Here is a 144,179-nt window from a genome sequence, read left to right as displayed (position 1 = left end):
TCTCTCGCTGAACAGATATATTTGGCTTTCAGGCACAGAAGATTAAGTCACTGGAGTGCGCTAGAACTTAGAAGTAGATAGTTTCCCTTTTGGCCTGCGTGCCACGTTTTCGTATTTACGCTTTGAGGATATTAGTTAGTTAGCCTGTGCACTTGGGTTCTCTAGCCCAGGTGTGGCATAGCACCCCGAACGCTTGTATTTATATCTTGGGATTTAATAAGATTCTACCTTTATTATAAGTTTTAAATGTCTTGAAAATCTGGGGTGTTACAGTTGGTATCAGAGCTTAAGTTTGACCCTAGGATAAGACTCTTAAGACCGGACTTTAGGACACTAGGCTTGAACTCTAGTTACTTAAGAACATAGGGTCCATGAATCTTCGGACGCGCAGTGAGATTGTGAAACCTACACATAACCTCCCCTCACTTCATCCCTCTCTAACTTAAAGGAATCTCCCCCTACGCTTACCACACCAGGTAAGGGTGCGAATAGATAAGTTTACTTCCACAACTGGGTAACGTACACTTACCCGATAAATCGCCTCGTCCTAACTCCCGTCAAAAGACTTGACAAGGACCCTGACCAAAGAAAAGGAAGATTTGGATGACTACTAAGAAGAGGCGTTACAGTCAGGACTGCTAAAAGGGACGGACTGCAATACGCACCAACCCAGGGTAACCACGATAACCCCCGAGTCAAACAAATGACATGCACCTTCCGACAAGTTGCCTTATCTCGGCAAACCCGGGTTGCGGCTACAACAAACAGGAAGGAGAACTAGGACACCTATTAAAGTAGTGAAGGAACGACACCATTAGTCGAATCCTTGGGTGCAAGGTAAGTATATCGCGACACCTTGCGACCCCACCACCCCAATTTAAAATATCATCCGCCCTGAAACCCCAGCATCTTGATACCCCTATTTGTTGAAAACTCCCACCCCGAATCCTTAATTACCTTAAGAGCAAATTCGCAACCGTCATGACCTTGCTCACCCTTTGTTGCACTTAACCCAAACCCTCGGAAACCCTAAATTGTTATTGCCCTTACTCTAAGTTCATATCCCCACTTCGTTTGGAAACCCTGTTAAAAACCGTAGAGCAGCATAAGGCCTTTACCCTGCCCAGGGGCGTGAAGAACCGACATTCATTGATTCAATATTAAAATAAGTTGTTAGATAGGAATCGGCGAAGTAGGTGGAGGTTACGAATACGTATCACCCCACCCTTGCACGAAAACCGTGAAGGCTTCACGAGAAATCATAGCCTGTACGTACGCCACCGAAGAACGCCATGCGTTGACAAGAGCGGGCAAACAAATACGTTCAATGTGTCAGGGGCCCTCGCTACAGAAAACATCGTCAAATAGGTGCAACAGGCCGAACCTCAAGGAGGACATAAAGCCTTGCTATGAATTTCATCCACCAAGGAAGGGATGAAACCCAATAGAACAAGAAAGACTAACCCGAAACCCCCCTTACCCTTAAGAACCCTCGGCAAGGATTAGGAGTCAAGACCTAGGGGTTTGACCCACTAAACCGACTGGGTCCAGACTTCGGGACATCCGAGGGGAACGTGCACGGAAACCATCACGAGAATTCCCCTGGAAGCCATAGGGACGAAGGGGACTTCGACACGGGAAGAGAAGATCAAACGAAAATCTTAGAATCAAACAAAGCCAAGGAAAAGGGATCACCAGTTCGACTGCACGCCACAACCAAGCCCCAAACAGGCATAATCACTCGAAGCCAAGAGTCCTTAGCCCCTTTCCCTCCCCTTGCCAATCAAGTACCATTTCGTTAAAGAATCCGTCCTATCACTCCAAACCTCGCTCTTGATCCCTCATTACAGACAAACCCGTACAAGGTGGCAACCTTCCTTCCTGTATTACGACCTTGAGACATCGACCCTATCCGCCCCTCGACTTTGAAACCTAGCCCTTGCACTTCTTACACCCCTTTAAACCCAGACCAAGAAAACATAGATATATATATGTATGTATATCTACCTCTAGAACTCGTGCTTAAGGATCAATGAACATTGTACGATGGGTCATCCTATGTATCCAAGTCCCTTTTATTGTGCACAAGGGCATGGGACTTGTCAGGACATGAATCTGTGCATTTTTGGGGTCTTTCCCGAAGGAATTGACTATTCCTAGTCACTTTCCCGCGGGTCCCCAACGGGTCCTTGACGGGACCTTGGCGGGTCCTTGGCAGGAGCTTGGCAGGCGGACGACCGCCCACCTCGCGCCTACTGGTACAGTGTGCTGATTTCTTAACCCCTCATTTTATTGATTTGTGGCGCACTTGTGTGCCTCGATTGAGGAATGTGAGTCTTGGATAAGGAACCATGGACCACCCAAACATAGTGTCCAACGTAAAAGACCTTGACGCACGAGACACCATCGGGAAATCACAATCAATTACATTGCACGAGTAATTGAAATCGGATCCTACGATACAACCGACTAGGGATGTTTGGCGTAAAGGATTGCGCAAACCAAGGAGGCGAGTTGGGAACTCGTACTAAGAACCCACGAAAACCTTAAAAGTCAAAATGCTAAGGAGGGACCGGGACTCCTCCAAACCATGGACATCGTTTGAGCAAATCAGAGGACTCCTTACAAGTTGTATGGAATCAAGAACTACGTAGCCCATGGTGCTAAGCAAAAGGGTGAAGAACACATTCGCGCCAAGACTTCAAGGGTCATTAAGGACCCACAAGGAAATGAGGTGACTCGTAAAGTCACCGAGTCATCCCACAACGAGATTTGGTAACCGACTGCGCTTTAAAAGAAAAAGGGCACGCAAGGACACCTTCATCATTAAAAATAACACAAACAGGGCACAACAATGCCGAACCTCGGGTAAGACATGAAGTCTTACTAAGAATTTCATCCACTAAAGAGGAGATGAAATTCAATAAGAAGAGAAATTCAACCCAAAGTCCATCGACTCCCAAGAGACTTTGGGAAGAATTTGGGAAGTGCGCCCTAAGAGATTGGCTTGGTTGACCCAACTCGGTCAAGACCTTGGGCGCATTAAAGAAGTAAGTGTTGAATCACCACGGGAAATTCCCTCAAGAAAGAAGAGAAGGATGAAACCTTAGCCTGGGAAGCAAGGTCTAACAAGGATCTTAAAGTCAAGCAAGCACCAACACCAAGGAAGGAGGATCATCAGCTCGTCGGCGCATCGTGATCAAAGCATCTAACCAGATTATTCACTTGGGATCGAGAAACCTTAACCCATCCTAGCCGAATTCCTTTCCCTCCCTCGGAAAATCAGCCCCTTCCTTATTTTAAAACCCTTTCTACCCTTCAGACCCCATTCTCAATCCCATGTTTTAACGATTCCATACAAGTGGCAACCTCACAACCTAAGTTGCAACCTCGAAAACTCGATCCTAATTCCTGAATTCACCGTGTCCTCAAGTTTGAAACCCACTCTCTTAGCCCTGTAAACCTAATCGTTCCCAAAAACCCAACACACATAGGCGTGCAAGTATACAATTTCCCCGTGGAATACCTTCTCTATAGGACCACGGTTCTTCTCTTGACTCGTTAACCCTGCAATGATTTCCAAGCTTCGGGGACGAAGCTTCTCGTAAGGGGGGGGAGAGTGTAACACCCCGTGTTACGGCCTTCAATCCCGGATTAATTATTTAATTAATCCCGTTAATAATAATAATTAAATATGATTTAATTATGTTAGGTTTACCTTTAATTAATTAGTAAGGTCCACCATGAACCGTGGACCCTTGCCCGAATAAGAATCTTAAGCCTGTTAGGAATAAAGGAAGTAGGCCTTTTACTATTCAGATTATGATTAGGATCCTCTTTAATTAATATGGTCCACTATGGACCATAGACCCTTATCCCTAAAACAAGCCCTAGCCCTATAAGGAATAGAATTAGTAAACCCATACCATTCAGGCCCTAACTAGGAGTCTTAAATATATAAATAGGGAACTTAAGAGGCACCTAGAATCCCCACCACAATAATCTCTCACCACCCAAAGAGTTCCAAGAATCCCCTTAGGAGAAATCAAGAAATCAAGAAAGCTTAAAGAAAGATCCTTCATAGCCAAGGAATTAATTAAGGCTAAGAGGTAACCCATGTCTCAACAAAACCTATTTTCATAGTTATGATTCCCCTTAGGGTTTCCCCCATATTATTGTGTGTTGGCGAGATATGATGATGATTATTGATGTTTGACGTGATGATCCCATGAGGGATCTTGATAATCTTGATATTGGGAGATTCTTGATGATTATATGGAGTTCTTGATGATTATGTGTTGTTCTTGATAATTGTGTAATGCTCTTGATGCTTATGTGTTATTCTTACCGAATCTTGCAATTAGAAGACGAACCGTATTCTTGTTGATATAAAAGTGATTAGAACCCTAGGTTGTATCGTATGATCTTACTCTTGGATTATCGGGTGGGGAAATCGCATGTTTGGGTGTTGATTATATTTAGAAAAGCATGATAGGGTATGTGCCGTTCGTTTCTTGTATTTGATTCGTTAATTGTCTACGTGTTGTCGTTAATTGCGTTGTAAAGTGTCTAAGCATGGTTTCGGGTTCCACAACGGTTCCCGGGGCGTAAAGTGTGTGAAAAAGAGTCAGTGGGGGGTAGAAGGGGGGGGGGGTAGGGGACCCGCCACCTACCCACGGCCGTGAAACACCGCCCGACAGCGGGTAGCCGACAGGCGGGCAGCTGCCCGCCGGCGACCCGCTGCCCGGAACAGTAATTCCGGCGGGTGACCCCCCACCCACCGGCTACCCGCTGGAAATTTCCCCAACTCGGGATCCCGGCTTCCCCGTTTGATGTTCCCCCGATCCCCGTGGTGTCCCAACGGACTCCGTTCATCGTGCCTATGTCTAGTTTGATATTTCGGGTGCCGTTCGTAGGTTTACGAGTCAATTATATTGCATGCTAGTTGAATTGGTATCCCGTTGACCTAGGTGGTAGAAGTATGAACCCCTTAGGACTATTCCTAGTATGTGATGGGTCACGCATAGGTTTTGTTATACGTTTTCTCCCCCTTCCCAATGTGTAATGTTGGTTGCATGTGCTTGCTTTGTGTAATGTGTGTGTGTTACCCCAATTCGGTTGCGATCGGATTGGTTATCCTGAGCTGCGGTTCAGAAGCTGGCTGTGGTCAGATTGATACTCTTGGGCTGCGGTCCACCATTTGGTTGCGATCAAACGTTTCTATACGAGCTGCGGTTCGTCCTTTTTCCTGGCTGCGGTCAGATGACATTCTCTTGGGCTGCGGTCCACTGTTTGGTTGCGATCAAACACTATGATGAGCTGCGGTTCATCGGTCGGTTGCGATCGACCCCTCCGTGTTGCGATACGGGGCAGGGTGCTGCGGGGCCGTGTCAGAGCTATATGCGCTGACCCTCATGTATGGGCATGCGATTGGTCCTGTGGCGCCAACAAAGTGTGTTATGTGCTGTGACATGGACGAGTTGTGATTACGAGTGTCTTGGGAAATGTGACTATGGGACTTATATTGGGGATTGTTCATGTTGGGTTATGATCATTGTTTATGCTTTGCTTTATCTGCCTTATATGTTGTGAACTGCATATGCTCGTTATAACTGTTGCTTGTGCCTGGCCTTATCTGTCGAGTCATTCCCGGTTTTAAAGCTAGAGTTCATAGGATATATCTTCATGCTCAAAATGGTTTTCGTATATCTATATATATCTCTATATGTATTGTATTTCAACGCGTTGGAGTGGGTTACCAGCATCTCTCGCTGAACAGATATATTTGGCTTTCAGGCACAGAAGATTAAGTCACTCGAGTGCGCTAGAACTTAGAAGTAAATAGTTTCCCTTTTGGCCTGCGTGCCACGTTTACGTATTTACGCTTTGAGGATATTAATTAGTTAGCCTGTGCACTTGGGTTCTCTTGCCCAGGTGTGGCATAGCACCCCGAACGCTTGTATTTATATCTTGGGATTTAATAAGATTCTACCTTTATTATAAGTTTTAAATGTCTTGAAAATCTGGGGTGTTACACCACCCCGCCCCAAGACGCCATAGCATCGGTCCCCACAAAGAAAAAGGAGTCGCTCAGGGAAGGATCCTTACCATGAGCAGAGCCGGAATTGGGGACAGCAACATAGTGACCGGGACCTTCCTCGTGCATACCATCCCTGCCGTCGTACTATTTGATTCGGGAGCCACCAATTCATTCATAGCAACCGAATTCGACGCACAACTCGGCTTAACCAAGAACACATGAGTACAACTGCAAGTCAAGGTAGCATCAGGCGAAGTAACGAAGTGTGATCGCATGTACAAAAACATAATGATCACCATCGGAGGAGTAGAGTTCCCCAGCAATCTAATACAGTTCAAACTGGACGGAATACAAGTGATCTTGGGTATGGACTGGTTAGGAAAATTCAGGGCACAGATCCTATGCGGCGAACAAAAAGTGGTCTTAAGGGGACCAAACGGCAAACGGGGTATCCTACCGCGGATCTCCCAGGGATTCAGAAGTCAAACTAGTAAACATGATGAAAATGAGGAAATACCCGACAAAAGGACACGAAGCCTTCCTATGCTCAGTCGAGGATCTCAGCACCAAGACAGTCGAGCCTCGGACAATCCCGGTGGTAAACGAGTTCGCAGATGTTTTCCCAAATGAAATCCCCGGGGCACCTCCACCCAGGGAAGTGGAATTTACCATAGACTTTGTGCCTGGCGCTGCCCCAATCTCAAAACCACCCTATAGGTTGGCACAAAAAGAAATGATGGAACTGAAAACACAGCTACAGGATTTACTAGAAAAAGGGTACATACGCCCCAGCACCTCGCCATGGGGGGCACCGGTACTGTTCGTTAAAAAGAAGGATGGAAGCATGCGCCTATGCATTAACTACAGGGAACTGAATCAAGTCACTATAAAAAACAAGTATCCTCTCCCCCGAATAAATGACTTGTTCGACCAACTCAAAGGAGCGGGGTTGTTCTTAAAAATTGATTTGAGATTCGGATACCACCAGATAAAAGTGGCCGACCCAGATATCCCAAAGACTGCCTTTCGGACCCGCTACGGCCACTACGAGTTCACAGTGATGCCCTTTGTAACACCCCTGATTTTCAAGACATTTAAAACTTAATAATAAAGGTAACATCTCATTAAATCCCAAAACGTAACATAAGTGTACGGGGTGCTATGCCACACCTGGGCTAGAGAACCCAGGTGCACAGGCTGTCTAACTACTATCCTCTGAAATATAAATGCATAATATGGCACGCAGGCCGAAAGGGAAACTATACTACTTCTACGTTCCAGTTCTAGCGCGCTCCAGTGCTCTAATCCTCTGTGCCTGAAAGCCAAATATATCTGTTCAGCAAGAGATGCTGGTAACCCACTCCAACGCGTTGAAATACAATACATATAGAGATATATATAGATATACGGAAACCATTTTGAGCATGAAGATATATCCTACGAACTCTAGCTTTAAAACCGGGAATGACTCGACAGATAAGGCCAGACACAAGCAACAGTTATAACAGTCATAAGCAGTTCATAACAGATAAGGCAAATAAGGCAAGGTATGAGCAGTAATCATGACCCATCATAAACAATTCCCCAATATAAATCCCATAGTCACATTCCCCAAGACACTCATAATCACCACTCATCCATATCACAACACATAACACACTTTGTTGGCGCCACAGGACCAATCGCATGCCCATACATGAGGGTCAGCGCACATAGCTCTGACACGGCCCCGCAGCACCCTGCCCCGTATCGCAACACGGAGGGGTCGATCGCAACCGACCGATGAACCGCAGCTCATCATAATGTTTGATCGCAACCAAACAGTGGACCGCAGCCCAAGAGAGTGTGTTATCTGACTGTAGCCAGGAATTCCCATCTGACTACAGCCAGCCTCTGAACCGCAGCTCAGGAAAGATGTCATCTGATTGCAGCCAGGAATTCCCATCTGACTACAACCAGCTTCTGGACCGCAGCCCAGGATACCGCCATCCGACTACAGCCAGGAATTCCCATCTGACCATAGCCGGCTTCTGAACCGCAGCTCAGGATAACCAATCCGATCACAACCGAATTGGGGTAACACGCACACATAACACATAGCAAGCACATGCAACCCACATTACACCTTGAGAAGGGGGATAAAACGTATAACAAAACCTATGCGTGATCCATCACTTACTAAGAATAGTCCTAAGGGGTTCATACTTCTTCCACCAAGGTCAACGGGATACCAATTCAACTAGCATGCAATATAATAGACTCATAAACCTACGAACGGTACCCGAAATATCAAACTAGACATAGGCACGACAAACGGGGTCCGTTGGGACACCACGCGGATTGGGGAAACATCAAACGGGGAAGCCGGGGTCCCGAGGGGGGGAAAATTCCAGCGGGTAGCCGATGGGTAGGGGGTCCACCCGCCGGCTGCCCGCCGGACAATACTGTTCCGGGCAGCGGGTCGCCGGCGGGCAGCTGCCCGCCCGCCTGCTGCCCGCTGCCGGAACAGTGTTCTCGGCCGTGGGTAGGTGGCGGGTTCCCTACCCCCACCTACCCCCCACTGACACTTTCATCAAATTTTCGTCCCGGGAACCGTTGTGGAACCCGAAACCATGCTTAGGCACTTTTCAACGTAATTAACGACAACACATAGACAATTAACGGATCAAATACGATAAACGAACGGCACATAACCTATCATGCTTTTCTAATCATCTTCAACACCCAAACATGCGATTTCCCCACCTGATAACCCAAGAATAATAACATACGATACAACCTAGGGTTCTAATTATTTTTATATCAACAAGAATGCGATTCATCTTCTAATTGCAAGATTCGGTAAGAATAACACATAAACATCGAGGATGCCAATTAATCACCAAGAACATCATAATCATCAAGAACAACACATAATCATCAAAATCCCAATTAATCATCAAGAACATCATAATTATCAAGAAACTCCCAATATCAAGATTATCAAGATTCCCCATGGAATCATCAAATCAACATCAATAATAATTACCATAATTTCGCCATTCACAATAATATGGGGGAAACCCTAAGGGGAAATCATAGCTATGAAAATAGGTTTTGTTGAGACATGGGTTACCTCTTAGCCTTAATTAATTCCTTGGCTATGAAGGATCTTTCTTTAAGCTTTCTTGCTTTCTTGATTTCTTCTAAGGGAATTCTTGGAGCTCTCCTGGGGTGATGGGGCGTCTAGGCGTGTGGGGGGTTCCGGGTGTCTCCTAAGTTCCCTATTTATATATTTAAGACTCCTAATTAGGGCCTGAATGGTATGGGTTTACTAATTCTATTCCTTATAGGACTCAGGGACTTGCTTTAGGGATAAGGGCCTATATTAATTAAAGCGGATCTTAATCACAATCTGAATAGTAAAAGGTTTACTATCTTTATTCCTAATAGGCTTAAGCCTCTAATTTAGGCAAGGGTCCACGGTTCACGGTGGACCCTAATAATTAATTAAAGGGGAACTAAACATAATTAATCATATTTAATTATTATTAGCGGGATTAATTAAATAATTAATCCAGGATTAAAGGCCGTAACACGGGGTGTTACACTCTCCCCTCCTTACAAGGGGCTTCGTCCCCGAAGCCCGGTGTCATAGTCCACCCTTTCACCCCTAGACATCCTGTAGTTTGGCCACCTGGGTAGGAGTGTGGCCCTACGTTTGTCTTAGTTTGGGGTAGGCTGTACTTTTGGTGGCGTGGTGATGGAGAAGTTATGGGTGTACCTCGGTTTCCTGCGCTGGAACTGGGCGCCCCACGAGTGCCCAAGGCGGCCTCGATCGCTGCCACCCTCTGATCGAGCGCGCGTGTGGTGTGAATCAAGGATGAGAACCCTTCTTCCATAATCTGGTTTTGCCGGTTGAGCTATGCGAGAATGCGCTCATTGACCGAGCTCTCGTTTTGATCCCTCGGGTCTCTTCCGGATCGTGGTTGTACTGTCGGGTCGGGCCCGTCATCCTCCTCCTGTTCCTCATTTTCTTCCGTGCCTCCGCAATCTTGCATGGCCCGCTTGAGCTTTTTGTTGGAGATGTCCAACCGATCAACCAATTCTCTACGTTCCACCTCGGGTTTTTGGCAAATTTCTTCGAGGGTGAGATAGTGTCCTCCCTCGGTGTAGTAGATGTCGTTGCGGCGGAGGTTTTGGGCATTGAAAACCATGCCATTGGCGGTCTTGATTTCGGTGTGGCTTAGGTCTACCCCCTTCTTCTCCATGATCCAACTTAGGATCATCCTGTAAGGTAGGCTAAGCCGGTTGCTTGTTTTGCAGAACTCTATGTGCTTTAGCATGAGTGCCGGCAGGTTGAACTTGATTTTATGTTTTAGGAGATACGCAAAGGTGCACTCCAAGCTCCCTACGTCCTTGCTCTTGTTATTAGTGGGCAAGAGGCTATCGGTTATAATCATAACCAATATCTTTTGCTCCGCCGATAGCCACTTTCGGTTGGGTCGAGTAGCCGAGGTGAATCCGTCCTCTTTCCCGAGTAAGTACCCGAGATAGTCCTTGTATCCCGTAGTTTGGGTGTCAATCCACCCTTTCCGGTCATAGTCGGACGCACCCGTGGTGGTCAATCTCAAGAGCTTGGCCAAACGGCCTTCGGAAAGCACAATTTCCTTGCCGCGGACTTTGGTGGTCACTTCTACTTTGTCGCCCCGTTTGGTGGCCACAAGGTGTTGATAGAATTCCTTCACCAATTCGGGGTACGTATCCCCTTTGATGGTGAGGTATGTATCTAGAAGGCCTTGGTATTTAAGCATATCAACCAATTCCGGAGAAAATTGGTCGGGTTCAAGTGCTTTACCTCCGATTACGGTGTAATCGGCGTTGTTCCATTCTGGGGTGCGGATTCCGAGGGGTTTCTTTGGCATCGTAATACTCGTTTGACGGGCGTGTCTGCCGGCGATCTTTTCGGTGAGGCGGTACGATTTCCGGCGGGTTTTCCGGCGAGGCGGCGCGGTTCTCCGGCGAGGCGGCGGCGGGACTTCGGCGTATTCTTCTCTCGCGAGGCCGACGCCGGTGATGTGGGGACCGATTCTGGTGCGGTGGGGGTGCGGTGGCGCTGTGGGGTCGGCTGGGCAGCGGGTTGTAGCCGGGCGGCGCTCGGGTGGACGGCGGGTGATCTCTGGCGGCTTGGTCTGGACGGCGGCGAGGCGGGGCGGCGTCGCCGGGGAGTGGCCGGGCGGTGGCGGCGTCCGTTCGGTGGTGATGGGAGGTGGCTGCTATGGTGGGGTAGTGGGGTGTGCGAGAAGGAGGAGAAGAGGGTGTGGGGAGGAAGAAGGAGAAGAAAAAGAAGAAGAAGAGGAAGAAGGGTTTTTGATTTGGGGATTTTGTGGCTTTTAGGGATTTGGAGGGGTTTTAACAAGGGAGTATCCCCTTGTAGTTTCAAGAAACATTCACGGGTTAGTGGTTAAGGCTTTAACTTGTAGATGAGAGGTCTAAGGTTCCATTCCTAATGGTAACATTAGGCATTCCTTGATGAGGTGATTTTTGTCCTTTTCCCTATTTCGTCTTTTAGTGAGGAAGGGTTGGGTGGATGGCATAACTTGTGTTTTACTTTCGTAGCGGAATTGAAACTTGAACGAAAATGAATCTTTTATTCATAATACTTTCTAAGTAGCTAAGTTAAGTGGACATAATGCTTCCGAAGTAATTAAACTAAGTAAGTGGTCGTTATGACACAGGGAACGGCTATAAGGGGGTGATGGCTTAACCTAGACAGAATTCGCTTTCGGGATTTTCTTCGGCGGGGTCCGTATAGTCCTCGTCTTCAGGGTTTGGGTTTTCCCTTCCTAGGTCTTCTTCGTTTCCGAGGTTGGCTTGCGTTTGGCTTATGACGAATACTTTTCCGGAAGCGCCGTAGCCCCCTTGGCGACCGGTACCCCCGTGTTGTGTGGTGGTGGGGCGCGGTCTTTGGGGTCGAGTGCACTGGAAGGCCTTGTGCCCCTCCTCTCCGCAGTTGAAGCATCGCCAGGGGTTGCCTGCGCAATCCTTGCCCCTATGGCTTTTGTTGCATCTCGGACAAGGGAAGCTCCTTGGATTAGCTTCGTTGTTTCCCAGGGTTGGTCTTTGGTTGGTCGGGTTGTTCGTCCTTGTGCCGGTGTCATTTCTCGTTCTTTTCACTGGCGGTGCCCCGCTTCCGGTGTTTCTTCTTCGTATTTGTTCATGAACCCCGCGTTGGAGTAGTTGGATCCGATAGAGATTCGCGGCACTGGAGTAAGCCTCGTTGAGGGTCCGAGGTCTGCTTACCACTAGCGCCTTTCGAGCTTCGAAGTTGAGGCCCGACACGAATCTCTCTATCTTGGTTACCTCGGTGGGGACTAGCTCTGGCGCGAAGCGTGCCAGCTCGAGGAATCGTTTATGGTATTCTACAACGGTGGCCGTTCCTTGTTTTAGATGAAGGAACTCTTCGTACATGGATGCCTTCACGTGGGTTGGATAGAATCTCTCTCGTAGTCGTGTCTTGAGGTCCTCCCAATTGAACCCCGGTTCTTGTTGATAGGTGGGTCCCTCGTGGATCCACCAGAGGTCGGCCTCGTGCCCGAAGTAGAACGAGGCTATCTCTACGCCGCGTTCCTCTGGGCATTCCACCACTCAAAAAATCTTATCAAGCGTCCGGATCCATTCTTCTAAGACTGCGGGATCCTCTTCTCCCGAAAACGTGGGTGGTCGGTGATTTGAGACTTGTCGGGCGACGTCCGAGTTTGCGTTTGATGGAGGCGGTGGGGGCCTGTTGTTGCGAAGGGCCGCGTCACTTAGTGCCTGTGCGACCTGTGTTAGTTGCTGTAGAGTTTGGGTTAAGGGGTCATTAGTGGTGGGTTCCGGAGTCCTTGATTGCCTTCTGTTCGGTGCCATGCTATCGTCTTTCTGGTCAGTGTTTATAAGAATGTTAAGTTAGAGTTCGATGCACTTCTGGTGAAGTGATAAGTGGGGAAGGGTTTTAGAATGGGGAAGGGCAACGTGTGGGGAAGTTATGTGTAGGTCTCACAATCTCACCGCGCGTCCTAAGATTCCTGAGCCCTATGCTCCTAGGTACTTAGAGTTCAAGCCTAACGTCTTAAAGTCCGGTCTTAAGAGTGTTTTTCCTAGGGTCAAACTTAGGCTCTGATACCAACTGTAACACCCCTGATTTTCAAGACATTTAAAACTTAATAATAAAGGTAACATCTCATTAAATCCCAAAACGTAACATAAGTGTACGGGGTGCTATGCCACACCTGGGCTAGAGAACCCAGGTGCACAGGCTGTCTAACTACTATCCTCTGAAATATAAATGCATAATATGACACGCAGGCCGAAAGGGAAACTATACTACTTCTACGTTCCAGTTCTAGCGCGCTCCAGTGCTCTAATCCTCTGTGCCTGAAAGCCAAATATATCTGTTCAGCGAGAGATGCTGGTAACCCACTCCAACGCGTTGAAATACAATACATATATAGATATATATAGATATACGGAAACCATTTTGAGCATGAAGATATATCCTACGAACTCTAGCTTTAAAACCGGGAATGACTCGACAGATAAGGCCAGACACAAGCAATAGTTATAACAGTCATAAGCAGGTCATAACAGATAAGGCAAATAAGGCAAGGTATGAGCAGTAATCATGACCCATCATAAACAATTCCCCAATATAAATCCCATAGTTACATTCCCCAAGACACTCATAATCACCACTCATCCATATCACAACACATAACACACTTTGTTGGCGCCACAGGACCAATCGCATGCCCATACATGAGGGTCAGCGCATATAGCTCTGACACGGCCCCGCAGCACCCTGCCCCGTATCGCAACACGGAGGGGTCGATCGCAACCGACCGATGAACCGCAGCTCATCATAATGTTTGATCGCAACCAAACAGTGGACCGCAGCCCAAGAGAGTGTGTTATCTGACTGTAGCCAGGAATTCCCATCTGACTACAGCCAGCCTCTGAACCGCAGCTCAGGAAAGATGTCATCTGATTGCAGCCAGGAATTCCCATCTGACTACAACCAGCTTCTGGACCGCAGCCCAGGATACCGCCATCCGACTACAGCCAGGAATTCCCATCTGACCATAGCCGGCTTCTGAACCGCAGCTCAGGATAAACAATCCGATCGCAACCGAATTGGGGTAACACGCACACATAACACATAGCAAGCACATGCAACCCACATTACACCTTGAGAAGGGGGATAAAACGTATAACAAAACCTATGCGTGATCCATCACTTACTAAGAATAGTCCTAAGGGGTTCATACTTCTTCCACCTAGGTCAACGGGATACCAATTCAACTAGCATGCAATATAATAGACTCATAAACCTACGAACGGTACCCGAAATATCAAACTAGACATAGGCACGACAAACGGGGTCCGTTGGGACACCACGGGGATCGGGGAAACATCAAACGGGGAAGCCGGGGTCCCGAGGGGGGGAAAATTCCAGCGGGTAGCCGGTGGGTGGGGGGTCCACCCGCCGGCTGCCCGCCGGACAATACTGTTCCGGGCAGCGGGTCGCCGGCGGGCAGCTGCCCACCCGCCTGCTGCCCGCTGCCGGAACAGTGTTCTCGGCCGTGGGTAGGTGGCGGGTCCCCTACCCCCCACCTACCCCCCACTGACTCTTTCATCAAATTTTCGTCCCGGGAACCGTTGTGGAACCCGAAACCATGCTTAGGCACTTTTCAACGTAATTAACGACAACACATAGACAATTAACGGATCAAATACGATAAACGAACGACACATAACCTATCATGCTTTTCTAATCATAATCAACACCCAAACATGCGATTTCCCCACCCGATAACCCAAGAATAATAACATACGATACAACCTAGGGTTCTAATTATTTTTATATCAACAAGAATGCGATTCATCTTCTAATTTCAAGATTCGGTAAGAATAACACATAAACATCGAGGATGCCAATTAATCACCAAGAACATCATAATCATCAAGAACAACACATAATCATCAAAATCCCAATTAATCATCAAGACCATCATAATTATCAAGAAACTCCCAATATCAAGATTATCAAGATTCCCCATGGAATCATCAAATCAACATCAATAATAATTACCATAATTTCGCCATTCACAATAATATGGGGGAAACCCTAAGGGGAAATCATAGCTATGAAAATAGGTTTTGTTGAGACATGGGTTACCTCTTAGCCTTAATTAATTCCTTGGCTATGAAGGATCTTTCTTTAAGCTTTCTTGCTTTCTTGATTTCTTCTAAGGGAATTCTTGGAGCTCTCCTGGGGTGATGGGGCGTCTAGGCGTGTGGGGGGTTCCGGGTGTCTCCTAAGTTCCCTATTTATATATTTAAGACTCCTAATTAGGGCCTGAATGGTATGGGTTTACTAATTCTATTCCTTATAGGACTCAGGGACTTGCTTTAGGGATAAGGGCCTATATTAATTAAAGCGGATCTTAATCACAATCTGAATAGTAAAAGGTTTACTATCTTTATTCCTAATAGGCTTAAGCCTCTAATTTAGGCAAGGGTCCACGGTTCACGGTGGACCCTAATAATTAATTAAAGGGGAACTAAACATAATTAATCATATTTAATTATTATTAGCGGGATTAATTAAATAATTAATCCAGGATTAAAGGCCGTAACACGGGGTGTTACACCCTTCGAGCTAACCAATGCACCAGCAGTATTCATGGACCTCATGAACCGAGTGTTTCAGCCCCACCTAGATGACTTCGTAATCGTGTTTATTGACGACATCCTGGTCTACTCACAAAGACAAAGAGGAACACGAGAAACATCTCCGCACAACCCTGCAAACTCTAAGGGAAAACCAGCTATACACCAAACTTTCCAAATGCGAACTCTGGAAGGACAGCGTGGCATTCCTAGGACACGTGATAACCAAGGAAGGAATCAGGGTGGATCCAACCAAGATCCACGCAGTCAAGGAATGGCCCACACCAAAGGCAATTTCAGAAGTCAGGAGCTTCCTTGGTCTAGCCGACTACTATTGGAGATTCGTACCCAATTTCACCAAGATAGCCCAACCCCTAACCAGATTCATGAGGAAAGAGACCCCCTTTCAATAGGACGACAATTGCATTTCGGCCTTTTAAGAACTAAAAGAAAGGCTGACCATAGCCCCCGTACTAGCGCTACCCTCAGGGGTGGAGGGATTCAAAGTTTTTAGCGACGCCTCCAAAAAGGGACTGGGATGCGTACTAATGCAAAATGGCAAGGTAATAGCGTACACATCCAGGCAACTCAAAACCGACGAAGAAAACTACCCCACACACGACCTAGAGCTAGCCGCCATTGTATTCGCTCTAAAAATCTGGAGGCACTATTGGGGTACAATGCAAGATCTACACGGACCATAAAAGCCTGAAATACATCTTCACTCAAAAGGATCTGAACATGCGGCAGCGACGATGGTTGGTACTCATAAAAGATTATGACTTGGATATTCAGTACCACGAGGGAAAAGCTAACGTAGTGGCAGACGCACTAAGCTGAAAAGCTAACCACTCCCTCAATACTACATGGGTCCTGTCAGAAGAACTATGTAAGGATCACCAAAGGTTGAATTTGGAAATAGTCGAGCAAGGACGAACAAATTCGGAAATCCACCTATTCAATCTTAGTGTCATACCCGCGTTACTCGAAGAGATCAAAGCTGGGCAGCAGCAGGACCCTGAGCTAGATAAAATACGACTCGACTTGGCCCAGGGGAAGGACGGGCCGTTCTAGCTATTTGATGATGGCAGCCTCCGCTATTAGGGAAGATGGTGCGTACCCACAACACACCACCACCTAAAACAAAAATTCCTAGAAGAAGGGCACAGTTCACCATACTCCGTGCATCCCGGAGGCGATAAACTATACCAAGATGTGAAGAAGTTGTTTTGGTGGCCCAACATGAAAAAGGAAGTCGCAGACTTCGTGAGCAAATGCCTGAACTGCCAAAGAGTAAAAGCCGAACGGTGCAGGCCCAAGGGACTCGTCAACCCCTCGAAATACCCCAAGAGAAGTGGGATTCCATATCTATGGACTTTGTAGGAGGTTTACGCACCACACCAACAGGAAATGACAAAATCTGGGTAATAGTAGACCGACTAACCAAGAGAGCACGATTCATTGCCATGAAAGAAACCTGGACAATGACACAACTAGCTAAGGCCTACCAATGCCGGGTGGTGAAATATCACGGAGTCCCCCGAAACATTGTTTCTGATAGGGATCCCAGGTTCCTCTCACAATTCTGGAAATCCCTACAGACGGCCATGGGGACAAGACTAAGCTTGAGCACCGCCTTCCACCCCACTACCGACGGCCAGACCGAGAGGACAATTCAAACTCTCGAGGACATGCTAAGAACCTACATGATAGACTTCTAGGGGACATGGAAAGAACACCTAGACCTTATCGAGTTCTCTTACAACAACAGCTACCACGCAAGCATCCACATGGCTCCCTACGAGGCACTGTATGGTCAAAAGTGCAGGACACCCATATGTTGGGAGGACATGGTCAATCCAGTAACCCTGGGACGACAATACCTACAGGACACCATAACAAAATTCAAACGCATACAAGAAAGAATGAAGGCCACCCAGGACCGCCAGAAGTCCTACGCCGACCTAGGAAGAAAGCAGGCCGAATTCTCCACAGGAGAGATGGTTTGGCTAAAGATCTCACCCACTCGGGGGGTGATGAGGTTCGAAAAGAAGGGGAAACTCAGTCCCCTATTCATTGGTCCTTACGAAATCTTAGAGAAAGTCGGGAACCTGGCCTACGGCCTCGCCTTCCCCGCCGAACTAGAACGGGTGCACAACGTGTTCCACGTATCACAACTGAAGAAATACGTACACGATGCAAGTCACGTGTTACAACCCAAGGCAGTAAGCCTGGACGACACACTGACTTACGAAGAGAAACCCGTAAGGATCCTGGACACTAAGACAAGGGCCACTCGCCAAAGGACCATAGAAATGGTAAAGATCCTCTAGTCCAACCACGGGACCGAAGAGGCAACCTGGGAACTTAAAGACGTCATGAGGGAACGCTACCCCGAGCTCTTCACACAAGGTAACCAAGACGAACCCGTAAGATAAAGAAGGACGGTCGACCTCAACATGTCTAAGCTTCGGGGACGAAGCTTTCCGTTAGGGGGGGGGGGGGGGGAAGGTGTAACACCCCGTGTTATGGCCTCTAAACCAAACTAATTATTTAATTACTTACCCTTAAAAGAGAATTGAATTCCGTTAATTAATTAAGAAGGGTCCACCATGGATAATGGACCCTTATCCCTAAACCAAACCCTTAGTCCTATAAGGAATAGAATAAGTAAATCCCTACCATTCAGACCCCAGTTAGGATTCTTATATATATATATATATATATATATATATATATATATATATATATATATATATATATATATATATATATATATATATATATATATATATATATATATATAAGGACATAGGAGGCACCTAGAGTTCACACCACAATAGAATCCACTACACAAGAATTCCCAAGAATTCCCCTATCACCAAACATAGGAGAAATCACGAAGATGAGATCTTAGAGAAAGAACCGTAGTAGCCAAGGATCCTAATTAAGGCTAAGAGGTAACCTGTAACACCCCGAAATTTTAAAACTTTTTAATCTTATAATACGAAAGTAATTCTATTAAATAAATAACAACTGAAGCATTCTAATCATAGAGTCGGGGGTGTTATGCCACATCTGTGCTGGAGAGCTCAGATGCACAGGCTATTCTAACTACTATCCTCAAATATTGTCATTACATTATCAAGACACGTAGGCCGAAAGGAAAGACTAACTATCTAATCCAAGTTCTTCTAGCGCGCTCCGGGAGCTAATCATTTGTGCCTGAAAGCCAAACATATCTATTCAACGAATGATGCTGGTAACCCACTCTAACGCGTTAAAATACAATATAGGTAAATATATATATATATATATATATATATATATATATATATATATATATATATATATATATATATATATATATATATAGGAAAACCATTTTGAAGCAGGAAGATATATACTTAGGAGACTCTAGCTTTAAAACCAGGATCGATATCCTTGTCACACAAGCACACTTTGTTGGCGCCACGGGACCAATCGCATGCCCCAAACATGAGGGTTAGCGCGTATAGCGCTAACACGGCCCCGCAGCACCCTACCTCATACCGCAGCATGAAGGAATTGACCGCAGCCAATTGTATAGACCTTCGATAGTTTCAACGGCGAATCACAACCCTGCACACCGCTGACACGTTCAGTCGGTGGACTGTGATCCTCTTTTGGGGACTGCGACCCTACACACCGCTTGATGAGATCAGTCGGTGGGTTGTAGCTGATCATAGCCCTACACACCGCATGAGGGACTCATTCGGTGGACTATGATCTTTGGGGTCTATGACCCTACACACCGTTGGCACATACACTCGGTGGATCGCAGCCGACCATAGCCCTACACACCGCCTGACAACTCATTCGGTGGACTATGGCCTTCCTCGGGCTAGTGGCCCTACACACCGCCTGACGCGTCCAGTCGGTGGACCATAGCACATGAGGCCAATGAGGTGGACCGCGGCCCTAGAAGTAAGTCACTGACCGCAGCCAGCATATTGAACCGCAGCTCATGAGTAACTAGTTTGACCGTAGCCAAGAGTCATGCACATATATCACGTAGCAAGCACATGCAGCCCACATTAACACATAGGGAGGGGGGAGGGGGGGGGGGAACTTATAAATAAAACTTATGCATGATTATCCACATACTAAGAATAGTCCTAAGGGGTTCATACATCTTCCTCCTAGGCCAACAGGTTACCGATTCAACTAACACGCAATACACGAGACTCTTTTATCCTACTAACGGTACCCGAACATCAAACTAGAGTTATGCATGACAAACGGAGTCTGTTTGGACACCATGGGGGTTGGGGAACATCAAACGGGGAAGCCAAAGTCCCAAAGTGGGAAGAATCCAGCGGGTGGAAGGCCACCCGCCAGCTGCCCGCTGCCGGTGGCGTTACCTTGGGCAGCGGGTAGGTGGCGGGTCCCCCTACCCCCACCTACCCTCCACTAACTCCTTTTCCAAAATATAAGTCCCGGGATCCTCCGTGGAACCCGAAACCATGCCTAGACACTTTTAAACGCAAATGACGACACCACGTAGACAATTAACGGATCAAAAGCAAGAATCACATAGAACACGACTTATTATGACTTCTAAACATAATTAACACCCGAACATGTGAATTCCCACCCAAATATACCATGAATATCCCAATACGAAATTCACGATTCAACCTAGGGCTCTAATCATATTTAAATCATCAAGATCATAGCTCATCTTTAATATCAAGAAACATCAAGATTTATCAAGAATATCACCCAATCATCAAGATCCTCTTATCATCATCAAAATCATCAGGATCACACATAAAATCATCTCATCAATTAACAAGATCATATCATAATTATCATAGAAGATTTCATCAAGACATAAGCATATAGAAGGAGCCAAAGAAGAAGATTATAGCAAAGAAAATAGGTTTTGTTAAGACATGGGTTACCTCTTAGCCTTAATTAAATTCCTTGGCTATGAATGGTCTTTCTTTAAGATCTCTTCTTTCATGATTTCTCCAATTGGAATTCTTGGGAATTCTTGTGTGGTGAAAGTTATTATGGTGTGGGTTCTAGGTGCCTCCTATGCCCCCTATTTATATATTCAAGAGTCCCAATTAGGGTCTAAATGGTATGGGCTTGCTAATTCTATTCCTTATAGGACTAAGGGGTTGGTTTTAGGGATAAAGGTCCATGGACTATGGTGGACCCTTCTTAGTTAATTAATGGATTTTAATTCTCTTTTTAGGGTAAGTAATTAAATAATTGGTTTGGGTTAGGGGTCGTAACACGGGGTGTTACACAACCCATGTCTCAACAAAACCTATTTTCCTTGCTATAATCTCCTTCATTAGCTCCTTCGATATATGATTCTATGTTTGCATCGTGATAAGGCTTTTCTTGAGATTGCTATGATGATTATGAGATAATCTTTATGTGTATGAGATAATCTTGATGTTTATGGGATGATCTTGATATTTATGTGTTGATCTTGATGCTTATGTGATAATTTTGATGTTCTTGATTTTAAGATAAATTATGATCTTGTATTTTAATTATGACTAGAGCCCTAGGGGTAAAATGTGGATTTCATATTGTGATATTCTTGGTATATGAATATATAAAGGGCTGCGGTCCATAATCTGGTTGCGATCAAATATACATACTATTCGGGCTGCGGTCCACCGTTTGGTTGCGATCAAACGTTATAAATGAGCTGCGGTTCATTGATTGGTTGCAATCAATCCCCTTGTGCTGTGGTACAAGGCAGGGTGCTTCGGGGCCGTGTTAGACCTATATGCGCCGACCCTCATGTATGGGCATGCGGTTGGTCCTGCGGCACCACCAAATGTGTTTACGTGTTGAGATAATGATTATATAATGATATGAATGATGTGAAATAGTCTTGTGACCTTAGGATGTATGATAATATCTTTATATGCGTGATTATATCTGACGAATGTGCCTACCCTTACCTGTTGAGTCTATTCTCGATTTCAAATTAGAGTTTCATAAGTATATATGTATTCCGGCTTCGAAATGGTTTTCCTTATAATATATATATATATATATATATATATATATATATATATATATATATATATATATATATATATATATATATACCTATATTGTATTTTAACGCGTTAGATTGGGTTACTAGCATTATTCGCTGAACAGATATATTTGGCTTTCAGACACAGATGAGTAGCTCCGGAGCGCGCTAGAGGACCTGAGGCTTAGCTAGTTAGTTCCTTATCGGCTTGCGTGCCATGATGATGTACTTAACATTGATTTGAGGAATTATGATGTTTAGATAGATTAGCCTGTGCGTCTGAGTTCTCCAGCTCAGACGTGGCATAGCACCCCAACAATTATGTTTAGTTATGCTCTGTTTTGGGATTTAGTGATAGTATTACCTTTATTTCATAAGCATTCAAAGTTTTAAATTTTAGGGGTGTTACAATAAATCCTCTAGCTTGTATTTAAAGGGTGGAGTGTTCCCTCTAAGAGGTGTGAGACAGAGAGCTACCAGACACCAGAGGTAGTTTTCTAAACTTTTGAACATGACATATGAGCCTTTACGATAAAGGATTTTTTTCGCTTTTGCTGTCGTCACTGTCGACCTAGGAAGAAGTGCCGCCGTCTGGAGACCGCGTCGGTAGGTTTTGAGCCCATTCTAACGAGCGTGTGAGGAGCACGCATCGCCGCCGTCCGCTGCCCTTCTCTCACGCGTCGGCGTGTGCTGTCTTATTGGCCATTAGAAAATTATTTGGGTTGTCTGAGTCCCTTCTCCTCAGTTTTGGACTTAGTTTGGACAATTTCCTTATGCTCTATGGTAAGTTTGTCTCGTACACATTCAGACTCCATTTTTTGTGTACTTTGTGATCTGTGTAATCAGTTTTTGGTGGGTATGGCTGAGAATAAATCTTGTTGTAACTGATATCGTTCCCATGACTTCCAAAATAACAGACTGTAAGCTTAATGATTCTAATTACTTGGAGTGGACCCAGGTCATTAAGCGTTATCTCACTAGTTTGGGTAAAGAAGAACACCTGACTAAAACTTTGTCTGAACAAGATAATTCTTGGGTGCGGGAGGATGCACGTCTGTTTCTGCGAATCCAGAATTCTATTAGTAATAGTATTGTTGGGTTGATTAGTCATTGTGCCTCCGTTAAGGATTTGATGGATTATTTGGAGTACTTGTACTATGGGAAAGGGAATATCACTTGTATTTATGATGTTTACAAGTCTTTTTACTGTGCAGAGAAATTTTTTTTGTTTCTCGCTGCCTATTTTATAGAATTTAAGAAAACATATGAGACACTTAATAATCTTATGCCATTCATTGCGGACATTAAGGAGCAACAAAAGCAATGTGAACAATTCGCTGTTATGAGTTTTTTGGCAGGTCTCCCTTCTAAGTTTGACATAGCTAGGTTAACTATTCTTAGTAACTCTGAAATTCCTACTTTGGCTGATGTCCTCCCACAACTGATTTGATCGGAGCAATCGCAACCAAGTATGCATGAAGTAACCATCTCATCAAGTAGTGCTCTCGTTGGTTGTCATCCACACAATGGGAATGCTAGAAACTCTCAGGGGCACACTTCTAGCAGTATTGTGTGTCATTATTGCCATAAGCCTGGGTACATGAAGATGGAATATAGGAAGTGGTTGAGGAATCGAGGAAATTCATCTGCCAATGTTGCATCTACACTTGAGGCATTTTCCAAGTCGATCATGGTCTCTACTGATGAGTTTGCCAAGTTCTCCCAGTACCAAGAATCTCTAAAACATTCATCCTCTTCGGTCACTTCTATTGTTGACTCAGGTAACACAACCACATATCTTCTTTCATCCTCATCCAAATGGGTCATAGACTCGGGTGCCACACATCATATGATTGGTAATTCTAGTCTATTTTCCACGCTTTCTTCCCATCCACATAGTTCCACCGTCACCTTAGCGGATGGATCCACCTCTCATGTACTTGGGTCTGGTATCATTACGCCAATCTCCACGCCCTCATTGACATATGTATTGCACTTGCCTAGTTTCTCGTTCAATTTGATTTCGGTCAGCCAACTTAACCGAGCTTTAAGCTGTTCTATTACGTTTTTCCCTGATCATTGTCTGTTTCAAGATCTGAAAGTTGGTTTTAGTGGTGATGCTTAATGAGTATCGTCCTCAAGGAATGACTTTAAGGGAATTTAATTAATGAGGGGTTAAACACGGTTCATACAATGTTTGAAAGCTAACAAATAGATATTTGAATATTGCATGTTCAAACAACCTATAATGAAAACAAGTGAATTAAAAGATAATAGATGAAAGAATGATTTGAATCAAACAACCTTTCATAGAATACCTTGTGTGGTCTAAAGTTTAAGTTATGCAATTCCAAATTTCAACCTTGGGAAAATGGTGTAAGTGCCAACGTCACTATCATGATCAATTGGACTATCAACTAATCCTAAGTCCCAATCTCATGGCAACTTGGCTAGATGAGGCAATTCAACAAATACTTTGTGTGCTCATTTCCTTCAAACTCTCTTTTCTCAAAGTAAAGTAAACAATATGAAAGATATAGCTATGATGTAACCCTATTCTCATAGGTGAATCACCAATTCAAAATATCTCTCGCATAATTTGGCCATAACTATGAAATAGTCAATTCAATTTCATCCAATTCATAACCATGTTCAGCATGAAGGCAATTCAAAACCTAATTTATGCAATTCAATTCACATTGGCATCCATACAATGAAGTTCAATTCAAATCTCTAGATATGTTTAACTACTCATAATTGAAATGTAAAACTAGAAGCAATTGAAGTAATAAACATAGAATTCAAAACTTCAAGAAATATAAATGCAAAAATATGAAATAGAGAACCTAACTTGATGATTTAATTGAAAGAAATAATCTGGAAATTGATGTGGAATGTGCAATTACAATGGATAATCTTCCTCTAAATCTTCTAGTAGATGATGGATTACAATGTAGAAGGGTTCTAAGATGGGTTTATGGAGAGAAATCTAGAGGAAGAATTCAGAAATTGAAAAGATAAATACAAAATAACCACTCCAAGGTATTTATAGTCTAAAGTTCGCGCCAAACCGTAGCCCACTACACGAGGAGTCACGATGTGAGTCCCACCGTGAGTTTGGCACTCACACCGTGAGTCCCAGCGTGAGGCTCAAGGATTAGTTTCTGATCAACACACTCACACTGGGACTCACACCGTGAGTCACCTGATCAAAAACCTGGTCTTTGACTCACGCTGACACTCATGGTGTGAGTGCTAGCGTGAGTTCTTCCAGCTAGCCTTCGCGCTACCATTTTACTCCTTCGTTTCCCAGTATGCCCTCAGGTTTTTTCCTTGCGCTATAGTGCCTTGTTTTCTTCCAAGATTAACACCTTTTTATGCTTGCTTGCACCATTACTTGATCTTTTCTTCCTTCAATAAAAAATACACCAAATTAAGCAATGTTCCACCTTCCTTTACTTAACATTTGAGCAAAAAACAAGCATAAATGAGCACAATTATAAGCTATTTCATGGCATATTAGGATCTTATGACGAAGAGGGTTATTGGTATGAGGCATAGGTCTAGGGGCCCCTACATTCTTGACACCATGGGGCTGGAGTCCGTTGCTTATGCCGGTGCTGTGACACCCCGTAAATCCAAATTCTATTTATGGATTAATTAGATAATTAATCCTAGCTTAATTGATAATTTATTCCTAAAATCCTGAAAATTCAATAGTCGGGGACTAGAAATTGACTAATCAATCCAAGTCAAGGAATTGTACTCTAGGCTTAAAGAATTGTTCCCTTGTATCCTTACACTTCTCATTTTAGTAATGGTAAAGAAGACTTTTCACCTTATGTTTGTGTCACAAGCTGACCTAGAGTCGTTCTTCATTTCATTTCCTTTACACCCTAAACACAAAACTCCACCTTTTCTCTAGAAAAATTGTTAGCTTCTTCTTCAAGCCAAGTTTGGGCAATCCTAGATTCTTCAAGTTGGTCTCCAAGATTCAAACTTTCTTGACCTTGAGCATAGGGGACGGTAAGATCTTTGGTTCCTTAGTGTTTTTAATACCTTTTTAGGTGTATTTTCTAAAAGATAGAATGTTTGTGGTCTTTCGGTGTGTTCTTGAAGTTGAAGTTGAAGGAGAGCTTTAGGAGAAGCTTTAAGGGTGTGAAAAGTGAAGGTTTAAGCTACAAGAGGTAACCCATGATTTACAAAATCTATTTTCTTACCTATATGATGATTTCTTGACTTCTACTTGTGATTTTTGCTATGAAATGTGAGATTTGATGCATTGTCTTGTGAGAATGCATATCTAGAGCTTGTTATTAGGGTTTTTGTATGCCATTTCTTGGCTATTTCCTTGATTCAAGTCATATTGTTGTATTTTGTGAGATTTTGGGTGTTTTGGACTTGAATTTGGACTTGGTGTTGAAAATCCCCGAAGGGATTATTTTTGGGACAATAGTGTACCCGCGGGTGGAACGACGGGTAGTGCACCACCCGTCGCCCCACCTGCGGGGTACGAGTGGTTGTGGCTTTGGTTCCCGCGGGCGGAACCACGGGTGGGGTTCACCCGTGGCCCCACCCGTGGGGAACACATATGGGTGTTGTTGGGGATTTGTTCCCCGTGATTTTTTTGACTCGATAATTGAGGTTTTGACTTCCCGATATTGTTTTGTTGGGCTATTTGAGTGTCTTCTTGATGTTTCATAGGTCTAGAACTGTATGTGGTGATTCCATGTGGGATTTGGTGTCTTGAATCGTGCTAAGTGTTCAACTTTGTGATTCATTGAACCATGATGAGTCTTGTATGTTCTTCGGAACTATGTTTGGTTGACCCGTTTGATAAGCATGCTAGTTTGATGTTGAAATGCTAGTGTGTGCAGTTTGTTCTTCCATTGTGAGAATGACAACTTGTGTTGATCATTGTTTGGTGTCGGATTGTAGTCCTTCCTTGATTGAGTATGGTTTCATATCTTTGTTGTGATCCATTGATTAATTCCTATGATGAATGTGTGTGTTGGCTGTACCTGGATTGCACGATTAATGGTATGGGACATTAATCACCAAGGTACAGATGTGGTCCTTGTGGTGGCCATGAAATGATAATGGAGTTATAAATTGGGCTTCAGGCTCATGTGATTTGGGCTTCAGGCTCATGTGATTGGTGGTTGTGTGATTGAAATGAATGGTACCCTCGTGTAATTTGAAATTGGTGGAATTGTTGGAGATTGTCGGAGTGGGGACGACGGTCCTCGGAGGCATAAGGTTGGACTTTGGAGTACAGGGGTCCTGGAGGTAAAGGTTGGAACTAGTTATAAGGTTGGGGGTAGTCATAAGGTCGGAACTGGGCATAAGGATGAAATTTGGAACTTGTGACATGAAGTGTCACTGTGGCATGTAGTGCCATTGTGTGAATGTCTATTCTCTTCCGATGAGCATGTTGAGTGGTATTCTACTTTGTGATCAGTAGAATACGCCTCAAGTTGTAATTGTTGTTGTCGTTGTCTTTGCCGTGATGTTTTCTACTTTGTGATCAGTAGATTATATCTTGAGCGGTGTTGAGTTGTTCTGTTGTTGTCCTTGTCTTGATGTTGTTTTGGGATGTTGATTCCCTTGTTCTTTTGAGAGTGAAATAGAGTCTTTGCAGTTGACTTCTCTCTTTACGGTTTGAACTGATATATACTGTATTCCGTTTCGAAAATGATTTTGTATTATACTATCTATATTTACTATTGAACGCGTATTGATGGGTTACCAGCAATATTCGCTGACCGGACGTCGTCCCCTTTCTTTATGTGCTTTACAGGTCCTAAGTAGACATGGCGAGAGCGTTAGCCGTTGATAGTTTAGATCCCTTGAACAATGTAGTTAGTGTTTTGGCCTGTGTGCCACAGTTGTTGAACAAATAGATTGATGGTTTTAGATTTGCCTGTGCATTCACGTTGAGGTGAATGTGGCATAACACTCCTTGGTTTTCCCTGTTTTGATATTAGACTTCCGCTGTTGCTTTTGTTTATGATATCTGTTAGTTACGTATTTATGTTTTAAAATGGCATGAAAATCGGGGGTGTTACAGGTGCTGTCACTCCGGTTGAAGCTCATCGTTGTTTGGGGCATCCTTCCCTTCCCTTATTGAAGAAATTGTTTCCACATATTCAGAGTCTGTCTTCTTTACATTTTGATTCCTGTGAGTTTTGTAAGCACCATCGTGTGCATTTAAGTCTTAGAGTTAAGAAACGAGCGTTTGTTATTTTTGAGTTAACACATTGTGATGTTTGGGGTCCGTGTTTTATAACATCTAAATTTGGTTATAAGTATTTTGTTACATTTTCCTTAAAAAAAAAGAGTATTTTGTTACATTTTTTAGGGAGATTATTATTTAACCCTAGCTAACTGATACCAGATGAGAACAGAATGTATTGTATTGATTAAACTAATCCAAAGATACAGAATACTGGAATTGATAGGGGTAATTCCAGCGTAGTAGGATGTATGTACCGTATGTATGTATGTGTATGAACAATATAGAGGGTAGAAAAGGAGTAGCTCTAATGGATCTCTTTTATTATCATTGATATATTTGTAGAGAGAAGGGAGAGCATTTAGAGAGAGAGAGAGAGTGTGTGTTTGTGTCTAGGGAGGAAGAGGGGAAAGACTCCTTAAATGAAGGGTCAGGTTCCCTTATATAGGTGCAACCAAGTCGGGTTTGACCTTGACCCAGACCATTTGACCTGACCCAAATAGGAGCACGGAGCGTAAGGGGAGCCTGAACCCGGGGTATATTCCCCATCAGGAATATATATAGTGACGGAATCATAGGGAGACTAGGATAGGGAGTCACAATCTGAGTCATAAGCTAACTCAAATACATAGAATCCTAATAGTTATGAACTATTTGACGTGTTTCGTGGGTTTTGTGCTGAAATTGAAACTTAATTTGGGATTTATGTAAAACATTTACGCAGTAACAATGCTAAAGAATATTTCTCGTACCCCTTTGCCTCTTATAGCATGAGAAAAGTATGCTACATCAGTCCTCTTGTGTCGACACATCTTCCTAAAATGGGGTGGCTGAGAGCAAAAATCGACATCTGCTCGAAAATACGGGAGCCTTGATGTTTCAAAGAGGGGTTCCCAAGAAATTTTGAGTTGATTTTGTTTCCACAACCTATTTCCTAATCAATCGCATGCGCTCTGTGGTTTTGGATGGGAAAATACCTTACCATATTCTGTATCCATCAAAACCTTTGTTCCATGTTAACCCACGTGTATTTGGTTGGGTATGTTTTGTTCAGGATGTCTATCCCACTGTCACCAAGTTAGTTCCAAAATCTTTAAAGTGTGTATTTCTTGGATATTCTCGTTTGCAAAAGGGTTACATGCCTTACTCTCTTGAGCTTGGTAGCTACCTTGTTTCCATTGATGTTACTTTCATGAGGACGTTCATTTCTTTCCTTCATCTCCAAATGCTATTCGTCAAGGGAAGGGGGATGACATCTTGATGTATACAGGTCACGTCCTCTATTCCTACTCATCCTGTCTTACAGGTATATTCTTGTCGACCTCGTGCTGACGCACATGTTCCAGATCCACCTTCTACTTATCTTCCTGGCTCAATACCAACTCAATGCCCTAAAACTACCTCTGTGTCATTTGATCCAGTCTTGGATGATGACCATCTGATTGCTCTCCGAAAATGTAAACGTAGTTGTCCTTGTCATATATCTTCCTTTGTGACATATGATCGGATGTCATTTGCCTCGTGTTCTTTCATTGCTTCCCTTGGTTCTATTTCTATTCCAAAACTGTTAAAGAAGCCTTGTCCCATCCTGTGTGGTGAGATTCCATGATTGACGATATGAATGCTTTGGATCGTAACGTTATTTGGGAGTTGGTGGCTATGCCTGCAAATAAAGGCTTATTGGTTGTAAATGGGTGTTTACCGTCAAGGTTAATTACAATGGCTCTGTTGCTCGATTGAAAACCCCTCTTGTGGCTAAGGGATATACCCAAACTTATGAAGTTGATTATTCTGACACTTTTTCTATTATGGATAAGCGATTTCTGTCGGGTTACTCATTTCAATGGATGTCATTCATGATTGGCCTCTACATTAGCTTGATATCAAGAATGCTTTTTTTGCATAGTGGTCTTTGTAACACCCCTAAATTTCAAGATATTTAAAACGTATCAAATAAAGGCTAATCTTTTATTAATTCCCAAACAGAGCATAAACTAGACATAGTAGTTGGGGTGCTATGCCACATCTGAGCTGGAGAACTCAGATGCACAAGCTAAACTAACTAATAAAGCATAAATCATAACTAATACCCAAATACAAATCAAGGCACGCAGGCCATCTCATCCAGGCTAGAACTATCTAAACTAAGTCCACGAATCCACTAGCGCGCTCCGAAGCTACTCACCGTCCCTGAAAAACATTCGATATAACAACCGTCAGTGACTAATGTTGGTTACCCACTCCAACGCGTTAAGTACAATATAGGTAGATATAAGAAACGCGTTTTGAAACTGGAATACATATATACTTACGAGACTCTAGTTTAAATCCAAGATAAAGACTCAAGGCATATTAACAGACTCAATATCATAGAATAATCATAAGAACTAATAGACACCCTAACCATGCAATGCAAGACATAACAGGCAGATAAGAATGCAAATAACTAAGGCATTCAATACAATCAATTAGCAAGTAGTCAACAAAGCACACAATCATCCTCCAACCTTATACCATATTCCAACCGTATAACTCCCCTCCGTCATTATATCAGTTCCAACCTATACCTCCAGGCTACCTGTAACACCCCGTGTTATGGCCTTCAATCCCAGATTAATTATTTAATTAATCCCGTTAATAATAATTAAATATGATTTAATTATGTTAGGTTTACCTTTAATTAATTAGTAAGGTCCACCATGAACCGTGGACCCTTGCCCGAATAAGAATCTTAAGCCTGTTAGGAATAAAGGAAGTAGGCCTTTTACTATTCAAATTATGATTAGGATCCTCTTTAATTAATATGGTCCACTATGGACCATGGACCCTTATCCCTAAAATAAGCCCTAGCCCTATAAGGAATAGAATTAGTAAACCCATACCATTCAGGCCCTAACTAGGAGTCTTAAATATATAAATAGGGAACTTAGGAGGCACCTAGAATCCCCACCACAATAATCTCTCACCACCCAAAGAGTTCCTAGAATCCCCTTAGGAGAAATCAAGAAATCAAGAAAGCTTAAAGAAAGATCCTTCATAGCCAAGGAATTAATTAAGGCTAAGAGATAACCCATGTCTCAAAAAAACCTATTTTCATAGCTATGATTCCCCCTTAGGGTTTCCCCCATATTATTGTGAATGGCGAGATCTGTTGATTATTATTGATGCTTGACGTGATGATCCCATGAGGGATCTTGATAATCTTGATATTGGGAGATTCTTGATAATTATGGTGTTCTTGATGATTATATGGAATTCTTGATAATTATGTGTTGTTCTTGATAATTGTGTGATGTTCTTGATGCTTATGTGTTATCCTTACCGAATCTTGCAATTAGAAGGCGAATCGTATTCTTATTGACATAAAAGTGATTAGAACCCTAGGTTGTATCGTATGTTATGATTCTTGGATTGTGGGGTGGGGAAATCGCATGTTTGGGTGTTGATTATGTTTAGAAAAGCATAATAGGTTATGTGCCGTTCGTTTCTCGTATTTGATCCGTCAATTGTCTACGTGTTGTCATTAATTACGTTGTAAAGTGTCTAAGCATGGTTTCGGGTTCCACAACGATTCCCGGGGCGTATTGTGTGATAAGAGTCAGTGGGGGGTAGGGGACCCGCCACCTACCCATGGCCGAGAACACTTTCCCGGCAGCGGGCAGCTGCCCGCCGACGACCCGCTGCCCGGAACAGTAAAGTCCGGCGGGCAGCCGGCGGGTGGCCCCCCACCCACCGGCTACCCGCTGGAAATTATCCCAATTTGGGACCCCGGCTTCCCCGTTTGATGTTCCCCCGTTCCCAGTGGTGTCCCAACGGACTCCGTTTATCGTGCCTATGTCTAGTTTGATGTTTCGGGTACCGTTCGTAGGTTTATGAGTCTATTATATTGCATGCTAGTTGAATTGGTATCCCGTTGACCTAGGTGGAAGGAGTATGAACCCCTTAGGACTATTCTTAGCATGTGATGGGTCACGCATAGGTTTTGTTATACGGTTTCTCCCCCTTCCCAATGTGTAATGTGGGTTGCATGTGCTTGCTACGTGTTATGTGTGTGTGTTACCCCAATTCGGTTGCGATCGGATTGGTTATCCTGAGCTGCGGTTCAGAAGCTGGCTGCGGTCAGATCGATACTCTTGGGCTGCGGTCCACCGTTTGGTTGCGATCAAACGTTTCTATACGAGCTGCGGTTCGTCCTCTTTCCTGGTTGCGGTCAGATGACATTCTCTTGGGCTGCGGTCCACTGTTTGGTTGCGATCAAACACTATGATGAGCTGCGGTTCATCGGTCGGTTGCGATCGACCCCTCCGTGTTGCGATACGGGGCAGGGTGCTGCGGGGCCGTGTCAGAGCTCTATGCGCTGACCCTCATGTATGGGCATGCGATTGGTCCTGTGGCGCCAACAAAGTGTGTTATGTGTTGTGACATGGACGAGTTGTGATTACGAGTGCCTTGGGGGTTGTGACTATGGGATTTATATTGGGGATTGTTCATGTTGGGTTATGATCATTGTTTATGCTTTGCCTTATCTGCCTTATCTGTTTTGAACTGCACATGCTCGTTATAACTGTTGCTTGTGTCTGGCCTTATCTGTCGAGTCATTCCCGGTTTTAAAGCTAGAGTTCGTAGGATATATCTTCATGCTCAAAATGGTTTTCGTATGTCTATATATATCTCTATATGTATTGTATTTCAACGCGTTGGAGTGGGTTACCAGCATCTCTCGCTGAACAGATATATTTGGCTTTCAGGCACAGAAGATTAAGTCACTGGAGTGCGCTAGAACTTAGAAGTAGATAGTTTCCCTGTAACACCCCAGATTTTCAAGACATTTTAAACTTATAATAAAGGTAGAATCTTATTAAATCCCAAGATATAAATACAAGCGTTCGGGGTGCTATGCCACATCTGGGCTAGAGAACCCAATTGCATAGGCTAACTAACTAATATCCTCAAAGCGTAAATACGTAAACGGGGCACGCAGGCCAAAAAGGGAAACTATCTACTTCTAAGTTCTAGTGCACTCCAGTGACTTAATCTTCTGCGCCTGAAAGCCAAATATATCTGTTCAGCGAGAGATGCTGGTAACCCACTCCAACGCGTTGAAATACAATACATATAGAGATATATATAGATATACGAAAACCATTTTGAGCATGAAGATATATCCTACGAACTCTAGCTTTAAAACCGGGAATGACTCGACAGATAAGGCCAGACACAAGCAACAGTTATAACGAGCATATGCAGTTCACAACAGGTAAGGCAGATAAGGCAAAGCATAAACAATGATCATAACCCAACATGAACAATCCCCAATATAAATCCCATAGTCACATCCCCCAAGACACTCGTAATCACAACTCGTCCATGTCACAACACATAACACACTTTGTTGGCGCCACAGGACCAATCGCATGCCCATACATGAGGGTCAGCGCATATAGCTCTGACACGGCCCCGCAGCACCCTGCCCCGTATCGCAACACGGAGGGGTCGATCACAACCGACCGATGAGCCGCAGCTCATCATAGTGTTTGATCGCAACCAAACAGTGGACCGCAGCCCAAGAGAATGTCATCTGACCGCAGCCAGGAAAAAGGACGAACCGTAGCTCGTATAGAAACGTTTGATCGCAACCAAACGGTGGACCGCAGCCCAAGAGTATCAATCTGGCCGCAGCCAGCTTCTGAACCGCAGCTCAGGATAACCAATCCGATCGCAACCGAATTGGGGTAACACACACACATAACACATAGCAAGCACATGCAACCCACATTACACATTAGGAAGGGGGAGAAAACGTATAACAAAACCTATGCGTGATCCATCACATACTAAGAATAGTCCTAAGGGGTTCATACTTCTACCACCTAGGTCAACGGGATACCAATTCAACTAGCATGCAATGTAATAGACTCGTAAACCTACGAACGGCACCCGAAATATCAAACTAGACATAGGCACGATAAACGGAGTCCGTTGGGACACCACGGGGATCGGGGGAACATCAAATGGGGAAGCCGGGATCCCGAATTGGGGAAATTTCCAGCGGGTAGCCGGTGGGTGGGGGGCCACCCGCCGGCTACCCGCCGGAATTACTGTTCCGGGCAGCGGGTCGCCGGCGGGCAGCTGGCCGCTGCCGGGCAGTGTTTCACGGCCGTGGGTAGGTGGCGGGTCCCCTACCCCCCACTGACTCTTTTCACACACTTTACGCCCCGGGAACCATTGTGGAACCCGAAACCATGCTTAGACACTTTTCAACGCAATTAACGACAACACGTAGACAATTAACGAATCAAATACAAGAAACGAACGGCACATAACCTATCATGCTTTTCTAAATATAATCAACACCCAAACATGCGATTTCCCCACCCAATAATCTAAGAGTAAGATCATACGATACAACCTAGGGTTCTAATCACTTTTATATCAACAAGAATACGGTTCGTCTTCTAATTGCAAGATTCGGTAAGAATAATACATAAGCATCAAGAACATCACACAATTATCAAGAACAACACATAATCATCAAGAACTCCATATAATCATCAAGAATCTCCCAATATAAAGATTATCAAGATCCCTCATGGGATCGTCACGTCAAACATCAATAATTATCATCATATCTCGCCAATACACAATAATATGGGGGAAACCCTAAGGGGGAATCATAGCTATGAAAATAGGTTTTGTTGAGACATGGGTTACCTCTTAGCCTTAATTAATTCCTTGGCTATGAAGGATCTTTCTTTAAGCTTTCTTGATTTCTTGATTTCTCCTAAGGGGATTCTTGGAACTCTTTGGGTGGTGAGAGATTATTGTGGTGGGGATTCTAGGTTCCTCCTAAGTTCCCTATTTATATATTTAAGACTCCTAGTTAGGGCCTGAATGGTATGGGTTTACTAATTCTATTCCTTATAGGGCTAGGGCTTGTTTTAGGGATAAGGGTTCATGGTCCATAGTGGACCATATTAATTAAAGAGGATCCTAATCATAATCTGAATAGTAAAAGGCCTACTTCCTTTATTCCTAACAGGCTTAAGATTCTTATTCGGGCAAGGGCCCACGGTTCATGGTGGACCTTACTAATTAATTAAAGGTAAACCTAACATAATTAAATCATATTTAATTATTATTAACGGGATTAATTAAATAATTAATCCGGGATTGAAGGCCGTAACACGGGGTGTTACATTCCCTTTTGGCCTGCGTGCCACGTTTACGTATTTACGCTTTTGAGGATATTAGTTAGTTAGCCTGTGCACTTGGGTTCTCTAGCCCAGGTGTGGCATAGCACCCCGAACGCTTGTATTTATATCTTGGGATTTAATAAGATTCTACCTTTATTATAAGTTTTAAATGTCTTGAAAATCTGGGGTGTTACACTACCCTTATATTGTAACACCCCAGATTTTCAAGATATTTAAAACTCACAAAGTAAAGGTGAAATCTCATTAAATCGCAAAACATAATACAAGAGTGCGGGGTGCTATGCCACACCTGAGCTAGAGAACCCGGGTGCACAGGCTAACTAACTAATATCCTCAATAATGTAAATGCATAAACATGGCACGCAGGCCGAAAGGGAAACTATCTATTTCTACGTCCCCAAGTTCTAGCGCGCTCCAGTGACTTATTCTTCTGTGCCTGAAAGCCAAATATATCTGTTCAGCGAGAGATGCTGGTAACCCACTCCAACGTGTTGAAATACAATACATATATATATATATATATATATATATATATATATATATATATATATATATATATGAAAAGTCATTTTGAACATGAGGATATCTCCTACGAACTCTAGCTTTTAAAATTGGGAATGACTCGACAGATAAGGCTAGACACAAGCTACAGTTATAACAAGCGTATACAACAGGCAAGACAGATAAAGCTGAACATAATTAGTAATCATAACCCAACATAAACAATCCCCAGCATTAATCCCATCGTCACATTCCCCAATATACTTATAAACACAACTCATCCATTTCTCATCACATAGCACACTTTGTTGGCGCCACAGGACCAATCGCATGCCCATACATGAGGGTCAGCGCATATAGCTCTGACACGGCCCCGCAGCACCCTACCCCGTCTCACATTACGGAGGAGTCGATCGCAACCGACTAATGAACCGCAGTTCTATATAATATTTATATACCTGACCGGTCTTTACCAGCCTGGTTAACAGTTGGGATGGTTCTCAACCCATTCAACTGCCCGTATAGTGGACCTTTGTCCTATATAATATTTATATACCTGACCGGTCTTTACCAGTCTGGTTAACAGCCGGTATGGTTCTCAGCCCATCCGACTGCCCGTATAGTGGAACTTAGTCCTATATAATATTTATATACCTGACCGGTCTCTACCAGCCTGGTTAACAGCCGGTATGGTTCTCAGCCCACCCGACTGCCCGTATAGCCCGATTGATCTCAACCAAATCGGGGTAACATGCACAGATAACACATAGCAAGCACATGCAACCCACATTAACACATTGGGAAGGGGGAGAAAACGTATAACAAAACCTATGCGTGATCCTTCACATACTAAGAATAGTCCTAAGGGGTTCATACTCCTTTCACCTAGGTCAGCGGGATACCAATTCAACTAGCATGCAATATATAAGACTCATACAACCTACGAACGGTACCCGAAACATCAAACTAGACATAGGCATGATAGACGGAGTCCGTTGGGACACCACGGGGGTCGGGGAAACATCAAACGGGGAAATCGGGGTCCCAAGTGTGGGAATTTCCAGCGGGTAGCCGGTGGGTGGGAGGCCACCCGCCGGCTGCCCGCCGGTAAACACTGTTCCGGGCAGCGGGTCGCCGACGGGTAGCCGCCCGCCCGCTGCCGGAACTGCTCCTTTTTTACCGCGGGTAGGTGGCGGGTCCCCTACCCCCACCTACCCCCCACTGACTCATTAACACCAAAAATGCCCCGGGAACCCTCGTGGAACCCGAGACCATGCTTAGACACTTTCAAACGCAATTGATAACACACGTAGACAATTTAACGGATCAAAATCAAGAATCAAACGGCACATAACCTATCATGCTTTTCTAGACCTAATAAACACCCAATCATGTGAAATCCCACCCAATATACCAAGAATAATACCATACGAATTCCACGATATAACCTAGGGTTCTAATTATTTTTAATCCAACAAGAATACGATTCGTCTTCTAATTACAAGATTCGGTAAGAATATCACATAAGCATCAAGAACGCCAACAAGAACATCAACCTAGGGTTCTAATTACTTTTATATCAACAAGAATACGGTTCGCCTTCTAATCACAAGATTCGGTACAAATAACACATAAGCATCAAGAACGCCATGCAATTATCAATAACACCATATAATCATCAAGACCTCCACCTAATCGCTAAGAACACCATAGTTATCAAGAATCTTCCGATGTCAAGATCACCCATGGAATTATCCCATCAATCATCAACAATAACATCACAAATCATCAATACACAATAATATGGGGAAAACCTACGGGGGAAATCATAACTATGAAAATAGGTTTTGTTGAGACATGGGTTACCTCTTAGCCTTAAATAATTCCTCGGCTATGAAGGGTCTTTCTTTAAGCTTTCTTGCTTTCTTGATTTCTTCTAGGGGGATTCTTGGAGCTCTTTGGGGTGGTGGGCGTTATTCTTGTGGTGGGGGGTTTCTAGGTGCCCCTTAAGTCCCCTATTTATATATTTAGGAGTCCTAGTTAGGAACTAATATTATGGGCTTGCTAATTCTATTTCTTTTGGGACTAAGGATTGGGTTTAGGGATAAGGGCCCGTGGACTATGGTGGGCCTTCCTAATTAATTATTGTGATTTAATTCTTTCTTTTGGGTAATTGATTAAATGATTTAATTGATCTTAGGGGTCGTAACACGGGGTGTTACACTCTCCCCCCCTTATCGGGAAGCTTCGTCCCCGAAGCTTGGTCCTTGCCGAGTGACTTTCTCTTAGTTACCTGGTGTGAAAAGTTCGGGGTAGCGTTCCCTCATTGTGTCCTTGAGCTCCCACGTTGCTTCCTCGGTCCCATGGTTGGTCCAGAGGACTTTCACCATTTCTATGGCTTGGCGACGGGTGTTTCTTGTCTTGGTGTCCAGGATCCTCACGGGTCTTTCTTCGTATACTAGTGACTCGTCGAGGTTCACGACCTCGGGTTGAAGCACATGGCTCGGGTCGTGTACGTATTTCTTTAGCTGGGATATGTGGAATACGTTGTGTACTCGTTCTAGTTCGACAGGTAGGGCGAGGCGGTAGGCTAGGTTCCCAACTTTTTCTATGATTTCATAGGGGCCGATAAATCGAGGGCTGAGCTTTCCTTTCCTTCCGAATCTCATCACCCCTCGTGTGGGCGAGATTCTCAACCAGACCTTGTCCCCGGTGTTGAACTCGGCTTGTTTCCTCTTTAGGTCGGCATAGGACTTCTGGCGGTCCTGGGCAGCCTTCATCCTCTCCCGGATGTGCTTGACCTTGGTGATTGTATCTTGTAGGTGTTGGGGCCCTAGTGTTATTGGGTCGACCATGTCTTCCCAACATAAGGGGGTTCTGCATTTTTGTCCGTATAGAGCTTCGTAGGGTGCCATACGAGTGCTCGCGTGGTAGCTGTTGTTGTATGAGAATTCAATACGGTCTAGGTGTTCCTCCCTTGTCCCTTGAAAGTCCAACACGTAGGCTCTTAGCATGTCTTCGAGAGTCTGAATGGTCCTCTCGGTTTGGCCGTCCGTGGTGGGGTGGAAAGCAGTGCTTAGTTTTAGTTGTGTCCCCAAGGCTAATTGCAGTGATTTCCAGAATTGTGAGAGGAACCTGGAGTCTCTATCGGATACGATGTTTCGGGGAACTCCGTGATACTTCACTACTCGGCTCAAGTAGGCTTGGGCTAGTTGTGTCATTGTCCACGTTTCCTTCATGGCGATGAATCGCGCTGTTTTGGTTAGTCGGTCCACTATGACCCAAATCTTATCCTTGCTGGTCTTCGTTGGGGGTAGTCCTCCGACGAAATCCATGGATATGGAATCCCACTTTCCTTGTGGTATCTCAAGGGGTTGTACGAGTCCCTTGGGCTTGCATCGTTCGGCCTTCACCCTTTGGCAATTCAGACACCTGGCCACGAAATCCGCGATTTCCTTTTTCATGTTGGGCCACCAAAACGACCTTTTTACATCTTGGTATAGCTTGTCACCCCCCTGGGTGAACTGAGTATGGGGAGTTGTGTCCTTCCTCCAAGATTTGTTGCTTCAAGTGGGGGTGCGTTGAGGGCACGCACCACCTACCTTGGTAACGGAGACTGCCGTCTTCGTGTATTTTGAAGGGTCCTTCCTTCCCCTGGGTTAGGTCGAGGCGGATTTTATCTAGTTCCGGATCCTGCTATTGCCCTATTTTGATCTCCTCGAAGAGTGTAGGTACGACTCGTGTGTTGAACAAGTGGATGTCGGGGTGGTTTTGACCTTGTTTTATTATTTCCAAATTCAGTCTTTGGAAGTCCCTGTACAGTTGGTCCGGTAGGATCCAAGTGGTGTTGAGGGAGTGGTTAGTCTTCCTGCTTAGTGCATCCGCCACCACATTAGGTTTTCCCTCATGGTATTGGATGTCCAGGTCGTAATCCTTTATGAGTTCTAACCACCTCCGTTGTCTCATGTTTAGGTCTTTCTGGGTGAAGATGTACTTTAGGCTCTTATGGTCCGTGTAAATCTTGCATTGCACCCCGTATAAGTAATTCCTCCAAATTTTTAGTGCGAACACGATGGCGGCTAGCTCGAGGTCGTGGGTGGGGTAGTTTTCTTCGTGGGTTTTGAGCTGCTTGGATGCGTAGGCTATTACTCGGCCTTTTTGCATTAGCACGCACCCCAACCCCTTCTTGGATGCGTCACTGAAGACCTCGAATCCTTCCTCCCCAGAGGGGATGGCGAGTACGGGTGCCGTGGTTAACTTATCCTTCAATTCTTGAAAGGCCGAGACGTAGTCGTTGTCCCATTGGAAGGGAGTTTCCTTTTTCATGAGTTTGTTGAGGAGTTGGGCTATCCTGGTGCGGTCGGGTACAAATCTCCTGTAGTAGCCCGCCAAGCCTAGGAAGCTTCGGACTTCGGTGAGTGAGCTCGGTGTGGTCCATTCTTTAACGGCACGGATTTTGGCGGGGTCCACCTTATTCCCTTCCTTGGTTATCACGTGACCCAGGAAGGCCACGCTGTCTTTCCAAAATTCGCATTTAGAGAACTTGGCATATAGTTGGTGCTCCCTTAGAGTTTGCAGGGTTATGCGGAGGTGTCTTTCATGTTCTTCCTTGTTTCGGGAGTAGACTAGGATGTCGTCAATGAATACAATGACGAAGTCATCTAAGTGGGGTCGAAATACTCGGTTCATGAGGTCCATGAATATGGCAGGCGCGTTGGTGAGTCCGAAGGGCATTACGGTGAATTCATAGTGACCGTAACGTGTCCGGAAGGCTGTTTTCTGAATGTCCGGCTTGGCCACCTGTATTTGGTGATACCCGGATCTTAGATCAATCTTTGAAAATACCCCTGCCCCTTTAAGTTAGTCAAAAAAGTCGTCGATTCGGGGAAGGGGGTACTTATTCTTTATCGTGACTTGGTTAAGTTCCCTGTAGTCGATGCATAGGCGCATGCTCCCATCCTTCTTTTTAACAAATAACACTGCCGCTCCCCATGGGGAGGTGCTAGGACGGATGTAGCCCTTGTCTAGCAATTCTTGCAGTTGCGTCTTCAGTTCCTTTATTTCTTTTGGTGCTAACCGGTAGGGAGGTTTAGAAATTGGGGCAGCGCCCGGTACGAGATCTATGGTGAACTCGACTTCTCTGGCTGGGGGTGCCCCGGGGATTTCGTCCGGGAAGACGTCGGTGAATTCGTTTACCACTGGAATGGTTTGTGGTTCGGGGGTTTTGGTGCTGAGGTCCTCGACCGAACATAGGAAGGCCTCGCTTCCCTTGTTTAGGTATTTCTTCATTTTTATCATGTTCGCCACTTTGATCCCGGCTTCACGGTGGGTCCCATGATAAGATACCCTCTTACCGTTTGGTCCCCGTAGGACCACTTTTTGTTCTCCGCATAGGATTTGTGCTTGGTATTTCCCTAGCCAATCCATGCCCAAAATCACCTGTACTCCATCCAGTTTGAATCGAATTAAGTTGCTGGGAAATTCCACCCCTTGTATGGTGATCATTATGTTCTCGTACATGCGGTTGCATCCTAGGATTTCGCCGGAGGCCACTTTGACCTGGAGTCCGACCTTGGTGCTGGTGTTGAGGCTGAGCTGAGTGGCAAACTCGGTTGCTATAAACGAGTTGGTAGCCCCCGAGTCAAATAACACTGTGGCGGGGGTGGCGTGTACTAGGAAGGTTCCGAAGACTATGTTGCTATCCCCAATTTTGGCTTTTCTTAGAGTAAGGATTCTTCCTTGAGTGGTTGGCGCTGTGACTTGGCGAGGTGAGGCGGCCCTGGGGTTTTTAAGGCCACGGGTGGGGTTCATGTGATTTCCTTCTGATTTCCTTTTGTTTCCCAGGCGTGTTTCCCGGGGTTGGTTTGGCACTTGTTGTAGTTGGGACGCCTTGGCATAGGCTTCCCCGAGGGTTCCTGGCTCTTGTGTGGCCAGGGCTTTTTGATATTCGGGGTCAAGGCCTGTTATGAACCTTTCGATCCTGATCCTTTCGGTGGGTACTAGCTCGGGGATTAGGCGAGCCAGTCGGTGGAATTGTTGGTAGTATTCCGTGATCGAGGTTGCACCTTGTCTTAGGTGGAGGAATTCTTCGTATATGGTGGCTCTTAGGTGGTTGGGATAGAATTGTTCTCGTAGCCGCGTTTTTAGGGTTTCCCAGTTGAATCCCGGGTCTTGTTCGCAGGTGGGTCCTTCGTGAGCCCACCAGGTGTCGGCCTCGTGTTTGAAGTAGAAGGAGGCCATTCTTACTTGGTGGCCCTCGGGGCATTTAGTTGCCCTGAATATCTTGTCGAAAGTCCCGATCCACTCCTCGAGGGTCGTGGGGTCTTCGTTTCCTGAGAGGGTGGGTGGTTGGTGTGTCGTGACTTGGTGGTGGATCTCCAAGTTCTCGTTTGGTAAAGGCTGGGGAACGGTAGTACTTAGCGCCTGGGCAATTTGGGCCAGGCGTTGCAGATTCTGAGTCAGGAATTCCTCAGTGGGGAGTTTCGGTGTTCCTACCTGTCTTCTTCTCGGTGCCATCCTGGAGTTCATACGTCGATGTTATTTTGCGTCCTTACCTTGATGCAATAAGCGAAGGGGGGAGTTTCTTTAAGTTAGAGAGGGATAAAGTGAGGAGAGGTTATGTGTAGGTTTCACAATCTCACCGCGCGTCCTAAGATTCCTAAATCCTATGTTCCTAAGTACCTAGTGTTTAAGCTTAATGTCCTAAGGTCTGATCTTAAGAGTCTTATCCTAGGGTCAATTTTAGGCTCTGATACCAACTGTAACACCCCAGATTTTCAAGATATTTAAAACTCACAAAGTAAAGGTGAAATCTCATTAAATCCCAAAACATAATACAAGAGTGCGGGGTGCTATGCCACACCTGAGCTAGAGAACCCGGGTGCACAGGCTAACTAACTAATATCCTCAATAATGTAAATGCATAAACATGGCACGCAGGCCGAAAGGGAAACTATCTATTTCTACGTCCCCAAGTTCTAGCGCGCTCCAGTGACTTATTCTTCTGTGCCTGAAAGCCAAATATATCTGTTCAGCGAGAGATGCTGGTAACCCACTCCAACGCATTGAAATATGTTAGGAATAAAGTGTAATGATTTTGATATGCCAAATTTGTATTTGTAGATCCCCCAATTTTATTTCTAGGTCTAGTAGAGTCTTAGACCGTGATCGGGAAATTATTTAATTATGAAAAGAGAAAAACAGAGGAAAATGGATGAAAATAGAAGAAGAAGATATAAAGCCGAAAATCAAGAATTTGTCTGGAGAAAATGACAAATTGAAGAAGAAGATGAATGATACAATATTCACGTCGCTACTACTCAAAGAAGATATCCCAGAAGAATTTTCGTGAAGAAAATTAATATTGGAAGAATGCATGAAATTGACTTGGAGATCAAGCATCTATGGAAAGAAAGAAGTACATCAAATGTGATTGGAGATTTAATCAAAAGCTGTACAGACGAAGTGGATGATACTTGATATATTATCCGAAATGGCTCAAGTTTGAAACTTACCATTAATAATTTTACAAGGTAAAATTTGAGAAGTCAAATTAAATTAATCTGATGGAGTTGGGCGCTAGTTTAAGCTTTGGACGCCAATTACAAGTGGAAATTGGGAAGCAATTTCACTTGGGTGGCAATTGAGATGCAATTGCACTTGGGAGCCAATTCAAAGGAATTGGGAGCCGATTTCTGCTTCGAAATTGGGAGCCAGTTTCAAAGAAATCAATTGAAATTGGGAGCAAGTTTCACATGGAAATCAATTCAATATGGGAGCCAATGTAGAATCAATTCACAGCCAATGTAGAATTGAAATTGGGAGCCAAAGAAGACATGGAGATCAAATTGAATTCAAATACCAGGAGAAGTCTGGGAGCCAATTTCAAAGTCAAAGTCAACAATTCAAATTGGGAAGCAATTGAAAGCACCAGGAGCAGTTGGGAGCCAATTGCAAGTGAAAGCACCAGGAGCAGTTGGGAGCCAATTGCAAGTCAAAGTCAATTGGGAGCCAATTACAATGGAGAAATTCAAATTGGGTGCCAATTACAAGCCAATTGAAATTGGGTGTCAATTACAAAGGAGAAATTCAAATTGGGTAATTGAAATTGGGTGTCAATTACAAAGGAGAAATTCAAATTGGGTGGAAGTTCAAAGCCAGTTTGAAGTCTGAGAACACCCAGACGTGAGAATGAAGAAGATGAAGATGAACTTACAGTGAAAATATTCTCACAAGGAAAAAATACTAGTTTTAACTAGTATGGGATTAAATTGATGAATATTTTTAAATCCCAAAGATACAAGGACCACTTCAGAGCTAATCAGAGAAGCCATTCTACACCAAAACTGAGACCCAGATATTTCCACTCAACGTTAAAACAGAGGAATATTAGATGGAGTTTGGGAGCTCATGTAACACCCCGTGTTACGGCCCCTAAAACCATTTAATCAATTAATCAATAGCCCAAGAGGAAGAATAAATCATAATGATTAATTAGGGAAAAAGGCCCACCATAGTCCATGGGCCCTCATATATATACCCAACCCCTAAACCCAATCCTTAGTTCCGAAAGAAATAGAATTAGCAAGCCTATAGTATTAATTCCTAATTAGGACTCCTAAATATATAAATAAGGGACTTAGGAGACACCTAGAACTTCCCACACGCCTAAACGCCCCACCTCCCCAAGAGAGCTCCAAGAATTCCCTTAGAAGAAAGCAAGAAAGCTTAAAGAAAGACCCTTCATAGCCAAGGAACTAATTAAGGCTAAGAGGTAACCCATGTCTCAACAAAACCTATTTTTCATAGCTATGATTTCCCCTTAGGGTTTCCCCCCCGTATGATTGTGAAGGGCGAATTACTATGATTATTATTGATGTTGATTTAATGATTCCATGGGGAATCTTGGTAATCTTGATATTGGGAGTTTCTTGATAATTGTGATGTTCTTGATGATTAATTGGGATTCTTGATGATTATGTGTTGTTCTTGATGATTATGATGTTATTGATGATTAATTGGTATCCTTGATGATTATGTGTTGTTCCTACCGAATCTTGCAATTAGAAGACGAATCGTATTCTTGTTGATATAAAAGTGATTAGAACCCTAGGTTGTACCGTATGCTTTGATTCTTGGATTATCGGGTGGGAAATCGCATGTTTGGGTGTTGATTACGTTTAGAAAAGCATGATAGGCCATGTGCCGTTCGTTTCCCGTATTTGATTCGTTAATTGTCTACTTGTTGTTGTTAATTGCGTTGTAAAGTGTCTAAGCATGGTTTCGGGTTCCACAACGGTTCCCAGGGCGAAAAGTGATGAAAAGAGTCAGTGGGGGGTAGGTGGGGGTAGGGGACCCGCCACCTACCCGCGGCATTCTCGGGCAGCTCCGGCAGCGGGCAGCCGGCGGGCGGGCAGCTGCCCGCCGGGCATCCGCTGCCCGGAACAGTGGCAGCCGGCGGGTAGACCCCCACCCACCGGCTACCCGCTGGAAATTACACTACCTCGGGCTCCCGGCTTCCCCGTTTGATGTTTCCCCGATCCCCGTGGTGTCCCAACGGACCCTGTTTGTCGTGCCTACGTCTAGTTTGATGTTTCGGGTACCATTCGTAGGTTTATGAGTCTGTTATATCGCATGCTAGATGAATTGGTATCCCGTTGACCTAGGTGAAGGAAGTATGAACCCCTTAGGACTATTCTTAGTATGTGATGGATCACGCATAGGTTTGTTATACGCTTCATCCCCCTTTCCCGATGTGTAACGTGGGTTGCATGTGTTATGTGTGTGTGCTACCCCAATTCGGTTGCGATCGGATTGGTTATCCTGAGCCGCGGTTCAGAAGCTGGCTGCGGTCAGATTGGTATTCCTGGCTGCGGTCAGATGACATTCTCTTGGGCTGCGGTCCACCGTTTGGTTGCGATCAAACGTTTCTATACGAGCTGCGGTTCGTCCTTTATCCTGGCTGCGGTCAGATGACACTCTCTTGGGCTGCGGTCCACTGTTTGGTTGCGATCAAATATTATGATGAGCTGCGTTTCATCGGTCGGTTGTGATCGACCTCCCCGTGTTGCGATACGGGCATGGTGCTGCGGGGCCGTGTCGGAGCTATATGCGCTGATCCTCATGTATGGGCATGCGATTGGTCCTGTGGCGCCAACAAAGTGTGTTATGTGTTGTGATATGGATGAGTTGTGATTATGAGTGTCTTGGGGGATGTGACTAAGGGATTTACATTGGGGATTGTTCATGTTGGGTTATGATTATTGTTTATGCTTTGCCTTACCTGCCTTATCTGTTGTGAACTGCATATGCTCGTTATAACTGTTACTTGTGTCTGGCCTTACCTGTCGAGTCATTCCCGGTTTTAAAAGCTAGAGTTCGTAGGATATATCTTCATGCTCATAATGGTTTTCGTATATCTATATATACCTCTATACGTATTGTATTTCAACGCGTTGGAGTGGGTTACCAGCATCTCTTGCTGAACAGATATATTTGGCTTTCAGGCACAGAAGAATAAGTCACTGGAGCGCGCTAGAACTCGGAACGTAGAAGTAGATAGTTCCCTTTTCGGCCTGCATGCCATATTATGCATTTACATTATTGAGGACATTAGCTAGTTAGCCTGTGCACCTGGGTTCTCTAGCTCAGGTGTGGCATAGCACCCCGTACACTTGTATTATGTTTTGGGATTTAATGAGATAATACCTTTATTTATAAGTTTTAAATGCCTTGAAAATCTGGGGTGTTACATACCCAAACTACGGGATACAAGGACTATCTTGGGTACTTACTCGGGAAAGAGGACGGATTCACCTCGGCCACTCGACCAAACCGAAAGTGGCTATCGGCGGAGCAAAAGATATTGGTTATGATTGTAACCGATAGTCTCTTGCCCACCAATAACAAGAGCAAGGATGTGGGGAGCTTGGAGTGCACCTTTGCGTATCTCCTAAAACATAAAATCAAGTTCAACCTGCCGGCACTCATGCTAAAGCACATAGAGTTCTGCAAGACAAACAACCGGCTTAGCCTACCCTACGGGATGATCCTAAGTTGGATCATGGAGAAAAAGGGGGTAGACCTAAGCCACACCGAGGTCAAAACCGCCAACGGCATGGTTTTCAATGCCCAAAACCTCCGCCGCAACGACATCTACTACACCGAGGGAGGATACTATCTCACCCTCGAAGAAATTTGTCAAAAACCCGAGGAGGAACGTATGGAATTGGTTGATCGATTGGACATCTCCAACAAAAAGCTCAAGCGAGCCATGCAAGATTGCGGAGGTACGGAGGGAAATGAGGGACAAGAGGAGGAAGACGGGCCTAACCCGTCAGTGGCACCCACAGCCAGGAGGGAACCCGAGGGGACAAAACGAGGGTTCGGTCAACGAACGCATACTCGCTCAGCTCGACCGGCAGAATCAAATCATGGAAGACGGGTTCTCATCCTTGATTCGCACCACACGCGCACTCGATCAAAGGGTAGCAGCGATCGAGGCCGCCTTGGGCACTCGCGGTGCATCCAGTTCCAGCGCAGGAAACCGAGGTACAACCGAAAAATTCTCTATCACAACACCATCAAAAGTTCAGCCTACCCCAAGCCAAGACAAACGTAAGGCCGCAACCCTAATTAGGAGGCCGAGCTACGAGGTGTCTAGGGGTGAAAGGATGGACTATAACACCGGGCTTCGGGGACGAAGCCCCTTGTAAGGGGGGGAGAGTGTAACACCCCGTGTTACGGCCCCTAAAACCATTTAATCAATTAATCAATAGCCCAAGAGGAAGAATAAATCATAATGATTAATTAGGGAAAAAGGCCCACCATAGTCCATGGGCCCTCATATATATACCCAACCCCTAAACCCAATCCTTAGTTCCGAAAGAAATAGAATTAGCAAGCCTATAGTATTAATTCCTAATTAGGACTCCTAAATATATAAATAAGGGACTTAGGAGACACCTAGAACTTCCCACACGCCTAAACGCCCCACCTCCCCAAGAGAGCTCCAAGAATTCCCTTAGAAGAAAGCAAGAAAGCTTAAAGAAAGACCCTTCATAGCCAAGGAACTAATTAAGGCTAAGAGGTAACCCATGTCTCAACAAAACCTATTTTCATAGCTATGATTTCCCCTTAGGGTTTCCCCCCCGTATGATTGTGAAGGGCGAATTACTATGATTATTATTGATGTTGATTTAATGATTCCATGGGGAATCTTGGTAATCTTGATATTGGGAGTTTCTTGATAATTGTGATGTTCTTGATGATTAATTGGGATTCTTGATGATTATGTGTTGTTCTTGATGATTATGATGTTCTTGATGATTAATTGGTATCCTTGATGATTTTGTGTTGTTCCTACCGAATCTTGCAATTAGAAGACAAATCGTATTCTTGTTGATATAAAAGTGATTAGAACCCTAGGTTGTACCGTATGCTTTGATTCTTGGATTATCGGGTGGGAAATCGCATGTTTGGGTGTTGATTACGTTTAGAAAAGCATGATAGGCCATGTGCCGTTCGTTTCCCGTATTTGATTCGTTAATTGTCTACTTGTTGTTGTTAATTGCGTTGTAAAGTGTCTAAGCATGGTTTCGGGTTCCACAACGGTTCCCGGGGCGAAAAGTGATGAAAAGAGTCAGTGGGGGGTAGGTGGGGGTAGGGGACCCACCACCTACCCGCGGCATTCTCGGGCAGCTCCGGCAGCGGGCAACTGCCCGCCGGGCATCCGCTGCCCGGAACAGTGGCAGCCGGCGGGTGGACCCCCACCCACCGGCTACCCGCTGGAAATTACACTACCTCGGGCTCCCGGCTTCCCCGTTTGATGTTTCCCCGATCCCCGTGGTGTCCCAACGGACCCCGTTTGTCGTGCCTACGTCTAGTTTGATGTTTCGGGTACCATTCGTAGGTTTATGAGTCTGTTATATCGCATGCTAGATGAATTGGTATCCCGTTGACCTAGGTGAAGGAAGTATGAACCCCTTAGGACTATTCTTAGTATGTGATGGATCACGCATAGGTTTGTTATACGCTTCACCCCCCTTCCCGATGTGTAACGTGGGTTGCATGTGCTTGCTATGTGTTATGTGTGTGTGCTACCCCAATTCGGTTGCGATCGGATTGGTTATCCTGAGCTGCGGTTCAGAAGCTGGCTGCGGTCAGATTGGTATTCCTGGCTGCGGTCAGATGACATTCTCTTGGGCTGCGGTCCACCGTTTGGTTGCGATCAAACGTTTCTATACGAGCTGCGGTTCATCCTTTATCCTGGCTGCGGTCAGATGACACTGTCTTGGGCTGTGGTCCACTGTTTGGTTGCGATCAAACATTATGATGAGCTGCGGTTCATCGGTCGGTTGCGATCGACCTCCCCGTGTTGCGATACGGGCATGGTGCTGCGGGGCCGTGTCGGAGCTATATGCGCTGACCCTCATGTATGGTGGTGAGCTGTCGTAGGCTCCCAAATTAAAACCTTACCAACGTAGTAGCGGGAGTAAGGATCGATCCCACGAGGAGTAACTAGTTTAACTTTTGTGCTCAAGGAAATAATGGGGGGTTTGGAATATACCGAGAATAAATATTAAATAAAAGAGAAATTAAATAAACGAGAAATTTAATCGAACGAATAAACAGTGAAAATAATATATCGAAAACACTTATAATAAGAAACCTTGGTTAGTAAAGATCCACCACCGGAATTCAACACTGATCATTGATTAATAAAGTAATTAATATGCAATTGAATATTTGTCGTGAAATTATTTCATTTCTGTTTTCCCTTAGTTGTAGGTAAATAAAGCACAAGCGGTTTAATTACCCCTAACTACTAAATAACCTAAGACAAGCGCTATAGATTTAACTTAATAGCAGCAATAGGAACTAGGAAAACCAACAAACTAAATAACACAAACACAAGCGGTTGCATTTAATTTAGGAAAATATTCTTCCTGAAATCAATTATCACTAAGCCGTCAATAATTAACCTCAGTTGCTACTGAATATTAGAATAATTTGTAGCACAACATTATCTAATATAGCAAATAATTATATCAAATAACTTAGAAGAATATTTAATACCCAAATGCATAAAAATTATATAATAAAATAAATAAATAATCTTACAGCATAATCAATTCCGGGGCTTCAATTCACTAAACCAAGCTAAAGAAATTAGCCACGAATGGACATTGACAACAACTTTAAAGAATAATCGATAGGGAAAGAATGAATGTTTTACAAAAGGAAACTTCTACTATTTATAGTATTCTTAAAATAGGCTAAATTAACCTCAACCACCCAATTTTCCTAATTTTGAGCCTCTCATTGTCGAAATTCGCGAAGCATTTTGACTTGTTTGAAGGATTCTTCCGTTTTGTCCGCTGCCTTAGTCGAACGAATTGAAACCTTCAATTCGTTTTGCATGCATCCGTTGGACCAAAGCAATATTTAACAATATAATATATAATATATATACTAGCTAGTACCCTACGTAATATATAATTAATGTATTCTATATTATATATATATATATATATATATATATTAGCTCTAAAAAGAACTAATTATTAAATAATATTAAATAATGAATGTAAAATTATTATAAAAATGTACTTTAAATATGAGTGTAAAATATGCCTATCAAATTTCCCCACACTAAAACGTTTGCTTGTCCCCAAGCAAAAATATTATTTGCGAAGTAAATTGAATCGAAATTTCCAAAACTCATAACATATCATGAACAACAATCTGAAGCACCCTGCAATTAATAAGTTAGCATTCCTATTTGAAAATGAAGAAAACTAAATAAGTAAGCCCTCACAGGAATATCACTCATCACTCAAGTGTTTGATGGGTATAGATTTCACTCAAGTTCATTCCTATAAAATTGCTCTACCATAGGCTTGCATATCTTCTCAATCACCACTACAAGAGTCATGCATGACACAAATCATAAGGACTTCCCACAGGTTGTAATGGGGCTAGGGTTAAGGTAGGGAATATTTAGGAAAGTAGCTTAAACAAAAGCTTTCAAACTAGAGGAGCAAATAAATACAAATAATCCAAGATACTTGCTCAACACCAAGTATAGAATGCTTCCTCAGTATTACCAGAATTTCCCCTTACTTCATTTATTTAGAAGTAACTTCAGACTCAAAACAAACTGCTGATTCTTTCTCATTTTTTCTCATAAATTTCAGCAACATTTTTTTTCAAAATACATTAATCATTTCTCCCATTTCTTCATTTTTTCCAGCCTCCATATTTTTTGGAATCATGAATTGTCTTCGTTTTCTTTTTCATAGAAGACCAGCGACAAATCAGTAATGAAGATACAACTCACCTCATTTTCAGTCATATTAACACAAGAAAGTGACCTCCCCCACACTTCTTCCTCACAACCTCACGTAGGTTACAAGAATAATTCAAAATTTGCTCCACTAGTTATTCAGCTGGGTGAAGGTATTATTTTTAGATATAAAAGGCTTGTAATGTGGTTCAAAATAAAGAAAAGAATGGCCATAAAGCTCAAAGTGGGTTAACGAAGGGAAATAATCATGGGACAAACCGGTTATTTGGATAGTGAGGCTCAAAATCAAATAATGGCCTTAATCACACTTGAATCATGCATGGTCTAATTAGCTTTAAAAGAGAATCAAGGCAAGTTCTAGAGAAACAAAATTATGGAAGAAATCGCACAATAGAAAGAAAATAAGACCGAAGTGTCAGTCAATGGCTCAAAACACTCACAGGTTTATTGCTTACTTAATATAGTCATTACATATCAAACGGGAAATGCTAACAAACTAATCACAATTTGCCAAATTATTTATTCAATCATGTTATGAATTCCAAGAAAGGAAAAATAAAATAATTTTTGGATTTTTTTTTTTTTTGAAAATAATACTTATTTTGCATAAAATACTAGTAAAATATTTGTGAAAATTTTGACATAAGCAAACAAATAATAATAAATCTAAATCCCCTCCCCCACACTTATTATCAACATTGTCCCCAATGTTGAATAAAAAAAAGCACAGAAAAAGGATATTAAATGTAACAAAAAGAAAAGAGAAAAAAAAAATAATAATAATAAAACAAACTCCCCTTCTAGTTGTTCATATTATTCAAAATAGCTGGGATCTTCAAGAAGTATGTCGGCAATATATTCAACTTGAGCCCCTTCATGGTAAGGTTTAAGCCGATGGCCATTAACCTTGAATATCTTTGAAGTCTGTAAACTTTGAATCTCTATCGCCCCATGAGGAAAAATATTTGTGATAATAAATGGACCAACCCAACGAGAACGTAACTTACCTGGGAATAGCCGAAGACGTGACTGGAAGAGGAGGACTTTTTGTCCAATTGAAAATTCCTTTCCCAAAAGCATCTTGTCATGGAATGCTTTTGTCTTTTCTTTGTAGATTCTTGAATTCTCGTAGGCCTCATTGCGAATCTCCTCCAACTCAGAAAGTTGCAACTTGCGGTGTAGGCCACTTTCATCAATGTTCATATTAAAGCTCTTGACAGCCCAATAGGCTCTGTGCTCCAACTCAACGGGAAGGTGACAAGCTTTCCCAAACACAATGCGATAAGGGGACATACCAATAGGTGTTTTGTATGCGGTTCTATACGCCCACAATGCATCATCTAAACGCAAACTCCAATCCTTTCTGTTTGGGTTGACTGTTTTCTCAAGGATTGACTTCACCTCTCGGTTGGACACCTCTGCCTGCCCATTAGTCTGTGGGTGGTAGGCAGTTGACACCTTATGGGTGACATGGTACTTCTTAAGCAATGCTTCGATGGTGCGATTACAAAAGTGAGTACCCTGATCACTTATTATAGCTCTTGGAATGCCAAACCTGGAAAAGATGTTAGATTTGATAAAATCTGCAACAGCTTTAGAGTCATCAGTCCTAGTAGCTCTAGCTTCTACCCACTTCGAAACATAATCAACAGCAAGTAAAATATAGACAAAACCAAAAGAGGCAGGAAATGGGCCCATAAAATCAATACCCCAAACATCAAAGACCTCACAAAATAGGATCGGAGTTTGTGGCATTTCATTTCTCCGGGATAAATTACCTGACTTTTGGCAAGCATCACAACACTTGCAAAATGAGTATGAATCTTTAAATAAAGTTGGCCAATAAAACCCAGAGTCCAACACTTTCCTTGCTGTTCTCTTAGCACCAAAGTGGCCGCCACAAGCATAAGAATGACAAAAGGCAAGGATTGAGGCAATTTCGCTATCAGGTACACACCGCCTTACCACTTGGTCAGCACAATGTTTCCAGAGGTACGGTTCATCCCATACATAGTACTTGGCGTTACTCCTGATTTTATCTTTTTGGGCTTTAGACGAATTATGAGGAAACTTGTTGGCAACCAAAAAGTTGACTACGTTAGCATACCAAGGTAAAACCACAGTCGCAGCCAATAAGTGCTCATCAGGGAATGCTTCTTGCAGCGGAGGTTCAGGTTCAATGTGTACCAACCGACTCAAATGATCGGCCACAAGATTCTCTGACCCCTTTTTATCTTTGATCTCCACATCAAACTCACTTAAGAGGAGAATCCATCTTATCAATCTTGGTTTGGCTTCCTGCTTTTTCATCAAGTAGCGAAGAGCTGCATGGTCAGAATAAACGATAACTTTGGTGCCCCGCAAATAGGACCTAAATTTTTCTAAAGCAAAAACAATGGCTAAAAGTTCTTTTTCTGTAGTAGAATAGTTTTTCTGAGCATCATTTAAAGTCCTAGAAGCAGAATAAATAACATGGGATGATTTCCCGATCTTTTGGCCCATCACAGCCCCTACTGCGTGATCACTTGCATCACACATAATCTCAAATGGGTAGTTCCAGTTAGGTGGCTGAATGATCGGCGCAGACGTCAACAACTCCTTCAATTCGTCAAATGCTCCCTTACACTTTTTGTCAAACTCAAAGGGTGTCTCTTTCTGCAACAATTTGCATAAAGGTAGTGCTATTTTCGAGAAGTCCTTGATAAACCTTCGGTAAAAACCTGCATGTCCAAGAAAAGAGCGGACTTCCCGCACAGTAGTAGGATAAGGCAGAGACTCTATAATATCAACTTTGGCTTTATCAACCTCAATCCCACTAGATGAAATAACATGCCCCAAAACATTACCTTGATTAACCATAAAATGACATTTTTCAGAATTTAACACAAGATTACTCTCTATGCATCTTTTCAAAATAAGTGAAAGGTTATGTAAGCAGGAGTCAAAAGAGTCGCCATAAACTGTAAAATCATCCATGAAAACTTCAATCATATTCCCAACATAATCAGAAAATATGCTAACCATACACCTCTGAAAGGTACCCGGGGCATTACAGAGGCCAAACGGCATGCGCCGATATGCAAAAGTGCCAAAGGGACATGTAAAAGTCGTCTTTTCCTGGTCTTCCGGAGCGATTGGAATCTGGAAATAACCTGAATAACCATCAAGAAAACAAAAATAAGAGCGACCGGCCAACCTCTCTAGCATTTGGTCAATAAACGGTAAAGGGAAGTGATCTTTTCTTGTAACAGCATTCAACTTCCTATAGTCTATACAAACTCGCCACCCATTTTGAATACGAGTGGGGACAAGTTCATTATTTTGATTTCTGACAACTGTAATCCCTGTTTTCTTAGGAACCACTTGAGTTGGGCTAACCCATTTGCTATCTGAAATAGGATAGATTATCCTAGCTCCAAGGAGTTTGAGGACCTCTTCCTTGACTACTTCCATCATGGGCGGGTTTAGCCTTCTTTGTGGTTGACGAGATGGTTTTGCTCCTTCCTCTAGAAGAATTCGGTGCATGCAAGTGGATGGACTTATCCCTTTGATATCTGCAATTGTCCACCCAATGGCAGTTTTGTGTTCTTTTAGCACTTGGACAAGTTTTTCCTCTTCTATTGCAGAGAGTTTAGTTGAAATTATGACTGGCAATGTTTTATTTTCTCCTAAGAAAGCATATTTAAGATGATTGGGAAGAGGCTTCAACTCAGGGATAGGTGCCTGCACGACAGATGGTAACAATTTTTTGATAGAGACAGGCAAAGCCATATAAGAAACATTATTTTGTTGGTGCAATTTGGGACAATGATTCAATGATGCAATAACTTCATGTAAATTGGCACTCAGAGAAAACTCATTATTTCCTTTTTCAAGGTGTTCACAAATAACAACTTCTAATTTATCTTCACCATGAAATTCAAAAACTTCTTCAACCAATGAATCAATAATATCAACAGAATAAGCAGAGTTATCACCCCCAGGGTATTTCATAGCATCATAAATATTGAATGTAACAACATTACCATCAAATTCCATAGTAAGTGTACCACTGTGAATATCAATTTTTGTTTTTGCAGTTTTTAAAAATGGTCTTCCTAACAGAATAGGTGCAGAATGATCATTATTTTCCATATCTAGCACATAGAAATCAGTAGGGAAGATTAAATTATTAACTTGCAACAATACATCTTCAATTACACCCTTGGGGTATGCATTAGACCTATCAGCCAACTGGATAACTACACTAGTTTCATTCAAAGGTCCAAGTTTTAAAGAAGCATACACAGAATATGGCATAACATTAATAGATGCTCCTAAGTCTAGCATGGCTTTCTCAAGTTTAGTATCGCCTATCATACAAGGAATAGTAAACATACCTGGATCCTTGCATTTTTCAGGAAGCTTGCTTTGAATCACAGCAGAAACATTCTTACCCATTAGCACTTTCTCACCTTTTTTTGACTTTTGTGTCCTTTTTGTTGTACACAATTCCTTTAAAAATTTAGCATATCTAGGAACTTGTTTTATTGCATCAAGTAATGGAATATTCACTTCACAATTTTTGAAAGTTTCATATAACTCTTCATCTTTCGTTCCTTTTATAGATTCTGACAAAGCTTGGGGGAATGGGGGAACGGGTTCATAATTCAGAAGATTGGAAGACTTACCTTGAGAATTTTCATTGTTGCTAGTTCCCTCTTTTTCTTGGTTCACTGATGGGGTAGCAATCGCAGGGCCTTCAATTTCCTTACCACTCCTCAACACAATTGCACTTGCATTTTCTCTTGGATTAACCACTGTTTGAGAGGGTAGTTTGCCAGAACTCTGTGCTTCCAACCGACTAACTGTAGTTGCTAGTTGGCCCATTTGTCTTTCCAAGTTTTGAATACTAGCATTTGTTTCTTGAATACTAGCTCTTGTCCCTTGTTGGAATAGTTGTGTTTCTTGTTGAAACTGCAAAGTGTTAGTAGCAAGAGATTTAACAATATCTTCTAGATTCATACCTGAGCTAGAGCTTTTGACCGGCTGTTGTCTTGCATGAAATGGTTGTCTATACTGTTGAAAATTAGAATGATTCTGAACAAACTGGTTCCCTTGTGAGTTCCCATAGCTAAGGTTTGGGTGATCCCTCCATCCAGGATTATATGTATTGGAAAATGGATCATACTTACCTTGAGGTTGTCCAGGAAAACCTCCAGCCATGTTGACTTGTTCAATAGGTTCTTCTTGAAGAGTTGGGCAGGCATCAGTTTGGTGCCCAACTACCGAGCAAATTCCACATGCTCCTACGGTTTGCATATTGCCTACTGCTAATTGACGAACAAGAGTAGCTAAACCAGAAATTTGTTGTTCAAGAGCATAAATATTTACCTCATTCACTTGCTTAGACGGTTGGGCAACTCTATTGCCGAACTGTTGAGAATTTGCAGCCATGTTTGCAATTAAATTTCTTGCAGCGTCTGGTGTTTTGTCAACTAAAGCACCACCGCTTGCAGCATCAATCATGCCTCTATCCATCGGAAAAAGTCCTTCATAAAAGTATTGAATGAGTAATTGATCACTGATTTGATGGTGTGGGCAGCTTGCACAAAGCTTCTTGAAACGCTCCCAATATTCATACAAAGACTCTCCATTGTTTTGCCTTATACCACAGATTTCCTTTCTAATATTGGCCGCCCTTGAAGCTGGGAAATATTTTTCAAGGAATAGTGTCTTTAAGTTATTCCATGTGGTGATGCTCCCAGAAGGTAGATAGTATAACCAATCCTTCGCTGAATCTTTCAACGAAAAGGGAAAGGCTCTCAACTTGATTTGTTCCTCAGTAACCCCAGTGGGTTTCATACTCAAACACACCACATGGAATTCCTTTAAATGCTTGTGAGGATCTTCACCTGCAAGTCCACGAAAAGAAGGCAAAAGATGAATTAATCCAGACTTTAGTTCGAATTGCACATTGGCATCTAGAGCAGGGAAGGTGATGCATAATGGTTGTTGATCTAGATTTGAAGCTCCAAGCTCTTTTAAAGTCCGATTTTGAGCCATGGGTTCCCCTTCTAAATCAGGATTGGTAGAATCGGTAGCCAGATCACTAAACTCCAATTTGCTCAAAGCTTGTTTCCTCCACTTGCGTATAGTTCTTTCAATTTCCGGATAGTACGGCAAGATTTTTTTATTAGCAGATCGAGTTATAGGCATAAAAAAAGAAAAGTAAATATATTGCAGCATTTATGCAAAAGTAACGAGAGAGAATATTTTTTTAAAATTCTTTTTTTTTTTTTGGGCAAATGAAAACAAATAAACAAATACAGAAATAAATAATTAAATAAACACAAAATAAGCTAGAAAATCTCCCCGGCAACGGCGCCAAAATTTGGTGAGCTGTCGTAGGCTCCCAAATTAAAACCTTACCAACGTAGTAGCGGGAGTAAGGATCGATCCCACGAGGAGTAACTAGTTTAACTTTTGTGCTCAAGGAAATAATGGGGGGTTTGGAATATACCGAGAATAAATATTAAATAAAAGAGAAATTAAATAAACGAGAAATTTAATCGAACGAATAAACAGTGAAAATAATATATCGAAAACACTTATAATAAGAAACCTTGGTTAGTAAAGATCCACCACCGGAATTCAACACTGATCATTGATTAATAAAGTAATTAATATGCAATTGAATATTTGTCGTGAAATTATTTCATTTCTGTTTTCCCTTAGTTGTAGGTAAATAAAGCACAAGCGGTTTAATTACCCCTAACTACTAAATAACCTAAGACAAGCGCTATAGATTTAACTTAATAGCAGCAATAGGAACTAGGAAAACCAACAAACTAAATAACACAAACACAAGCGGTTGCATTTAATTTAGGAAAATATTCTTCCTGAAATCAATTATCACTAAGCCGTCAATAATTAACCTCAGTTGCTACTGAATATTAGAATAATTTGTAGCACAACATTATCTAATATAGCAAATAATTATATCAAATAACTTAGAAGAATATATAATACCCAAATGCATAAAAATTATATAATAAAATAAATAAATAATCTTACAGCATAATCAATTCCGGGGCTTCAATTCACTAAACCAAGCTAAAGAAATTAGCCACGAATGGACATTGACAACAACTTTAAAGAATAATCGAGAGGGAAAGAATGAATGTTTTACAAAAGGAAACTTCTACTATTTATAGTATTCTTAAAATAGGCTAAATGAACCTCAACCAGCCAATTTTCCTAATTTTGAGCCTCTCACTGTCGAAATTCGCGAAGCATTTTGACTTGTTTGAAGGATTCTTCCGTTTTGTCCGCTGCCTTAGTCGAACGAATTGAAACCTTCAATTCGTTTTGCATGCATCCGTTGGACCAAAGCAATATTTAACAATATAATATATAATATATATACTAGCTAGTACCCTACGTAATATATAATTAATGTATTCTATATTATATATATATATATATATATATATATATATATATATTAGCTCTAAAAAGAACTAATTATTAAATAATATTAAATAATGAATGTAAAATTATTATAAAAATGTACCTAAAATATGAGTGTAAAATATGCCTATCATATGGGCATGTGATTGGTCCTGTGGCGCCAACAAAGTGTGTTATGTGTTGTGATATAGATGAGTTGTGATTATGAGTGTCTTGGGGGATGTGACTAAGGGATTTACATTGGGGATTGTTCATGTTGGGTTATGATTATTGTTTATGCTTTGCCTTACCTGCCTTATCTGTTGTGAACTGCATATGCTCGTTATAACTGTTACTTGTGTCTGGCCTTACCTGTCGAGTCATTCCCGGTTTTAAAAGCTAGAGTTCGTAGGATATATCTTCATGCTCATAATGGTTTTCGTATATCTATATATACCTCTATACGTATTGTATTTCAACGCGTTGGAGTGGGTTACCAGCATCTCTCGCTGAACAGATATATTTGGCTTTCAGGCACAGAAGAATAAGTCACTGGAGCGCGCTAGAACTCGGAACGTAGAAGTAGATAGTTCCCATTTCGGCCTGCGTGCCATATTATGCATTTACATTATTGAGGACATTAGCTAGTTAGCCTGTGCACCTGGGTTCTCTAGCTCAGGTGTGGCATAGCACCCCGTACACTTGTATTATGTTTTGGGATTTAATGAGATAATACCTTTATTTATAAGTTTTAAATGTCTTGAAAATCTGGGGTGTTACAGCTCATTTACATGGAGATGAAACTCCATCAACGGCTAGCTTATCTCTTTCTGACATTTTTGCAGACGATAAGATAAGATCTCTGACAAAAGATACAAAATTTCAAAAATGAGAGCGTCTCTTTCCAACGGACAGATTCTCATTACCAGCTATAAAATGATGAAGATATGAAGACTTGAAGACAACGAACTCACGAACAAGAGAGCAGAAAATTCGAATCCATCAAAGGGATCGAATAGAGCAATTAAGCTTGAAAGAGCATAGAGCAAAAAATCTCATTTGGTACAGAGCATACCAAAAATCTTCAAGTGAGAAGTGAGAAAAGAAAAAGAACTCAGAGAGCTTCAAAAGAGAAATATTTAGAGATTTCTTAAACAGAGCAAAAATATCAAGTGCTTTACTTTATATATTCAAAGAGAGAAAACACTCAGAGCTGTCAAGAGAAATCATTCCAGAGTGTTTATCTTCATCAAAGAGACCTGCGCATCATTGAAGATCATCTACAGAGTCTCAGAAGTTGGAAGCAAGACAACACTTGTTTTGGAGCAAAACAAGAGAAGGGAGGAAAGTAGCACGGAGCTGTGAAATCCTGGATTGTCACACGGAGCTGTGAGATCCGAAGCAGCAGTGTCGGAGACACTGGGCGTGATTGGTGTGGGCTTGGTGATCAAAGCACCAGATCACGGGATACATTTCTACCGGAGTGTGGAAGACGGGGGGAAAGTAACGCGGAGTCGTGAAATCCTGGGATAGTAGCGCGGCGACGTGAAACCCGAAGCAGCAGTGTGGTGTCACTGGGCGTGATTAGTGCCGGCTTTGTGATCAAAGCACTAGATCACGGAAATTCATTGTATCTTGGAACCAAGGAGTGGTAGATATAGTGGATTGGCTCTTGGAGAAAAGAGCAAGTGGAGTAGGAGGATTACACCACCTCGCGAACCACTATAATTGTCTTGTGTTCTTTACTGCTTTCTTTACATACTGCTCTTTATATATTTGCTCTCACGAAGATATACTGCTCACACAATCTCACACACACTTTATGTTTATTTATTTCCGCTGTGCACCATACTCTAACAATCTAGTTAAGAGTTTTGGTTTATCTCTGTCTTAGCATTTGTTGTGTTGTGCGAAAAAGTTTGAAAGTCTATTCACCCCCCCCCCCCCTCTAGACTTTCACCCTACCTCTTTTGGGACCAACAATTGGTATCAGAGCGGGTGCCTATCCGAGTCAGAATTTGTCTCTAACTGATAAGAACAATTGGTATCAGAGCAGGCTGTCTATTTAGGCCAAATTGCTATCTAAGCACGTGCCTAACTGGGTCAACCATTTCTGACTGCTAGACAGATCCATTCTCCAAAGTGTGTGAATTGGATTCATCTTTCATATCTCTCGTGATGATGATGAAGAAAGATTTAGCTCAAAATCTATTATTCTCTCTTGATAAATTTGATGATTGGAAAGTTCGTATGCAGGTACACTTATCGGCCTTACACGATGAAATGTGGGAAGTTATTTCCACTGGCCCTATCGAAATATTAAAAGTCAATACGGCATTTGTTATATCCCCGGATGCTCCACAGTACGTACAAAAGCCAAAACCGGAATGGACATCAGATGATAGAACGCAGAATAATCTTGACAATATTGCCAAGGATATTCTATTCAAAGCCGTTGATGATACAATATCTCCGAAGATCCGAAAGTGTGCCACTGCCAAAGAAATATGGGAAACTCTCATCAAGATTGGCGAAGGAGATGAACAAGAAAAGGATAATAAGCTCACAATCGCCATGAAGAAGTTTGAAGATTTCAAAATGCTCTCAAATGAAAGTGTTGCAGACATGGAAGCTTGAATGATCAAAGTTCTTGGAGAGATTAGTGATCTTGGCAAAAATATTAGCCAAAAAGAAATTAATCTTAAAATTCTACGAGGCTTACCATCTGCATGAGATATGAAGGTTACGGCTATGCGCGATCACCGAGATCTAAGAATGTTGTCAACAGACAAATTATTTAGTGATCTAAAAGCATATGAGTTCGAAATGAAGGCCAAAGATGATGATGTTCATGAAGCTCGAAATGCTGCTCTAATGGCCAAACAACCGTCAACCTCCAGGTCAGTAGAAAATAATGTTGATTTTATGACTGACGAACAATTTGCTCTTTTTGTCAAAAAGTTTAGAAGGTTTATGCGAAAAGGAGACAACAAAAATTCTGCTCGTGGAAAATTCATGTCTCGCATAACACAAGAAGAAAAAGTCGAAGAAAATAAGGATTTATGCTACAATTGCCGCAAACCCGGACATTTTAAAATAAATTGTCCGTATCCGATCGTTAGCAAGTATCAAGGCAAAAATGTTGAATCTACACCGAACAAATCCGAAAGCAAAAGGTTCAAGCACGACAAAAGAAAAGCTCTCGTTGGCAACGAACCAAACGAAAATGATGATTCGGAGGATTCATCATCAAGCGATGAAAGTTCATATTCGGATGATGATACGGCGCTAATATGCAAGTCAATTGAGTTGAGTACAAGTGAAGATTGTCTTATGGCTCTTGACGCAGAGGAAGAAGAGGTAACATCTAATTCTTTCAATTCTGTTAATTCTTCTTTTTCTCGTGAATCTATTGACAATCTAATGCGAGAATGTCAAGAGATTATGCTCACTCATCCTCAACTCAAGGAGCGCAATAATATTCTAATTCTTGAAAAAGAAGAAATGAATAAAAAATTGCAAGATGCTTTACTTGAAGTGAGTAAATTGAAGAATGAAAATATTCATCTTCAAGAAGAGTGTAAAGCAAGAGAGGTTAGAGAACATAATCTTAGAGCTACTATTGCTACGTTCACTAATTCGTCTAAAATTATATATAAAATGGTGAGCATGCAAAAGCCATCAGGAGATAGAACCGGAATTGGTTATGACTCCACATGTTCTCAAACCCCTCAAAATCTGAGTAATTCTACTACTACTTTAAATAATAAAGTTCAAGTGGTAAAATTTGTTAAAAGTCAGAATAGCACGATGAGACAAGGACTTGGCTATCAATCAAACGCAAAGTTGAATGTTGAAAGGCCGAAACAAGTTTATACTACGGCAAAGCAACAAAAATTCTACAAGCAAAGATATGCCAAAGAGTCAAGTGCAAAAAGATTTCATAGAAAAGAGGGAAGCTTTTCTAGAAATAAAGTTGGGAGATTTTATCCCACTCAAAAAGATTGGTTGTGTAATAGATGTAATGCTTTTTATAGACCAAAGCAACCATTCTCTTCCCAGGTGCCAAAATATAAAAATAATTTTCAAAACCCGGTGCCAAAAATATTTTCTAATGTGAGTTATGATTATCGTGTCTCTAATGGTTACAAATCGCCTCATCTTAATTCAATAAGATCAAGGTGGGTTTGGTTACCAAAAATCACTAACAGTAAAGGACCCAAGCAAGTATGGGTACCTAAAATTAATTAATCTTTTTTGCAGGATGTTTGGTACATCGATAGTGGTTGCTCACGCCACATGACTAGAAATAAATCATATCTAGTTAATTTCAAAGAAATCGATGGACCAAAAGTTATATTCGAAGGAAATCAAAATTATGGAATTACAAAAGGAGTTGGCACGATCAAGAAAAATGGTTTGAAGATTGAAGATGTTTCTTTCGTTGAAGGATTAAAATTTAATTTGTTGAGCACTAGTCAATTTTGTGATAAAGGCTATCTTGTAGAATTTTCTAAAGATAATTGCCTAATAAAAAATGAGCTCACAAATGAGATTGTTTTATCTAGAAAACGGCGAAAGAACATGTATATTGTGGATTGGAGCACTAGCAAAGATTCAGTGTGCTTAATGGCCAGAAATTCGAATGAAGCTAATCGGGAATGGCACAGAAAGCTCAACCACTTAAACTTCAAGACCATCAATCAGCTTGCAAAGAAGAATCTAGTAGAAGGCTTGCCAGATATTATCTTCAAGAAGGACCAAGTGTGTGATGCATGCCAACGCGGAAAGCAAATCAAATCATCATTCAAATCAAAGACACATGAGTCAACGTCAAGACCGCTAAGCTTACTACATATGGACATATTTGGACCGGTTGATCCAATAAGTGTAAGTGGTAAGAAATATACTATCGTTGTTGTTGATGATTTTTCCAGGTACACTTGGACCGTGTTTCTGAAGAAGAAAAATGAAGTTGAGCAAGTTCTACCGAAGCTGTTGAAACAACTACAAAATGAGAAAGAATTGCAAATATCAAAAATACGAACGGATCGCGGAACCGAGTTCGTGAATGGAGTTATACAAGCTTTTTGCAATTCACATGGAATTTCTCATCAATTATCTGCCGCAAGAACACCGCAACAAAATGGTGTTGCCGAAAGAAGAAACCGGACGCTCAAAGAAGCCGCACGAGTGATGATTAGTGCTGCCGGTCTCCCGAAACGATATTGGGCGGAAGCTATCAACACTGCTTGTTACACGCAAAATCGAAGCATGTTCCATAAGCAGTACAAGAAGACGCCATATGAGTTATATAAAGGGAGAAAACCAAATATTGGTTATTTTCATATTTTTGGATGCAAATGTTTTATTCATATTAATGATAAATTGCATCTAAAAGCTTTTGATGAGCGTGCAGATGAAGGAATTTTTCTAGGATATTCAGCTACCAGCAAGGCGTTCAGAATTTTGAATAAAAGATCAATGGTGGTTGAAGAATCCATACACGTGGTATTTGATGAAAAATCACAGATCAAGAGTGATGCACTGGACGAAGAAATTGCACAAAATGGTAACAAGTGTCATATTGATTTTTGTGATACTAATGATACGTGTGAAGATGATGTTTTGCAGGGAATGGATGAGTTGGAAATTAATTCTCTAGAAAATCCCATCCCTCACCCAGAAGAAGTTGGAAATTCTTTAAATAATAATTTTGGGAGTGATGCCTCACGTGGGAATGAGGATGCAGTACGGGTTCTAATGTGTGATCAAGTTACTGGTGAAGTTGGTGGTCAATTACAAAATGAATTAAATGTGGAAATTCGAACCAACTCTCCCAGTACACAACAAATGGATCCACCCAGTACCATGCACCCATTTCAACCAGAATTGATGAAACTTTTGCACCGGTGGCTCGACTTGAAGCAATCAGAATTTTCCTAGCCTACGCCGCACACAAAGATTTCACCGTTTATCAAATGGACGTGAAAAGCGCATTCTTGAATGGTCTACTCGAAGAAGAAGTTTATGTCGAACAACCCCCAGGTTTTGAGGTAAAAGGCGAAGGTGATAAAGTCTACAAACTTAAAAAGGCATTGTATGGGTTGAAACAAGCACCTAGAGCTTGGTATGATACTTTGTCTATGTTCTTGATAAGCTGTGGATTCACCAAAGGCCTTGTTGACAAAACTCTATTTAGAATTCAAGATGGTGATCATATTTTATTACTGCAAATATATGTTGATGATATTATTTTTGGAAGCACTAACAATTCTTTGTGTGAGAAATTTTCGAAGCTTATGCAGAATAAATTCGAAATGAGCATGATGGGTGAATTGAATTACTTCTTGGGCTTACAAGTCAAACAACTAAAAGAAGGAGTATTCATCAATCAAGCAAAGTACACCCGCGACTTCATAAAGAAGTTTGGCCTTGATGGAAAATCATCGATCAAAATTCCAATGAGCACATCAATAAGGCTAGACAAAGATGAAGATGGAAAGGATGTTGATCAAACAAAATATAGAGGAATGATTGGTTCACTTCTATATCTTACTGCAAGCAGGTCGGACATTTCTTATGCTGTGGGCGTGTGTGCAAGATTCCAAGCAAATCCAAAAGAAAGCCACCTCACCGCAACAAAGAAGATCATACGATATTTGAAAGGCACAATCAATGTTGGATTGTGGTATCCAAAAGGTACAGATTTTACTCTAATGGGTTTTTCAGATGCGGATTTTGCAGGTTGCAAAATAGACAGAAAAAGCACTTCCGGGACATGCCAGTTCTTGGGGGGAAGGCTTGTTTCTTGGTTCAGCAAAAAGCAAAATTCCATCGCAACTAGTACCGCCGAGGCCGAATATATTGCTGCAGGAAGTTGTTGTGCGCAAATTTTGTGGATGAAGCAACAATTGAAGGATTACGGAGTTAATTGTGATGACGTTAGTATTTATTATGATAATACTAGTGCAATCGCTATCACTCACAATCCGGTGCTTCACTCAAGAACCAAACATATCGACATTCGACATCATTTTATAAGGGATCACGTTGAAAAGAAAAATCTGAAGATTGAATATATCCCTACGGAAAACCAAGTTGCTGATATTCTCACGAAGCCTTTATGCGAAACGAGATTCTCTAACTTAAAGCACGAGTTGGGAATGATCGAAATGAGCTAAGTATCACTGGACTTAATCTCTCTATTTAAATTGATACTTGTGCTCAAAATTAATTGTTTTACGTGGATAAATTGTTTTATGTGTTTCTATGCATGTTTTTATTCGAAATATTTATGTGATAAAATTGCAATATGTGTTAGAAATTTATTTGTGTATTTGCATGTATTATTTAACGTGAGATCATATGCCATGCAAATTAATTTGATAAAATGTGTAATTCGTGATTTATTTGATAATTTGTATAAAATTGCATGTTTTAATGTGTTAATAAGTTTTTGAATATGTGTTCATGTTTCTGTAAATTAACTAACTTGTTTGCATGAACAATTTGCTCTAAAAATGATTTACCATGTTTATTTAATTATATATGTGCAAAATGTGATTTAATATGTTATTTGTATGTGTGTTTCGTATATATGCAGTATATGTGATATAAATTGCTATAAAATGTTTTAGAAATCTAGAAATTAGTATTTTTTAGAGTTACATATAATTGGTATGTGTGATTAATTATTTGTGGAGTAATTTTTGCTACTAACGAGATGTTTGAGTGTGTTTATGGTTGTGGTACACGAATTTGAGAAGGAAATCAGGAGATAAAGGAGGAAATTTCGAGTTTAATTGGGCATCAAACCTCCACCCATAAACTCCTACACTTTCTAAACCTCCACCCAACTTAAACCTCCCCCCATAATCCTCTTCTAAATCAAATCTTTCCAAACAAATTTACCCTCTCTCTCTCAAATCGACACCCCCATCTCGCCTGTCAGAAATCTACACTCTTAATCGATCCTCGCAAACAAATCTCAAGGAGATCAGAACCCAAATCCTTCCTAAGTGTCTCTTCAAATCTCCACCCTCTACACCTTACGTGCATTGGGTATTTCTAAAGAGGTGTGAGCATTAAATGCTCTTGTCTGCTCATGATGACATTTTCTCTTTCCTCGTAACACTCTCTATCAGATGACTCATCTACCCTAAACTCACCCAATCGACACACCTCAACCAAAGGGTACAATTGAGAAGTCCCATCTCTCTCTCTTAAATTCGAAAAACCCCTTCGAGTCATCCTCCTCATATAAACCCCTCTCCTATATCTCAAAAACTCTTTCAAGACCTTCAGAATATCAGAAAACTCTCTCTCAAATTATCTCTCCTTGATCAATCGATCTGATCATCATGGCTCAATCTGGAAGAAAGCAAATTGATCCTATTTTTGCCCTCTCGCAACAAGTGACGAATGGGATGGTTCTCAATCCTGAGTTTTTCAGACTAGGTTCTACCAACAAGGACACGGCCGAGAAAATTCTTCAAGCTTTAAAAGACTGTGGACTGTTTGATTTCTTCACCTACAACTACTTTGGAACCTTTGAAGAAGATGTAGCCGAATTTTATCTACATGCAGTCGTTGAAAAGGACTCGATAAAATCTAGAGTTGGAGGATCAGAAGTTTCGATCACTGAAGATGACATACACAAGTGCTTCAACTTTCCTGAATCTCAGATAATGCCAGAATCTCACAGCTATGTTGTTCAAAATTTTTGGAATGAGATTCGTGGTCCTACGACTCCAATTTTCTCTGATGTATCCGCTCATAAGAATGTATTGATGTTTGAATACGAGATGTTGGTGGACATGATTTACAAGATTCTTGAACACAAGCTGGGAAGTACTGAAGATTTGACCGCGTCAACAGTGTGCCTGATGGACGGAATCATGAAAGGAATAAAATTCAAATGGGCAAAATTTATCTACAGGAAGATGGTTATTTTTGTTCATGCTGCCAAACCAATGAAGAAACCTGCTGTAGTGGACCGATTCTATCAAAATGTTGGATATGGTCTCATCATTGGAGAACTGCTAAGGAAGAAGACAATTCCTACGAGAAAACACAAAAATATTGGAATTTACAGAGCTCTCTTCAGAAAATTCAGTCCTAATTTTGGAAAAAGGTCAAGCCAGAGAAGAGGACAAGAAGGTGGGAGTTCTACAAGTTCAAAAACACCTCAGAGTTCCAGACCGAGAAACAGCAAAGCAATCTCAACCTCAAGTAATCAAATGGGATCAAGCAATCGATCAGGAAGAGATCAGGAAGCCATCAGTACGGCTGTGGCAGTTGTTCCGATCAAATATGCCGAACCAAACTTGTTGGCCGAAGGAGTTGATGATACTACAAGAATGGAATTTGCAGGAGTTGATGTGCAAATTTCGAATGATCTACAAAGAAGGCTCTCGAGTCAATCTGCAGCCGAAGGAAGTGCAGGACCTATAGTTTTTGACTTAGCGCTCATTCAAGATGATCCGGAGCTGTTGAAAGAATTGATAATGGTGCAAACTTGGAGAGAATGGAAACTTGAAAGATATCATTCTTTCATGTAAAAAATCACCCCAGATTTGATATGGAGTGAAGATTTTTCCTTGGAATGGTGTGGAACGAACGTGATGCTAGATGCACTCAACATGGATTTAAATCAAGTGTATCACATGAAGCTACACGAGAAGGCAACCAGACAAAAAGGAAAAGCACCAATAAAAGGAGGCAGTACGGCTCAAGACCGTTTAGCCGAACAAGAGAGACAGAATGAAATTTCACTTCAGTTAGCTCTACAAAGGTCAGTATATGACACACATCATTATCCAGGTAACACATCTCTTGTGGATAAAGAAGTTTTTGATGAAAGAACTGATGGGACGGCACTCATTGATGTACCAATCATAAGCACTGAAAATCATATGGACATACCTGTGAAAGTCCATGATGCTTCATTGTCCCTCTCCGGTGTAGTAGATGTCATTGCGGCAGGTTTGATCTCCGTGTTGCTCAAGTCCACTCCCTTTCTCTCCATGATCCAACTTAGGATCATCCCATAAGGTAGACTAAGCCGGTTGCTAGTCTTGCAAAACTCCATGTGTTTCAACATAAGGGCCGGTAGGTTGAACTTGATTTTGTGTTTTAGGAAGTAGGCAAAGGAGCACTCTAGGCTTCCCACATCTTTGCTTTTGTTGTTCGTGGGCAACAAGCTATCAGTTACAATCATAACTAGTATCTTTTGTTCAGCGGTTATCCATTTCCTGTTTGGCCGGGTGACCGAGGTGAAGCCATCTTCCTTTCCGAGTAGGTACCCGAGGTAATCCTTGTACCCCGTGCCTTGGGTACCGATCCATGCCTTTTGGTCATAATCTGACACACCTGTGGTGGTCAGTTTCAGGAGTTTGGCCAAGCGTCCTTCGGAGAACACTATTTCTTTGCCCCGGACTTTGGTGGTGATTTCCAACTTATCACCCCGTTTTACGGCTACCAAGTGGTGATAGAATTCTTTCACCAACTTGGGGTACGTATCTCCTTTGATTGTGAGATAGTTATCGAAAAGCCCCTGGAAATTAAGCATATCGACCAATTCTGGAGAGAATTGGTCGGGTTCGAGGGCTTTACCTCCGATCACCGTATAGTCGACGTCGTTCCATTCCGGGGTCCGGATCCCGATGGGCTTCTTCGGCATTGTGAGATTCCTCAAGGTGGTGTTTTTCCCGGTGATGTTTTTCTGGCGGGGCTCCGGCGAACTTCCGGCAAAGTTCCAGCGGGGATTTTCGGCGATGTGGCAGTGATGCGGCTCGGTTTTTGGACGGCGAGGGCGTGGCTGGTCCTGGGCGGAACAGAAGGTTGCGTGGGTAGCGGGAGAGAGCCGGGCGGCGTCCGGGTGTCGCGTGGCTGTGGGCGGGCGACGGGCGGCGTCCGGGTCGTCGACGGTAGGTGAGTGGGGGCGGCGTTGGTCGTTCGAGGTGGCGGTCGTCGGCGGGGAGCAGGGTGGCTGTGCGGCAGTCAATTTGTGGAGGTGAGGGGCGTCGGCGGTTTTTGTGGAGGGGAAGGGAGAGAGAGAGAGAGGGTGATTGAGGAAGAATAAGGGTTTTTGATTTGGGGGTTTTGTGGGTTTTAGGGACTTTAGGGGGTTTAAGAAGGGAGTGTTCCCTTGAGGTTTTAAGAAACACTTATAGCTTAGTAGTTAGAAACTTAGTCTTATAAGTGGGTGGTCTAGGGTTTAATCCCTATTGGTAGCTTAATTTTTTTTGTGGTGCACCCCTTTGGATTCCTTTGTCTTTTCTCTCTTTTGTCTCCTACTGGTAGGAGAGTTGACCGGCTTTCTTTGTTGGGCTTTTTGTCTCATGGGTTTTTGGGATCGCCAAGTCCTTTATGCTAATGTATTTTAATTTTGTTTCTTTATTTATAATAATTCTGAAGTAGCTAAACATGTAATTTTACTACGAGTGTGATTAAAGGGGGTTTCACTAATTAACCTAAACAGAATTCGTCCCCTTGGTCTTCTCTTGATTGGTTTGTGGGGTCTTCATCTCCTGGGGCTACGTGTTCTTCGTCGTAGTTGCCCTCGTCCTCAAGTTCGGCCTGAGAGCGGCTCATGATGAATACTTTTCCAGGAGCATTGTAATTCCCTTGATTGTTTGCGCTCCCGTGTTGGCCTATGACTGTAGGGCGTGAGTTTGGGGGTTGAGTGCATTGGAAGGACTTGTGTTCTTCTCCCCCGCAGTAGAAGAATCGCCAGGGGTTTCCCATGTAGTCCTTGCCTCTATGGTCCTTGTTGCATCTTCGGCAAAGGAAAGGTCTTGTATTAATTTCGTTGTTTCTCAGGGGTGGCCCTTGGCCAGCTAGGTTGCTTGGCCTTGTGTTAGTGTCGTTTCTTGTTCTTTTCATGGGTGGTGCCCCACCTCCTGTGTTTCTCTTATGAATCTGTTCCTGGACTCCTCGCTGTAGTAGCTGGATCCGATAGAGGTTGGCGGCACTGGAGTAAGCCTCGTTGAGGGTCCGGGGTCCGCTTACGATTAGTGCCTTTCGGGCTTCGAAGTTGAGGCCTGACACGAACTTTTCTATTTTTGTTGTTTCTGTAGGGACTAGTTCTGGTGCGAAACGTGTGACACCCCGAAATCCAAATTAAGCTAAGGGATTAATTGAGTAATTAATCCTATTTCAATTGGTGATTTAATTCCTAAAAATCCTGAAAATTCAATAGTCGGGGACTAGTAATTGACTAGTCAACCCCAAAGTCAAAGTTGTACCTTAAGCTTTATAGGGAGTTCCCTTGTTCCCTTACATTTCCTTATGTTAGTAAGGGTATTCTTGACCTTTCACTTGGTGTTAGTATTGTAACCTAACCTAGTAGACCACCTTCATTCTTTCCTTACACTTTCTAAAAATCTAGCTCCACCTTCTCTCTAAAAAGGTAGATAGCTTTTGTAACACCCCGTGTTACAGCCCCTAAAACCAATTAATCATTTAATCAATTACCCAAAAGAAAGGACTAAATTCCAATAATTAATTAAGAAAAGGCCCACCATAGTCCATGGGTCCTGATCCTTAAACCCACTCCCCTAGTTCTAGAAGGAATAGAACTAACCCTAATTAGGGACTCTTAGGTATATAAATAGGGGGCATAGGAGGCACCTAGAACCCACACCACAATAATCCCTCACCACACAAGAAGTTCCAAGGATCCCCCTAGGAGAAATCAAGAAAGAAGGAATTTTAAAGAAAGACCCTTCATAGCCAAGGAAATTAATCAAGGCTAAGAGGTAACCCATGTCTCAACAAAAACTATTTTCCTAACTATAATTATCTTCTTTGGCCTCCTCTCTATACATGTGTCTTGACGAATCGTTTATGATATTGTTAATGAGTTCTTGATGATTTTAAGACGATTTTATGTGTGATCTTGATGATCTTGATGATGATAAGAGGTTCTTGATGATTATGTGATGTTCTTGATGAATCTTGATGTTTTGATGATTAAAAGATGAACTATGGTTTTATTGATTTGAATATGATTAGAGCCCTAGGTTAAAATTTTGAATTTCATATGGTGTCATTCTTGATATAATTGGGTGGGATTTCACATGTTCGGGTGTTGATTATGTTTAGAAGCCATGATAGGATATGTGCTATATGATTCTTGCTTTTGATCCGTTAATTGTCTACATGGTGTCATCAATTGCGTTTAAATGTGTCTAAGCATGGTTTCGGGTTCCACAACGGATCCCGGGACGTTTATTTTGGTAAAAAGTCAGTGGGGGGTAGGGGGACCCGCCACCTACCCGCTGCCCGAAAAGGGCGTCGCCGGCAGCGGGCAGCGGGCAGCCGGCGGGCAGGCGACTGCCCGCCGGTCACCCGCTGCCCGGAGACTGGTCGCCGGCGGGCAGCTGGCGGGTGGCCTTCTACCCACCGGCTACTCGCTGGAAATTGTCCAACTCGGGACTCCTGCTTCCCCGTTTGATGTTCCCCCGACCCTCGTGGTGTCCCAACGGACTCCGTTTATCGTGCCTAAGTCTAGTTTGATGTTTCGGGTACCGTTCGTAGGATAAATGAGTCTTATATATCGCATGCTAGTTGAATTGGTATCCCGTTGGCCTAGGTGAAAGAAGTATGAACCCCTTAGGACTATTCCTAGTTTGTGGATGACCACGCATAGGTTTCTTTATACGTTTTCTCCCCTTTCCCAATGTGCTAATATGAGTTGCTTGTGCTTGCTATGTGTTATGTGTGCATGATACCCCAATTTGGTTGCGATCAAATTGGTTATTCCTGAGCTACGGTTTAAAAGCTGGCCGCGGTTAGAATTACCCTCCCGGGCTACGGTCCATCGTTTGGTTGCGATCAAACGTTTTACATGAGCTGCGGTTCATATTCCTGGCTGCGGTTAGATGAGCACTTTTGGGCTGCGGTCTACCGTTTGGTTGCGATCAAACGTTTTACATGAGCTGCGGTTTATATTCCTGGCTGCGGTCAGATAACTACTCTTGGGCTGCGGTCCACTGTTTGGTTGCGATCAAACATTATGATGAGCTGCGGTTCATCGGTCGATTGCGATCGACCCCTTCGTATTGCGATACGAGGCAGGGTGCTGCGGGGCCGTGTCAGAGCTATATGCGCTGACCCTCATGTATGGGTATGCGATTGGTCCTGTGGCGCCACCAAAGTGTGCTTGTGTGTGATGAGATATGAATTGGGATGATGATATGAATGAGATGAATTGAATCTGTGACCATAGGATATATGCTAGTATCTCTATATGCTTGATTATAACTGTTGAATGTGCTTATCCCTATCTGTCGAGTCTATTCTTGGTTTTAAAACTAGTATCTCCTAAGTATATATCATCCTGCTTCAAAATGGTTTTCGTATATCTATATGTATCTATCTATAATGTATTTCAACGCGTTGGAGTGGGTTACCAGCATCTCTCGCTGAACAGATATATTTGGCTTTCAGGCACAGAGAAGTAGACACTGGAGCGTGCTAGAGATTTGGAGCATCGAATAGATAGTTTCCCTTTCGGCCTGCGTGCCATGCTTAAGTATTTACATTATCGAGGATATTAGTTAGTTATCCTGTGCACCTGGGTTCTCTAGCTCAGGTGTGGCATAACACCCCGTACTCTATTATATTATGTTTTGGGATTTAATGAGAATTTACCTTTATTATATAAGTTTCAAAAGTTTTAAAATTTCGGGGTGTTACAGTTGGTATCAGAGCCTAAGTTTGACCCTAGGATAAGATTCTTAAGACCAGGACCTTAGGACAATAGGCTTAAACTCGAAGTATTTAAGTGCATAGGACTCAGGAGACTTAAGACGCGTGGTGAGATTGTGAGCATAACCACCATCACATATTCCCCCTCACTCTTGTTTAAATTAAAAGAACTCCCCCTCCGCTTATCACACCAAGGTAAGGGTACAAAACTCTAACTCGACGTTACTATATACATTGGCCCAGTAAACAGCAACATGGCATCAAACCGAAGACAATCAAGGACCCCGGAACCCACCACACACGTTCCCCTGACTCAAACCCTACAGCAACTAACACAAGTCGCCCAGACGCTAAGCGACGTAGTTCTCCGCAACAACAGACCCCCACCACTTCCAACAAACACGAACTCGGAAGTCGCCCGACAAGTTTCAAATCATCGACCACCCACGTTCTCAGGAGAAGAAGATCCTGTAATCCTCGAGGAATGGATCCGGACCTTAGACAAGATTCTAGGGTTGGTAGAATGCCCAGAGGAACGTCGTGTAGAGATAGCCTCATTCTATTTCGGACACGAGGCGGACCTTTGGTGGATCCACGAAGGGCCCACTTACAGACAGGAACCAGGATTCGACTGGGAAAACCTCAAAACACGACTACGAGAACGATTCTATCCGACACACGTCAAGGCATCCATGCACGAAGAGTTCCTCCACTTGAAACAAGGAACGACTACCGTCATGGAATACCATAAGCGGTTCCTCGAGCTAGCACGCTTCGCACCAGAACTAGTCCCCATGGAGGCAACCAAAATAGAAAGGTTTGTAGCGGGCCTCAACTTCGAAGCCCGAAAAGCACTAATAGTAGGCAGACCCCGGACCCTCAATGAGGCTTACTCCAGTGCCGCAAATCTCTATCGGATCCAATTGCTGCAACGTGGGGTTCAGGAACAGATTCGAAAAAGGAACACAGGAGGTGGAGCACCACCGATAAAAAGAATGAGGAACGACGCCAACACAAGACCAAGCAATCCAGTCGGCCAGAGGCCACCCCTAGGAAATAACGAAACTAACACAAGGAGCTTCCCTTGCCCAAAATGCAACAGAAGCCATAGGGGCAGAGATTGCATGTGCAACCCCTGGCGATGCTTCAACTGCGGGGAAGAAGGGCACAAGGCCTTTCAATGCACTCAACCCCAGAAATCACACCCCACCACCACGGGCCAACACAGGGGCACGAATCATCAAGGAAACTACGGTGCCCCCGGAAAGGTGTTCGTCATAAGCCGCACCCAGGCCGAACTCGAGAACGAAATCAACCACGAGGAAGGAAACGTGGCCCCAGGAGACGAGGGCCACGCAAACCCACCAAAAGAAAACCAAGAAGATGAGTTCTGTTTAGGATGACTGGCAAATCTCATGTAACCACCCTCATAGTAAATTACTTAGTTAAATTAGCTACTTCAGAATTATTATAAATAAAGAGCTAAATCGAAATTAATTTTAGCGTAAGGTAAAAAGACTAGCTTATGCACATCAAACAACAAAAGGGGACCAAACAAAAAAAAAAAAAAAAAAAAAAAAAAAAAAAAAAAACCCAAGTCTTCTACCACTAGAAAACGAAAGAAGGAAAAAAACAAGGGTCACACAATGGAGAAGACTAATGTGACCAATGAGAATTGAACCCTAGACCTCCCATTTGAAAACCAAGTCCTTAACCACTAAGCCATAAGTGTTTCTTAAAACTTCAAGGGAACACTCCCTTCTTAAACCCCTACAAATCCCTAAAACCCACAAAAATCCCCAAATCAAAAACCCTTCTTCTTCTTCCACATTCCCTCACCCTCTCTCTCTCCCTTCCTCTCCCTCTCACCTCTCCACCGACCCAACGCCACCCCAGCAACCACCACTACCGTCACCGTTACCAGCCGAGTCGCCGCCGGCCACCCAGGCGACGCACCACCACACGCCACCGTCGCCACCCGGAAGCAACCCGCGACGCCACCACCGTCCGTCACCCACCCGGACACACCCCGCTGCCACACGCCTCACCACTGCCCTGTTCCGCCCAAGGCCACCGCCACCACGCCGAGCCATCGCCAGGACCAGGCCGCGCCGCCGCCCGCTCGCCGTCGAGAAAGCCACGCCGCCAGGAGCTTACCGGAGTCACGGCGGAGCCTCGCCGGAAGTTCATCGGAAAACACTACCCACCCAAAAATGGCGAAAAAGCCGCTCTGAACCCGCACCCCGGAATGGAGCAGCACCGACTACACCGTGATTGGAGGTAAAGCTCTCGAACCCGACCAATTCTCTCCAGAGTTGGTCGACATGCTTAACTTCCAAGGGCTCTTGGATACGTATCTCACCATAAAAGGGGATACATAACCCGAATTGGTGAAAGAGTTCTATCGTCACTTGGTGGCCGTCAAGCGAGGTGATAAATTGGAAATCACCGCCAAGGTCCGAGGCAAGGAAATCATACTTTCCGAAGGCCGCTTGGCCAAGCTCTTAAGACTGACCACCACGGGTGTGTTAGACTACGACCGAAAGGGGTGGATCGGCACCCAAAACCTGGGGTACAAGGACTACCTCGGATACCTACTTGGAGAGGAAGAAGGCTTCACCTCGGCCACTCGGCCAAACAGGAAATGGCTAACCGCAGAGCAAAAGATACTAGTCATTATTGTAACTGATAGCCTGTTGCCCACAAATAACAAAAGCAAAGATGTGGGAAGTTTGGAGTGTACTTTTGCTTACCTTCTAAAACACAAAATCAAGTTCAACCTACCGGCCCTCATGTTAAAACACATGGAGTTTTGCAAGACTAGTAACCGGCTTAGTCTACCTTACGGAATGATCCTGAGTTGGATCAGGGAGAAGAAGGGAGTGGACCTGAGCCACACGGAAGTCAAGCCCGCATGCGGCATGGTTTTCAATACCCAGAACCTCCGTCGCAATGATATCTACTACACCGAGGGAGGACAGTATATCACCCTCGAGGATATTTGCCTTAAACCCGAGGAAGAGCGAAGAGAGTTGGTTGACTGATTGGACATCTCCAACAAAAAGCTTAAACGGGCAATGCAAGATTGTGGGGGACTAGAGGGAAACGAGGAACAGGAAGAGGATGACGAGCCTAATCCACCGGCACCCGCACGAGCAAGAGGAAACTGAAGGGGACAAAACAAAGAGTCTGTCAACGAGCGCATCCTCGCACAGCTCACCCGGAAAAACCAAATCATGGACGAAGGGTTCTCGTCCCTAATATACGCGACACGCGCTTTAGATCAGAGGGTGGCAGCAATCGAGACCATCCTGGGCACTCGTGGGGCATCCAGCTCGGGAGCAGGAAACCAAGGTAGACCCCAACTTCCCAATCACCACGTCACTTGAAATCCAGTCTACCCCAGCAAGGACAACACGTGGGGCCACGTTCCTAACCAGGAGGCCAAAATACGGAATGTCCAGGGGCGAAAGAATGGGTTAACGCACCGGCTTCGGGGACGAAGCCTCTTGTAAGGGGGGGGGGGGGAGTGTAACACCCCGTGTTACGGCCCCTAAAACCAATTAATCATTTAATCAATTACCCAAAAGAAAGGACTAAATTACAATAATTAATTAAGAAAAGGCCCACCATAGTCCATGGGCCCTGATCCCTAAACCCAATCCCCTAGTTCTAGAAGGAATAGAACTAACCCTAATTAGGGACTCTTAGGTATATAAATAGGGGGCATAGGAGGCACCTAAAACCCACACCACAATAATCCCTCACCACACAAGAAGTTCCAAGGATCCCCCTAGGAGAAATCAAGAAAGAATGAATCTTAAAGAAAGACCCTTCATAGCCAAGGAAATTAATCAAGGCTAAGAGGTAACCCATGTCTCAACAAAACCTATTTTCCTTGCTATAATTATCTTCTTTGGCCTCCTCTCTATACTTGTGTCTTGACGAATCGTTTATGATATTGATAATGAGTTCTTAATGATTGTGAGACAATTTTATGTGTGATCTTGATGATGATAAGAGGTTCTTGATGATTATCTAATGTTCTTGATGAATCTTGGTGTTTTGATGATTAAAAGATGAACTATGGTTTTATTGATTTGAATATGATTAGAGCCCTAGGTTAAAATTGGGAATTTCATATGGTGTCATTCTTGATATAATTGGGTGGGATTTCACATGTTTGGGTGTTGATTATGTTTAGAAGCCAGGATAGGATATGTGATATATGATTCTTGCTTTTGATCCGTTAATTGTCTACATGGTGTCATCAATTGCGTTTAAAAGTGTCTAAGCATGGTTTCGGGTTCCACAACGGATCCCGGGACGTTTATTTTGGTAAAAAGTCAGTGGGGGGTAGGTGGGGGTAGGGGGACCCGCCACCTACCCGCTGCCCGAAAAGGGCGTCGTCGGCAGCGGGCAGCCGGCGGGTGGCCTTCCACCCACCGGCTACCCGCTGGAAATTGTCCAACTCGGGACTCCGGCTTCCCCGTTTGATGTTCCCCCGATCCTCGTGGTGTCCCAACGGACTCCGTTTATCGTGCCTAAGTCTAGTTTATTGTTTCGGGTACCGTTCGTAGGATAAATGAGTCTTATATGTCGCATGCTAGTTGAATTGGTATCCCGTTGGCCTAGGTGAAAGAAGTATGAACCCCTTAGGACTATTCCTAGTTTGTGGATGACCACGCATAGGTTACTTTATACGTTTTCTCCTCTTTCCCAATGTGCTAATATGAGTTGCATGTGCTTGCTATGTGTTTTGTGTGCATGATACCCCAATTTGGTTGCGATCAAATTGGTTATTCCTGAGCTGCGGTTCAGAAGCTGGCTGCGGTCAGAATTACCCTCCCGGGCTGCGGTCCACCGTTCGGTTGCGATCAAATGTTTTACATTAACTCCGGTTCATATTCCTGGCTGCGGTCAGATGACTACTCTTGGGCTGCGGTCCACTGTGTTGTTGCGATGAAACATTATGATGAGCTGCGGTTCATCGGTCGGTTGCGATCGACCCCTTCGTATTGCGATACGAGGCAGGGTGCTGTGGGGCCGTGTCAGAGCTATATGCGCTGACCCTCATGTATGGGCATGCGATTGGTCCTGTGGTGTAACACCCTGAAATTTTTAAACTTTTGAAGCTTATATAATAGAGGTAAATTCTCATTAAATCCCAAAACATAATATAAATAGTACAGGGTGCTATGCTTCACCTGAGCTAGAGAACTCGGGTGCACAGGCTAACTAACTAATATCCTCAACAATGTAAATGCATAAACATGGCACGCAGGACGAAAGGGAGACTATCTACTTCTACGCTCCAAGATTCTAGTGCGCTCCAGTGTCTACTCCTCTGTACCTTAAAGCCAAATATATCTGTTCAGCGAGAGATGCTGGTAACCCACTCCAAAGCGTTGAAGTACAATACATATAGGCATATATATAGATATAAGAAAAACCATTTCGAAGCATGAAGATATATCCTAAGAGACTCTAGCTTTTAAAACAGGGAATATACTCGACAGACAGGGATAAGCATAATCCACAGTCATATAATTCACAAGCATAGGGAACAGACTCGACAGATAGAGATAAGCACAGCCAATAGTCATAATCAAGCATATACAGTTTACTAGCATGTATCCTATGGTCACGCCTTCATAACAATCATAACCTCAACCCATCCATATCTCATCACATAGCACACTTTGTTGGCGCCACAGGACCAATCGCATGCCCATACATGAGGGTCAGCGCATATAGCTCTGACACGGCCCCACAGCACCCTGCCCCGTATCGCAACACGGAGGGGTCGATCGCAACCGACCGATGAACCGCAACTGATCATAATGTTTGATCATAACCAAACAGTGGACCGCATCCCAAGAGTAGTCATCTGACCGCAGCCAGGAATATGAACCGCAGCTCATGTAAAACGTTTGATCGCAACCAAACGGTGGACCGCAGCCCGAGAGTGTAAATCTGACCGCAGCCAGCTTCTGAACCGCAGCTCAGGAATAACCAATTTGATCGCAACCAAATTGGGGTATCATGCACACATACCACATAACAAACACATGCAACCCACATTGACATATTGGTAAGGGGGAGAAATCGTATAACGAAACCTATGCGTGATCATTCACATACTAAGAATAATCCTAAGGGGTTCATGCTTCTTTCACCTAGGCCAACGGGATACAATTCCACTAGCATGCAACATATATATATATATATATATATATATATATATAAGACTCGTTTGTCCTACGATTGGTACCCGAAACATCAAGCTAGAGTTTAGGCACGATAGACAGAGTCTGTTGAGACGCCACGGGGGTCGGGGGAACATAAACGGGGAAGCCGGGATCCCGAGGTGGGGTAATTTCCAGCGGGTAGCCGGTGGGTGAGGGGTCACCCGCCGGCTGTCCGCTGCCGGCGACGCCAAACCTGGCTGCGGGTAGGTGGCGGGTCTGTAACACCCTGTGTTACGGCCCCTAAAACCATTTAATTAATTAATCAATAGCCCAAGAGAAAGAATAAATCATAATGATTAATTAGAGAAAAAGGCCCACCATTGTCCATGGGCCCTCATATATATATACCCAACCCCTAAACCCAATCCTTAGTTCCAAAAGAAATAGAATTAGCAAGCCTATAGTATTAATCCCTAATTAGGACTCCTAAATATATAAATAAGGGACTTAAGAGACACCTAGAACCTCCCGCACGCCTAAACGCCCCACCTCCCCGAGAGAGCTCCAAGAATTCCTTTAGAAGAAAGCAAGAAAGTTTAAAGAAAGACCCTTCATAGCCAAGGAACTAATTAAGGCTAAGAGGTAACCCATGTCTAAACAAAACCTATTTTCATAGCTATGATTTCCCCTCAGGGTTTCCCCCATATGATTATAGATGGCGAATTACTATGATTATTATTCATGTTGATTTAATGATTCCATGGGGAATCTTGATAATCTTGATATTGGGAGTTTCTAGATAATTATGATGTTCTTGATGATTAATTGGGATTTTGATGATTATGTGTTGTTCTTGATGATTATGATGTTCTTGATGATTAATTGGTATCCTTGATGATTATGTGTTGTTCCTACCGAATCTCGCAATTAGAAGACGAACCGTACTCTTGTTGATATAAAAGTGATTAGAACCCTAGGTTGTATCGTATGATCTTATTCTTGGATTATCGGGTGGGAAATCGCATGTTTGGGTGTTGATTATGATTAGAAAAGCATGTTAGGTTATGTGCCGTTCGTTTATCGTATTTGATCCGTTAATTGTCTATGTGTTGTCGTTAATTACGTTGAAAGGTGTCTAAGCATGGTTTCGGGTTCCACAATGGTTCCCGGGACGAAAAGTGGTGAAAAGAGTCAGTGGGGGGTAGGTGGGGGGTAGGGGACCCACCACCTACCCGCGGAAATTCGGGCAGCTCCGGCAGCGGGCAGCTGCCCGCCGGGCACTCGCTGCCCGGAACAGTGTCAGCCGGCGGGTGGACCCCCACCCACCGGCTACCCGCTGGAATTTCTCCCACCTCGGGACCCCGGCTTCCCCGTTTGATGTTTCCCCGATCCCCGTGGTGTCCCAACGGATCCCGTTGTCGTGCCCATGTCTAGTTTGATGTTTCGGGTACCATTCGTAGGTTTATGAGTCTATTATCTTACATGCTAGTTGAATTGGTATCCCGTTGACCTAGGTGAAAGAAGTATGAACCCCTTAGGACTATTCTTAGTATGTGATGGATCACGCATAGGTTGGTTATACGCTTTATCCCCCTTCCCAATGTGTAATGTGGGTTGCATGTGCTTGCTGTGTGTTATGTGTGTGTGTTACCCCAATGCGGTTGCGATCGGATTGGTTATCCTGAGCTGCGGTTCAGAAGCTGGCTGCGGTCAGATGGGTATTCCTGGCTGCGGTCAGATGACATTCTCTTGGGCTGCGGTCCACCGTTTGGTTGCGATCAAACGTTTCTATACGAGCTGCGGTTCGTCCTTTATCCTGGCTGCGGTCAGATGACACTCTCTTGGGCTGCGGTCCACTGTTTGGTTGTGATCAAACATTATGATGAGCTGCGGTTCATCGGTCGGTTGCGATCGACCTCCCCGTGTTGCGATGCGGGGCATGGTGCTGCGGGGCTGAGTCAGAGCTATATGCGCTGACCCTCATGTATGGGCATTCGATCGGTCCTGTGGCGCCAACAATGTGCGTTATGTGTGTAATATGGACGAGTTGTGATTATGAGTGCCTTGGGATGTGACTATGGGATTTATATTGGGGATTGTTTATGATGAGTTGTGATTATTGTTTATGCTTTGCCTTATCTGCTTTATCTATTGTGAAATGCCTATGCTTGCTACGTCTATTGCTGATGTCTAGCCTTAACTGTTGAGTCATCCCCGGCTTTAAAAGCTAGAGTTCGTAGGATATATCTTCATGTTCATAATGGTTTTCATATATCTATATATATCTCTATATGTATTGTATTTCAACGCGTTGGAGTGGGTTACCAGCATCTCTCGCTGAACAAATATATTTGGCTTTCAGGAACAGAAGAATAAGTCACTGGAGCGCGCTAGACTCGGAACGTAGAAGTAGATAGCTCCCCTTTCGGCCTGCGTGCCATATTATGCTTTTACATTATTGAGAATATTAGTTAGTTAGCCTGTGCACCTGGGTTCTCTAGCTCAGGTGTGGCATAGCACCCCGTACACTTGTATTATGTTTTGGGATTTAATGAGATATTACCTTTGTCTTATAAGTTTTAAATGCCATGAAAATCTGGGGTGTTACAGTTGGTATCAGAGCCTAAGTTTGACCCTAGGAAAAGACTCTTAAGACTGGACTTTAGGACATTAGGCTTGAGCTCTAAGTACCTAGGAACATAGGACTCAGGAATCTTAGGACGTGCGGTAAGATTGTGAAACCTACACATAACTTCCATACACGCTGCCCTTCCCCATTCTAAAACCCTTCCCCACTTATCACTTCACCAGAAGTGCGTCGAACTCTAACTTAACATTCTTATAAACACTGACCAGAAGGACGATAGCATGGCACCGAACAGAAGGCAATCAAGGACTCCGGAACCCGCCACCAACGACCCATTGACCCAAACCCTACAACAACTAACACAAGTCGCACAGGCGTTAAGCGACGCGGCCCTTCGCAACGCCAGGCCCCTACCGCCTCCGGTGAATACAAACTCTGACGTCGCTCGACAAGTCCCGAATCACCGACCACCCACGTTCTTCGGAGAGGAGGACCCCGTAGTCCTGGAAGAATGGATTCGGACTCTTGACAAGATTCTAGGGGTAGTAGAATGCCCAGAGGAGCGTCGTGTAGAAATAGCCTCGTTCTACTTCAGACACGAGGCCGACCTCTGGTGGATCCACGAAGGACCCACCCACCAACAAGAACCAGGGTTCAACTGGGAAAGCCTCAAGGCACGATTACGTGAACGGTTCTACCCAACCCACATAAAAGCATCCATGTATGAAGAGTTCCTCCATCCAAAGCAAGGAACGGCCACCGTCGTGGAGTACCATAAACGATTCCTCGAATTAGCGCGCTTCGCACCCGAACTTGTCCCCACCGAGGTGACCAAGGTAGAAAGATTCGTATCGGGCCTCAACTTCGAAGCCCGGAAGGCGCTAGTCGTAAGTAGGCCCCGGACCCTCAACGAGGCTTACGTCAGTGCCGCAAACCTCTATCGGATCCAACTACTTCAACGCGGAGCTCAGGAACAAATGCGAAGAAGGAACACCGGGAGTGGGGCACCACCGATGAAAAGAACAAGGAACGACATCGGCACGAGATCAAACAACCCGACTAACCCAAGACCGCCCCCCGGAAGCAACGAAGCGAACCCAAGAAACTTCCCTTGCCTGAGATGCAACAAAAGTCACAGAGGCAAGGACTGCGCAGGCAACCCCTGGCGATGCTTCAACTGCGGGGAGGAAGGACACAAGGCCTTCCAATGCACTCGGCCCCAAAGACCGCGTCCCACCACCACGGGCCAACACGGGGGTACCGGTCATCAAGGGGGCTACGGCGCTCCCGGAAAAGTATTCGTCATGAGCCAAACGCAAGCCGACCTCGGAAACGAAGAAGGCCTAGAAGGGGAAAACCCAATCCCTGAAGACGAGGACCATACGGACCCCGCCGAAGAAAACCCCGAAAGCGAATTCTGTCTAGGTTAAGCCATCACCCCCTTGTAACCGCCTCCTGTATCGTATAGACCACTTATTTAGTTTAATTACTTCGGAAACACTATGTCTACTTAGCCTAGCTATTTAGAAAGTTTTACGAATAAAGATTTCGTTGATCAAGATTCAACACAAGGAAAAGCACAAGTTATGTCATCAACTCAACCCTTTCCCCACTAAAAGACGAAATAAGGAAAAAGACAAAGGGAGACTACACCACCAAGCAATACCTAATGTCACCATTAGGAATTGAACTCTAGACCTCCCATTTACAAGTCCAAACCCTTAACCACTAACCCATGTGTGTTTCTTGAAACCACAAGGGAACACCCTCTTAATAAACCCCTCCAAATCCCTAAAACCCATAAAATCCCCAAATCATAAACCCTCCTCCTTCTTCCCCAAATCACCACAACCCGCGACGCCGCCCCAGCCGCACGCCGCCGCCGGCCGACGCACGACCGCCAGTCCACGACGCCACTACGCCGCCCGGAGTCGGCCGCCTCCCTCCGCCCGGTGGGTGCCCAGCTCCAACCCGCTGCCACCACCATTCGACGCCACCGTGGAGACCGCTACCGCCACCGGTACGCCGTCACCCCCCTCCTCGCCGAATCTACGTCGGAACCACCACCCGCCGGCGCTCTCCGTGAAAACGAGCGAAAAACCACCGTCGGAGACTCGCCGGAAAAGCTCGCCGGAAAACCGCAGTACCGGAAAAGCTCGCCGGAAAATGCCACCAACACACGATCGTCATCATGCCAAAGAAGCCTCTCGGAATCCGCACCCCGGAGTGGAACAATGCCGATTACACCGTAATCGGAGGTAAAGCACTCGAACCCGACCAATTCTCTCCGGAATTGGTTGACATGCTTAAACATCAAGGACTTTTAGATACTTACCTCGCCATCAAGGGGGACACATACCCCGACTTGGTAAAAGAGTTCTACCAACACCTTGTGGCCACCAAACGGGGTGACAAGATAGAAATTGCCACCAAGGTCCGTGGCAAGGAAATTGTGCTCTCCGAAGGCCGGTTGGCCAAACTCTTGAAATTAACCACCACGGGTGTGTCCAGCTATGACCGAAAGGGGTGGATTGACACCCAAACCACGGGGTACAAGGACTAACTCGGATACTTGCTCGGGAAAGAGGACGGGTTCACCTCGGCCACTCGACCAAACCGAAAATGGTTATCGGCGGAGCAAAAGATATTGGTTATGATTGTAACCGATAGCCTCTTGCCCACCAATAACAAGAGCAAGGACGTAGGGAGTTTGGAGTGCACCTTTGCGTACCTCCTAAAACACAAAATCAAGTTCAACCTGCCGGCACTCATGCTAAAGCATATGGAATTCTGTAAAACGAACAACCGGCTTAGCCTACCCTACGGGATGATCCTAAGTTGGATCATGGAGAAAAAGGGGGTAGACCTAAGCCACACTGAAGTCAAAACCGCCAATGGCATGGTTTTCAATGCCCAAAACCTCCGCCGCAACGACATCTACTACATCGAAGGAGGGCACTATCTCACCCTCGAAGAAATTTGCCTAAAACCCGATGAGGAACGTAGGGAATTGGTTGATCGGTTGGACATCTCCAACAAAAAGCTCAAGCGGGCCATGCAAGATTGCGGAGGCACGGAAGGAAATGAAGGACAAGAGGAGGAAGACGGGCCTAACCCGTCAGTGCACCCACAACCAGGAGGGAACCCGAGGGGACAAAACGAGGGTTCGGTCAACGAACGCATACTCGCTCAGCTCGACCGGCAGAATCAAATCATGGAAGAAGGGTTCTCATCCTTGATTCGCACCACACGCGCACTCGATCAAAGGGTAGCAGCGATCGAGGCCGCCTTGGGCACTCGCGGCGCATCCAGTTCCAGCGCAGGAAACCGAGGTACAACCGAAAAAAATTCTCTATCACAACACCAACAAAAGTTCAGCCTACCCCAAGCCAAGACAAACGTAAGGCCGCAACCCTAATCAGGAGGTCGAGCTACGAGGTGTCTAGGGGTGAAAGGATGGACTATAACACCGGGCTTCGGGGACGAAGCCCCTTGTAAGGGGGGGAGAGTGTAACACCCTGTGTTACGGCCCCTAAAACCATTTAATTAATTAATCAATAGCCCAAGAGAAAGAATAAATCATAATGATTAATTAGAGAAAAAGGCCCACCATAGTCCATGGGCCCTCATAAATATATACCCAACCCCTAAACCCAATCCTTAGTTCCAAAAGAAATAGAATTAGCAAGCCTATAGTATTAATCCCTAATTAGGACTCCTAAATATATAAATAAGGGACTTAAGAGACACCTAGAACCTCCCGCACGCCTAAACGCCCCACCTCCCCAAGAGAGCTCCAAGAATTCCTTTAGAAGAAAGCAAGAAAGTTTAAAGAAAGACCCTTCATAGCCAAGGAACTAATTAAGGCTAAGAGGTAACCCATGTCTCAACAAAACCTATTTTCATAGCTATGATTTCCCCTTAGGGTTTCCCCCATATGATTATAGATGGCGAATTACTATGATTATTATTGATGTTGATTTAATGATTCCATGGGGAATCTTGATAATCTTGATATTGGGAGTTTCTTGATAATTATGATGTTCTTGATGATTAATTGGGATTTTGATGATTATGTGTTGTTCTTGATGATTATGATGTTCTTGATGATTAATTGGTATCCTTGATGATTATGTGTTGTTCCTACCGAATCTCGCAATTAGAAGACGAACCGTACTCTTGTTGATATAAAAGTGATTAGAACCCTAGGTTGTATCGTATGATCTTATTCTTGGATTATCGGGTGGGAAATCGCATGTTTGGGTGTTGATTATGATTAGAAAAGCATGTTAGGTTATGTGCCGTTCGTTTATCGTATTTGATCCGTTAATTGTCTATGTGTTGTCGTTAATTACGTTGAAAGGTGTCTAAGCATGGTTTCGGGTTCCACAACGGTTCCCGGGATGAAAAGTGGTGAAAAGAGTCAGTGGGGGGTAGGTGGGGGGTAGGGGACCCACCACCTACCCGCTGCAATTCGAGCAGCTCCGGCAGCGGGCAGCCGGCGGGCGGGCAGCTGCCCGCCGGGCACCCGCTGCCCGGAACAGTGTCAGCCGGCGGGCAGCCGGCGGGTGGACCCCCACCCACCGGCTACCCGCTGGAATTTCTCCCACCTCGGCGGTTCAGAAGCTGGCTGCGGTCAGATGACATTCTCTTGGGCTGCGGTCCACCGTTTGGTTGCGATCAAACGTTTCTATACGAGCTGCGGTTCGTCCTTTATCCTGGCTGCGGTCAGATGACACTCTCTTGGGCTGCGGTCCACTGTTTGGTTGCGATCAAACATTATGATGAGCTGCGGTTCATCGGTCGGTTGCGATCGACCTCCCCGTGTTGCGATGCGGGGCATGGTGCTGCGGGCTGAGTCAGAGCTATATGCGCTGACCCTCATGTATGGGCATGCGATCGGTCCTGTGGCGCCAACAATGTGCGTTATGTGTGTGATATGGACGAGTTGTGATTATGAGTGCCTTGGGATGTGACTATGGGATTTATATTGGGGATTGTTTATGATGAGTTGTGATTATTGTTTATGCTTTGCCTTATCTGCTTTATCTATTGTGAAATGCATATGCTTGCTACGTCTATTGCTGATGTCTAACCTTAACTGTTGAGTCATCCCCGGCTTTAAAAGCTAGAGTTCGTAGGATATATCTTCATGTTCATAATGGTTTTCATATATCTATATATATCTCTATATGTATTGTATTTCAACGCGTTGGAGTGGGTTACCAGCATCTCTCGCTGAACAGATATATTTGGCTTTCAGGAACAGAAGAATAAGTCACTGGAGCGCGCTAGACTCGGAACGTAGATGTAGATAGCTCCGCTTTCGGCCTGCGTGCCATATTATGCTTTTACATTATTGAGAATATTAGTTAGTTAGCCTGTGCACCTAGGTTCTCTAGCTCAGGTGTGGCATAGCACCCCGTACACTTGTATTATGTTTTGGGATTTAATGAGATATTACCTTTGTCTTATAAGTTTTAAATGCCGTGAAAATCTGGGGTGTTACAGGGTCCCCTACCCCCCACTGACTCTTTTTCACAAATAACGCCCCGAGAACCTTCGTGGAACCCGAAACCATGCTTAGACACCTTCAAACGCAATCGATGACAACACGTAGACAATTAACGGATCAAGAGCAAGAAACATACGACACATATCCTATCATGCTTTCTAAACATAATTGACACCCAAACATGAGAATCCCCACCCAATAAATCAAGAATAACACCACACGAGTTTCAAGATACATCCTAGGGCTCTAATTATATTTAAATCATCAAGAACACAATTCATCTTTTAAGCAACAATGTGATTTATCAAGAATATCGCACAATCTTTAGGAATCTAGGTTTATCAAGAATATCACGCAATCATCAAGAATCTCTTTCCATCATCAAGATTATCAAGATTACCCAAGAAAGCATAACATCAATTATCAAGATCACACCATTAATAACATAAACGAATGATCAATACACAAGAATGTAGAGGGATGCCTAGAGGGAGATCATAGCTAAGAAAATAGGTTTTGTTGAGACATGGGTTACCTCTTAGCCTTAATTAATTTCCTTGGCTATGAAGGGTCTTTCTCTAAGTCTTTCTTCTTTCCTGATTTCTCCTAGGGGAATTCTTGGAGCTCCTTGTGTGGTGAGAGATTATTGTGGTGTGCGTTCTAGGTGCCTCTTATGTCCCCTATTTATATATCTAAGAGTCCTAGTTAGGGCCCAATTACTATAGGCTTGCTAACTCTATTCCTTTTAGGACTAGGGGTTGGGTTTTAGGGGTGAGGCCCACGGACTATGGCCCACGGACTATGGTATTTCTTTGGATAATTAGTTAAATGATTAATTGGTTTTAGGGGGCGTAACACGGGGTGTAACATGTGGCGCCACCAAAGTGTGCTTGTGTGTGATGAGATACGAATTGGGATGATGATATGAATGAGATGAAGTGAATCTGTGACCATAGGATATATGCTAGTATCTCTATATGCTTGATTATAACTGTTGAATGTGCTTATCCCTATCTGTCGAGTTTATTCTTAGTTTTAAAACTAGTGTCTCCTAAGTATATATCTTCCTGCTTCAAAATGGTTTTTGTATATCTATATATATCTATCTATAATGTATTTCAACGCGTTGGAGTGGGTTACCAGCATCTCTTGCTGAACAGATATATTTGGCTTTCAGGCACAGAGAAGTAGACACTGGAGCGCGCTAGAGATTTGGAGCGTAGAATAGATAGTTTCCCTTTCGTCCTGCGCGCCATGCTTATGTATTTACATTATCGAGGATATTAGTTAGTTAGCCTGTGCACCTGGGTTCTCTAGCCCAGGTGTGGCATAGCACCCCGTAATCTATTATATTATGTTTTGGGATTTATGAGAATTTACCTTTATTATATAAGTTTCAAAAGTTTTAAAATTTTGGGGTGTTACAGCTTTCCTTCCAAGCCAAGTTGGAGCGTTGCCAAAACTTCAAGTGTTGCTTCCAAGATTCAACCTTGCATATATTTGGGCATCCAGGAGGGTAAGATCTAAGTTTATCTTGTGCTTTTAGTTTTTCTAAGGTGTCTTTTCTTAAAGATAGGATCTTTATGATCTTTTGGTATGTTCTTGAAGTGGGTTTGGAAGGTGAGCTTTGTGAGGAGCTTGTTGAGGTGTAAAGTAATGTCTTTAGTCTTCAAGAGGTAACCCATGCTCTACAAAATCTATTTTGCTTACCTATATGATGATTTCGTGGATTCTAGATGTGTTTTGCTATGAAATGTGAGTGTTTATGCATTGTCTTGTGAAAATGCATATCTAGATGTAACACCCCAGGCATTCAAAAAAAAGATGTAACACCCCAGATTTTCGAAACTTTTGAAACTTATGTAAAGAAGGTAAAATCTCATTAAATCCCAAAACATAATATAAAGAGTACGGGGTGCTATGCCACACCTGAGCTAGAGAACTCAGGTGCACAGGCTAACTAACTAATATCCTCAACAATGTAAATGCATAACCGTGGCACGCAGGCCGAAAGGGAAACTATCTACTTCTATGCTCCACGATTCTAGCGCACTCCAGTGTCTATTCTTTTGTGCCTGAAAGCCAAATATATCTGTTCAGCGAGGGATGCTGGTAACCCACTCCAACGCGTTGAAATACAATACATATAGATATATACATAGTTATACGAAAAACCATTTCGATGCATGAAAATATATCCTAAGAGACTCTAGTTTTCAAAACAGGGAATAGACTCAACAGATAGAGCTTAGCACAGACAACAGTCATAATCAAGCATATATACTTCATAAGCATAGGGAAACAGGCAAGGCAGATAAAGATAAGCACAGTTAATATCCATAACCCAACACATACGATTCCCGGCATAAATCCCAGAGTCACCTCCCGAGACATTCATAACAACAACTCATCCATATCTCATCACATAGCACACTTTGTTGGGGCCACAGGACCAATCGCATGCCCATACATGAGGGTCAGCGCATATAGCTCTGACACGGCCCCGCAGCACCCTGCCCCGTTTCGCAACACGGAGGGGTCGATCGCAACCGACCGATGAACCGCAGCTCATCATAGTTTGATCGCAACCAAACAGTGGACCGCAGCCCAAGAGTATGTCATCTGACCGCAGCCAGGAAATATGAACCGCAGCTCATGTAGAAACGTTTGATCGCAACCAAACGGTGGACCGCAGCCCTATATAATATTTATATACCTAACCGATCGCAACCGGCCTGGTTAACAGTCAGTATGGTTCTCAACCCATCCAACTGCCCGTATAGCCAATTTGATCACAACCAAATTGGGGTATCATGCACACATAACACATAGAAAGCACATGCAACCCACATTAGCACATTGGGAAGGGGGAGGAAACGTATAAATAAACTTATGCGTGGTCATCCACATACTAGGAATAGTCCTAAAGGGTTCATACTTCTTTCACCTAGGCCAACGGGATACCAATTCAAGTAGCTTGCAATACCAATTCAAGTAGCGTGCAACACATTGGGAAGGGGGAGAAACGTATAACAAAACCTATGCGTGATCCTTCACATACTAAGAATAATCCTAGGGGTTCATACTTCTTTCACCTAGGTCAACGGGATACCAATTCAACTAGCATGCAATATATAAGACTCATACGACCTACGAACGGTACCCGAAATATCAAACTAGACATAGGCGTGATAGACGGAGTCCGTTGGGACACCACGGGGGTCGGGGGAACATCAAACGGGGAAGCCAGAAACCCGAGGTAGGGTATTTTCCAGCGGATAGCCGGTGGGTGAGGGTTCACCCGCCGGTGGCGTGACTCCGGGCAGCGGGTGCCCGGCGGGCAGCTGCCCGCTGCCGGCGTTGCCCAAATAGGCCGCGGGTAGGTGGCGGGTCTCCTACCCCACCTACCCCCCACTGACTCTTTTTCTTCAAATAACGCCCCGGGAACCTTTGTCGAACCCGAAACCATGCTTAGACACTTTCAAACGCAATTGATAACACACGTAGACAATTAACGGATCGAAATCAAGAAACATACGACACAAAACCTATCATGCTTTTCTAAACATAATCAACACCCAAACATACAAATTCCCACCCAATCTACCAAGAATAATACCATACAAATTCCACAATATAACCTAGGGTTCTAATTATTTTTAAATCAACAAGAACACAATTCATCTTCTAATATCAAGATTCGGTAGGAATATCATATAAACATCAAGAACATCATATAATCATCAAGAACATCTTATCATCAAGATTACCCATGGAATTATAACACCAATTATCAAGATCATTATAACGAATCATCAACACACAAGAATATGGGTGAAATCCTAAGAGGGGAATCATAGTTATGAAAATAGGTTTTGTTGAGACATGGGTTACCTCTTAGCCTTAATTAATTCCTTGGCTATGAAGGGTCTTTCTTTAAGCTTTCTTCTTTCTTGATTTCTCCTAGGGGAATTCTTGGAACTTCTTGTGTGGTGAGGGATTATTATGGTGGGGGGTTCTAGGTGCCTCTTGAGTCCCCTATTTATATATTTAGGAGTCATAATTAGGAACTAATATTATAGGCTGGCTAATTCTATTCCTTTTAGGGCTAGGGGTTGGGTTTTAGGGGTGAGGGCCCATGGACCATGGTGGGCCTTTTCCCTAATTAATTATTGTAATTTAATTCTTTCTTTGGATAATTGGTTAAATGATTAATTGGTTTTAGGGGTCGTAACACGGGGTTTTACACTCTCCCCCCCTTAACGGGAAGCTTCGTCCCCGAAGCTTGGTTCTTATCGGGCGACTCCCTCTTGGTTACCTGGTGTGAAGAGTTCGGGGTAGCGTTCCTTCAATGTGTCCTTGAGTTCCCATGTTGCTTCTTCGGTCCCATGGTTGGTCCAGAGGACTTTTACCATTTCTATGGCCCGACGACGGGTGGTTCTTTTCTTGGTGTCCAGGATTCTCACTGGTCTTTCTTCGTATGCTAGAGACTCGTCGAGGTCGACGACCTCTGGTTGTAGAACGTGGCTTGGGTTGTGCACGTATTTCTTTAGCTGGGATATGTGGAATACGTTGTGTACTCTTTCTAGTTCGATGGGTAGAGCGAGGCGGTAGGCTAGATTCCCGACCCTTTCTATGATTTCATAAGGGCCGATGAATCGGGAGCTGAGTTTTCCTTTTCTTCCGAATCTCATTACCCCTCGTGTGGGTGAGATTCTCAACCAAACCTTGTCCCCGGGGTTGAATTCGGCTTGTTTTCTCTTTAGGTCGGCGTAGGATTTCTGGCGGTCCTGAGCAGCCTTCATCCTTTGGCTGTTCAGGCATTTGGCCACGAAATCTGTGACTTCCCTTTTCATGTTGGGCCACCAAAACGACCTTTTCACCTCTTGGTATAGTTTGTCAACCCCGGGGTGCACTGAGTATGGGGCGTTGTGTCTTTCCTCCAAGATTTGTTGTTTTAAGTGGGGCTGCGTCGTGGGTACGCACCACCTACCTTGGTAGCGGAGACTGCCATCTTCGTGTATTTTGAAGGGTCCTTCTTTCCCTTGGGTTAGGTCGAGGCGTATTTTATCTAGTCCCGATCCTGCTGCTGTCCTATTTTGATTTCTTCGAAGAGTGTGGGTATGATTTGTGTGTTGAATAGGTGGATCTCAGGGTAGGTTTGATTTTGCTTTATTATTTCCAAGTTCAGCTTTTGGAAGTCTTTGTACAGCTGGTCGGGTAGGACCCAGGTGGCGTTGAGGGAGTGGTTAGCCTTCCTGCTTAGGGCGTCTGCCACAATGTTAGCTTTTCCCTCGTGGTACTGAATGTCTTGGTCGTAGTCTTTTATGAGTTCTAGCCACCTTCGTTGTCTCATGTTTAGGTCTTTCTGGGTGAAGATGTACTTTAGGCTCTTATGGTCTGTGTAGATCTTGCATTGCACTCCGTATAGGTAGTGCCTCCAAATTTTCAGCGTGAATACGATAGCGGCTAGCTCGAGGTCATGGGTGGGGTAATTTTCTTCGTGGGTTTTGAGTTGCCTGGATGCGTATGCTATTACTTTGCCCTTTTGCATTAACACGCAACTCAACCCCTTTTTGGATGCGTCACTGAAGACCTCAAATCCCTCCACTCCGGAGGGGATAGCTAGTACGGATGCCATGGTTAGTTTATCTTTCAATTCCTGAAAGGCCGCGATGCAGTTGTCGTCCCATCGAAAGGGGGTCTCCTTTTTCATGAGTTTGATGAGAGGTCGAGCTATTTTAGTAAAGTCGGGTACAAACCTCCTGTAGTAACCAGCCAGGCCTAGGAAGCTGCGGACCTCTGACAACGAACTTGGTGTGGTCGCATTTCATGATTTCGCCAGAGGCCACCTTGACCTGGAGTTGGACTTTGGTGCTGGCGTTAAGGCTGAGTTGAGTTGCGAACTCGGTTGCTATAAATGAGTTGGTAGCCCCTGAATCAAATAGTATAGTGGCGGGGGTGGCGTGTACTAGGAAGGTTCCGGAGACTTTGTTGCTGTCTCCGATCCTGGCTTTGCTTAGGGTGAGGATTTTTCCTTTTAGGGCTAGGGGTTGGGTTTTAGGGGTGAGGGCCCACGGACCATGGTGGGCATTTTCCCTAATTAATTATTGTAATTTAATCCTTTCTTTGGATAATTGGTTAAATGATTAATTGGTTCTAGGGGTCGTAACACCGGGTGTTACACTAGAGCTTGTGTTTGGGGTTCTTGTATGCCATTGCTTGGCTATTCCTTTGATTCAAGTCATTTTGTTGTATTTGGTAAGATTTGGCATGTTTTGGACTTGATTTGAGCTTGCAGTTAAAAATCAGCGAAGTGTTTTGTTGTGGTACATGGGTGTACCTGCGGGTGGAACGGCGGGTAGGAGGCCCACCCGCCGCCCACCCGCAGGGTACATGTTGTGGAAGGGCTTGTACCCGCGAGCATGCGCAGGACCACGGGTGGGGGCCTACCCGTGGGCCCACCCACGGGGTACGTGTTGTGGATGTTGGGGGATTTGTTCCCCGTGATTCTTTTGACTTTGTATTTGATCTTTTGACTTCCCGTTGTTATTTTGTGGAAATATTTGAGTGTCTTCTTGATGTTTCGTATGTCTAGAACTATATGGTAGGGATCCATGTAGGTTTTGGTGTCTTGAATCGTGCTAAGTGTTCAACATTGTGTTTCGTTGAACCATGATGAGTCTGGTGTGTTCTTCGGAACTACGTTTGGTTTACCCATTTGATAAGCATGCTAGTTCGGTGTTTAAATGCTAGCGTGTGTGTTGTTTGTGCCTTCTTATTGGTTGATGATAACTTGTGTTATTCATCGTTGTTGTTGTTGGACTATGATCCATTCCTTGATTGAGTATGGTTTCCTATCTTCGTTGTGATCCGTTGATTGATTCCTGTTGAGGCATGATGTGTGTGTGGCTTTACCTGGATTGCACGATTAGTGGTTTGGGACACTAGTTACCAAGGTATTGAAGTGGTCCTCGTGGTGGCCATGACGTGATTATGGAGTTGTGACCTTTGTGTAAGGTTCACGTATTTCTTGGGTGGCATGTGTTGCCGTGTGTGTGATCGATACCCTCGTGTACTATGAAATTGGTGGTTCTGTTGGAGATCTGCCGGAGACGGGACGACGGTCCTCGGAGGGAAAAGGTTAGACTTGGTGTACAGGGGTCTGGAGGTAAAGGTTGGAACTAGATATAAGGTTGGGGGTAGCCATAAGGTTGGAACCGGGCATAAGGAAGGCATATCAACTCGTGATGAGTGATGTCACGAGGGCTTGTGTAGCCGTTGTTGTGAGTTCTCTTCTTGTGACGTGTGTAGTCAGAAAGGCATGTGTTACCTAGGCATGTTGTAACACCCCGTGTTACGGCCTTCAATCCCGGATTAATTATTTAATTAATCCCGTTAATAATAATTAAATATGATTTAATTCGGTTAGGTTTCCCTTTAATTAATTAATAAAGGCACACCATGAACCGTGAACCCTTGCCTAAATTAGAGTCTTAAGCCTACTAGGAATAAAGAAAGTAGACCTTTTACTATTCAGATTATGATTAGGATTCTCTTTAATTAATTAATATGGTCCACTATGGACCATGGACCCTTATCCCTAAAACAAACCCTTAGTCCTATAAGGAATAGAATTAGTAAGCCCATACCATTCAGGCCCTAATTAGGAGTCTTAAATATATAAATAGGGATATAGGAGGCACCTAGATCTTCCACCACAATAATCCCTTACCACACAAGAAGTTCCAAGAATTCCCCTAGGAGAAATCAAGAAAGAAGAAAGCTTCAAGAAAGACCCTTCATAGCCAAGGAATTAATTAAGGCCAAAAGGTAACCCATGTCTCAACAAAACCTATTTTCATAGCTATGATTCCCCTCTTAGGATTTCCCCATATTATTGTGTATTGATGATTTGTGATACTATTATTGATGTTTGGTGTGATGATTCCATGGGTGATCTTGATGATGAGAGGTTCTTGATAATTATGGTGTTCTTGATGATTATATGACGTTCTTGATGATTATATGATGTTCTTGATGATTGTAGGAAGTTCTTGATGTTTATGTGATATTCTTACCGAATCTTGATATTAGAAGATGAATTGTGTCTTTAAAAGTGATTAGAACCCTAGGTTGTATCGTATGATATTATTCTTGTTGTATTGGGTGGGAAATCGCATGTTTGGGTGTTAATTATGTTTAGAAAATCATGATAGGTTATGTTCCGTATGTTCCTCGCTTTGATCCGTTAATTGTCTACGTATTGTTGTCAATTGTGTTTAAAAGTGTCTAAGCATGGTTCCGGGTTCCACAAAGGTTCCCGGGGTGTTTTTGGTGATGAAAGAGTCAGTGGGGGGTAGGTGGGATAGAGGACCCGCGGCTAAAGATGGCGTCGCCGGCAGCGGGCAGCCGGCGGGCGGGCAGCTACCCGCCGGGCACCCGCTGCTCGAAAAGGCTGCCGCCGGCGGGCAGCCGGCGGGTGAACCCTCACCCACCGGCTACCCGCTGGAAAATACCCCAACCCGGGATTTTGGCTTCCCCGTTTGATGTTCCCCCGACCCTCGTGGTGTCCCAACGGACTCCGTCTATCGTGCCTATGTCTAGTTTGATATTTCGGGTACCGTTCGTAGGACGTATGAGTCTTATATATTGCATGCTAGTTGAATTGGTATCCCGTTGACCTAGGTGAAAGAAGTATGAACCCCTTAGGATTATTCTTAGTATGTGAAGGATCACGCATAGGTTTTGTTATACGTTTTCTCCCCTTCCCAATGTGTTAATGTTGGTTGCATGTGCTTGCTATGTGTTATGTGTGCATGATACCCCAATTCGGTTGCGATCGGATTGGTTATTCCTGAGCTGCGGTTCAGAAGCTGGATGCGGTCAGATTTACACTCTTGGGCTGCGGTCCACCGTTTGGTTGCGATCAAACTATGATGAGCTGCGGTTCATCGGTCGGTTGCGATCGACCCCTCCGTGTTGCGATACGCGGCAGGGTGCTGCGGGGCCGTGTCAGAGCTATATGCGCTAACCCTCATGTATGGGCATGCGATTGGTCCTGTGGCGCCAACAAAGTGTGCTATGTGATGAGATATGGATGAATTGTTGTATGAGTGTCTTAGGGATGTGACTATGGAACTTATGCTGGGAATCGTACATGTTGGGTTATGATTATTAATTGTGCTTATCCTTACCTATCTTGCCTGTGTGTAAACTGTATATGCTTGGTATAACTGTTGTCTGTGCTTAGCTCTATCTGTCGAGTCTATCCCTACTTTAAAAGCTAGAGTCTCGTAGGATATATCTTCATGCTTCAAAATGGTTTTCGTATATCTATATATATGTCTATATCTATTGTATTTCAACGCGTTGGAGTGGGTTACCAGCATCTCTCGCTGAACAGATATATTTGGCTTTCAGGCACAGACGAGTAGATCACTGGAGCGCGCTAAAAGCTTGGGGCGTAGTTTAGATAGTTTTCCCTTTTGGCCTGCGTGCCTTGATTTTGTATTGATACTGATTGAGGTTTTAGAATTTAGCTTGTGCACCTGAGTTCTCTAGCTCGGGTGTGGCATAGCACCCCGTACTCTTTGTATCGTATTTTGGGATTTAATGAGATTCTACCTTTACTATATAAGTTTTAAAAGTCTTGAAAATCTGGGGAGTTACACATGTGTTGCCATTGGTCTTGTCTTTATCCTTTGATGTTGTTGTTGTCCTTGTGGTCTTGGGTTGTGTTCCCGTGTTCTTGTTGAGAGTGTTAAGTCTTGTGTTGACGATTACTCTTGGTTTTCAACTTATATATATGTATTCCGTTTCAAAAATGGCTTTACAAATGTATATCTTACCTATGTATGTTATTTCACATGTATTGGTGGGTTACCAGCATTATTCACTGACCGGGCGTCGTCCCATGTTTATTGTGTTCGTTCATGTGATGTCTAGGCGAGTGCGCAGTCTAGTGCTTGCTAGTATAGCTTCTCCCTTACGTTTTGTGGCCTGTGAGCCAGCTTAGATGTAGAACAATGAGATATTTGGTTTAGATTTAAACATTGCAGATGTTGCCTGTGCGTTCATATCTTTGGTGAACGTGGCATTGCACCCCGGATTCCAGTTTATTTATATACATCTATCTTTCAGTGTTCCATTGTGTTTGTTGTTTGGTTAGTTATCTGCATATTTAAGGCTTTAAAATAGCATGTTTTTAGGGGGTGTTACAGTTGGTATCAGAGCCTAGGTTTGATCCTTGGAGGGTTAAGTCTAGACTTCTAAGTGGCTAAGTGTGGTTTGAGAACTTAAAGTGACCTTAAGAATCTAAGTGTTTAGGACTTAGGACTTTAGGACCCGTGGTGAGGATGTGAGTTCTTGTGTCGTTTCTTGTTATGTTTTCTGTGCTTTGTTTTCCTTTTAGCTTTGGTTCTCTGTAGTTAAGGCACCAGGTAAGGGTGTGGGCCTTAAGTATCTCCCGTTATCGTGCTGTTGCTGTAGAAGTCATGGATGGCACCATCGAGACGTCGTGCAAGGTCTTCAGAAGCAGTCACCAGTGATCAGTTAGCTCAAAGCCTTCATCAGCTGAGGCAGATCACCGAGACGCTAGGTGACGCCCTCCTCAACATCAACCACCCTCTTCAGAATGGGAATCGTGACGTAGTACGCCTAGTCGGAAGTCTCCGTCCCCCTATCTTCGCCGGTGAAGAAGATCCTGCTGTGCTGGACGAGTGGATCCGGATGTTTGACAAGGTCTTCGAAGCTGTGGTTTGCCCGGAGGATCGTCAAGTGGAGTTGGTTGCGTTCTATCTTCGGCAAGGAGCAGACTCGTGGTGGATGCTTGAAAGGCCCGCTTGTAGGCTAGATCCGGAGTTCAGTTGGGAAGACCTGAAGGTTAAGTTACGCGAGCGGTTCTATCCTGCTCAAGCTAAGGAAGCCTACCTTTGTGCAACCGACCCCTACCGAGTTCCGCAAGTTCATAAAGGGATCCGGGAGAACCATAAGAGGAAGCTTGAAGGAAGTGTTGCACCTGTGGTTAAGAGTTTGGGGCTACCGATGCCGAATCAACAGGAAGTTTTCAAAGAGATGGCTCTAAGAGAGGTTTGTTTCCCCGGCCAATCCGGAAGATCAAGGCTAAAAGAAGGCGCTCCGTATGCAAGAGGTGTGGTAGTGATCACCCCGGCGTGGGCTGTCTTGGGAAACCGGTTGAGTGTTTTGCTTGTGGCAAGAAGGGTCACCGGTCCTTTGAGTGTAGGACTAAGAAGAAGACTTCAGCGGACTCAAAACCAGTTGGTAGTGTGAGACCCCGGTCGGGAAGAAAGTCTCAAAGTGGGAGCGACAATGGAATAAGTGGAGATAGCATCCAAGACCTGTGTACGAAGTCGGGACCTCGGCAAGGCAAGATCCGCAGTCGTGAGACAGATGCAAGTGGGAACCGTTGAAGTAAGCTCTTGTACCCTTTTTGTTGCACCTCCCCTTGTCTTTGTGCCCTTCCTTGCGTGTTAGCTTCAGGTGTTAGCTTGTTCGAAAGTCACCCTTGGCCCTCTGTAACCTTTATTGGCCCAAGACAAACCCAATCACCCTTTTTGCCAAGTGATCCTTTTCTTCCAAACCTTGTTCTTGTTTCTTTCCAAATCATCTTGTGCAAGTTGGCGGTGTCATCAGCTTATGAAGAAATCTGGCAAGGTCTATGAGTTAAGCCGCGTTTCAGTTGTGGTAGAGAGCCTTCAGTTCGACAAGCGTAGTGATCAGCGTCAAGCCGAAGCTTCGCCGGAAGACGTGAACTCTTTGTGTCTCTTGAATCCGATCTCCTCCTCTTGCCCTCGTCAAAACCCTTGCCCCTATTTGAGAAATTCTTCCTATGTTTTCAAAACTCATTCTTGTTTCCTCCTTGATTCGAATCTGTTCAAGGTTGCAACCTCATCTTTTCTAAGTTGTGACTTTGAAAAATCTCGATTCCCTTTATAATCAACACTATCCTTGAGTTTAAACCGGATACCCTCTATGGGGAAATCCTTTTCAACTTCCTTGAACCCCGTTTTTATCCCTTACTCTCTAAGTTGTAGCCTTGTTTACAACTCTCCTCTTCTTAACCAACATGGTCCTCGAGTTGTGAACCTAAATTCTCACCTTAATCTTCTCCTTTGAATCGAACCTCGTTCTTGTTTTCCCCCGCTTCTAACGATTCTGCGCAAGGTGGCAACCTTATTTCCTAAGTTGCAACTTTGATGACTTTGATCCTACTCCTAAGTAACGTGGTCCTTGAGTTTCTGAACCTTAAAACCCTTCACTCTAATCTTTTCCGTTGAACCGAACCTCTTCTTGTAAGCCTTCTTTCCCCGGAGTTTCTTTTCTTCTTTGTGACCGTTCTTGTTTTGGACCTTTCGACAAAAACCGAAGCCTTGAAGTTTTCAAGTGTTGCCTTGCTGTGAGTTGTGGTTATGTGCTAATACAAGTGTTAAGTCGGTAACCTGCATCGAGCTCACCCTAGAGCCGGAGAGAAGGACATCCAACTCATATTTTGGATCTAGCAGTTGAAGCCTTTGTCGGAAGTGATGGATCAAGTTCACGCATATGCCAAACCCAAGTTAAGTAGTGGGGGTACCTTGTTTCCTTTAGTTGAAGAAGTCAGCAGAGATTAGTTGAAGATGCAACCCTGGTTCTGTGATCCCGAGTGATCTAGTTTAGGGTTCTTGTGGTGTCAGTTTCTATTTGTGGCTGGTTCCTTAGCTCAGCCGTCTCGTTTTGAGTAGATAGTTGGCTAGTTTTGAGCAGGAGTTAGGCTCGGTGTGAAGTTAGCTTTCCTTTCCGGTAAATCTTTTATCTATCACCTTATCTTTCTTTCTTGTCTTACCTTTGTGAACCATCAACCTATCTCTAAGTCTTGTCTCTCGTTTTGTTAACTGATGGTTTTGGTGTCGAAATTCGTTGTGTCCAAGCCTATCATTCTTACTACCTTAATTCGAACCCTTGTTTCCTCTAACTCTGGTTAGTGGCGAACACCTTTATCTCTTAAAACCTCGTTTGCAACTCATCTCTTAAACTTTGTCACCCGTTCCGCAAGCCGACTGTTTTGTTGTGGTAGCTCGTTTCTTCTTTCGTTTGCTGTTGCCACTCTGTTGTTGTCGCTTTTCGGCTGTGCTTAGTTGTTATCTCTTGTTTGTCGTGGTTGTTAACTTGTAGTTTGGGTAGTTGGTTTAGTAGCTTTGCTTTCATGAAGGCGTAGTTTGTTGCCGTGCACCAGAGGTTAGATCAGATCGAAGCCAGTTCAAACCACAGAGGAGAAGATGAAGAGGAGTATGAGGAGTCTGAGGAGTCGGAGAGTGAGTCCTTCTAGAGTGGAGCTGAGGCTGTCTTGTTCGCTCTTCTTTTGGTTGTTGTTATCTTCCTAGCAGTTGTTACCGTTTAGTTGTTGCTTGCTTTGTATGCTTGTCTTGGCTTGTTGTTTTGTTTCTTAGTTAGCTTCGTAGTTGGTGTTTGGAGTTAGTTGCTTAGTTCTTAGTTGTTGTTTAAAAGTTGATGTTTGTGTTGGGATTAGAGTTCGTTATGCTTAATCTATCCGTTTGCTTAACTCTTGCCAATCCTTGATTTGAAATGCCTTCTTTCTTGCTTTGAATAATTTATTGCCTTGAAATCTTGTGGAATCTTTTTGGAGTTTTTGACCAAAAGAAATTGTTCTTGACACTCTTTGTCACATTGTTGTTCTTTTTACCGTTTGTTCTAATTCGTCGTACCCAAGCTTCGGGGACGAAGATTCTTTGAAGGGGGAGAGGATGTGACACCCCGAAATCCAAATTCAGCTAAGAGATTAATTGAGTAATTAATCCTATTTCAATTGGTTATTTAATTCCTAAATATCCTGAAAATTCAATAGTCGATGACTAGTAATTGACTATTCAACCCCAAAGTCAAAGTTGTACCTTAAGCTTTATAGGGAGTTCCCTTGTGCCCTTACATTTCCTTATGTTAGTAAGGGTATTCTTGACCTTTCACTTGGTGTTAGTATTGTAACCTAACCTAGTAGACCACCATCATTCTTTCCTTAAACTTTTTAAAAATCTAGCTCCACCTTCTCTCTAAAAAGGTATATAGCTTTCCTTCCAAGCCAAGTTGGAGCCTTGCCAAAACTTCAAGAGTTGCTTCCAAGATTCAACCTTTCATATATTTGGGCATCTAGGAGGGTAAGATCTAAGTTCATCTTGTGTTTTTAGTTTTATCTAAGGTGTCTTTTCTTAAAGATAGGATCTTTATGATCTTTTGGTATGTTCTTGAAGTGGGTTTGGAAGGTGAGCTTTGTGAGGAGCTTGTTGAGGTGTAAAGTGAAGTCTTTAGTCATCAAGAGGTAACCCATGCTCTACAAAATCTATTTTGCTTACCTATATGATGATTTCTTGGATTCTACATGTGTTTTGCTATGAAATGTGAGTGTTTATGCATTGTCTTTTGAAAATGCATATCTAGAGCTTGTGTTTGGGGTTCTTGTATGCCATTGCTTGGCTATTTCTTTGATTCAAGTCATTTTGTTGTATTTGGTGAGATCTGACATGTTTTGGACGTGAATGTGAGCTTGGAGTTGAAAATTCGCGAAGTGTTTTGTTGGGGTACAGGGGTGTACCCGCGGGTGGAACGGCGGGTAGGAGGCCCACCCGCCGCCCACCCGCGGGGTACATGTTGTGGAAGGGCTTGTACGCGTGGGCAAGACCACGGGTAGGGGCCTACCCGTGGGCCCACCCGCGGGGTACGTGTTGTGGATGTTGGGGGCTTTGTTCCCCGTGATTCTTTTGACTCGGTATTTGATCTTTTGACTTCCCGTTGTTCTTTTGTGGAACTATTTGAGTGTCTTCTTGATGTTTCGTATGTCTAGAACTATATGGTAGAATCCATATAGGTTTTGGTGTCTTGAATCGTGCTAAGTGTTCAACATTGTGTTTCGCTGAACCATGATGAGTCTGGTGTGTTCTTCGGAACTACGTTTGGTACCCGTTTGATAAGCATGCTAGTTCAGTGTTTAAATGCTAGCGTGTGTGTTGTTTGTACCTTCTTATTGGTTGATGATAACTTGTGTTATTCATCGTTGTTGTTGTTGGACTGTGATCCATTCCTTGATTGAGTATGGCTTCATATATTTGTTGTGATCCGTTGATTGATTCCTGTTGAGGTGTGATGTGTGTGTGGCTTTACCTGGATTGCACGATTAGTGGTATGGGACACTAGTCACCAAGGTATTGCAGTGGTCCTCGTGGTGGCCATGACGTGATTATGGAGTTGTGACCTTTGTGTAAGGTTCACGTATTTCTTGGGTGGCATGTGTTGCGGTGTGTGTGATTGGTACCCTCGTGTACTATGAAATCGGTGGTTCTGTTCGAGATCTTGTAACACCCCAGATTTTCAAGACATTTAAAACTTATAAAATAAAGGTATTATCTCATTAAATCCCAAAACGTAATACAAGTGTACGGGGTGCTATGCCACACCTGAGCTAGAGAACCCAGGTGCACAGGCTATAAACTAATATCCTCAATAATGTAAATGCATAATATGGCACGCAGGCCGAAAAAGGGAACTATCTACTTCTACGTTCCGAGTTCTAGCGCGCTCCAGTGACTTATTCTTCTGTGCCTGAAAGCCAAATATATCTGTTCAGCGAGAGATGCTGGTAACCCACTCCAACGCGTTGAAATACAATACATATAGCAATATATATATAGGTATACGAAAACCATTTTGAGCATGAAGATATATCCTACGAACTCTAGCTTTTAAAACCGGGAATGACTCGACAGATAAGGTCAGACACAAGCAATAGTTATAACGAGCATATGCAGTTCACAACAGATAAGGCAGATAAGGTAAAGCATAAACAATAATCATAACCCAACATGAACGATCCCCAATATAAATCCCATAGTCACATCCCCCAAGACGCTCGTAATCACAGCTCGTTCATATCACCACACATAACGCACATTGTTGGCGCCACAGGACCGATCGCATACCCATACATGAGGGTCAGCGCATATAGCTCTGACACAGCCCCGCATCACCATGCCCCGTATCGCAACACGGGGAGGTCAATCGCAACCGACCGATGAACCGCAGCTCATCATAATGTTTGATCGCAACCAAACAGTGAACCGCAGCCCAAGAGAGTGTCATCTAACCACAGCCAGGATAAAGGACGAACCGCAGCTCGTATAGAAACGTTTGATCGCAACCAAACGGTGGACCGCAGCCCAAGAGAATGTCATCTGACCGCAGCCAGGAATACCAATCTGACCGCAGCCAGCTTCTGAACCGCAGCTCAGGATAACCAATCCGATCGCAACCGAATTGGGGTAGCACACACACATAACACATAGCAAGCACATGCAGCCCACGTTACACATTGGGAAGGGGAATAAAGCGTATAACAAACCTATGCGTGGTCCATCACATACTAAGAATAGTCCTAAGGGATTCATACTTCCTTCACCTAGGTCAACGGGATACCAATTCATCTAGCATGCGATATAACAGGCTCATAAACCTACGAACGGTACCCAAAACATCAAACTAGACATAGGCACGACAAACGGGGTCCGTTGGGACACCACGGGGATCGGGGAAACATCAAACGGGGAAGCCGGGGTCCCGAGGTGGAAGAAATTCCAGCGGGTAGCCGGTGGGTGGGGGTCCACCCGCCGGCTGCCCGCCGGCTGACACTGTTCCGGGCAGCGGGTGCCCGGCGGGCAGCTGCCCGCTGCCGGAGCTGCCTGAATTGCCGCGGGTAGGTGGTGGGTCCCCTACCCCCCACCTACCCCCCACTGACTCTTTTCATCACTTTTCGCCCCGGGAACCGTTGTGGAACCCGAAACCATGCTTAGACACTTTTCAACGTAATTAACGACAACACATAGACAATTAACGGATCAAATACGATAGACGAACGACACATAACCTAAAATGCTTTTATAATCATAATCAACACCCAAACATGCGATTTCCCACCCGATAATCCAAGAATAAGATCATACGATACAACCTAGGGTTCTAATCACTTTTATATCAACAAGAATACGGTTCGTCTTCTAATTGCAAGATTCGGTAGGAACAACACATAATCATCAAGGATACCGATTAATCATCAAGAACATCATAATCATCAAGAACAACACATAATCATCAAAATCCCGATTAATCATCAAGAACATCATAATTATCAAGAAACTCCCAATATCAAGATTATCAAGATTCCCCATGGAATCATTAAATCAACATCAATAATAATCATAGTAATTCGCCATTTACAATCATATGGGGGAAACCCTAAGGGGAAATCATAGCTATGAAAATAGGTTTTGTTGAGACATGGGTTACCTCTTAGCCTTAATTAGTTCCTTGGCTATGAAGGGTCTCTCTTTAAACTTTCTTGCTTTCTTCTAAAGGAATTCTTGGAGCTCTCTTGGGGAGGTGGGGCGTTTAGGCGTGTGGGAGGTTCTAGGTGCCTCTTAAGTCCCCTATTTATATATTTAGGAGTCCTGGTTAGGAACTAATATTATAGGCTTGCTAATTCTATTCCTTTTGGAACTAAGGATTGGGTTTAGGGATAAGGGTCCATGGTCCATAGTGGACCATATTAATTAATTAAAGGGAATCCTAATCGTAGTCTGAATAGTAAAAGGCCTACTTCCTTTATTCCTAATAGATAACTAGGTCTAGGATTCCTAATTAGAATCTGAATAGTAAGGGGTTTACTTTCTTTATTCCTAATAGGCTTAGGACTCTAATTTAGGCAAGGGTCCACGGTTCATGGTGGACCTTTATTAATTAATTAAAGGAAACCTAACCGAATTAAATCATATTTAATTATTATTAACGGGATTAATTTAATAATTAATCCGGGATTGAAGGCCGTAACACGGGGTGTTACACTCTCCCCCCCTTACGAGAAGCTTCGTCCCCGAAGCTTGGAAATCATTGCAGGGTTAACGAGTCAAGAGAAGGACCGTGGTCCTATAGAGAAGGTATTCCACTGGGAAATTTGTATACTTGCACGCCTATGTGTGTTGGGTTTTTGGGAGCGATTAGGTTTTACAGGGCTAAGAGAGTGGGTTTCAAACTTGAGGACACTGTGAATTGAGGAATTAGGATCAAGTTTTCGAGGTTGCAACTTAGGTTGCGAGGTTGCCACTTGTATGGAATCGTTAAAACATGGGATTGAGAATGGGGTCTGAAGGGTAGAAAGGGTTTTGAAATAAGGAAGGGGCAGATTTTCCGAGGGAGGGAAAGGAATTCGGCTAGGATGGGTTAAGGTTTCTCGATCCCAAGTGAATAATCTGGTTAGATGCTTTGATCACGATGCGCCGACGAGCTGATGATCCTCCTTCCTTGGTGTTGGTGCTTGCTTGACTTTAAGATCCTTGTTAGACCTTGCTTCCCAGGCTAAGGTTTCATCCTTCTCTTCTTTCTTGAGGGAATTTCCCGTGGTGATTCAACACTTACTTCTTTAATGCGCCCAAGGTCTTGACCGAGTTGGGTCAACCAAGCCAATCTCTTAGGGCGCATTTCCCAAATTCTTCCCAAAGTCTCTTGGGAGTCGATGGACTTTGGGTTGAATTTCTCTTCTTATTGAATTTCATCTCCTCTTTAGTGGATGAAATTCTTAGTAAGACTTCATGTCTTACCCGAGGTTCGGCATTGTTGTGCCCTGTTTGTGTTATTTTTAATGATGAAGGTGTCCTTGCGTGCCCTCTTTCTTTTAAAGCGCAGTCGGTTACCAAATCTCGTTGTGGGATGACTCGGCGACTTTACGAGTCACCTCATCTCCTTGTAGGTCCTTAATGACCCTTGAAGTCTTGGCGCGAATGTGTTCTTCACCCTTTTGCTTAGCACCATGGGCTACGTAGTTCTTGATTCCATACAACATGCAAGGAGTCCTCTGATTTGCTCTAACGATGTCCATGGTTTGGAGGAATCCCGGTCCCTCCTTAGCATTTTGACTTTTAAGGTTTTCGTGGGTTCTTAGTACGAGTTCCCAACTCGCCTCCTTGGTTTGCGCAATCCTTTACGCCAAACATCCCTAGTCGGTTGTATCGTAGGATCCGATTTCAATTACTCGTGCAATGTAATTGATTGTGATTTCCCGATGGTGTCTCGTGCGTCAAGGTCTTTTACGTAAGACACTATGTTTGGGTGGTCCATGGTTCCTTACCCAAGACTCACATTCCTCAATCGAGGCACACAAGTGCACTACAAATCAATAAAATGAGGGGTTAAGAAATTAGCACATTGTACCAGTGGGCGCGAGGTGGGCGGTCGTCCGCCTGCCAAACTCCTGCCAAGGACCCGCCAAGGTCCCGTCAAGGACCCGTTGGGGACCCGCGGGAAAGTGACTAGGAATAGTCAATTCCTTCGGGAAGGACCCCAAAAATGCACAGATTCATGTCCTGACAAGTACCATGCCCTTGTGCACAATAAAAGGGACTTGGATACATAGGATGACCCATCATACCATGTTCATTGATCCTTAAGCACGAGTTCTAGAGGTAGATATACATACATATATATATCTATGTTTTCTTGGTCTGGGTTTAAAGGGGTGTAAGGAGTGCAAGGGCTAGGTTTCAAAGTCGAGGGGCGGATAGGGTCGATGTCTCAAGGTCGTAATACAGGAAGGAAGGTTGCCACCATGTACGGGTTCGTCTGTAATGAGGGATCAAGAGCGAGGTTTGGAGTGATAGGACAGATTCTTTAACGAAATGGTACTTGATTGGCAAGGGGAGGGAAAGGGACTAAGGACTCTTGGCTTCGGGTGATTATGCCTGTTTGGGGCTTGGTTGTGGCGTGCAGTCGAACTGGTGATCCCATTTCCTTGGCTTTGTTTGATTCTAAGATTTTCGTTTGATCTTCTCTTCCTGTGTCGAAGTCCCCTTCGTTTCTATGGCTTCCAGGGGAATTCTCGTGATGGTTTCCGTGCACGTTCCCCTCGGATGTCCAGAAGTCTGGACCCAGTCGGTTTAGTGGGTCAAACCCCTTGGTCTTGACTCCTAATCCTTGCCGAGGGTTCTTAAGGGTAAGGGGGGTTTTGGGTTAGTCTTTCTTGTTCTATTGGGTTTCATCCCTTCCTTGGTGGATGAAATTCTTAGCAAGGATTTATGTCCTCCTCGAGGGTGGGGTGATACTGTAACACCCCGTGTTACGGCCCCTAAAACCATTTAATTAGTTAATCAATAGCCCAAGAGAAAGAATAAATCATAATGATTAATTAGGGAAAAAGGCCCACGATAGTCCATGGGCCCTCATATATATACCCAACCCCTAAACCCAATCCTTAGTTCCGAAAGAAATAGAATTAGCAAGCTTATAGTATTAATTCCTAATTAGGACTCCTAAATATATAAATAAGGGACTTAGGAGACACCTAGAACTTCCCACACGCCTAAACGCCCCACCTCCCCAAGAGAGCTCCAGGAATTCCCTTAGAAGAAAGCAAGAAAGCTTAAAGAAAGACCCTTCATAGCCAAGGAACTAATTAAGGCTAAGAGGTAACCCATGTCTCAACAAAACCTATTTTCATAGCTATGATTTCCCCTTAGGGTTTCCCCCATATGATTGTAGATAGGCGAATTACTATGATTATTATTGATGTTGATTTAATGATTCCATGGGGAATCTTGATAATCTTGATATTGGGAGTTTCTTGATAATTATGATGTTCTTGATGATTAATTGGGATTTTGATGATTATGTGTTGTTCTTGATGATTATGATGTTCTTGATGATTAATTGGTATCCTTGATGATTATGTGTTGTTCCTACCGAATCTTGCAATTAGAAGACGAACCGTATTCTTGTTGATATAAAAGTGATTAGAACCCTAGGTTATATCGTATGATCTTATTCTTGGATTATCGGGTGGGAGATTGCATGTTTGGGTGTTGATTATGATTAGAAAAGCATGTTAGGTTATGTGCCGTTCGTTTATCGTATTGATCCGTTAATTGTCTATGTGTTGTCGTTAATTACGTTGAAAAATGTCTAAGCATGGTTTCGGGTTCCACAACGGTTCCCGGGACGAAAAGTGGTGAAAAGAGTCAGTGGGGGTGTAACACCCCGTGTTACGACCTTTAATCTTGGATTAATTATTTAATTAATCCCGCTAATAATAATTAAATATGATTAATTAAGTTAAGTTCCCCTTTAATTAATTAATGGGGTCCACCATGAACCGTAGACCCTTGCCTAAATTAGAGGCTTAAGTCTATTAGGAATAAAGATAGTAAACCTTTTACTATTCAGATTGTGATTAGGATCCGCTCTAATTAATATGGACCCTTATCCCTAAAGCGAGTCCCTGAATCCTGTAAGGAATAGGATTAGTAAACCCATACCATTCAGGCCCTAATTAGGAGTCACCCAGAACCCCCACACGCATAAACGCCCATCACCCCAGGAGAGCTCCAAGAATCCCCTTAGAGGAAATCAAGAAAGCAAGAAAGCTTAAAGAAAGATCCTTCATAGCCAAGGAATTAATTAAGGCTAAGAGGTAACCCATGTCTTAACAAAACCTATTTTCATAGCTATGATTTCCCCTTAGGGTTTCCCCCTATATTGTTGTAAATGGCGATTGATGATGATTATTATTGATGTCGATATAATGATTCCATGAGGAATCTTGATAATCTTGATATTGGGAGTTTCTTGATAATTATGATGTTCTTGATGATTAATTGGGGTTTTGATGATTATGTGTTGTTCTTGATGATTATGATGTTCTTGGTGATTAATTGGCATCCTTGATGTTTATGTGTTATTCTTACCGAATCTTGCAATTAGAAGATGAATCGTATTCTTGTTGATATAAAAGTAATTAGAACCCTAGGTCGTATCGTATGATCTTATTCTTGGATTATCGGGTGGGGAAATCGCATGTTTGGGTGTTGATTATATTTAGAAAAGCATGATAGGTTACGTGTCGTTCGTTTCTCGTAATTGATCCGTTAATTGTCTACGTGTTGTCGTTAATTGCGTTGTAAAGTGTCTAAGCATGGTTTCGGGTTCCGCAATGGTTCCCGGGGCGTAAAGTGTGTGAAAAGAGTCAGTGGGGGGTAGGTGGGGGGTAGGGGACCCGCCACCTACCCATAGCTGTAAACCGCCGCCTGGCAGCGGGCGGCCGGCGGGCGGGCAGCTGCCCGCCGGCGACCCGCTGCCGGAACAGTAGAAACTGGCGGGTGGCCGGCGGGTGGCCCACCACCCACCGGCTACCCGCTGGAAAGTCGTCCCACCCGGGACCCCGGCTTCCCCGTTTGATGTTTCCCCGATCCCCGTGGTGTCCGAACGGACCCCGTTTGTCGTGCCTATGTCTAGTTTGATATTTCGGGTACCGTTCGTAGGTTTATGAGTCTATTATATTGCATGCTAGTTGAATTGGTATCCCGTTGACCTAGGAGGAAGAAGTATGATCCCCTTAGGACTATTCTTAGTACGTGATGGATCACTCATAAGGTTGTTATACGCTTATTCCCCTTCCCAATGTGTAATGTGGGTTGCATGTGCTTGTTATGTGTTATGTGTGCGTGTTACCCCAATTCGGTTGCGATCGGATTGGTTATCCTGAGCTGCGGTTCAGAAGCCGGCTACAGTCAGATGGGAATTCCTGGCTACAGCCGGATGACGGTATCCTGGGCTGCGGTCCAGAAGCTGGTTGTAGTCAGATGGGAATTCCTGGCTGCAATCAGGTGACATCTTTCCTGAGCTGCGGTTCAGAGGCTGGCTGTAGTCAGATGGGAATTCCTGGCTACAGTCAGATGACACACTCTCTTGGGCTGCGGTCCACTGTTTGGTTGCGATCAACATTATGATGAGCTGCGGTTCATTGGTCGGTTGCGATCGACCCCTCCGTGTTGCGATACGGGGCAGGGTGCTGCGGGGCCGTGTCAGAGCTATATGCGCTGACCCTCATGTATGGGCATGCGATTGGTCCTGTGGCGCCAACAAAGTGTGCTATGTGTTGTGATATGGATGAGCTGTGATTATGAGTGTCTTGGAGAAATGTGACTGTGGGATTTATGTTGGGGATTGATTATGATGGGTGGTGATCATTGTTTATGCTCTGCCTTACCTGCCTTATCTGTTGTGAACTGCATATGCTCGTTATAACTGTTGCTTGTGTCTGACCTTATCTGTCGAGTCATTCCCGGTTTTAAAAGCTAGAGTTCGTAGGATATATCTTCATGCTCAAAATGGTTTTCGTATGTCTATATATATCTCTATATGTATTGCATTTCAACGCGTTGGTGTGGGTTACCAGCATCTTTCGCTGAACAGATATATTTGGCTTTCAGGCACAGAGGATTAGAGCACTGGAGCGCGCTAGAACTGGAGTGTAGAAGTAGTATAGTTTCCCTTTCGGCCTGCGTGCCATGTTATGCATTTATATTTCAGAGGATAGTAGTTAGACAGCCTGTGCACTTGGGTTCTCTAGCCCAGGTGTGGCATAGCACCCCGTACACTTATGTTACGCTTTGGGATTTAATGAGATATTACCTTTATTATTAAGTTTTAAATGTCTTGAAAATCAGGGGTGTTACAGTTGGTATCAGAGCCTAAGTTTGACCCTAGGAAAGACTCTTAAGACCGGACTTTAGGACGTTAGGCTTGAACTCTAAGCACCTAGGAACATAGGACTCAGGAACCTTAGGACGCGTAGTGAGATTGTGAGACCTACACATAACTTCCCTACACGTTGCCCTTGATCATTCTAAAACCCTCCCCCACTTATCACTTCATAAGAAGTGCGTCGAACTCTAACTTAAACACTGACCAGGAAGACGATAGCATGGCGCCGAACAGGAGACAATCAAGGACTCCGGAACCCGCCACCAGCGACCCCTTGACCCAAACCCTACAGCAACTAACACAAGTCGCGCAGGCGTTAAGCGACGCGGCCCTTCGTAACACCAGGCCCCCGCCACCTCCATCAAACGCAAACTCAGACGTTGCCCGACAAGTTTCAAATCACCGACCACCCACGTTTTCAGGAGAAGAGGATCCCGCAGCCCTGGAAGAATGGATCCGAACCCTTGATAAGATTTTTGGGGTAGTAGAATGCCCGGAGGAACGCCGCGTAGAGATAGCCTCGTTCTACTTCGGACACGAGGCCGATCTCTGGTGGATCCACGAGGGGCCCACTTATCAACAAGAACCAGGATTCAATTAGGAGAACCTCAAGACACGACTACGAGAGAGATTCTATCCAACCCACGTAAAAGCATCCATGTACGAGGAGTTCCTTCATCTAAAACAAGGAACGGCCACCGTCATAGAATACCATAAACGATTCCTCGAGCTGGCACGCTTCGCGCCAGAGCTAGTCCCCACCGAGGTGACCAAGATAGAGAGATTCGTGTCAGGCCTCAACTTCGAAGCTCGAAAGGCGCTAGTGGTAAGCAGACCTCGAACCCTCAACGAGGCTTACTCCAGTGCCGCGAATCTCTATCGAATCCAATTACTCCAACGCGGAGTTCAGGAACAAATGCGAAGAAGAAACACTGGAAGTGGGGCACCGCCGGTGAAAAGAACGAGAAACGACACCGGCACAAGGTCGAACAACCCGACCAACCAAAGACCGCCCCTGGGAAACAACGAAGCTAATCCAAGAGGCTTCCCTTGCCCGAGATGCAACAAAAGCCACAGGGGCAAGGATTGCGCGGGCAACCCCTGGCGATGCTTCAATTGCGGAGAGGAAGGACATAAGGCCTTCCAGTGCACTCAACCCCAAAGACCACGCCCCACCACCGTGGGTCAACACGGGGGCACCAGCCATCAAAGGAGTTACGGCGCCCCCGGGAAGGTATTCGTCATGAGCCAAACGCAAGCCGACCTCGGAAACGAAGAAGACCTAGAAGGGGAAAACCCAAACCCCGAAGACGAGGACCATACGGACCCCGCCGAAGAAAATCCCGGAAGCGAATTCTGTCTAGGATGAACCATCACCCCGTGTAATCATTCCCTATATCGTATCGACCACTTATTTAGTTTAAATTACTTCGGGAGCATCATGTCTACTTAGCTTAGCTACTTAGAGAGTGTTATGAATAAAGATTCATTTTTGGTTCAAATTCCAATCCCGCTACGCGAGTAAAACACAAGCTACGTCATCCACTCAACCCTTGCCCACTAAAAGACGAAACAAGGAAAAGGACAAAAATCACCTCATCAAGGAATGCCTAATGTTACCATTAGGAATGGAACCTTAGACCTCTCATCTATAAGTTAAAGCCTTAACCACTAGCCCATGTGTGTTTCTTGAAACCACAAGGGAACACCCTCTTAATAAACCCATCCAAAACCCTTAAACCCACAAAATCCCAAAATCAAAAACCCTTCTTCCTCTTCTTCTTCTTCTTCTTCCCCTTCTCCCACACTCCCTCTCCCTCACCCTTCCTACCCATCCCACCACCTCGCCGCCCCATCACCGGCCCCACGAAACCACCGCCGCCAGCAGCCGAGCCACCACCGACCACCCAGGCTGCACCCCACCGCACGCCGCCATCACCGCCGGAGAGGACCCGCGACACCGGCACCGCCCGCCTCTCGCCCGGACGCCACCCGCTGCCACGCTCCGTCCAACCCCACTCCAAGGCCGCCGCCTCCCCTCGCCGAGCCCTCACCGGAGCCCAGCTCGCCGCTACCTTCCTCGCCCACGAAGAAAAACGCGCTGCCCACCTCGCCGGAAGCCTCGCCGGAAAACCCACCGGAAAAAGTACCACCTATCACAATGCCAAAGAAACCCCTCGGAATCTGCACCCCGGAGTGGAACAATGCCGATTACACCGTGATCGGAGGTAAAGCACTTGAACCCGACCAATTCTCTCCGGAATTGGTTAATATGCTTAAATACCAAGGACTTTTAGATACATATCTCACCATCAAAGGGGACACGTACCCCGAATTGGTGAAGGAGTTCTATCAACACCTTGTGGCCACCAAACGGGGTGACAAGGTAGAAATCACCACCAAAGTCCGCGGCAAGGAAATTGTGCTTTCCGAAGGCCGTTTGGCCAAGCTCTTGAAATTGACCACCACGGGTGTGTCCGACTATGACCGGAAAGGGTGGATTGACACCCAAACTATGGGATACAAGGACTATCTCGGGTACTTACTCGGGAAAGAGGACGAATTCACCTCGGCTACTCGACCCAACCGAAAGTGGCTATCGGCGGAGCAAAAGATACTGGTTATGATTATAACCGATAGCCTCTTGCCCACCAATAACAAGAGCAAGGATGTAGGGAGCTTGGAGTGCGCCTTTGCGTATCTCCTAAAACATAAAATCAAGTTCAACCTGCCGGCACTCATGTTAAAACACATAGAGTTTTGCAAAGCAAGCAACCGGCTTAGCCTACCTTACGGGATGATCCTAAGTTGGATCATGGAGAAGAAGGGGGTAGACCTAAGCCACACCGAAGTCAAGACCGCCAATGGCATGGTTTTCAATGCCCAAAACCTCCGCCGCAACGACATCTACTACACCGAGGGAGGACACTATCTCACCCTCGAAGAAATTTGCCAAAAACCCGAGGAGGAACGTAGGGAATTGGTTGATCGGTTGGACATCTCCAACAAAAAGCTCAAGCAGGCCATGCAAGATTGCGGAGGCACGGGAGAGAATGAGGAACAGGAGGAGGATGACGGGCCCGACCCGACAGTGCAACCACAATCCGGAAGGGACCCGAGAGATCAAAGCGAGAGCTCGGTCAATGAGCGCATTCTCGCACAGCTCAACCGGCAAAACCAAATCATGGAAGAAGGGTTCTCATCCTTGATTCGCACCACACGCGCACTCGATCAGAGGGTGGCAGCAATCGAGGCCGCCTTTGGCACTCGTGGGGCACCCAGTTCCAGCGCAGGAAACCGAGGTACACCCATAACTTCTCTATCACAACGCCACCAAAAGTGCAGCCTACCCAAAACTAAGACAAACGTAGGGCCACACCCCTACCCAGGAGGCCGAACTACGAGATGTCTAGGGGCGAAAGGGTGGACTATGACACCGGGCTTCGGGGACGAAGCCCCTTGTAAGGGGGGGAGAGTGTAACACCCCGTGTTACGACCTTTAATCTTGGATTAATTAAATAATTAATCCCGCTAATAATAATTAAATATGATTAATTAAGTTAAGTTCCCCTTTAATTAATTAATGGGGTCCACCATGAACCGTAGACCCTTGCCTAAATTAGAGGCTTAAGTCTATTAGGAATAAAGATAGTAAACCTTTTACTATTCAGATTGTGATTAGGATCCGCTCTAATTAATATGGACCCTTATCCCTAAAGCGAGTCCCTGAATCCTGTAAGGAATAGGATTAGTAAACCCATACCATTCAGGCCCTAATTAGGAGTCTTAAATATATAAATAAAGAACTTAGGAAACACCCAGAACCCCCACACGCATAAACGCCCATCACCCCAGGAGAGCTCCAAGAATCCCCTTAGAGGAAATCAAGAAAGCAAGAAAGCTTAAAGAAAGATCCTTCATAGCCAAGGAATTAATTAAGGCTAAGAGGTAACCCATGTCTCAACAAAACCTATTTTCATAGCTATGATTTCCCCTTAGGGTTTCCCCCTATATTGTTGTAAATGGCGATTGATGATGATTATTATTGATGTCGATATAATGATTCCATGAGGAATCTTGATAATCTTGATATTGGGAGTTTCTTGATAATTATGATGTTCTTGATGATTAATTGAGGTTTTGATGATTATGTGTTGTTCTTGATGATTATGATGTTCTTGGTGATTAATTGGCATCCTTGATGTTTATGTGTTATTCTTACCGAATCTTGCAATTAGAAGATGAATCGTATTCTTGTTGATATAAAAGTAATTAGAACCCTAGGTCGTATCGTATGATCTTATTCTTGGATTATCGGGTGGGGAAATCGCATGTTTGGGTGTTGATTATATTTAGAAAAGCATGATAGGTTACGTGTCGTTCGTTTCTCGTAATTGATCCGTTAATTGTCTACGTGTTGTCGTTAATTGCGTTGTAAAGTGTCTAAGCATGGTTTCGGGTTCCGCAATGGTTCCCGGGGTGTAAAGTGTGTGAAAAGAGTCAGTGGGGGGTAGGGCACCCGCCACCTACCCATAGCCGTAAACCGCCGCCTGGCAGCGGGCGGCCGGCGGGCGGGCAGCTGCCCGCCGGCGACCCGCTGCAGGAACAGTAGAAACTGGCGGGTGGCCGGCGGGTGGCCCACCACCCACCGGCTACCCGCTGGAAAGTCGTCTCACCCAGGACCCCGGCTTCCCCGTTTGATGTTTCCCCGATCCCCGTGGTGTCCCAACGGACCCCGTTTGTCGTGCCTATGTCTAGTTTGATATTTCGGGTACCGTTCGTAGGTTTATGAGTCTATTATATTGCATGCTAGTTGAATTGGTATCCCGTTGACCTAGGAGGAAGAAGTATGATCCCCTTAGGACTATTCTTAGTACGTGATGGATCACGCATAAGGTTGTTATACGCTTATTCCCCTTCCCAATGTGTAATGTGGGTTGCATGTGCTTGTTATGTGTTATGTGTGCGTGTTACCCCAATTCGGTTGCGATCGGATTGGTTATCCTGAGCTGCGGTTCAGAAGCCGGCTACAGTCAGATGGGAATTCCTGGCTGCAGCCGGATGACGGTATCCTGGGCTGCGGTCCAGAAGCTGGTTGTAGTCAGATGGGAATTCCTGGCTGCAATCAGGTGACATCTTTCCTGAGCTGCGGTTCAGAGGCTGGCTGTAGTCAGATATGAATTCCTGGCTACAGTCAGATGACACACTCTCTTGGGCTGCGGTCCACTGTTTGGTTGCGATCAAACATTATGATGAGCTGCGGTTCATCGGTCGGTTGCGATCGACCCCTCCGTGTTGCGATACGGGGCAGGGTGCTGCGGGGCCGTGTCAGAGCTATATGTGCTGACCCTCATGTATGGGCATGCGATTGGTCCTGTGGCGCCAACAAAGTGTGCTATGTGTTGTGATATGGATGAGCTGTGATTATGAGTGTCTTGGAGAAATGTGACTGTGGGATTTATGTTGGGGATTGATTATGATGGGTGGTGATCATTGTTTATGCTCTGCCTTACCTGCCTTATCTGTTGTGAACTGCATATGCTCGTTATAACTGTTGCTTGTGTCTGACCTTATCTGTCGAGTCATTCCCGGTTTTAAAAGCTAGAGTTCGTAGGATATATCTTCATGCTCAAAATGGTTTTCGTATGTCTATATATATCTCTATATGTATTGTATTTCAACGCGTTGGTGTGGGTTACCAGCATCTTTCGCTGAACAGATATATTTGGCTTTCAGGCACAGAGGATTAGAGCACTGGAGCGCGCTAGAACTGGAGCGTTGAAGTAGTATAGTTTCCCTTTCGGCCTGCGTGCCATGTTATGCATTTATATTTCATAGGATAGTAGTTAGACAGCCTGTGCACCTGGGTTCTCTAGCCCAGGTGTGGCATAGCACCCCGTACACTTATGTTACGCTTTGGGATTTAATGAGATATTACCTTTATTATTAAGTTTTAAATGTCTTGAAAATCAGGGGTGTTACAGGGGGGTAGGTGGGGGTAGGGGACCCGCCACCTACCCGCGGCAATTCGGGCAGCTCCGGCAGCGGGCAGCCGGTGGGCGGGCAGTTGCCCGCCGGGCACCCGCTGCCCGGAACAGTGTCAGCCGGCGGGCAGCCGGCGGGTGGACCCCCACCCACCGGCTACCCGCTGGAATTTCTCCCACCTCGGGACCCCGGCTTCCCCGTTTGATGTTTCCCCGATCCCCGTGGTGTCCCAACGGACCCCGTTTGTCGTGCCTACGTCTAGTTGATGTTTCGGGTACCGTTCGTAGGTTTATGAGTCTGTTATATCGCATGCTAGATGAATTGGTATCCCGTTGACCTAGGTGAAGGAAGTATGAACCCCCTTAGGACTATTCTTAGTATGTGATGGATCACGCATAGGTTTGTTATACGCTTTATTCCCCTTCCCAATGTGTAACGTGGGTTACATGTGCGTGCTATGTGTTATGTGTGTGTGCTACCCCAATTCGGTTGCGATCGGATTGGTTATCCTGAGCTGCGGTTCAGAAACTGGCTGCGGTCAGATTGGTATTCCTGGCTGCGGTCAGATGACATTCTCTTGGGCTGCGGTCCACCGTTTGGTTGCGATCAAACGTTTCTATACGAGCTGCGGTTCGTCCTTTATCCTGGCTGCGGTCAGATGACACTCTCTTGGGCAGCGGTCCACTGTTTGGTTGCGATCAAACATTATGATGAGCTGCGGTTCATCGGTCGGTTGCGATCGACCTCCCCGTGTTGCGATACGGGGCATGGTGCTGCGGGGCTGTGTCAGAGCTATATGCGCTGACCCTCATGTTTGGGCATGCGATCGGTCCCGTGGCGCCAACAATGTGCGTTATGTGTGTGATATGGACGAGTCGTGACTATGATGCCTTGGGATGTGACTGTGGGTTTCATATTGGGGATTGTTTATGATGGGATTATGATTACCATTTGTGCCTTGTCGTAACTGCTTTATCTATTGTGAAATGCATATGCTTGCTATGTCTACTGCTGGTGTCTAGCCTTAACTGTCTAGTCACTCCCGGTTTTAAAAGCTAGAGTTCGTAGGATATATCTTCATGCTCATAATGGTTTTCGTATATCTATATATATATATATCTCTATACGTATTGTATTTCAACACGTTGCAGTGGGTTACCAGCATCTCTCGCTGAACAGATATATTTGGCTTTCAGGCATAGAAGAATAAGTCACTGGAGCGCGCTAGAACTCGGAACGTAGAAGTAGATAGTTCCCTTTTCGGCCTGCGTGCCATATTATGCATTTACATTATTGAGGATATTAGTTAGTTAGCCTGTGCACCTGGGTTCTCTAGCTCAGGTGTGGCATAGCACCCCGTACACTTGTATTATGTTTTGGGGATTTAAGGGGATAATACCTTTATTTATAAGTTTTAATTGTCTTGAAAATCTGGGGTGTTACAGTTGGTATCAGAGCCTAAGTTTGACCCTAGGAAAAGACTCTTAAGACCGGACTTTAGGATGTTAGGCTTGAGCCCTAAGTACCTAGGATCATAGGACTCAGGAATCTTAGGACGCGCGGTGAGATTGTGAACCCTACACATGACTTCCCTACACGTTGCCCTTCCCCACTTATCACTTCACCAGAAGTGCATCGAACTCTAACCTAACATTCTTATAAACACTGACCAGAAAGACGACAGCATGGCTCCGAACAGAAGGCAATCAAGGACTCCGGAACCCGCCATCAACGACCCCTTGACCCAAGCCCTGCAGCAACTAACACAAGTCGCACAGGCGTTAAGCGACGCGGCCCTTCGCAACGCCAGGCCCTCACCGCCTCCGGTGAATACAAACTCTGACGTCGCTCGACAAGTCTCGAATCACCGACCACCCACATTCTTCGGAGAAGAGGACCCCTGTAACACCCCGTGTTACGGATCCTAAAACCAACTGATTAATTAATTAATTAATTAATAACCCAGGAGAAAGAATAAATTATAATGGTTAATTAGGGAAAAAGGCCACCATAGCCCATGGGCCCAATTATATAAACCCAACCCCTAAACCCAATAGGAATAAACTCTAAATAAACCCTTGGATCTATAAATAGGGAACTTAGGGAGCACCTAGAACCCCCTCCCACACGCCTAGACGCCCCATCACCCCAGGAGAGCTCCAAGAATTCCCTTAGAAGAAATCAAGAAAGCAAGAAAGCTTAAAGAAAGATCCTTCATAGCCAAGGAATTAATTAAGGCTAAGAGGTAACCCATGTCTCAACAAAACCTATTTTCAGAGCTATGATTTCCCCTTAGGGTTTCCCCCATATTGTTGTAAATGGCGATTGATGATGATTATTATTGATGTCGATATAATGATTCCATGAGGAATCTTGATAATCTTGATATTGGGAGTTTCTTGATAATTATGATGTTCTTGATGATTAATTGGGGTTTTGATGATTATGTGTTGTTCTTGATGATTATGATGTTTTTGATGATTAATTGGTATCCTTGATGATTATGTGTTGTTCTTACCGAATCTTGCAATTAGAAGACGAATTGTATTCTTGTTGATATAAAAGTGATTAGAACCCTAGGTTGTATCGTATGATATTATTCTTGGATTATCGGGTGGGGAAATCGCATGTTTGGGTGTTGATTATGTTTAGAAAAGCATGATAGGTTAGGTGCCGTTCGTTTCTCGTATTTGATCCGTTAATTGTCTACGTGTTGTCGTTAATTGCGTTGTAAAGTGTCTAAGCATGGTTTCGGGTTCCACAACGGTTCCCGGGGCGAAAAGTGATGAAAAGAGTCAGTGGGGGGTAGGTGGGGGTAGGGGACCCGCCACCTACCCGTGGCAACTCCGGCCAGTTCCGGCAGCGGGCAGCCGGCGGGCGGGCAGCTGCCCGGAACAGTGATGGCCGGCGGGCAGCCGGCGGGTGGACCCCCACCCACCGGCTACCCGCTGGAATTCCCCCCCCCCCCCCTCGGGACCCCGGCTTCCCCGTTTGATGTTTCCCCGATCCCTGTGGTGTCCCAACGGACCCCGTTTGTCGTGCCTATGTCTAGTTTGATATTTCGGGTACCGTTCGTAGGTTTATGAGTCTATTATATTGCATGCTAGTTGAATTGGTATCCCGTTGACCTAGGTGGAAGAAGTATGAACCCCTTAGGACTATTCTTAGTACGTGATGGATCAGAGGCTGCGGTTCAGAGGCTGGCTGTAGTCAGATGGGAATTCCTGGCTACAGTCAGATGACACACTCTCTTGGGCTGCGGTCCACTGTTTGGTTGCGATCAAACACTATGATGAGCTGCGGTTCATCGGTCGGTTGCGATTGACCCCTCCGTGTTGCGATACGGGGCAGGGTGCTGTGGGGCCGTGTCAGAGCTATATGCGCTGACCCTCATGTATGGGCATGCGATTGGTCCTGTGGCGCCAACAAAGTGTGTTATGTGTTGTGACATGGACGAGTTGTGATTACGAGTGTCTTGGGAGATGTGACTATGGGATTTATATTGGGGATTGTTCATGTTGGGTTATGATCATTGTTTATGCTCTGCCTTATCTGCCTTATCTGTTGTGAACTGCATATGCTCGTTATAACTGTTGCTTGTGTCTGACCTTATCTGTCGAGTCATTCCCGGTTTTAAAGCTTGAGTTCGTAGCATATATTCTCATGCTCAAAATGGTTTTCGTATATCTATATATATATTGCTATATGTATTGTATTTCAACGCGTTGGAGTGGGTTACCAGCATATCTCGCTGAACAGATATATTTGGCTTTCAGGCACAGAGGATTAGAGCACTGGAGCGCGCTAGAACTGGAGCGTAGACGTAGTATAGTTTCCCTTTCGGCCTGCGTGCCATGTTATTCATTTATATTTCGGAGGATAGTAGTTAGACAGCCTGTGCACCTGGGTTCTCTAGCCCAGGTGTGGCATAGCACCCCGTACACTTATGTTACGCTTTGGGATTTAATGAGATGTTACCTTTATTATTAAGTTTTAAATGTCTTGAAAATCAGGGGTGTTACAGTTGGTATCAGAGCCTAAGTTTGACCCTAGGAAAAGACTCTTAAGACCGGACTTTAGGATATTAAGCTTGAACTCTAGGTATTTAGGAACATGGGACTCAGGAATCTTAGGACGCGCGGTGAGATTGTGAAACCTACACATAACCTCCCCTCACTTTATCCCTCTCTAATATTAGGAATCCCTTCCCCACTTATTATATCAAGATTAAAACACAAAATAACATCGACCTTTAATCGTCAGGAATGGCACCCAAGAAGAAACAGTCAGGAGCACCGGGACACCCCTCTCAAGAAATCTTGACTCAGGCCCTACAACGCCTGACCCAAATTGCCCAGGCACTGAATACTATCGTACCCCAACCTCTGCCGACAGACGAGAACTTGGAAATCCACCACCAAGTCTCGGCACATCGACCACCCACCCTCTCGGGAGACGAAGACCCCACAACCCTCGAGGAATGGATTGAGACATTCGACAAGGTGTTCAGGACGACCCAATGCCCCGAACGCCACCGGGTCAGGATAGCCTCCTTCTATTTCAAGCACGAGGCCGACGACTGGTGGGCCCGCGAGGGGCCTATGTACGAGCAAGACCCCGAATTCAACTGGGAGGACTTAAAGACGCGGTTACGAGAACAGTTCTACCCCAACCACCTGAAGGCCGCCATGTGCGAGGAATTCCTCAATCTAAGACAGGGGACGGCCCTGGTCTCAGAATACTACCGACGATTCTGCCGACTGGCTCGCCTCGCCCCCGGGATAGTACCCACCGAAGGGATCAAAGTCAGGAAGTTCCTAACGGGCCTTAAGCCCGAACATCAGAGGTCCTTGGCCGCCCAAGAACCAAAGACCCTCGGAGAGGCCTATGCCAAGGCATGTCAGCTACAAAAGGTAGCGGACCCGCCTCCAGGGATGCAACTGGGGTATAAAAGGAAACCCGAAGGAAGTCGTCTAATTCTCGCCAAGGAAGCTAAGAACCCCAAAACCGCCCCACTTGACCAAACCATCACGCCGACTACCCGGGGAAAAATCCTCACCCTAAGCAAGGCCAGGATCGGAGATAGCAACGTAGTCTCCGGAACCTTCCTAGTGCACGCCACCCCAGCTGTCATATTATTCGACTCAGGGGCTACCAACTCATTCATAGCAACCGAGTTCGCCGCCCAGCTCGGTCTTAACGCCACCACCAAGGTACGACTCCAAGTCAAGGTGGCCTCAGGCGAGGTCATAAAATGTGATCGCATGTACGAGCATGTAATGATCACCATTCAGGGAGTGGAATTTCCCAGCGACCTGATCCAGTTTCAACTGGATGGGATGCAAGTAATCTTGGGCATGGATTGGCTAGGGAAGTTCCAAGCGCAAATCCTGTGCGGAGAGCAGAAAGTGGTCCTACGAGGGCCAAACGGTAAGAGGGTGTCGTACCGCAGTGCCCGCCAGGATCCAGGGATCAAGCTGATAAACATGATGAAAATTAAGAAGTATCTGGGCCAAGGAAACGATGCCTTCTTATGCTCAGTCGAAGACCTCAACGCCAAAACGCCCGAACCACAAGCCATCCCAGTGGTCAACGAGTTCACCGACGTCTTCCCAAACGAGATTCCCGGGGCACCCCCGACCAGAGAGGTCAAGTTCACCATAGACCTCATGCCGGGCGCCGCCCCGATCTCTAAACCACCCTACCGGCTAGCACCAAAGGAAATGAAGGAACTGAAAACACAACTCCAAGAACTACTAGACAAGGGTTACATCCGGCCCAGCACCTCCCCATGGGGAGCACCGGTACTATTCGTTAAGAAAAAGGATGGGAGCATGCGCCTGTGCATCGACTACCGGGAACTCAACCAAGTTACTATAAAGAACAGGTACCCCCTTCCCCGAATAGATGACTTATTTGACCAACTCAAAGGGGCAGGGGTATTCTCGAAGATCGACCTAAGATCCGGGTATCACCAGATCCAAGTGGCCAAACCGGACATCCAGAAAACGGCCTTCCGGACACGCTACGGCCACTACGAGTTTACCGTAATGCCTTTCGGCCTCACTAACGCGCCCGCCATATTCATGCACCTCATGAATCGAGTATTCCGACCTCACCTGGATGACTTCGTCATCGTGTTCATTGACGACATCCTAGTCTACTCCCGAAATAAAGAAGAACATGAGAAGCACCTACGCATATCTCTGCAAACCCTCAGGGAGAACCAACTCTACGCTAAATTCTCCAAGTGCGAATTCTAGCAAGACAGCGTAGCCTTCTTGGGCCACGTGATAACCAAGGAAGGGATTAGGGTGGACCCCGCTAAGGTTCGCGCCGTTAAAGAATGGACCACGCCGAACTCACTCTCGGAAGTCCGAAGCTTCTTAGGTCTAGCGGGCTACTACAGGAAATTCGTACCCGACTTCACCAAAATAGCCCAGCCCCTCATTAAGCTCATGAAAAAGGAAACCCCCTTCCGTTGGGACAATGGCTGCATCTCGGCCTTCCAAGCATTGAAGGATAAACTAACCACTGCACCCGTGCTAGCCATACCCTCCGGGTCGGAAGGGTTTGAAGTCTACAGCGACGTATCCAAGAAGGGGTTAGGATGCGTACTAATGCAAAATGGCAAGGTAATAGCTTACGCATCCAGGCAACTCAAAACTCACGAAGAAAATTACCCCACCCATGACCTCGAGCTAGCCGCTATCGTATTCGCACTGAAAATTTGGAGGCACTACCTGTAAGGAGTACAATGCAAGACCTACACCGACCATAAGAGCCTGAAGTACATTTTTACTCAAAAGGACCTAAACATGAGACGACGAAGATGGCTGGAACTCATAAAGGACTACGACCTAGACATTCAATACCACGAGGGAAAAGCCAACGTGGTGGCGGATGCCCTAAGCCGAAAGACAAATCATTCCCTTAACACCACGTGGGTCCTACCGGACCATCTGTACAGGGACTTCCAAAGGCTACACTTGGAAATAATAGAGCAAGGACAAACTCGCCCCAATGCCTATCTACTCAACACACAGGCCGTGCCCACCCTCTTCAAGGAAATCAAATCAGGACAACAACAGGACCCAGAACTAGATAAAATCCGCCGCGACCTGACTCGAGGGAAAGAGGGCCCCTTCGAAGCACACCTAGACGGCAGCCTCCGCTACAAAGGGAGGTGGTGTGTACCCTCAACGCACCCCCACTTGAAACAGCAGATCTTGGAGGAAGGACACAACTCCCCTTACTCCGTCCACCCAGGCGGTGAAAAATTATACCAAGACGTAAAGAAATCATTTTGGTGGCCGAATATGAAAAAGGAAGTCGCAGACTTTGTGGCCAAGTGCCTGAATTGCCAAAAGGTAAAAGCCGAACGATGCAAACCCAAGGGGCTCGTACAACCCCTTGAAATACCACAAGGAAAATGGGATTCCATATCCATGGACTTCGTCGGAGGGCTACCCCCAACGAAAACCGGTAAGGATAAAATCTGGGTCATAGTGGATCGACTCACCAAGACAGCGCGGTTCATTGCCATGAAAGAAACATGGACGATGACGCAACTAGCCCAAGCTTACGTAAACCGGGTAGTGAAATACCACGGAGTTCCCCGGAACATTGTGTCCGACCGAGATTCCAGGTTCCTCTCGCAATTCTGGAAATCGCTACAAGCGGCGTTGGGTACGCAACTAAAGCTAAGCACAGCCTTTCACCCCACCACAGACGGCCAAACCGAAAGAACCATCCAAACCCTCGAAGACATGCTAAGAGCCTGCGCGCTCGACTTCCGAGGGACGTGGGAAGAACACCTAGACCTCATCGAGTTCTCGTACAACAACAGCTACCACGCGAGCATTCGCATGGCACCATATGAAGCACTGTATGGTCAGAGATGTAGAACCCCATTATGCTGGGAAGATATGGTCAACCCGGTAACACTGGGCCCCCAATACCTACAAGACACCATAGCTAAGGTCAAACACATCCAGGAAAGGATGAAGGCCGCCCAAGACCGCCAGAAGTCGTACGCCGACCTAAAAAGGAAGCAAGCCGAATTCAGCCTCGGGGACAAGATCTGGCTAAGGATCTCGCCCACACGAGGGGTAATGAGATTCGGGAGAAAAGGAAAACTCAGCCCCCGGTTCATCGGCCCGTACGAAATCGTGGAGAGAATCGGAGACTTGGCCTACCGTCTCGCCTTACCTGTCGAGCTAGAACGAGTACACAACGTGTTCCACGTATCTCAGCTAAAGAAATACATACACGATCCAAGCCACGTACTCCAACACGAGACCGTGGACCTCGACGAGTCACTAGTATACGAAGAGAAACCCGTAAGAATCCTGGACACCAAAACAAGAAATACCCGGAACCGAGTCGTGGAAATGGTGAAGGTTCTCTGGACCAACCACGGGACCGAGGAAGCCACATGGGAACTTAAGGACACAATGAAGGAGCGGTACCCCGAGCTGTTCACTCCAGGTAACTAAGGGAAAACTTTCCTTTCTTTTTGTCACCCAGGGCCAAGCTTCGGGGACGAAGCTTCCTGTTAAGGGGGGGGAGAGTGTAACACCCCGTGTTACGGATCCTAAAACCAACTGATTAATTAATTAATTAATTAATAACCCAGGAGAAAGAATAAATTATAATGGTTAATTAGGGAAAAAGGCCACCATAGCCCATGGGCCCAATTATGTAAACCCAACCCCTAAACCCAATAGGAATAAACTCTAAATAAACCCTTGGATCTATAAATAGGGAACTTAGGGAGCACCTAGAACCCCCTCCCACACGCCTAGACGCCCCATCACCCCAGGAGAGCTCCAAGAATTCCCTTAGAAGAAATCAAGAAAGCAAGAAAGCTTAAAGAAAGATCCTTCATAGCCAAGGAATTAATTAAGGCTAAGAGGTAACCCATGTCTCAACAAAACCTATTTTCATAGCTATGATTTCCCCTTAGGGTTTCCCCCATATTGTTGTAAATGGCGATTGATGATGATTATTATTGATATCGATATAATGATTCCATGAGGAATCTTGATAATCTTGATATTGGGAGTTTCTTGATAATTATGATGTTCTTGATGATTAATTGGGGTTTTGATGATTATGTGTTGTTCTTGATGATTATGATGTTTTTGATGATTAATTGGTATCCTTGATGATTATGTGTTGTTCCTACCGAATCTTGCAACTAGAAGACGAATTGTATTCTTGTTGATATAAAAGTGATTAGAACCCTAGGTTGTATCGTATGATATTATTCTTGGATTATCGGGTGGGGAAATCGCATGTTTGGGTGTTGATTATGTTTAGAAAAGCATGATAGGTTAGGTGTCGTTCGTTTCTCGTATTTGATCCGTTAATTGTCTACGTGTTGTCGTTAATTGCGTTGAAAAGTGTCTAAGCATGGTTTCGGGTTCCACAACGGTTCCCGGGGCGAAAAGTGATGAAAAGAGTCAGTGGGGGGTAGGTGGGGGTCGGGGACCCGCCACCTACCCGTGGCAACTCCGGGCAGTTCCGGCAGCGGGCAGCCGGCGGGCGGGCAGCTGCCCGCCGGGCACCCGCTGCCCGGAACAGTGATGGTCGGCGGGCAGCCGGCGGGTGGACCCCCACCCACCGGCTACCCGCTGGAATTCCCCCCCCCCTCGGGACCCCGGCTTCCCCGTTTGATGTTTCCCCGATCCCTGTGGTGTCCCAACGGACCCCGTTTGTCGTGCCTATGTCTAGTTTGATATTTCGGGTACCGTTCGTAGGTTTATGAGTCTATTATATTGCATGCTAGTTGAATTGGTATCCCGTTGACCTAGGTGGAAGAAGTATGAACCCCTTAGGACTATTCTTAGTACGTGATGGATCACGCATAAGGTTGTTATACGCTTTATCCCCCTTCCCAATGTTTAATGTGGGTTGCATGTGCTTGCTATGTGTTATGTGTGCGTGTTGCCCCAATTCGGTTGCGATCGGATTGGTTATCCTGAGCTGCGGTTCAAAAGTCGGCTACAGTCAGATGGGAATTCCTGGCTGCAGTCGGATGACGGTATCCTGGGCTGCGGTCCAGATGCTGGTTGTAGTCAGATGGGAATTCCTGGCTGCAATCAGGTGACATCTTTCCTGAGCAGCGGTTCAGAGGCTGGCTGTAGTCAGATGGGAATTCCTGGCTACAGTCAGATGACACACTCTCTTGGGCTGCGGTCCACTGTTTGGTTGCGATCAAACACTATGATGAACTGCGGTTCATCGGTCGGTTGCGATCGACCCCTCCGTGTTGCGATATGGGGCAGGGTGCTGCGGGGCCGTGTCAGAGCTATATGCGCTGACCCTCATGTATGGGCATGCGATTGGTCCTGTGGCGCCAACAAAGTGTGTTATGTGTTGTGACATGGACGAGTTGTGATTACGAGTGTCTTGGGAGATGTGACTATGGGATTTATATTGGGGATTTTTCATGTTGGGTTATGATCATTGTTTATGCTCTGCCTTATCTGCCTTATCTGTTGTGAACTGCATATGCTCATTATAACTGTTGCTTGTGTCTGACCTTATCTGTCGAGTCATTCCCGGTTTTAAAGCTAGAATTCGTAGCATATATTCTCATGCTCAAAATGGTTTTCGTATATCTATATATATATATTGCTATATGTATTGTATTTCAACGCGTTGGAGTGGGTTACCAGCATCTCTCGCTGAACAGATATATTTGGCTATCAGGCACATAGGATTAGAGCATTGGAGCGCGCTAGAACTGGAGCGTAGAAGTAGTATAGTTTCCCTTTCGGCCTGCGTGCCATGTTATGCATTTATATTTCGGAGGATAGTAGTTAGACAGCCTGTACACCTGGGTTCTCTAGCCCAGGTGTGGCATAGCACCCCGTACACTTATGTTACGCTTTGGGATTTAATGAGATGTTACCTTTATTACTAAGTTTTAAATGTCTTGAAAATCAGGGGTGTTACAACCCCGCAGTCCTGGAGGAATGGATTCGGACTCTTGACAAGATTCTAGGAGTAGTAGAATGCCCAGAGGAGCGTCGTGTAGAAATAGCCTCGTTCTACTTCGGACACGAGGCCGACCTCTGGTGGATCCACGAAGGACCCACCCACCGACAAGAACCGGGGTTCAACTAGGAAAGCCTCAAGGTACGATTACGTGAACGGTTCTACCCAACCCACATAAAAGCATCCATGTATGAAGAGTTCCTTCATCTAAAGCAAGGGACAGCCACCGTCGTGGAGTACCATAAACGATTCCTCGAACTGGCGCGCTTTGCACCCGAACTTGTCCCCACCGAGGTGACCAAGGTAGAAAGATTCGTATCAGGCCTCAACTTCGAAGCCCGGAAGGCGCTAGTAGTAAGTAGGCCCCAGACCCTCAACGAAGCTTACGTCAGTGCCGCGAACCTCTATCGGATCCAACTACTTCAACGCGGAGCTCAGGAGCAAATGCGAAGAAGGAACACCGGAAGTGGGGCACCACCGGTGAAAAGAACAAGGAACGACATCGGCACGAGATCAAACAATCCGGCTAACCCAAGGCCGCCCCTGGGAAGCAACGAAGCGAACCCAAGAAACTTTCCTTGCCCGAGATGCAACAAAAGTCACAGAGGCAAGGACTGCGCAGGCAACCCCTGGCGATGCTTCAACTGCGGAGGGGAAGGACACAAGGCCTTCCAATGCACTCGGCCCCAAAGACCGCGCCCCACCACCACGGGCCAACACGAGAATACTGGTCACCAAGGGGGCTACGGCGCTCCCGGAAAAATATTCGTCATGAGCCAAACACAAGCCGACCTCGGAAACGAAGAAGGCCTAGGAGGGGAAAACCCAATCCCTGAAGACGAGGACCATACGGACCCCGCCGAAAAAAACCCCGAAAGCGAATTTTGTCTAGGATAAGCCATCACCCCCTTGTAACCACCCCCTATATCGTATAGACGACTTATTTAGTTTAATTACTTCGGGAGCATTATGTCTACTTAGCTTAGCTACTTGGAAAGTATTATGAATAAAGATTCCTTTTCATTCAAATTCCGATTCCACTACGAGAGTAAAACACAAGTTATGCCATCCACCCAACCCTTCCTCACTGAAAGACGAAACAAGGAAAAGGACAAAAATCACCTCATCAAGAAATGCCTAATGTCACCACTAGGGATTGAACCTTAAACCTCCCATTTATAAGTCCAAGTCCCAACCACTAAGCCATGAGTATTTCTTGAAACCTCAAGGGGACACTCCCTTGTTAAACCCCTCTAAATCCCTAAAACCCACAAAATCCCCAAATCAAAAACCCTTCTTCTCCCACACTCCCTCTTCCTTGCCCTTCCTACCCATCTCACCACCCCGTCGCCCCATCACCGGCCCCACGAAACCACCGCCGCCAGCAGCCGAGCCACCACTGACCGCCCAGGCTACACCCCGCCGCACGCCGCCATCACCTCCGGAGAAGACCCGCGGCACCGGCACCGCCCGCCACTCGCCTGGACGCCACCCGCTGCCACGCACCGCCCAACTCCACTCCAAAGCCGCCACCTCCCCTCGCCGAGCCATCACCGGAGCCCAGCTTGCCGCCGCCTTCCTTGCCCACGAAGAAGAACGTGCTGCCGGAAAACACGCCGGAGCGCTGCCCACCTCGCCGGAGACTCGCCGGAAACCTCGCCGGAAAATCCACCGGAAAAGTACCACCCATCGCGATGCCAAAGAAACCCCTCGGAATCCGCACCCCGGAGTGGAACAATGCCGATTACACCGTGATCGGAGGTAAAGCACTTGAACCCGATCAATTCTCTCCGGAATTGGTTGATATGCTTGAGCACCAAGGACTTTTAGATACGTACCTCACCATCAAAGGGGATACGTACCCCGAATTGGTGAAGGAGTTCTATCAACACCTTGTAGCCACCAAACGGGGTGACAAGGTAGAAATCACCACCAAAGTCCGCGGCAAGGAAATTGTGCTTTCCGAAGGCCGCTTGGCCAAGCTCTTGAAATTGACCACCACAGGTGTGTCCAACTATGACCGAAAGGGGTGGATTAGCACCCAAACTACGGGGTACAAGGACTATCTCGGGTACTTACTCGGGAAAGAGGATGGGTTCACCTCGGCCACCCGACCAAACCGGAAATGGCTATCGGCGGAGCAAAATATATTGGTTATGATTATAACCGATAGCCTCTTTGTAACACCCCGTGTTACGGCCTTTAATCCTGGATTAATTATTTAATTAATCCCGCTAATAATAATTAAATCTGATTAATTATGTTTAGTTCCCCTTTAATTAATTATTAGGGTCCACCGTGAACCGTGGACCCTTGCCTAAATTAGAGGCTTAAGCCTATTAGGAATAAAGATAGTAAACCTTTTACTATTCAGATTGTGATTAAGATCCGCTTTAATTAATATAGGCCCTTATCCCTAAAGCAAGTCCCTGAGTCCTATAAGGAATAGAATTAGTAAACCCATACCATTCAGGCCCTAATTAGGAGTCTTAAATATATAAATAGGGAACTTAGGAGACACCCGGAACCCCCCACACGCCTAGACGCCCCATCACCCCAGGAGAGCTCCAAGAATTCCCTTAGAAGAAATCAAGAAAGCAAGAAAGCTTAAAGAAAGATCCTTCATAGCCAAGGAATTAATTAAGGCTAAGAGGTAACCCATGTCTCAACAAAATCTATTTTCATAGCTATGATTTCCCCTTAGGGTTTCCCCCATATTATTGTGAATGGCGAAATTATGGTAATTATTATTGATGTTGATTTGATGATTCCATGGGGAATCTTGATAATCTTGATATTGGGAGTTTCTTGATAATTATGATGTTCTTGATGATTAATTGGGATTTTGATGATTATGTGTTGTTCTTGATGATTATGATGTTCTTGGTGATTAATTGGCATCCTCGATGTTTATGTGTTATTCTTACCGAATCTTGCAATTAGAAGATGAATCGCATTCTTGTTGATATAAAAATGTTTAGAACCCTAGGTTGTATCGTATGTTATTATTCTTGGGTTATCGGGTGGGGAAATCGCATGTTTGGGTGTTGATTATGATTAGAAAAGCATGATAGGTTATGTGCCGTTCGTTTATCGTATTTGATCCGTTAATTGTCTATGTGTTGTCGTTAATTACGTTGAAAAGTGCCTAAGCATGGTTTCGGGTTCCACAACGGTTCCCGGGACGAAAATTTGATGAAAGAGTCAGTGGGGGGTAGGGGACCCGCCACCTACCCACGGCCGAGAACACTGTTCCGGCAGCGGGCAGCAGGCGGGCGGGCAGCTGCCCGCCGGCGACCCGCTGCCCGGAACAGTATTGTCCGGCGGGTGGACCCCCCACCCACCGGCTACCCGCTAGAATTTTCCCCCCCTCGGGACCCCGGCTTCCCCGTTTGATGTTTCCCCGATCCCCGTGGTGTCCCAACGGACCCCGTTTGTCGTGCCTATGTCTAGTTTGATATTTCGGGTACCGTTCGTAGGTTTATGAGTCTATTATATTGCATGCTAGTTGAATTGGTATCCCGTTGACCTAGGTGGAAGAAGTATGAACCCCTTAGGACTATTCTTAGTAAGTGATGGATCACGCATAGGTTTTGTTATACGTTTTATCCCCCTTCCCAAGGTGTAATGTGGGTTGCATGTGCTTGCTATGTGTTATGTGTGCGTGTTACCCCAATTCGGTTGTGATCGGATTGGTTATCCTGAGCTGCGGTTCAGAAGCCGGCTATGGTCAGATGGGAATTCCTGGCTGTAGTCGGATGGCGGTATCCTGGGTTGCGGTCCAGAAGCGGGTTGTAGTCAGATGGGAATTCCTGGCTGCAATCAGATGACATCTTTCCTGAGCTGCGGTTCAGAGGCTGGCTGTAGTCAGATGGGAATTCCTGGCTACAGTCAGATAACACACTCTCTTGGCTGCGGTCCACTGTTTGGTTGCGATCAAACATTATGATGAGCTGCGGTTCATCGGTCGGTTGCGATCGACCCCTCCGTGTTGCGATACGGGGCAGGGTGCTGCGGGGCCGTGTCAGAGCTATATGCGCTGACCCTCATATATGGGCATGCGATTGGTCCTGTGGCGCCAACAAAGTGTGTTATGTGTTGTGATATGGATGAGTGGTGATTATGAGTGTCTTGGGGAATGTGACTATGGGATTTATATTGGGGAATTGTTTCTGATGGGTCATGATTACTGCTTATACCTTGCCTTATTTGCCTTATCTTTTATGAACTGCTTATGACTGTTATAACTGTTGCTTGTGTCTGGCCTTATCTATCGAGTCATTCCCGGTTTTAAAGCTAGAGTTCGTAGGATATATCTTCATGCTCAAAATGGTTTCCGTATATCTATATATATCTCTATATGTATTGTATTTCAACGCGTTGGAGTGGGTTACCAGCATCTCTCGCTGAACAGATATATTTGGCTTTCAGGCACAGAGGATTAGAGCATAGTTTCAGATATATCTCGCTAGAACTGGAACGTAGAAGTAGTATAGTTTCCCTTTCGGCCTGCGTGCCATATTATGCATTTATATTTCAGAGGATAGTAGTTAGACAGCCTGTGCACCTGGGTTCTCTAGCCCAGGTGTGGCATAGCACCCCGTACACTTATGTTACGTTTTGGGATTTAATGAGATGTTACCTTTATTATTAAGTTTTAAATGTCTTGAAAATCAGGGGTGTTACACTCTTGCCCACCAATAACAAGAGTAAGGATGTGGGAAGCTTGGAGTGCACCTTTGCGTATCTCCTAAAACATAAAATCAAGTTCAACCTGCCGGCGCTCATGCTAAAGCACATAGAGTTCTGCAAAACAAACAACCGGCTTAGCCTACCCTACGGGATGATCCTAAGTTGGATCATGGAGAAAAAGGGGGTGGACCTAAGCCACACCGAGGTCAAAACCGCCAGCGACATGGTTTTCAATGCCCAAAACCTCCGCCGCAACGACATCTACTACACCGAGGGAGGACACTATCTCACCCTCGAAGAAATTTGCCAAAAACCCGAGGAGGAACGTAGGGAATTGGTTGATCGATTGGACATCTCCAACAAAAAGCTCAAGTGAGCCATGCAAGATTGCGGAGGTACGGAGGGAAGTGAGGGACAAGAGGAAGAAGACGGGCCTAACCCGTCAGTGCACCCACAGCCAGGAGGGAACCCGAGGGGACAAAACGAGGGTTCGGTCAACGAACGCATACTCGCTCAGCTCGACCGGCAGAATCAAATCATGGAAGAAGGGTTCTCATCCTTGATTCGCACCACACGCGCACTCGATCAAAGGGTAGCAGCGATCGAGGCCGCCTTGGGCACTCGCGGTGCATCCAGTTCCAGCGCAGGAAACCGAGGTACAACCGAAAAATTCTCTATCACAACACCATCAAAAGTTCAGCCTACCCCAAGCCAAGACAAACGTAAGGCCGCAACCCTAATCAGGAGGCCGAGCTGCGAGGTGTCTAGGGGTGAAAGGATGGACTATAACACCGGGCTTCGGGGACGAAGCCCCTTGTAAGGGGGGGAGAGTGTAACACCCCGTGTTACGGCCCCTAAAACCATTTAATTAATTAATAATAGCCCAAGAGAAAGAATAAATCATAATATTTAATTAGGGAAAAAGGCCCACCATAGTCCATGGGCCCTCATATATATACCCAACTCCTAAACCCAATCCTTAGTTCCGAAAGAAATAGAATTAGCAAGCCTATAGTATTAATTCCTAATTAGGACTCCTAAATATATAAATAAGGGACTTAGAAGACACCTAGAACTTCCCACACGCCTAAACGACCCACCTCCCCAAGAGAGCTCCAGGAATTCCCTTAGAAGAAAGCAAGAAAGCTTAAAGAAAGACCCTTAATAGCCAAGGAACTAATTAAGGCTAAGAGGTAACCCATGTCTCAACAAAACCTATTTTCATAGCTATGATTTCCCCTTAGGGTTTCCCCCATATGATTGTAGATGGCGAATTACTATGATTATTATTGATGTTGATTTAATGATTCCATGGGGAATCTTGATAATCTTGATATTGGGAGTTTCTTGATAATTATGATGTTCTTGATGATTAATTGGGATTTTGATGATTATGTGTTGTTCTTTATGATTATGATGTTCTTGATGATTAATTGGTATCCTTGATGATTATGTGTTGTTCCTACCGAATCTTGCAATTAGAAGACGAACCGTATTCTTGTTGATATAAAAGTGATTAGAACCCTAGGTTATATCGTATGATCTTATTCTTGGATTATCGGGTGGAAGATCGCATGTTTGGGTGTTGATTATGATTAGAAAAGCATGTTAGGTTATGTGCAGTTCGTTTATCGTATTGATCCGTTAATTGTCTATGTGTTGTCGTTAATTACGTTGAAAAATGTCTAAGCATGGTTTCGGGTTCCACAACGGTTCCCGGGACGAAAAGTGGTGAAAAGAGTCAGTGGGGGGTAGGTGGGGGTAGGGGACCCGCCACCTACCCGCGGCAATTCGGGCAGCTCCGGCAGCGGGCAGCCGGCAGGCGGGCAGTTGCCCGCCGGGCACCCGCTGCCCGGAACAGTGTCAGCCGGCGGGTGGACCCCCACCCACCGGCTACCCGCTGGAATTTCTCCCACCTCGGGACCCCGGCTTCCCCGTTTGATGTTTCCCCGATCCCCGTGGTGTCCCAACGGACCCCGTTTGTCGTGCCTATGACTAGTTGATGTTTCGGGAACCGTTCGTAGGTTTATGAGTCTGTTATATCGCATGCTAGATGAATTGGTATCCCGTTGACCTAGGTGAAGGAAGTATGAACCCCCTTAGGACTATTCTTAGTATGTGATGGATCACGCATAGGTTTGTTATACGCTTTATTTCCCTTCCCAATGTGTAACGTGGGTTGCATGTGCTTGCTATGTGTTATGTGTGTGTGCTACCCCAATTCGGTTGCGATCGGATTGGTTATCCTGAGCTGCGGTTCAGAAGCTGGCTGCGGTCAGATTGGTATTCCTGGCTGCGGTCAGATGACATTCTCTTGGGCTGCGGTCCACCGTTTGGTTGCGATCAAACGTTTCTATACGAGCTGCGGTTCGTCCTTTATCCTGGCTGCGGTCAGATGACACTCTCTTGGGCTGCGGTCCACTGTTTGGTTGCGATCAAACATTATGATGAGCTGCGGTTCATCGGTCGGTTGCGATCGACCTCCCCGTGTTGCGATACGGGGCATGGTGCTGCGGGGCTGTGTCAGAGCTATATGCGCTGACCATCATGTATGGGCATGCGATCGGTCCCGTGGCGCCAACAATGTGCGTTATGTGTGTGATATGGACGAGTCGTGACTATGATGCCTTGGGATGTGACTATGGGTTTCATATTGGGGATTGTTTATGATGGGATTTTTTTTTTTTTTTTTTTTTAAAAAAAAGAAGTTTATTAATAAAAAGGAAGGCCAAGGCCAGTACAAGGTCCGGATGGACTTAGGCCCCACATGGCCTAAATCCTACTAATAAGCTAAGTAAGGAAAAGTAAGATAAGAGAAGATAACATAAAGTGGCCCCCGGGGCTCTAACATGCATGCCCCAAGCCCTATGCTAGCTATCACTAACTAATCGCTAACTAATCGTAGGCAGGAGTATGTCAAAAGCAGTAAGTAGACTGAGATGCTGCACCAAACTGCATCTCCGCCCACCATGTAATCTGAAGCACAAGTAGCGAGGATAGATGCCTCGCGTGTCACAAACGTGGCCCCCCAGCCAGTTGCACTACAGCGACTACACACCATAATGCCGGCTAGCCGGGATGCACCACAACTGCAACACCTCCCGGAACGCTATCGACTGCCCTGTAGAAACGCACGACAAAGCAGAGATGTACAGCTAACAATGGCACGCAGGCTTAAGTCCAGTAATGGCACGCAGCCCTGAGACAGAATAGATCCCGAGCCAATAAATCATCAACACGGCACAAGGCAGCCAATAGCAGAACTCCCGATCAGCACCAGCACGAACCAGAACCAACCCTAACGGGATTAGCTACTATGGGCCAGCAGCAAGCCTGGACTACTGCCAACGGATTTGAAAAACACCTACCCGGCCACCGTTCAGCCCGGGCTACGATGCAATTTTTACCGCTTGCATCGGCGTTGAGACCTGGTCTTTTCCAAAGATGCCTGCAAAGGCGAAACCAAAAAGAGCCCCCAAGACCAGTTCATGCCTCCGAGGTCAAAGAAGCAGCACCTGCAAAAATAGAAACAAGATAGAACAAGCTAGCATCGTGTTCCCATGACCCAACTATCACATCTATCTCGGGTGAGTGTTTAAGTTTATACCAGGCTGACGCGAACAAAAGCAACCCCCCAAATAATAGCCCGTCCCCCCAGAGTCCAGAAGGAACTCAGCTACTATTGGCCAGCAGCAAGCCTGACCAGGTCAACGGATTTGATAATCCTGCCCGGCACACCGTTCAGCCCGGACTAGGGTGCCCTGTTGTACCGCCAGCACCTTACGTTGAGACTCAGCACTGCGAAGCAGGGCTTCCCGGTCCCCAGAGAACCTCACACACTCACTGTTTTTTAACTCCCATCCACTCTTTCTTTTCCTCCCAACTCTCCTTTTTCTCACTCCAATTCTTTTCACTCTATTCTTTTCTCTTCTCTATCCCTCAGCCTTTTCTTTTCTTTTTTCCATCTCTTTTCCTTTTCTTTTTTCCTTTTTTCTTTTCTTTTTTCTTTTTTTTGTTTTTTCTTATTTCCAAATTTCCAACTAATCAAACAAAGTACAAGTACAATCACGGGGGATCATCAATATCAAAAAACACATAGGGCACATCATCATGTATCAGTAAAGCACGGACCCTACGTGGCAGATCATTGAGGCTCCGAAAGATGGCCTCCCCCGAGTTATCCACCGCCCAGTTACCTAGCGCCTGTGCAGGCATATTGGCCCTGGACGGGCACACAGAAGCAGTAACCACCCCACAGGAACACAGAAACCGGAGTCTGGTCACAACATCATCTAGAATCCACGGCGGACGAATAGAGATATCAACGTAGCTAGCCAACTCCGCCCAAGTGGACTCTATATCAATCAAAGTAGTTCCCCCGGCCAGGCACCATTCCAGGCAAGAGAAAAGGACCCGGAACATTCCCCGGGCGTGCTCCCCGTGGCCAGACCACGCAACCCCGTAGCAGAAGCCACCCTCCTGGTTGCGCACCACGGCCGCAGCCCCCCCAGCCGCCGAAGACCGAGAAAGATTGATCTTTAACGCCCCGGCAACCGGGGGAGCCCACCTGACCATCCTAATAACACGCCTCGGCACATGTGCCTCCATGTATGCCACAATAGTCCTCCAGTTAGAGGGCAGGATATGCTACATGGGCCAACGCCTAAACAGGCATTCCGCCACGCCCTTTGCCACCCCATGCATCACCTGTGCAACGCTGGGTGTGTCTCGGCCGTACATGCACCCATTACGGTGCTTCCACAGCTCCCACAACACCAGATATGGCAACCTGCAAACAACAAAAGACAAAAGAGGATTACGCGCCCCCGCCCGACCCCATCCTGCAATCAAAGTCCTAAGACTCCGGTGTCGCAAGTAGAGGCCGAGGGACGCCAAAACATATCTCCAAGCAGCTCTTGCTGTTTCCCCAGAATAAAAGATGTGATCAATAGACTCGGGGACCGGGACTGGACAACACCGACACCTCGAGACGATCGCATGACCGAAACGGGCCAAGATGTCATCCGTGGGAAGCCGCCCTCGGAAGACCCTCCAAGCCAGGAAGGACACCTTAAAAGGAAGGTGCTTGCGCCAACACTTAGCAAAGAGCGGGTCCGGTGCAGTGGGCAAAGCAGGCCTAAGAAAGGCCTTAGCAGAGGAATAAGAAAACATACCGTCGGACGCCACGGTCCAGAGTGGGATATCACGCGGGCCCTGCCCCAAGCGGGACAGGTCCGCCCCAATCCCAGCAAATGCCAAGTCATCGTGGTCTGTCAAATCAAGCTGGCCATCCCGCACATAGTCTAGAAGTAACTCCCGGGAGTAGGAAACCCCCCGGTGTGGATAAAGCCTGCCAAGTGGGCCCAGACCCGACCAGTTGTCCCACCAAAAACTAACCCGGCCTTGGAACAACCGCCAAGTGAGAACCCCCTCGACCTCATCACGTACCGCCAGCATCCTCTTCCAGGTGTGCGAATCTCTATTCTGAACCAACTTAGCAACCGGGTGAACCCGACTGCAATATTTCGCCCTCATAAAGTCCGACCATAAAGTATGATCTGTCCGGAAATTCCACCACAATTTAGCACTGGCCGCCCTTACCATCAAGTCTAAATCAATGAACCCCACCCCCCCTTCCTTCTTAGGACGAGAGAGGGTTTTCCACGAACTCCAGTGGTACCGGGCGCCCCCTGACTGTTTCCAGAAAAAACTCGCATAACATCTCTCCAAATCCCGTATGACCTGCTTAGGCGGAGCGCAGGCCGAAAATATGTGCAACGGTATGGCCTGCAAGACTGAAGAGATCAAGATTGCCTTCCCGCCCTTCGAGAGCAGCCGGCGTTGCCAACTCAAGCATCTAGCCTTAACTTTATCAATCACCGAGGCAAAGTAGATACACTTTTTACGGCCTATATACACCGGGCAGCCCAAGTATGTAAAAGGAAACTGTTTATGCACACAGCCCGTTGCCCGGCAAATCTGCTCAATCTCGTGGGCCGGAGTACGAGGGTGCATGTAAAACGCACTTTTCTGAAAGCTCACCAACTGTCCCGAGATCTCCTCGTACTCCTTTAACGCCCCAATCACGACCTCAATAGCTCCCAGCCTGGCCGTACTAAAAATAATAACATCGTCCGCATAGCCCAGGTGGTGAATATGTGGTGTCCGTGGCGGCTGTGTAAACTGGGGCACCGTAGTGCCATCATAGACCCGCGCAATGTACACCGACAAGACCTCAGCTGCAATCACAAACAGAGTCGGGGACAGCGGGTTCCCTTGCCTGAGACCTCGCGTAGACGTGAAGAAGCCCTCTTTGACTCCATTCACAATCACTGAATACCACACGTTAGACACGGCCCGGAACACCATATCTATCCAGACCTCACTGAAACCCAGGCGGCGCATCACCGAAGTCAGGAAAAACCATGATACCCGGTCATAAGCCTTAGCCATGTCTAACTTAAGGACTATGTCCCGGTTCTGCAAGCTCAACCCGTGGCACATCTCAGACGCTAGAAGCACATTATCTGTAATAGACCGGCCCGCCACAAACCCACTCTGCTGCGGTGACAACACCCGAGGCAAGACTGTAGCCATCCGAACCACCATGAGCTTCGTGATAAGCTTACTACTGAAGTTGCATAGGCTGATGGGTCTGTAGTCCGCAAAAGTCTCCGGACTCGGCTTCTTCGGCAACAGGACGATAGATGTGTGCGTGATAGCCCTGGTAAATTCCCGTCCCGCAAAGTAGCTCCGAACCATGCTGACAACATCATCCTGAATAATATCCCAGCAAGCCTTATAGAAGGCCCCCGAGAAACCATCCGGCCCTGCCGCACTCGTAGAGTTCATCTGCATTACCACCGCCTCCACCTCAGGCACCGCCGTCAAGACCTCATTATCCTCCTCTGTAACCAACCGTGGGACACAGTCCAGCCTAGTCAAATCAAAACCCCCAACCTCCGCGGTGAACATATGCTCAAAGAAAGAGACCGCCTGATTAGCAATCCCTTGCCTATCCTCTAGCCACACACCGTCACCACCCTTCACTCTGTGTATATATAGCTTTCGCCTACGTTCCTTAACAACTGAGTGAAAGAACCGGGAGTTTCTATCCCCATCCTGAACGTCGGTGATACGCGCCTTCTGCTGCCAAAATTCTTCTTCTATAGCAATCTGTTTCTGTAACAAAGCAACACCCTTTTTATATTCAATTAAAGCATTCTCATCATCCGGGTGTTGCTGTAAGGCAGCCTCTAGGGCCTGAACACTATCCTCATACTCCCGGAGCTTCACAAAGATATCCCCAAATACAGTCTTGCTCCAGGTGCTCAGAACTTTCCCCAACCTATTCAACTTGGTGGCTATTACAAACATAGGGGCCCCCTCTACAGGAACCTGCCAGCTATCACGCACCACCCTCAGAAAATCCTCGTGCTTAATCCACACGTTCAGGAACACAAAGTGCTTCGGAATTACCTGCATACTTACCAACTCAAAGGATATTAGAAGTGGACTGTGGTCAGACGTAGACTTTGACAAATGCCGTACGGATGACGTAAAGACCGACTCCCACACCGAGGTGTAGAGGAGCCGATCCAAACGCATCCATATAGCCGCCTCTCTACGGCGCCCATTCCACCAAGTAAAACAGGAACCGTAATAGGCCGCGTCGATCAAGTCACACGCACTGACACACTCCTGAAAATCAGTAGTCTTCCGGTGTGAATACGGTAGACCACCTTTTTTCTCGTCCACACTTAACAGACAGTTAAAATCACCCGCAACCGCCCAAGGCACACCCCCGGGGATCATAGAAAAAATAGCTTTCAGCTCAACCCACAGGGGGTCCCGGAGGCGTACCTTGGTCTTGGCATAAACAAAAGAGAGCCAGAAAGGCGTGAGAACCGTAGAGTGTACACAAGATATCGTAACACACTGCTCAGTCTGACTCTCAAATGTTACTGCCAAGTCATTATTCCAAAAAAGCCAAATTTTATTATTATTAGAAGTAAAACCATTATCAAAATTAAAACGAATTCTAAAAAACTCAAGCCAATCAGACGAGCTGAAAGGCTCGAGCAGACAAAGTACAACAGGAGAATGCATTCTTAACAAAACACGGATCCTGCGTGCCGAACCCCGGGAGGACACCCCCCGCACATTCCACACGAGCATCTTCATATACACAATAGACCACCCGGCTCCGAGTGAAGGGAGCCCCCCCCTTTTCTGGTATGTATAAGCCGACGTCCTACCGGGCCTACACCATCAAGCACCCGATCCTTAGAGTCTGACCCCGACTCCGGGGCCCACTCATCACGCTCATGACCAGACACTGGCACGTCAGAATCTGACCAAGCCCTTTCCCTCCCCCTTCTCGGCCCCCAGGGAGCCTTAGGAGAATGAGAAAAAGGAGTGAAAGAGAAAGATACCTGAAGCGGGCTCTGCTCAGCCCGCCCTCCCGAGGGACTAAAGCCTCCCGTAACCTCCGGGGGTAGTGGACAACTGGCCAGGCGACTGGCCAATCCCTACCCCGGGCGCTGTCGTGCCTACAGATATCCTGCTGTCAGCCGGGGTAGATGGCAATTCGCCACCCCCCGGCCCCACAATAGCCTCCTCAGGGGCTAAGTCCTCATCCTGGAGCACAACAAACCCATTACTAACCGGCACCGGGGTAGGCCGGCTAGGTGACAGGGCCCGCCATACCTTATTACCTGTACCAACACCCGGCCCCTGACTATTGTCCATCGGGGCCTTACCTTTTATTTGTTATTACTTTGTTTTTTCCTCTGACTAGCCGTCATGTCCCGATGATCCAACACAATAGCTGATCCCCAGTCCTGGCCGACCCCCCCGGAAGGGAGCGGGCCAGCATCAGCCATTGATGTCGACACATGTGGTGCCGAGGAGCGTGGCGCGCTTGCCCCTCCACCGGGGACACGGCAACTGTTGGCCAGATGGCCTTGTTTCCTGCAGTTCAAGCAATACGGGGGGATACGCTCATACTCTATCACCTGCCAAAACCCCACGGCCTCCCGATCCGGGCGCGCAGTCCCTAACCGGATGAACATCTTGCGGCACGGTGGTTTCAGCAAGTCAATCTCAACCTTCACCCTAGCCACACTAGGCCTGGTGAACTTAGCCGTAGGCGTATCCACCTGTAAAAATCTTCCAATAGGTTTGACAATTTGTTTGAGACAAGGCTCCGAGAAACAGTTGGCCTTAAGGTTGGGCAATAACACCCAAACCGGGGCCAGCGATGTCTCGAACCTCGTGTCAAAGTCCATTGTCCACCTAAAGAGCCTCATCGGGCACTTCCCGTCAAGGAGAATCTGACCCTTGACTAACGTGTTAATGCAATCTTCCGGGTTGGAAAATGCAAGAGACACGTGTCGCGGGTCCACTAAGCCAACACTCACCGTTCCTTTCAACTTCAAGCGTTTGGCAAAATGTTCTCTTATAACGGAAAGTACGGGCCTGCCATAGGAGAACTTTCCAATAAGTAGGGTTTCCCCTATCTTGTTCATCTGTTGCACCTCTTATCCTCAAAGGTAATGCAGGCCTCCCCCTCATATGATTCAACCATTTTATCCGGGATATTAAGCCCCAAGGAATGGCCCGCATTACCACCTTGAGCTGGCAGACCCGTGGAAGCAAAAAGACTAGCAAAGGAAGGAAGCGTACCTGAGCTCACGGCCAATGCTGAGCTACCTACCTGAGCCGTATTATCCAAGCATGGTGCCCCCATTGGGGTCGCATTATGCGCATGAAGCGTAGCAAGCCGTGCCCAAGCGCTGGGCACGGTGGAACCCGAGACATGCACACCTCCTGCATGAGTGCCATGTCTCGGGTTAGGGGTGCTATTGGGGGTTGGCATTGCATTTTGCTTGCTCCCAATAGCATTCCCATGTGGGACATTCGAAGGCGTGGACACCAAAGTTTGCGTAGCTTTCAAACCATCCACACCCGCATTGTCCCCAAGTTTGCTAGATGCAGACAACATATAACCAAATTGACCAAATAGGATGGGAGAATTTCCTCCACCCCCATGGTTATTAGCTATAATGTTGCCTGCATTTAGATTAACTGTGTCCGAAAGCTGCCCCGTCCCAACCACTCTAGAAGTGCCCGAAAGGGGGTTAGGGTGATTTGCAAACGCAGCAGTTCCCGGGCTAGGCAAGACTGGATCCGAAATCAAAGAGGACTTGGCTACAGAATCCCCACCATTATTTTGCCTATCTTGCCTTCTAAGTGTTGTTAATGTATCCGATATAGCATCATTATGGGGCCTATGACCAGCGTTGTCTAATGTGACTAGCCGGTTAGGATCACCCCCATGAGCCCTATGACCAGCTTGCCCACTTTGGGCTTGCCGATTAGGGTGCATAAGTGATGCCTCTTGAACATTTCCCACACTTAGATTAAAACCAAGAGAACGGGGAGCAGAAACCTTACCTGTTGCCGTGTGGTTAACCTCCGGCAAAGAGGCCTTTGTAGAAACATAGCACATTGCTCCATCCCCTTGAACCTCTCGGCCAGCCTCCCCATTTCCACCCTTTCGGCCACCAATTGGCTCGGAGTGCACAATTGTGCTGTAAGCCATGGTGGGTGTGGTTTGGCCGGATTGTGTAGTGGCCATAGTTCCATAAGCTGCTTGACTAACCAACAAATCATGGAGAGATAATGGTTGGCTTAATGTTGGCATGGTATTTGGATCATGTACCATACTAGCATTAACAACCATCCCTCTCTCATCATCTATCAAAAATGGGCATTTCCACCCAAACATCAAGCATAGATTATGTGCCAAACATTTGGGATGGGATTGGCTCTTGGCTAAGCCAGTCAAAGCCATATCTCCCACCCCATTTCGGATTAAAGAAACCGGGCTCAAGGCATGCAGTCCCACACCTTGTGTCCCCTTCCCCTCAACCAAATTACGCATCAAGCGAGAATCATCAACACTGCCGTGCCCAGTTGAGGGGTGAGCCAAATCAACAACAATACTCCCCTCATCCCCCAAGCTAGGCTTAGCATCATGGAGCACAAAACTACTTGGGGCTGCCGTGACTTCACAAAAACCACCCTTCTTGGCATCACCAAATTGGGTGTCCAGTAAGGAGGATTTGCGCACAACTGCCACCCCTTCACCCACCCTGCCAAGCCCATATGATGTAGCATTCACATGCTCAAATGGTGCGGCAATAGCAGCATGGGTAGCATTCCCAAAGCCTTCTCCATTCAGCTTAGGCAATGGACTAACACATAGTCCACATACATTACTGCCAATTCCATGGGGAATAGACACCCCACTAGAATCGACCAAAAGAGGGAAGGCCACACCACAAGATGGAGAATTCAAAACCTCACCTTGTGTGTTGGCCGGTTCCAATTTTGGCGTATCGACATTCAAAACACCAGGCTG

At 45.0% G+C, this 144,179-nt stretch overlaps 4 protein-coding genes across 4 annotated transcripts; 1 reads left to right on the top strand and 3 right to left on the bottom strand.

Moving 5' to 3' along the window:
- The first annotated feature begins 22,780 nt into the window (after window positions 1–22,780).
- Window positions 22,781–25,352, top strand: LOC109178490. Its single transcript, XM_019328118.1, has 2 exons — window positions 22,781–23,638; window positions 25,306–25,352. Exons 1-2 carry the CDS (start codon window positions 23,254–23,256, stop codon window positions 25,341–25,343), a joined length of 423 nt encoding a protein of 140 aa, XP_019183663.1. The 5' UTR covers window positions 22,781–23,253; the 3' UTR covers window positions 25,344–25,352.
- A 26,500-nt stretch (window positions 25,353–51,852) lies between these two features.
- Window positions 51,853–55,077, bottom strand: LOC109178455. The gene is made up of 3 exons (XM_019328090.1): window positions 53,958–55,077; window positions 52,975–53,855; window positions 51,853–52,842 (listed from the first exon to the last, which is right to left on the bottom strand). Exons 1-3 carry the CDS (start codon window positions 55,075–55,077, stop codon window positions 51,853–51,855), a joined length of 2,991 nt encoding a protein of 996 aa, XP_019183635.1.
- Window positions 55,078–55,121: 44 nt separating this feature from the next.
- On the bottom strand, window positions 55,122–129,749 carry LOC109178454. Its single transcript, XM_019328089.1, has 4 exons — window positions 129,566–129,749; window positions 56,451–57,002; window positions 55,228–55,838; window positions 55,122–55,136 (listed from the first exon to the last, which is right to left on the bottom strand). Exons 1-4 carry the CDS (start codon window positions 129,747–129,749, stop codon window positions 55,122–55,124), a joined length of 1,362 nt encoding a protein of 453 aa, XP_019183634.1.
- Window positions 129,750–141,516: 11,767 nt separating this feature from the next.
- Window positions 141,517–142,281, bottom strand: LOC109178453. The gene has a single exon (XM_019328088.1). It carries the CDS (start codon window positions 142,279–142,281, stop codon window positions 141,517–141,519), a length of 765 nt encoding a protein of 254 aa, XP_019183633.1.
- Between the last annotated feature and the right edge of the window lie 1,898 nt (window positions 142,282–144,179).

This window comes from Ipomoea nil, unplaced genomic scaffold (genome assembly GCF_001879475.1).
Source record: "Ipomoea nil cultivar Tokyo-kokei standard unplaced genomic scaffold, Asagao_1.1 scaffold0848, whole genome shotgun sequence".
In the NCBI taxonomy this organism is placed as follows: domain Eukaryota; kingdom Viridiplantae; phylum Streptophyta; class Magnoliopsida; order Solanales; family Convolvulaceae; genus Ipomoea; species Ipomoea nil.
The sequence above is the reverse complement of the archived record's forward strand: the minus strand, read 5'-3'. Positions and strand labels throughout refer to the sequence as shown.

What these genes read in the sequence shown, in the direction of transcription:
- LOC109178490 (XM_019328118.1), top strand. Translation starts at nt 23,254, where the DNA reads ATGCATGAAGTAACCATCTCATCAAGTAGTGCTCTCGTTGGTTGTCAT. An exon ending in TGCCACACATCATATGATTG is followed by an intron (nt 23,639 to 25,305) that starts GTAATTCTAGTC and finishes ATGGCATATTAG; the next exon opens with GATCTTATGACGAAGAGGGT.
- LOC109178455 (XM_019328090.1), bottom strand. Translation starts at nt 55,077, where the DNA reads ATGGAATTTGATGGTAATGTTGTTACATTCAATATTTATGATGCTATG. An exon ending in CTGCTTACATAACCTTTCAC is followed by an intron (nt 53,856 to 53,957) that starts TTATTTTGAAAA and finishes TTATTTCATCTA; the next exon opens with GTGGGATTGAGGTTGATAAA. An exon ending in GTGTACCTGATAGCGAAATT is followed by an intron (nt 52,843 to 52,974) that starts GCCTCAATCCTT and finishes TCATTTTGCAAG; the next exon opens with TGTTGTGATGCTTGCCAAAA.
- LOC109178454 (XM_019328089.1), bottom strand. Translation starts at nt 129,749, where the DNA reads ATGGGTGGTACTTTTCCGGTGGATTTTCCGGCGAGGTTTCCGGCGAGT. An exon ending in CTTTGGAGTGGAGTTGGGCG is followed by an intron (nt 57,003 to 129,565) that starts GTGCGTGGCAGC and finishes TCCCTGCTCTAG; the next exon opens with ATGCCAATGTGCAATTCGAA. An exon ending in TGCAAATTCTCAACAGTTCG is followed by an intron (nt 55,839 to 56,450) that starts GCAATAGAGTTG and finishes CCTCTCAAACAG; the next exon opens with TGGTTAATCCAAGAGAAAAT.
- LOC109178453 (XM_019328088.1), bottom strand. Translation starts at nt 142,281, where the DNA reads ATGAACAAGATAGGGGAAACCCTACTTATTGGAAAGTTCTCCTATGGC.